At 41.5% G+C, this 118,685-nt stretch overlaps 2 protein-coding genes, 1 long non-coding RNA gene and 1 other non-coding gene across 6 annotated transcripts; 3 read left to right on the forward strand and 1 right to left on the reverse strand.

Annotated features, from left to right (window-relative positions):
* Window positions 1-7,978: 7,978 nt before the first annotated feature.
* LOC113909038 lies at window positions 7,979-26,039 on the reverse strand. Its single transcript, XR_003515676.2, has 3 exons — window positions 25,897-26,039; window positions 25,061-25,199; window positions 7,979-10,337 (listed from the first exon to the last, which is right to left on the reverse strand). It is a non-coding gene; the product is annotated as an uncharacterized LOC113909038 (long non-coding RNA).
* Window positions 26,040-26,088: 49 nt separating this feature from the next.
* Window positions 26,089-107,531, forward strand: BTBD7 (BTB domain containing 7). 3 transcript variants are annotated; one of them, XM_027569919.2, is made up of 11 exons: window positions 26,089-27,094; window positions 53,780-53,967; window positions 54,687-55,766; window positions 84,125-84,333; window positions 85,841-85,916; window positions 89,616-89,776; window positions 93,903-94,046; window positions 95,559-95,748; window positions 98,340-98,518; window positions 100,052-100,504; window positions 102,269-107,531. In XM_027569919.2, the coding sequence occupies exons 2-11, from the start codon at window positions 53,886-53,888 to the stop codon at window positions 103,082-103,084; spliced, it is 3,390 nt and encodes a 1,129-aa protein (XP_027425720.1). In that variant the 5' UTR covers window positions 26,089-27,094; window positions 53,780-53,885; the 3' UTR covers window positions 103,085-107,531. The 3 variants fall into 3 exon arrangements, with proteins under 3 accessions (XP_027425720.1, XP_027425721.1, XP_027425722.1); XM_027569920.2 differs by lacking the exon at window positions 93,903-94,046; XM_027569921.1 differs by lacking the exon at window positions 26,089-27,094 and having other exon boundaries at window positions 53,787-53,967; window positions 55,639-55,766; window positions 102,269-103,084.
* Window positions 30,642-30,748, forward strand: LOC113910612. The gene has a single exon (XR_003516124.1). It is a non-coding gene; the product is annotated as a U6 spliceosomal RNA (small nuclear RNA).
* LOC118357058 (60S ribosomal protein L32) lies at window positions 79,001-79,514 on the forward strand. Its single transcript, XM_035727970.1, has one exon. The coding sequence runs from the start codon at window positions 79,051-79,053 to the stop codon at window positions 79,456-79,458; it is 408 nt and encodes a 135-aa protein (XP_035583863.1). The 5' UTR covers window positions 79,001-79,050; the 3' UTR covers window positions 79,459-79,514.
* Window positions 107,532-118,685: the final 11,154 nt, after the last annotated feature.

Genomic DNA, 118,685 nt, shown 5'->3' on the forward strand with positions numbered 1-118,685 from the left:
GAAACTAAAGTGTAATGTAAACGTAAATTTTACATGCACTCGGAAACCAAAAAATTTATTTGACTTGCTTTATTGCAGTGGTCTGGAACCAAACCCACAATATCTCCAAGGTATGCTTGAGCACTTAGCTATGATCAAAACAAATTGCATGCATGAATCAAAATTTGGCACCAGATCTGGGAAACCATTAAGGGGAACCAGTGAGCAGTGAGTAGGTTGAGAATTACTGGTCCCTTGGAGCCAAGCTCACCTTCAGACCATACCATATTCTTCTGATTCCCTCTTACTGCATGATTAATAGAGAGTTAAACACCTCTTGGCTTTCTGTCCCAAACCTACTCTGCCTGTGCTCTATAAACAAAGCCTGAATGGAAGCGCATCTGTTTACAACATGGTTTACTATTTTAAGCCCACTGTTAAGAATTACTGCTCAGAATAAAAAAATTCCTTTCAAAATATTACTGCTCATTGGCAATGCACCTGGTCACCCACAGCTCTGATGGAGGTGTATAAGAACATGGATGCTGTTTTCAGACCTGCTAATATAATATCCATTCTGTAGTCCATGGATCAAGGAATAATTTCGACTTTCAAGTCATATTATTTAAGAAATACATGAAGGCTGCAGCTGCCGTAGACAGTGATTCCTCTGACAAATCTAGGCAAAGTAAATTGAAAACCTGGAAAGGACTCACTATTCTAGATGCCATTAAGAACATTCATGATTCACTGGAAGAGGCCAAAATATCAACATTCACAGGAGTTTGGAAGAAGTTGATTCCAACCCTTATGGATGACTGTGAGGAGTTCAAGACTTCAGTAAAGGAAGAAATTGAAGATGTGGTGGAAACAGCAAGAGAACTAGAATTAAAAGTGGAGCCTGAAGATGTAACTGAATTACTGCAACCTCATGATTAAAGTTTTAACAGATGAGGAGTTGCTTCTTATGGATTGGCAAAGAAAGTGGCTTCTTGAGATGGAATCTACTCCTGGTGAAGATGCTGTGAAGATCGTTGAAAAAGCAACAAAAATGTTTAGAATATTACATAAATTTAGTGGATAAAGCAATGGCAGTGTTAGAGAAGCATGACTCCAATTTTGAAAGAAGTTCTACTGTGAGTATAATGCTATCAAAAAGCATCACATGCCACAGAGAAATCATGAAAGGAAGAGCCAATCAGTGGGGCAAACCCCATTGTTGTCTCACTTTAGAACTTGCCACAGCCACTCCAAACTTCAGCAACTGGCACCCTGGTCAGCAACCATCAACACTGAGGCAAGACCCTCCTCACCAACAAAAAGATTTTGACTTGCTGAAAGCTGAGGTGATAGTTACCATTTTTTTGCAATATTTTTTACATTAAGGTATTTAACATTGTTTTTTAAGATGTAATACTATTGAACATTTAATAAACTACAGTGAAGTGTAAACATAACTTTCATATGAGCTGTGAAATCAGAAAATTCATTTGACTCACTTCATTGTGATGGTCTGGAACCAAACCCTTAATATCTCTGAGGTATACCTATATTTCAAAAAGAGAGTAAATAATATCAAGTATTGGAAAAAGGTAAGGACTAAAAACTACTAGATTTACTGACAAAATCACTGATGACTTTGGATCATCCCATGATACTGCCTGCTGCTCCCCCTGCTTGTACTCTCTCTGACAAATAAAATCTTTATTTTTAAAGATTTTATTTATTTGAGAGAGAGAGAATGAGAGAGAGCACGAGAGGGGGGAGGGTCAGAGGAGAAGCAGACTCCCTGCTGAGCAGGGAGCCCAATGCAGGACTCGATCCCAGGACTCCAGGATCATGACCTGAGCCGAAGGCAGTTGCTTAACCAACTGAGCCACCCAGGCGCCCTAAATAATAAAATAAAAAATAAATAAAATGAAATAACGAAAGAAAGAGAAAATGAGGTAGTCTGCTAAGATTGGGTTAGAGAGCTAATAGAATAAAAAGCCAAGATACACAAGATTTAAATTAGCCACTACAATGAAAAGTAAAGGAAAAGAGAAAAGAATTTTAATAAGCACTGGGGGTTGAGTTTGGAAACAGTGGATTTCTAATAGTACTGATAGTCTAATTCTGTGATCTCCTAGGCAGCACTTGCCCAAGCCAAAACTGAGGGACTGAGATTTACTCATGTTTGTATTTTGGAGGGCACATGGACAAAAAATAAAAGGGCAAATAAGCTAAAGGTATTGGCAATAGAACACTTAAATGAAAGTGGACAAGGTGGATGGATAAGTTAAAAAAAAACAGCAAGGTCCTGATGGAGGAGAATCAAGTAGAAGTCTAAGTGATGCCAAGTAAAGGTGCGGTGGGAACAATAAAGCTGAGAAGAGTGAAGGCTGACATAATGTAGGTGACATTAGAGAAGTGATTTTCCCCATTGAAGGGCCTACCCAAGTATCACATTGTACATACATGTTTATTCATAAATTATAAATGGGATCAATTTTATATACTTATTATTAAATCTTAAGTACTTTTAAATACAATAATACTTGACTTATGAAATTTAATTCTTACTAACTCAGGTTACTATTTAAAAAAAATCAAAATGCCCTGTTCACATGGTAAGTTGCAAAATATTTCAATGATATATCAATTTGAATAAAGCAAAAAGTTAAAAATCACTGGTCTAGCTCAACCTGTTCATTTTACAGAAAAGGAAACAGAATTCCAGAAGTTAAGTGATTTACCCAAGTTCGGCAACTTGCCATAGCAACAGAACTTGAAAAATTAGTGGAACTTTCTACAGAAAATGGTTTTCCTGTATTGAAAAATAACTCACTCCTTATCCTTCTAAACAGATTTTGTAACTATCAACCTTTCAAGAATCTAAGAATATTTACCACAAATATTGTTTATCATGCTTAAAAATTAAATATTGTGTTCATTATGCTTATAAATATATCATACAATTTGTAAGTCCTTAAAAAAGACTTTAATTTACAATTTCTATAAATTTCTTTGCCAAAAGTTATCAAGGAAAAATTGATATGCTGGGTCAATATAGATGGTACATTTTATTTATACTGATTAGAGTTACTCCATTTCTTTTATGATCTTCCTCAACACAGCACTACAGAGAGCCATTACTAGAAAAGATGAATTTGGCCAGTGAGATGAATTCTATTTGTCTTACCAGCACCTTAACCACTCAGTTGGTATATTAAAAACAAAAACAAACAAAACAAAGCTCAGAATATGTGCCAGACATCAAGCTATGTGCTGGAAAAACAATAGGATAGGAACTATCCATACCCCTATGTATAGAACACATATTAGAAGCTCATTACATACCTGTTTACAGGAAGGAGAAATTTCAGTCTTCTGATCAAAGCAAATATTTTGACTTATCCACAGTGCTATACCTAAGGATTAAAAACATTATCATACGTCACCCTTCCTTCAAGGAATTTTAAATCTGGCCGTGGATATGAGACAGATAGGCAGTATATATACCCACTAATAAGTTAACGGTTTATCAGATGCCAAGTGAATGTTAGCCAATAAAGTACTCATCTGGGAAATGGATAGTGAAAGTTCTAATCCACAAATGACATCATTATCAAAATATTTTATAATCTTTTTGTAGTTTCCCTCTGGCAGTTCCACCAGATCATTACTTTATTATCAAATCTCATTTTAAGCCAAGAATTGCACTACTTCATTTATTCCCCAAAGCCATACTCACATTTTTTAAGTTATTCCTCAAAAATCCAACCTCAAGGGATGAGGTTTCTCTGGACTTACTTTTTCCCAAAAGAACATCCTGCAAATTCTTAAATTTTCCAAAATAAGAATTCCCAAAATGTTTCATAAATGAGAGCAAGACCTCCTCTAAGAATAAAACTTAATCCTCATTATTTGTAGATTCCCCTGCTCACGAAATTTATTTTCAAATCCAAAATGAATGCAACACTTTCACATCTCATAGACATGCCAAGTGGCAAAAAATTTGAATCATGCAATGCTGAAGTCAAACAATGCAAAGCTCTGCCTTCTTGTTTCAGCTGTCATTCTGTAATACTGTAAACAAGTGTTTTTCCCATGGCTTATCTGGTGTTGCTTTTTTACGTTTTTGTATTTTGTGTTAGTGATTTCACTATTTAAAATGGGCCCCATACACAGTGTTTAAGTGCTATCTAAAGTTCCTAGTCACAAAAAGATGGTAATGGGTCTTACAGGAAAAATACATGTATTAGATAGGTTTCATTCAGACATGAGTCATAGTGCTACTGTCCATGAGTACAATGCTTATGAATCACGAATCAGTAATATATATTAAATAAGGTATCTTTTAACAGAAACAAACATAAAACAAGGTTATATACTGATAGACTTACAAAAATGTTGTGACCAGAGGCTCACAGGAATGTAACCTGGTATTTCTCCTAGGAACAATGGTTCAGTATTCACCAATTCAGTGTTCATGGTGACTTTACAGAACACAACTACCCCAAGTAACAAGAATCCACTGTACTTTTAATGCGACACATTTATGCACTGAAAGTTAAGTGACATGACAGGGCAATAGAGCTCACTCATCAAAATGAGCTACCACCTCCCAACACAGCATTATTCCATGAGAATGATGCCAGATAAATGGTTGAGAAATTTGGTGCTTAAGTTCTATGGAAAAGACTCCTATAATTCAATAGTCTTCCCTAGCCAGGACAAAGGTAAACCAGTCTTCTGTCATTAGTTGGAACACATAGAGGAAGGCATCAGAAGCTTAAGCATAAAGTCATCAAGAGTCAGAGAAGAAAAAGTTTCAAAATGGGCAGTGGGAACATGGTCTTGGTGAATACAAGAAAACAAAATATTGAGTCTGTGTCCTGATGGGCCAGAGTTCTTTAAAGGGTCTAAGAGCGGATTTGCATCAGTGAACAGAGAAGGTAAATCTTTTTTTTTTAAGATTTTTTTTTACTTATTTGAGAGAGAGCATGCGTGCGCACATGGGGAAGAAGGGGCAGAGAAGGGGAGAGAGAGAATCCCAAGCAAACTCCCCACTGAGTGCAGAGCGCAACGCAGGGCCCTATCTCACGACCCTGAGATCATGACTAGAGCCAAAATCAAGTTGGGAGCCCAACCAACTGAGCCACCCAGGCGCCCTGAGAAGGTGAATCTTAAATGGGTAAGATTTCAATCAGCCACTGTACTCATACCTTTAAATTTTAGAAGTATCAAACCCTTTTCACGGTTTCCCTCTGGAAAATTATTTTACCCTATTGTGAATATTTTAATTTTCTGTCAAGTTAGGTAGGCTGCAGTACCCAGACATTTGGTCAAATGCTATTCTAGATGTTTTTGTGAAGGTAATTTTTGGACAGGATTAACATTTAGATCAGTAGACTCTGACTAAAGCCGATTGCCCTTATAATGTGAGTAAGCCATATCCAAGCAACTGAAGACCTTACGAAAAACATTGACTTCTCCTGAGAGTTTAATTCCACCAGCTGACTGACTTCAGACTCAAACTGCAACTCTTTCCTGAGTCTCCAACTTGCCAGAGACTCTCAACCTTGCAGATTTTTTGAACTTGCCAGCATCCACAATTATGAGCCAATTCCTTAAAATCAATCAATCTCCCCCTCTCTTCCTCTATATATAAACACAAACAATTGGCTCAGTTTCTCTGGAGAAACCTAACACACCAATATAAATTTCAAAGTGCAAATACAATACTGAAGTAATTAAAATGCAAGTCCTCCATGCCCTACAAAGGCAGAGATCTATTTTCCATTCATTGACCTTAGCCAATACCTGGCATATCACACAAATAAAGACACTTGCTGAATATTAGTAAAACACATATTCTCTTAATAACTTCTATTATTAACAGAGTTCTATTAACAGAGTTTCAGGTACTATCCTGGGAAGTGTTTTATCTTTGTTCACTGTTTTATTCCTCCACAACATTCCTTCAAGAGAGCAATTTTAAGTTCCCATTATATAGATAAGGAAACAGGCTCGAGTTTAGGTCTGTTGCCCACAGTCACCATAATTGGCAAAGTGACCTAAATTCAAACAAAGGTGTGGGGTCCCTGGGTGGCTCAGTCGGTTAAGCATCTAACTCTTGATGTCACCTCAGGTCTTGATCTCAGGCTCGTGAGTTCAAGCCCTGCGCTGGGTTCCACGATGGGCATGGAGCCTACTTTAAAAATAAGTAAAATAAAATTCAAACAAAGGTATATGTGATTCTTCAAACTTGAAAGGCAACTTATAGAAAATAACAAAATCAATAAATGAGAGGTACAAATAAAGTACAAAGATACTTACTAAATCCCAGAACGTAGAGGCAAATTTAAGACAAATTAATAAAAAGTTGTATTTCCACAGTGAAAAGTCAAGTCTGGATCTCATTACTATAAGGGTATCGATGGAACAAAAAAATAGTAAGAAGAATCATTTAACTAAACTTACATTACCTTACTGCTACATATCTAACCTTTTAATATTGATGTTACTAGATACACGCATTCACTCCCATAAAATACACTTGATGGCATGATCTCCATCACTAACTCTGACCTCTCACTGCTATTCTCATTATTCTTTTTTAATATTTTATTTATTTATTTGTCAGAGAGCGAAAGAGGCAGGCAGAGGGATATGCAGGCTCCCCCCTGAGCAAGAAGCCCAATGCAGGACTCCATCCCAGGACCCTGGGATCATGAACTGACCCGCAGGCAGACTTAACCGACTGAGCCACCCAGGCATCCCACATTATTCTATTTTTCATCACGAAATTCTCCTCAGCTTTCACGACGTTGAAAAAATAATCTGTGATCACATACCGTGCATGAATGTTTCAACTTTATTTAACGTTTTTAAATGACTACACAAACTATCTTCATGTAACGCACTGGACCAAAAAAGTGCAAAATAGGTACCATACACAAACGGATATGAAACTGAATGCCCACAATGGTTGCGTCGTCACCCCAACTAAGCACTGTTACTCATTTAAAACTCGTCGGATGTTAACAACTGCTCCGCATCTTCTTGCATCTACTCTCTTCTGAACTCGCGCAGGTTGCTCAGCACATAACCACACGGTACTAAGAAGGCTGCAAACAGCACCACGAGCCCAACGATGCTGTCCTGGGAGAAAAGACGGAGAATGTCAGTGCGTACAGCTCGCTGGACCGGCCACTTGGGGCCTAACCAGATCCATGTCGACCTTCGAGGAAGTTGGGCCGTCGTCCTCGTCACGCGGCCTGACGGAGCCTGAGAAGCGGGATTGCCTTTCCCAGATGATCCAACCTCGATTTTTGGAAGACAATGGCTCTTTCTCCTAACGGTCCCCCAGTTTCGACCTCTGAACCCTGGAACCCAGGTGCTGCCCGGGACTCCCCCCGTGGGAGGGCAGGTAACAGGCATCGGCACCGAATAGGGCGTTCGAGGACGGCAGGCACCGTGTGGGGTTGGCGATGGCTCTGCCCTCGCCCTTCGCGCCCCGGAGGCAGCCTCCCCAGAACCTCAAAAGCCGCCCGGCACCGACGCCACCACACGAGGCGCGCGGGCCCCCACCCGGTCCCGGCCCGTCGAGGAGCTCCCTCCTCAGCCGCGCGCCCTTCGCCCGCCCCCCCTCTGCCCCGCTCCGCGCCACCCTGAGGTGTGGGCCCCCACTCACCGCGGACGATTTGGGGCGCTGGCGGCGGCGGAGCTCCAAGCGGGTCAGGCGGCGACCCAGTTGCAGGCCCAGCGGGGTCACGCGGCGGCGGGGAATCAGACAAAGAACGAGCACACGAGGCATGGCTTCCGCTGAGGCGAAGCGAAGTGAGGCCGACAAGACAACACGCGCGAGGCGAGGCGAGGGGAGGCGAGGCGAGGCGAAGCGAGGCACGATGGCGCGAGCTAGCGGACGACTGGTTTGCGCAGGCGCTCTGGACACAGAGGGCGTCACCCTCCCCTCCCCCTGCTCATCTCCACCCCCCGCCCCGCCCCTTCCTCTCAATAACCTGCTATGCTCCGCCCATACCTCACCTACTTCCGCTCAGCCTCTTTTGCTCAACCCCACTTTCGCACACGTTCCCTGCCATCCCTCGCCGGCCTCACTGAACATCCCAGCCCAGTTACCCCTCATCCCTCTGCTCCTGGGCCCAGTGTCTTACCCTTCCCAAACTCCCCTCGCCCCTACTTGCCCTGCGCAGCTCCCCAACCCCACACACAGTATCTCTTAACTTTCTGTTGGGTAAGGCAAAAGACAACACCCTTCACTTACTTCCCTTTGTCTTTCTGTCCTCTCCACTCACACCTCTCAACAGGCCCTACTTCTCACCGGCAGAGTTTATAACATTTATATTCTGTTCTCTAATGTTAATCAAGTTCTCCATACATTGTCTATAAATTAATTCTCTACATTAAAAACCAAAGAAGAGGGGGCGCCTGGGTGGCTCAGTCGCTAAGCATCTGCTTTCCGCAGGGATCGTGATTCCCCGGTCCTGATATGGAGTCCCTCATCCGGCTCCCTGCTCAGCGGGAAGCCTGCTTCTCCCTCTCCCACTCCCCCTGCTTGTGTTCCTGCCCTTGCTATCTCTCTCTCTCTGTCAAATAAATAAATAAAATCTTTAAAAAAAAAAGAATTATCTCTAGTGTGTTGATAATATAAAAAATACTCATGGCAGTATCAAATAGTGTGGACCCAGTGGAGAAGGTGATGCCACTACACTTGTAGCTCTTGAAGGAAAAATGGAATGTACTGTGGTTTTTTTGATGTAATACTATGGTTTTTTTTTTGATGTAATACTATGTAATACTTGATCTACTCTCTAAAATAATCCGGTTTCTTCACACCATTTCCTTTTTAAGCTTATTGCATTCTAGGATTTCCTTTGATTGTCCCTCTCATGCAACTTGATTATCTTCCTCTTCCTTAGATTCTTATTTCGTTTTCCTGTAGTACATCCTTAAGCAGCTCTTTTAGGAGTGGTAAGTGATAAATTTCCTCAGTCCTTGGAAGGACTGAGTTAAAAAAAATAAAATAAAATTAAGTAGTGGAAGTAAAAAAAAAAAAAAGAATATTTTGCTCCCCCACTTAAATGCTAATTTGGCTGGCTATAGAATTCTAGACTCAAAATCATTGTCCCTCAGAAATTTTAAAGTCATTATTCCCTTGTGTTCTAGTATATAGTGTAACTGTTAAGAAGTGTGATGCTGATTCTCAACCTCTGATTTTTTTTTCTTTTTGGAATCTTTTTAGGAGTCTTTTGTCTTTGGATTTGTGAAGTTTCTCCAAGATATGGCTATCATTCATATGGATTAGCACAGGATGAGACCTTTCTATTTGAGGACGTGGATCTTTCTTTAGCTCTGGGAGATCTACTTTTTCTCTACTCTCAATCTGAAGCTCCTATTAGATGTATGTTGGCTCTTGTTTGTTAGTCCTCTCTGTCTTTCAATTTTTCTCTTTTTGTCCTCTTGTTCTACATTCTGAGAGATTTCATTGACTTTTTCCTCTAGCCTTTCTGTTGAGTTTTCCATTTTAGAATTATATTTCTAACACTTATTAATTATTTGGGCTTTTTTTTAAGATTTTATTTTTAAGTAATCTCTACACTCAGTGTGGGGCTCAAACTCATGACCCTGAGATCAAGAGTCACATGCTCGTCTGACTGAGCCAGCCAGGCACCCCATATGGGTTTGTTCTTTTTTTAAGAGTCATCTATTTATATTTTATAGATGCACTGCCTCCTCAAATTTCTCTGAGAATATTAATTTGAACTTTTGAAAAAGTTCACTGCTGTTCCCTGAACTATTTCTGTTTCTCCTAGGGTGAATTCTTATTCATTTTGGTCCTGCTGGTTTTGTGCAACTATCTTATGGCCCTCGCTTGTCCTTTTGGGCTTTTGAATATGAGGAGCCAGATTAATTACTGGGGTACTTTTCTATCACCAGTCTCTTTCCAGAATGAAAATGCTGATTACATGATCTGGATGTGCAGGCTATGTCAATTGACAGGTAGGAAGACTTCCCTCTCTCACCCCCATGCCAAAGTGAGTAAGGTTCTACTCTGGACTTCCCAACTACTGCCATCCCAGGACATGACTTGGTTTCTTAAGAAGACTTCTCTAGCCACCACCTAAGACAAACACTGCCAAAATACACACAAAGTTGAGAGAGGAGAAGAGGAGCAGCTGACCCACACATCCTTTCTACTCACTGTTTTCCATCAGTTACCTTAAACTTGTGCCTTTCTTCCCACTCCAGGTTTTTGTAGCCGATCATTTAAGTAGCTGGGATTATTTAAATGGAAGACATCTCTCTTGTCCCCTGAAGCTTCTTGTGTGCTCAGAGCTGTGGCTCTTTCTTCACTGCTTTACCAAAGAATAAAATCACATTTACCTTCCATCTTAGAGAAATTCACCAAAACTTGATTTGCTAATATAGCCCTGCTCCTCCACCTCTCATTTCACTCATGGATTGATTTCCTCTTGTACTTCTTCACTATCATTGTAATGGGATTTCAGGAATAAGGATGGGTAAAAATGGGAGCTCTTCATCTGCCTCAAAATGAATGTCCCACTTCAGTCATTGGGATTTACTAATTGTCACAGGAAGCCACTAGAGGCTCTAAGCAGGGGCAATGCGAACTGATTTCCATTTTTCAAAGATCACCCTGGATGCTCTGTGGAGAAATATGGAGTGAGAGGTCATTGCAGTAACTGATACCCACTAACCACATGTGCTATCCAATATAATATCTACTAGCCTTCTGTGGCTTCGGAGCCGTTGGAACGTGGCAAATACCACTGAAGAACAGAATTTTTGCTATTATTTAATTTGAATTTGAAAACTTGATACCTGGTTCAGTTATTAGAGAACTTCGATTTTGGGAACAACTTGGGTATTTCAACCTACTTTTTCAGCTATACATTTTATGAAATCTAAATACAGATGAAGTATTTTGGATGAAAACTAGCATCCAAATTGAATTGTGACTGTAACTGCCAAGTACAAAAATTTAGTGCCTTAGTCTGTTCAGGCTGCTATAACAAAGTACTGCAGACTGGGGGGCTTAAGTAACAAACATTTCCTCCTCATAGTCCTAGAGGCTGGGAAGTCCAGTATCAATGCATAGGCAGATTTGGTGTCTGGTGAAAGCTCACCTCCTGGTTCATGGACAGCTGTCAGACTGTGTCCACACAGGGCAGAAAGGCCATGGGAGCTCTCTGGGATCTCTTCTATAAGGGCATGAATCCCATTCATGAGGGCTCCACCCTCATAAGCTAATTACCTCCCAGAGGCCCTACCTCCAAATACCATCTCATTAAGAGTCAGGATTTCAACATATGAATCTGGGGGAGGAGAATACAAGCATTCAGTCCATTTCATTTAGTAAGAAAAAAGTATGCAAGATATCTCATTAGTAAACATTTTATATTGATTAGATATTTGATATGATATAATTTTAGACATTTTTGGTTTAAAATACACTATAAATATTAACTATATCCATTCCTTTTTAGTCCTTTTAACATGGCTACTAGAAAGTTTAAAATTACAGATAGAATTCACACATTTCTCTTGGACAGCTCTGCTCTAGAATTATCAATTCAGGTCCCTCAGAAAAGTGCCTGGCCACCTCCCTAACCTCATTTCCCTGTCTCCACTTTCCCCTTTGTTGATCATGCCCAATCCACACTGGCCTCTTGAAACCACCTAGCTGGGCGCCTGCATGGCTCAGATGGTTAAGCGTCTGCCTTCGGCTCAGGTCATGATCCCAGAGTCCTGGGATCGAGTCCCACATCGGGCTCCCTGCTCCTTGGGAGCCTGCTTCTCCCTCTGCCTCTCTCTCTCTCTCTGTCTCTCATGAATAAATAAATAAAATCTTAAAAAAAAAAAAAAAGAAAGAAAGAAAGAAACCACCAGCTTTTTCTGTCTTGCTTGCTGGTCCCTGCCCGGAATATCTCCCCAACACATCCTCACAGCTCGCTCCCTTACATCATTAAGTCCTTGGACTACCTGCAAAAAACAGCCCTCACCTTGCTCCCAGCTGCTGTCTTTCCCCTTCTCTACTTGATTTTCTTCATGGCCCATAAGCACCATCTAAACTTATACATTTTGTTTGTTCATCGTGTGTCTCTTTCGCCAAGAGGTGAGTGTTATGAGGGCAGGAGTTCTGTCTGATTTGCTTACCAGAAAGCACTCCAAAGAGTACCTCGCACATAGTGGGTACCCAGTAAACGTTTGTTAAATGAATGAATGCTCACACCTCTGTGCTCTCTTTTCCTTTCCCTACCGAAGACACTGTCTGGAGAGAGTGGAGGATTAAATGCTGAGAGGAATCATACCCTCTCCCACACAGCAGAGGCTGACAAAACAGGCAAGGGAGGTACTGGATTGTGAAAAGAGGGAATGAACGCATGGTGGGAAACTTAAACATTGGGTATCTCTTAGCAGTCATGAGATTAACTATGGGAGAACACAACTGGACAAAGTGTATTAATGTATAATTGTTCCCAGATGTGTCTTTCCTTCTACAGACCAAAGAGGACTCCAGTTTTGCCTACTCAACTTCTTTCTCTCTTTCACCCTCCAAGAGGGGTGTCAGAAATACTCTTTTGAAGATACCGTTGGAGTTATCTTCTGAAGAGTTGAAAAGAAAGGAGTGTGAACAGTTACACTTTGTGAGTAACACAGAAAGAAAAATGAAGGAGAATTTTGAGAAAGAATTGCTATAGTCTATGAGTCCCCTTAGAATATCTGAAAAATTGAAATGGAAAACTTGTAATTTTGAAATTGTTTTTGGGTAACAAATTCTAGGTCTCAATTGACGTATCTGAGCCTGGACCACATGGTTGATGACTATAAAAGGTACATGTGTTTAGACCATTTATATTAAACATAAATAAATGTAAGTCACAAAAAGCAAAAATTGTCAGATTAGATCTTTTTTAAAAGATCCAACTATAAACTGTCTAAAAGAAACCCACTTTAAAGATGAAGATATAGATAGACTAAAAGGACAATGATGGGAAGAGATATTGCATGCAAATAGTGATTAGAGAAAACTGGAGTGGCTATACTGTCAAAGTAAATATCAGAGCAAGGAATATCAGCACAGATGAAGGGAGAACAATTCATAAGAGGATGTCAAACTCCTAAATGTGTATGCACTAATAACAATGCTTCAAAATACTTGAAGAAAAAGACTGAAGGAACCAAAAGGAAAAATAAACAAATCTAAAAATATAGTTGGTGGGACACCAGGCTGGCTCAGTAGGTAGACCAGGCAACTCTTGATCTCGGCGTCAGGAGTTCAAGCCCCACATTGGACATAGAGCTTACTTTCAAATAAATAAATAATAAATAAATAAATAAATAAATAAATAAATAAATAAAATAGTTGGGAGAATTCAAAACTCTTCTTTTAATAACTGATAAAACGAATAGACAAAAATCAAAAAGGATATGGAAGATTTGAACACCACCATCACATTGAGGTAACTGACATTTATAGAAGACTCCACTTAATGATACTCAAACACACATTCTTTTCAAGTGTACATGCAATATTTTCCAAGATAGAACATATTCGATGCCATAAAACAAGTCACAATATTTTAAAAGGACTGAATTCAGACACAGTATATTCTTTGACTATAACAGAATTAAATTAGAAATCAAAACCAGAAAGGTATCTGAATAAATCCACAAGTGTTTGAAAATTAAACAGCATACTTCCAAGTAATCCATTGTGAAAGAAGAAATCACAAGGGAAATTAGAAAATATTTTCAACTGAATGAAAATTAAAACACAACACATCAAACTTTGTGGGATGCAGCTAAAGCAATACTCGGGGAAATTTCGGCATTAAATGCATATATTAGAAAAGAAGAAGATACATGAAAAGATGCCGAATATCACTAATCATTGGGAAATGCAAATCGAAACCACAATGAGAGGCACCTGGCTGACTCAGTCGGTACAGCATGTGACTCTTGATCTGGGGGTTGTAAGTTGGAGGCTCATGTTGAATATATTTAAAAATAAAATCTTTAAAAAAAACCACAATGAGATATCTCCTCACACCTGTTAAATAGCTATCATCAAGACAAAAGAAAGTAAGTGTTGGTGAGGATGTGGAGAAAGGGAAGCCCTGTGCACTGGTGGTGGGAACGTAAATTGGTTCAGCCACCATGGAAAACAGTATGGAGGTTCCTGGAAAAATTAAAAATGCAACTATCACATGATCCAGCAATCCTAGTTCTGGGTATTCACCCAAAGGAAACGAAAACAGGAATTTGAAAAGGTGTCTGCACTACTGAAGCATTATTTACAATAAGCAAAATATGGAAACAAGGGGCACCCGGGTGGCTCAGTGGGTTAGGCATCTGCCTTTGGCTTAGGCCATGATCTCGGGCTCCCTGCTCAGCGGGGAGTCTGCCTCTCCCTCTGCCCCTCCCCTTCTCTTGTGCACGCTGCCTCTCTCTCTCTCAAACAAATAAAATCTTTTTTAAAAATGCCCAGTGTTGTTAAAAAAAAAAAATACGGAAACAACCTAACCTATTGTCTGTCAAAGGATGAATGGATAAAGAAGTTGTGATACACATATGCACATACACACACACACACGCATGCGTGTACACAATGGAATATTATTCAGCCATGAGAAAGAAGGAAATCCTGCCATTCGCCACAACATGGATAGAGCTGGAGAAGGTTATGCTTAGTGAGATAAGCAAACAAAGAAAGACAGATACTGTATGACAGCACTTACACTTGGAATCTAAAAAAGCTGAATTCACGGAAACAGAGCGTAAAATGGGGGTTACCAGGGGCTGGGGGTAGGGAAAATGGGGAGATGCTGACAAAGGGTACAAGCTTGCAACTAAAAGATGAATAAGTTCAGGAGATCTAATGCACAGCACGGTGATTACAGTCAACAATACTGCATTCCATACTTCGAAATTGCTAAAAGACTAAATGGTCTCACCATAAAAAAGAAACAATCATTATGCGATGTGATAGAGGTGTTAGCTAAAGCTATGGTGGTGATCATACTGTGGTATATAAATGCATCAAATCCACACACTGTACACCTTAATCTTAGACAATGCTGTAAATTAAATCACTCCAGGATCATGACCCGAGCCGAAGGCAGTCGCTCAACCATCTGAGCCACCCAGGCGCCCTCATTAAGGACTTTCTTTCCCTCTCTCTAGATAGCAGATGAGATGGAATACTGGGAAGATGTTAGACTCCATGGTCAGACAAATCCAGGTTTAATTCCTGGCTCTGTTGTTTTTTTAACTGTGTCACACTGGGCCACTCACATTCTCTCTCAGCCTCAGATTCCTCCCTTGTGAAATTGAGTTAATAATGCCTACTATTCAGGAATGCCAAGAGGATTAACCTAAAGTGTCACACAGTGGGCATTCATACTCATCCGTGTATCACTAACGGGGAAGGGCCAGTTGTAGGTTAGAGGACAGCAAATACCCAAAGACTTAAAGAGAAGCTACATGGGGAAAGTTGGAACCCTGACACTTAGACTCAGCTATCACATCGTTGTTGGAGAAACTCAAATTACCGGATCAAGACATAGAGCCCAAGTAATGAGATCATTTCTACCCTTGCACTTTTTTTGTGTAGTATCTGCCTTAACACAGGATTCTTGACACTTCCGTATGATTTTCTCTGAAAGGTTATCTTTTGGTTCCAATGTTGTTGACATCTCACATAGTCTGCGAACCTCTCTTTTCTAAGAACTGCCCCTCCCCCATCCACACGGTGGTGGCGGTTATTATTATGATGATGATTTAACCCTTCTAAAGCACTGCTCTAAGCACTTTATAAGTATTAACTGTCTTCATTCTCCAATACCTCTATGAGGTAGGCATTGTTATTATCCTCATTTACAGATAAAGAAACTGAGGCTTAGAAAAAAATCAAGGAAGTTGCCATGGATACATTCATGGTTCACAAACTTGCTAATCTCAGGATCACCTTAAAAATTACTGAGGATTGGGCGCCTGGGTGGCTCAGTTGGTTAAGTGACTGCCTTCGGCTCAGGTCATGATCCCAGAGTCCTGGGATCCAGTCCCGCATCGGGCTCCCTGCTTGGCAGGGAGTCTGCTTCTCCCTCTGATCCTACCCCCTCTTGTGCTCTCTCTCTCTCTCAAATAAATAAATAAAATAAAATCTTTAAAAAAAAATTACTGAGGATTCTTGGGTGCCTGGATGGCTTAAGTATCTGCCTTCAGCTCAGGTCATGATCCTGGGGTCCCGGGATCGAGTCCTGCATCAGGCTCCCTGCTCAGTGGGGAATCTGCTTCTCCCTCTCCCTCTGCTGCCCATCCCGTTTCTGCTCTCTTGCTCGCACTCTCTCTCACACATAAATATTCTTTAAAAAAAATAGTGTTAAGGGAAATCTTCAACTTTTTTTTGTTAAGATTTTATTTATTTATTTATTTCACAGAGAGAGAGACAGCGAGAGCAGGAGCACAAGCAGGGGGAGTGGGAGAGGGAGAAGCAGGCTTCCCGCTGAGCAGGGAGCCTGATGTGGGACTCGATCCCAGGACTCTGAGATCATGACCTGAGCCGAAGGCAGCCACTTAATGACTGAGCCACCCAGGTGCCCAGGAAATCTTCAACTTTTCATGTTTTGGGGGCGCTCCTCCTGGGACCCCAGGGAAGCTACACTTTAATTTTTACTAAGGTCAGAATGACTTCAAAGCACGAGCTCCATTTCTGCCCCAAGCAAACATTGTACATGTGCTTTGTTAGCAAATAACCTAAAAGAAACAATTCAAGCTAAAGATAAGGGTAAAAATCTCCCTAAGTTCCTTCCCATCCCTCCAAAGCCTATAACCTTGCACAAACTAAAAGCATAAGATAAAGTTTATAATTTTCTGGAATGTCCTTCAGCCCTATGACTTATAACTCTTAATGTAACAAAAAAAACATATATAACCCTGTATTAAACATCCCTTCTCTGGAGCATTCTCTTACTTGTGAAGGTTATGTATCCTGGGAAGTTGTCCTCACTTGGGCTCGAATAAAACTCTCTTGCTTTTTTTAGGTTTTTTTTTTTTTTTTGGAAATTATAAAAGGTTTGTTCACTTTGCGTTGACAATAGCGAGAAGAGTGTCATTCTTTTACTTTTTAAAATCTCTTTAATGTCCGACTTAATAGAAGATTAGGCCACCTGAATTCTCCCATCTGCTTTTGCATTCAATCTATTCTGATATCCCATGTCATGCAGCCTCTGGGAAATGCCCCTATACACTCTTTTTCAGAAAAAGCCAAATATATTAGTATCGTTATAAAAGTAATTTTTGTTTAATCGTTCTTAATGAAAATAATTTTGACATTGCAAGACCCCTAAAAGTGTCTGGGGACTCCTAAATCCCCATAGTTTGAATACTTGGTTACATAATGAATCCCATAAGAGCTTATTTAGCACAGCCTTGCCCCATTTCCTGGCCTAAGTTTAAAGCTGGGTTCCTGACAAATGCCAGGCCAAAGAGCCCTTCTCCAGGGATGTTATGCTTGGCACCAGCAGGCTGGAACTCAAGACTGTTTTAGGCAATGGATGGTCTAACTTAGGAGCCATGTTTTGTTTTTGTTTTTGTTTCTATCTGTGGAGAAAGCCCTTCCATGGTGAGTTAATAATGAAGGCCAGCCACTGAAAGAAGCAGAGATAAGGGTGAGAAGGAACATTCAGACCATATTCAAATCCCTGGTTCTGACTGTTCCTAAAGCTAGGAGGAGTATCTTGTCCTTGAATTTTAGGCCACTCTTTATTTTCTTTATGATGAATCCTGTTTTTGGCTTAAACTAGAGGGAGCTGGATTTCTATCACTTGCAACCAAATGGGTCTTAATGAAGATTTTATTAGTCAAGGGACACCTGGATGGCTCAGTTGGTTGAGCGTCTGTCTTCGGCTCAGGCCGTGATCTCACGGTCCACATTGGGCTCCCGACTCAGCCAGGAGTCTGCTTCTCCCTCTGCCTCTGCTGCTCCCCCTTACTTGTGCTTGCTCTCTTTCTCTGTCAAATAACTAAAATCTTTAAAAAAAATTTTTTTCTTTATGGGGCGCCTGGGTGGCTCAGTCATTAAGCGTCTGCCTTCGGCTCAGGTCATGATCCCAGGGTCTTGGGATCCAGCCCCGCATCAGGCTCCCTGCTCCTTGGGAAGCCTGCTTCTCCCTCTCCCACTCCCCCTGCTTGTATTCCCTCTCTTGCTCTGTCTCTCTCTGTCAAATGAATAAATAAAACCTTTATAAAAAAAATCTTTCTTTAAAAAACTATTAGTCAAGTCTTTTTTTCTTCAGGTTTCTCCCCCCTTTTCTTAATTAAAAAGAGGTAACACCACAAAGATACAAATGTAGGGATCCGAAGGGGTACGTGCACCCCAATGTTTATAGCAGCAATGTCCACAATAGCCAAACTGTGGCAAGAGCCAAGATGTCCATCAACAGATGAATGGATAAAGAAGATGTGGTAGATATACACAATGGAATATTATGCAGCCATCAAAAGGAATGAGATCTTGCCATTTGCAACGATGTGGATGGAACTGGAGGGTGTTATGCTGAGTGAAATAAGTCAATCAGAGAAAGACATGTATCATATGACCTCACTGATATGAGGAATTCTTAATCTCAGGAAACAAACTGAGGTTTGCTGGAGTGGTGGGGGGGTGGGAGGGATGGGGTGGCTGGGTGATAGACATTGGGGAGGGTATGTGCTATGGCGAGTGCTGTGAATTGTGCAAGACTGTTGAGTCACAGATCTGTACCTCTGAAACAAATAATGCAATATATGTGAAGAAGAAGATAGCGGAGGGGAAGAATGAAGGGGGGGAAATCGGAGGGGGAGACCAACCATGAGAGACGATGGACTCTGAAAAACAAACTGAGGGTTCTAGAGGGGAGGGGGGTGGGGGGATGGGTTAGCCTGGTGATGGGTATTAAAGAGGGCACGTTCTGTGTGGAGCACTGGGTGTATGCACAAACAATGAATCATGGAACACTACATCAAAAACTAATGATGTGATGTATGGTGATTAACACAACAATAAAAAAATTTTTAAAAAAAGAGGTAACAAATGATGCTGAAGTAAGCTAAGAACAAGCTGGATAAGAGACAACTCTGGCTGAACCACTCCCAATCTTAAAAGTTTAGACTAGAATGCTGTTGATGTGAGAATCAAGCATTTTAGGTCTTCCTCTGTGACAAAAAAAAAAACTTAAAATTACTTCTGACAGTGTCAGTAAATCTGACTCCAAATTCAGCCACAACACAATTAAGCTCCTTGCCGCCTACCCCTACCCCAGGAGGTGGCACTTTTAGTTTCTCAAATTACAGGTACAAACAACCTTACTCCGTTTAATTTCTCCAAGTCAAAAAGACTGACACTGTTAACTCAAACCTCTACAATTTTCAATAAAGGGCTTAGTGGGCCCTGGATTCAATATATTCTCAGTGACCTACAATATGGGACCTTCCTGCTGCAATTGTATAAAAGGGCCTAATTAGAGCTGTAGCCTCGAGATCAGGCTTTTTGATTTCTGAGTTCTGTGTATACAATGAATAAGAAAGGCACACTCAGCCACTGACTTATTTTTAATGTGATTTTTATAAATGTTCATGCTCTAAACAAACTGGTATTAGGGTTCTAGAAAATTATATATAATGAATTAAGACTGTACCACCTCAGGTCCAAACATCTTGACTTCTCTACTTTCTAGAAAAACACCTTTAATCGCTATTCAAGGACCAAAGGTCTTTGCAGAATGCAGAGCGTCTCTCCGGGTCTATTTGTGTCTGTCTTTACAACCGCGTGACCTCAAAGACAGAGAAACTCAAATAAAGCAAGCAGCAAAAGCAGAAGAGTTGCAAAGGTGGGGGAAACATTCAGTGTAATGCAATTGGTAACATCAGTAACATACTTTTGAATTGCCAGCATAATGCTAATGAGAGATCCAACAAAAGCCTCCATTATTACAAAGAACCCTGAGAAAGAACTGCTCTAGTCTTTAAAAAAAAAAAAATACATGTGATGAACACTTTTTTAGTTTTCCTCTATCACCTTTTCATTTTTAAATTTGACGTTCCTCTTCCTCTCCTGAACCACACCCAGAAATTCTTCAATGGATTTCTGTTATGCTAGATGTTGAAACATTGGCAGTCAAAGCCAAAAGATCAAAGGTCAGACCTGAGCACTATCATTTACTAACTGCAAAGTCTCAGACAAAATTGGTATAATAATAGTTCTCTTAGAATGTTGATATGGAGAGTAAATGAAATAATATACGTATCAGTTGAGATGACTTTGAATGAATGTTACAGAAAACCTAATAATAAAATTGGCTCACATAATTGCCAAGGCCAGAAGTTGGACTAGTTTCAGGTAAAGCCTGCTTAAGTATCTCTAATGATGTCACAAGGATGTTAGTTTTTCTTAAGGTACAAGTTAATGTTACCCTAAGGCAGGCTTCCCTCAGGGAGCAAGATGGTTGCAAAGAGCTCCTAGGGCTATATACTTTTTTAGTCATATTCAATGGAAGAGGGGAAGACTCTTCGAGCATCTTCTGTGGAAGAAGAGATTTTCTCTTCCAGAAGTCCTAGCAAACATTTCACCACATCCTGGTTCTTGAGGGGGTTACTTATCCGGATTCCCCTGACCTAATTTTTAAAGTCAGGGGAAGAATAGCTTTTGCTGAAAATTTTAAATCAGGCAACCAGGTATAAAGCATGGATTGATCCCACTCAGAACACTTGATTGGGAAAAATGAGGACGTAATGAAGAAAAAGGAAGGTGGGAAATGGATGTGAGATCATGACAATCTGTGAGAATGCACCCTGAAGAAGGATGCTGAGTAAACTGAGGTGAATTCCATCTCTAGGTTTCGTGAGGGAAATACATTTGTCCAAAGGATTAAGGATTGGCTGTACCCTTGCCAATTAGACCTTCAGAATGTTCCATAGCATCTTCAATACTTGAGATTCTATCACCATTACCCACCCTTGCTTTTCCATATAGTTTAGGGTTTATATACCTCTAAACCAAATGGTTTAGCTTCACCTGTTCTTTTTTGAACACAATGTTAAGTTTTATTTTTTAATATTTTTAGGTTTATTTATTTATTTAAGTAATCGCTACACCCAACATGGGGCTTGAACTCACGACCCCAAGATCAAGAGTCACTTGTTCTTCCAACTGAGCCAGCCAGGTGCCCCAAGCTTTGCCTGTTTTTTAATTTTATAGAATTTAAGATGCCATTATTTAATGTCTCACTGAGAAAAAAGAAAATATCTTAACTATATCAGGACCCAGTGCTAAGAAGTCATCAATTGAAATTTGGTCAACATATGTCAGCATTGTTAAAAAATGTAAAAAATATATATATCTTAGAAAGAATGGAATACAATAACACAATACATGGTATTATCTTGTGTGATCACTCCTGTGTCTTGCTTCTTTGGCTTAACATCATGTTTGTAAGATTCATCCATGTTTTTTATAGCTTAATTTCATGTAATGCATTAACATACTACATTTTTATCCCTGCTCTTATTTATGGATATTTAAATTATCAGTTTTTGAATCATATAATCAATGCTGCTATGAACCTTCTTGTTCAAAACTCTTGTGTATACATGGGCATAAGTTTCTCTATATACCTAATGTTAGAATTGCTGAGCCATAGAACAAGCCAATTTTCATCTTTCCTGCATAATGCCAAACTGCTTTTATAAATGGTTCTTCCTAGGGGTGCCTGGGTGGTAGTCAGTTAAGTGTCCGACTTTTGGTTTCAACTCAGGTTGTGATCTCAGGGTTGTGAGATCAAGCCCCGCACTGGGCTCCACACTCAGTCCAGAGTCTGCTTGGGTTTCTCTCTCCCTCACCCTCTGCCCCTCCCCCCCACTCTTTCCCTCAAATAAACAGATAAATTTTTTTAAAAAAATGGTTCTTCCTCAGGGCGCCTGGGTGGCTCAGTCGGTTAAGCGTCTGCCTTTGGCTCAGGTCATGATCCTGGGGTCCTGGGATCGAGCCCCACGTCCGGCTCCCTGCTCAGCGGAGAGCCTGCTTCTCCCTCTCCCTCTGCCTGCCACTCTGCCTACTTGTGCTCTCTCTATCTCTCTGTCAGATAAATAAATAAAATTTTTTTAAAAAATGGTTCTTCCTATTCTCAGTCTCGCCAGAAGTGTACAGAGTTCCTATTAACATATATCCTCATCAGGACCTGAAATTGTCTTTTTTTTTTTTTTCATTTTTACCAATCTGATGAGTCTGTAATTTTATCTTATTGCAGCTCTAAGTTGTATATCCTTTATACTAACGTGATTGAACACCTTTTCGTTTGTGTCATTTGGATTCCTCACAGGTTCAAATCTTTGGTCCATTTTTTTTATTGGGATGCCTTCTTATCAAATTGTAGGAATCCTTTATATATTTTGGACATAAGCCTTTTTTGTTTTTATGTATTGCAAATATCTTTTCCTATCAGGTGGTTTGTCTTTTCACTCTCCCTATTGTGTACTTGAACTGAAATTCATATTTTAAATGTAGTTGCATTCATGTGTAGGGGAGGCAAAAATTTACCTCTATCTCCTTAGAGATGGGACTGGCTGGGACTGAGAATTAAATCAACATAAACAGATTAACAAGAGAAAGGCATACCAATTTTTGCATGTACATGGGAATTGCCATAGGAGAGTGAAGACCCAAAGAAGCAGCTGGAGCAAAACACCTATATACTAAGCTGGACAAAGAGTAGTAAATAGAGAAAATAGGACAATACAAAGTATCCTGAGTCAGAGCGGTTAATTGTAAAGTGACTCGGAAGATAAGGCTTAGTTGAACAGGATTTGTTTGTATACATTTCCCCTAATCTTTGACTCTCGAACTCTCTGTCTCTGGTGATAAGAATGTTTCTTTCTTCCTGGGATAGGCAAGACATCTTTCACATCTTTCAAGGTACCAGTCACTCTTCTGGGCACTTTGACACATGTGTTTTCATTTCACTTAATATTTTAGACTCCGGGAGATTCAGAAAAATGCTTGGAAACAGAATCATTATATGCAAAGCATAAGGAGAAATAGAATTTTCCTTTTTATCATGATCTCAAAAACCCAGCTTCCTGGGGCGCCTGGGTGGCTAGTCTGTTAAGTGTCCAACTCTTGATTTCAGCTCAGGTCATGGTATCGGGGTCATGAGATTGAGCCCCAAGTCAGGCTCTACGCTGAGCATGGAGCCTGCTTAGAATTCTCTCTCTTCTTCTCCCCTGTATCTCCCCTCACTTGTTTGCTCTTTTTCACTCTCTCAAAAAACAAACAAAAAACACAGCTTCCAAACTGTATTCTGAAAGGAGCCTAGGGAGGGATTTCAGTGGATGGTTATATATGATAGAAAAAGGAAGGAACAGAATGGAGTAGCAGAAAACAGTATACACAGTTAATGAAAGGAATGACTCAGGTTTTCAGCATAGGTGCCAGGTGGATTGGGTGGATGGGGTACCATTTGCTGATGGAGGGAGCAGAAGGAGGAACAGAACACAAATTCAGGACTCTTGATTCCAAGTGACAGAATCCCACTGTTTTTACCCACTTCCAACCAGTTTAAGATTTTAAAAGGGGGGAAGTAAGGGCAACTTAATGGCTCATCAACACAAGAAAACCAAGGGTAGATTTGTTTAGGGCACAGCCATGCCCCAAAGTTCAAATGATGTCATGGCTTCCCCTTCTATAGGCTCTCTGTTTCTGCTTGTGGTGTTCATTCCTACTGCTCTTGGCTTTCTCCTCAGAGCTGAAGAAGAAAATCTACATTGTCCTCTAAAGTCATAATCCCAGAGATATAGATTAAGAGGAAACATATCCTAGGATAGCCTGGCAGAAATTTCCAGAAACGACTTTGATTGGCCTGGTTTGTGTCAGATGTCCACCTAGATTCGTATGACTCTAGGACCTATTCTGTTCACCACTACTGAATATTATCTTAGCACTAGCCATTTTTCCCCCAGTCTGTCTTCCTATTTAGACTCTAAGTTCCTCAAGGACAAAGAATCACTTATTTTTTTAGCCTGAGCATGGGCACCGTGCTTGGCACATGGTATTGGAGGCTTTAAAAAATGTGTTGGACTAAAACTAGACACATCTAAACTCTGATGATTGTGTAAACTGAGTTACTTCAGTATCTTGAAAGTGTAGCTAAGTGGTATAACAAGAAACCACAAGGTGGATGAAGTAAAGGGTGGAAAAAATCATGGAACACTTATGCTTGGATTTTGTGAAGGCGAATCATACCCACTAGTCTACTAGAGTTCTCTGAATGTGCAGATGGACAAAAGGACAAGGTAGAAGAGCAGACCTCACTTGGTGTTTCAAAAAGCCTTTGATAGGGGTGCCTGGGTGGCTCAGTTGGTTAAGCATCCGACTCTTGATTTCGGCTCAGATCATGATCTCTGGGTGGTGAGACCCAGCCCCGCCTCTGCTCCATGCTGGCCGTGGAGCTTGCTTGAGAGTCTCTCTCTCCCTCTCCCTCTGCCCACCTCCCTTAAAAACAAAACCAAAAAGCCTTTGATAGAATTTTAGATTTCTATTGTTGTTGGTTTTAATTTTTTTTTAAACTGTGTCTAGGAAACAGAACCAAATTCAAGTATAAGTGAGAAAGTGTAATGATGGGGACTGATCTTTTTTAATGAATTATCAAGAAGGGGTATGGACAACAGAATTTTTAGTTTGCATGTAACAACCCTTTCCGTTAATGCAATACTTAGTTGATTAAGACAAAGATAAACTAATGGGAACTACCTTGCAACACAGCCCCCGCATTGTTCCAGAGTCAGGCAGGGTATGTCAAGGGTCTGCAGGTCCCCACTCTGCTTTTTCTTTGGTGATGAGTTCTCTAGCCATACCTGCTCTTTTACCTTTAATGTTAAAAAAGAGAATAATGTGGGGCACATATTGGCTTTGACCATGCTTTGCCTCATGGAGCAGGCTTCAAAGAGAAGTGTGATGTGGTAGATAGAACTCGTGGCCTGGAACCATGACCACTGGGAGACTGCAGTCCCTGTGACCAACCTCAAGTTGTCCTGCCAACTCATGCTCGGTTTGGTTGACTTTCAGCTCCAACCACCTGTAACCTTCCTTCTGAAGTCCGATTCTGGTCCTGTGTGGATCACCTGGCAGCACCAGATTATTGCTGTAAGCAATGGCGTTTCTGAGGAAGAGAGCAAAGAAGAGGGGAGTGAGGAGGTGGAAGCTGAGTTACACCCCATTTTGCCTGCCAAGAAACAGGGGGACAGGCCATAAGTCCTCTTTGGTCAGCTAGCTGCCTGCCACATATGCTATGGACCAGATTCCTGTGCAAGTTTCAGTAATTTTAAATGGGTCTTCTCCATTGAAGAGGAGGGTTGGAGGTGGGGGGGGGGGCCTCAGGAGCGAAGGGGGTCCCATTCTCCATAGGACCCTAGTGTTCTTCTAATCCTATACCATGCCTGGGGCTTCCCTTTTCTCCAGGAGTGGGAGGAACGCTTAACTTCTATTCTGACCCTCTCCCCCCATTTGCTATGAGGTTCAAAGTCAGCATCTGAAGCTCAGGATTACACATTTTTAACACTTTTTACATTTTTGGATAAAGGTTGGAGGATGTAAAAAAAAAAAAAAATTCTCCAACCACATATGAAATGCTTGGATAAAATAATAAAAGACCAAGAGATGATTAAAAACATCGCAAAATGCGAAAGTGCTCTTATTCTTGTAAGCTTAGAGGTGGTTTGAGAACAACAGAAAGACTCGCTGTGACTTGGAAAGCTTGTTTCTCAAAGGGTGGGTGGGGACTGAAAATGAAAATACTTTTAAGAGGATTTTAAATAAATTCGCAGAGGACAAATACATCGGGTATTTCTAAGCCCTACCTGAGAACCGTGAGGGGTGATGTGCCTGACGACCAGGGTCAGAATGTCTGGCCTTCTAGTCTGGGCTTGCTCACGCCTACTTATTAATGCTGCGTGTGTGCCCCAGGGCAGACCACTGAGTATTTCCGGGACTATTTCTTGGCTGTAAAACGACTATAACCGGAATACCTATCCCGACTACTTCAAAGGGTGGCTTGGTGTTCAAACGAAGCCATGTATTTAACGGTGTTTTAAGCACTATAAGGTGTTTAATAAATATAAGGCGTTTTTGTCACGGCATCGCTGGAATTATTGCAAACTCCCAGACAAGGGGCATCCAGGGAAGGGCGATTTGGCTCATCCAAGCAGAGATTATGCGCTTTCATCAATTCTTGTCCCTCATTTACGGAGACATTTTGTTAAGGAAAACTTTTCTTCGAGATTTTTGTCTTAAACCTGCTATGGCAAGTAGCAAGGTGCTGTCTGTAAAAGCACCACGCAGACAGAGGTGAAGATAAACTGCCCAGAAGCCGCCGAAACGCCAAGATTGTCAGAAGGGAGTTTTCCGCGGAAGCGCTGCCTTCTCTGACAAGAACGCAAGCTGTGCGATCGATCAGGATGCCGGCGGCCAAATGGCAGCATGAATTGGTAGAACTGATCGTCCAGTAACGTAGTTATTATAATTCCGTTCTGATACATTTAATGATTTGTCACAGTTCCCCGAAGGAAGCAGGATGTCGCAACGAGCTTCAAACTCCGGGCGTCCCCCGCTGCGCTCCCCAGAGTGGAGAAGGAATAATGCGCGCGCACTCGGCTTGGACCGCTGCCGGGCCCACGAACCCGCCTCTCCGGCCCGGCCCGGCCCGGCGCGCGAGCGCGCGCGCCGCGAGCCCATGTGACCGCAGGCGCGGCGACGGCGGGGAAGGGCGGGGGCTAGGGCCGGCTCCGCAGCGCCGCGCAGGCGCCCCAGGGCCGCGCCGAGCCGAGCCCCTCCTGCTCCCTCTAGGAGTCAAAATGGCGGCGAGGGGAACCTGGAGCAGCCCTGGAGCCTGAACCACTGACAGGAGCGGAGAGGGCGGCGGCGGCGGCGGCGGCGGCAGGAGGAGGATGGCCGGGGGTGCTGGCGCCGGTGCGGACGGCGGTGCTGGTGGCGGCGGCGGGAGCGATGGCCGCGGTCCCAGCGGCGGCAGCAGCAGCAGCGGCGGGAGGAACCTCCGGGGTGAGTGTCCCTCGGTGTCTCTGAGGCTGGGAGCCGAGGCTGTGCCCGGCGCGGCGCGGGGCGTCCCGGCAAGGAAGGGGCTGTGCCTAGGAGGTGGGGGCGCCGGGCTTGGGCTGGGCCGCCGCGGGGGGCGCCAGGCCGCCGGCAGGGAGAGGGCAGTCGTCGGTCTTAGGCTGAGGCGGCGGCGGCGGCGGTGGACTGACCGGTGCCCGTGCGCTCCCAGGGGCAGACTGGGCTGTGCGCCGTCGTCCCGGGGGCAGAGGCGCGAGGTGTGGCGCTCGGGGCGGGGAGAGCAGCCCGAGGTGGCCGCGAAGGCGGCCTGGCCGGCTCCGGGATTCAAGGGGCGGGACCCGCCGCTCCCAGGACGCCGGGAAACCGCTCCCGAGACTCGGACGCGTATTTACCCGGCTGCGGTGCTGCGACCGCCCCGGGGTGGGCGTGAGAGCGGCCGGCAGGAATAGGGGAGGGAACAGGCCTGCGGACGGCTGCGCCGGGGAGGGGAGAGAAGTTAGATCGTCCGGGTAAGTTACTGTTCCGGGATCAAACTGGAATTGCGTTTTGACAGGTTGGGAGGAAGACAATACCTGGTGTTTGATAAAGGAGTCTGTGCTTGGAGTATTTGAATGGCTAAAAGCGTGAATTTTCAGTGCCTTATCATTTGCACAGCTGTTTACTAGCCTTACCCCGAGGATGAGAACTTTCTCACCGTCTTTTTGGAGAAGCTCTGGGGAGTGTTGTTTCTGCTTTGAACTACAATAGCACCCCTTCGCATACCAGCACAGATAATACAGATAATACCGGATTAGGCCTAATTTACAGAAGCAGTCTTGGTTATCTTTACCAGAGTAATGTTCCTTCTGCCAAAACATCTTATTGTCATGAGAAAATAGGCATTTTTACAGAATTACTTAGTTTTTTTTCAACTAACAGAATCTTTTGTCTCTGAATGGCATCTGTTTCTTTTAGATTGTTGAAATACATTACTTTCTTCCGGAAATGTGGAAGAAAGATTTGAAATAGCAAGAATCATACATGTTAATAGAAGCTGTGATTAAACTTGTCCTGGAATTTTGGAGTCAGAAAACCTTTAGAGATCTGGTATGACTTGTTTTAAAGCTGAGAAACTAGGCCCAGGGAGATGAATGACTTGCTGTGGGTCCTACAACTGGCTGGGGATTGGGCCAAAACTAGGATCTGGGCCTCCCTACGCCCCCATTTAGAGAGCTCTTCTCACTACACTTCTGAGCCTGTTATTCCTCACTGATTGCATTCTTCACCACCAATACTGGTGCCCATCCCTAGGTCTTTGTGCGGTAAAGTTGAAAGCAGAAATGAGAAAGCGCCTCACTCTGATTCTGACAGCTACCCTCAGTTACCACAAGTAACTGATGAGATTGTTTTCCCTAACCTAAATTTAATAAAACTGACATTTCATTTTGAGTTTTCATAGGCCTATAACTATATTTTCACCCAGTTATAGGCATGGCTCATTCTTGCATGCATTCAGTAAAACCCATACGTAAGTCAATATTCTGTCCCACAAAGCCTAACTATTCTGTTCTGTGCCCCAATACCAGCATTTAAACAAGTTTTGTATCAGACTCTGATTTTAAGATTTAAAACACCCATGTTTGCTAGGTTATACTGCCTAGTTTCCATGTATTTTCTTATTGAATTACAGCAGTTTTCTTTGTTGTGTGTCACAGATTAACCTTCAGAAATGCAATAATGTCAAATGATTCTGATCATGTTCTAGTCAGTGAAACGCACATATCAAAGTTGTACCTTGTGTTCAGTTACCCTGGTGATTATTGAAAATCTGCTTTGTGTTTTGCGTTATTAGTTGTGAGAGGAGGAAAAAAAGTGTAATATATAGACTTTGCCCTCGGGAAAGATAAGATGTACCCTTATGAGTCTAGGAGACAATCTAGTACATTCTATTAATACAAAGAATGCTGTAGGTGTTCTGGTTAGAGGGAGATGAGCGAGGCCTCAGGAGTCTAAAGAACTTCCTGGAACACTTGGGACTTGAGCTAGCCTATGAGGGTTTAGATTTACAGAGATACTGGAGCAGTTACTCTGTGAGGGAAAAGCGACAGAATATGATGTGGAGGTTAGATTTGGGGGAGGGGAATGGAGGGAAACTAGGATGAGCTGGCAGCTGGATTTGGGAAACTAAAAGGAAAAAAAACACAGTTGGAAGGATATCTGTCTGGAAGGGTTTGAGTACTAGATTGAGGAGATTTGGATTTTTTTTTAAGATTTTATTTATTTATTTGACAGAAAGAGACACAGCAAGAGAGGAAACACAAGCAGGGGGAGTGGGAGAGGGAGAAGCAGTCTTCCTGCTGAGCAGGGAGCCTGATGTGGGGCTCCATCGCAGGACTCTGGGATCATGACCTGAGCCCAAGGCAGACGCTTAACGACTGAGCCACCCAGGGCCACGAGGAGATTTGGATTTTCATCTTCTTGGGCAAGATATGGGGAGCCTTTGTAAGATTGGAAGCCAAATATTAGTGTGATAAACCAGCAAGATGAACCTGTCGGTGATCTACAGGTTTGAGTTCGAATGAGGAGAGAATGGAACGAACCAGCGATGACAGTAGCTGTTGCAGTTACCTAAATAGGAAGAGATGAGAACCTAGGCTAGGATAGAGTCCGTAGGAAGGATGCATGGCAGGTGTTGTTTTTGTTTTTATTGTGGTAAAATGTACATAAACATAAAATTTGACATTTTAACCAGTTTTAAGTGTATAGTTCTGTGGCATTAAATACATACACATTGTTGTGCAACCATCACCACCTCCCATCCCCAGAACTCTTCATTTCTCCCTCCTGAAACTCTATACCTATTAAACACTAACTCTCCATTTCCCTTACCCCCAGCCCCCTGGCAACCATTACCTACTTTTTGTTTGTATAAATTTGACTACTCTAGGTACCTCATGTAAGTGGAATCATACAGTCTTTATCCTTTTGTGACTGGCATGATGTTTTTAAGGTTCATTCATGTTGTAGCATCTGTCAGAATTTCCTTCATTCTTAAGGCTGAATGCTATTTCATTGTAGGTATGTACATCCATTTTTGTTCATTTATCTGTCAGTGGATACTTGGTTTGCGTCCACCTTTTGGCTGTTATGAATAATGTTGCTATGAATATGAGTGTACAAATGTCTGTTTGAGTCTGTGCTTTCATTTCTTTGGGGTATATACCCCCCAAATTTTACATTCCCACCAGCAATGCACAAAGGCTCCAATTTCTCCACATTCTCACCAACACGTGTTGTTTTCTGTTATTTTGGTAATAGCTATTCAAATGGGTGTAAAGTAGTTTATCATTGTAGTTTTTTTTTTAACTTAATTTTTTTAAGTAATTGCTACACTCAACATGGGGCTCAAACTCACAACTACGACCACGAGTCACATGCTCCACCGACGGAACCAGCCAGGTGCCCCCATTTTAGTTTTGATTTGTATTTCCTTAATGTTTAATCTCTTCTTGTGTGTATCAGCCTTTTGTATATCTTCTTTGGAGAAATATCTATTTTGCTTGTTTCAGCAGCACATATACTAAAATTGGAATGATACAGAGAAGATTAGCATGGCTCCTGCGCAAGGAAGACATGCAAATTCATGAAGCATTTGGACTGTTGTGTGTCTTGGTCACTTCATTGTGCACAGTACTTGCACAAATACATGAAATGATTAAACAAACACTTCAAGGATCTGATTACTGGTGACTGAGGGCACCATATTTTCCAGATTCTTCAAATACTCAGTAACCATTAATTATTTGATGTTTCATGCCATATTGTAATAGTATTACTAAATTTTCTACTTTCAAAAAAAAAAGGAAATACCTACTAAGTTCTTTTTTTTTTTTTGAAGATTTATTTATTTATTTGACAGAGTGAGAGAGCACAAGCAGGGGGAGCGGCAGAGAGAGAGGGAGAAGCAGGCTCCCTACCAAGCAGGGAGCCCAGTGCAGGGCCATGCAGGGCTGGATCCCAGGACCCTGGGTTCATGAACTGAACCAGAGGCAGACGCTTAACCAGCTGAGCCACCCAGACGCCCTGCTATTAAGTTCTTTTACCATTTTTTAATCTAGTTGTTTGCTTTTTTGTTGAGTTGTAGGAATTCTTTATATATTCTGGATATCAATCCCTGATCAGATAGAGGATTTGCAATATATGTGCCATTCCATGCATACCTTTTCACTCTGTTGAGTGGCCTTTGATTCATTTTGGTGAAGTCCAACTTACATAGTTTTTTTGTTGTTGTTGCTTATGTTTTGGTGTTATATCCAAGAAATCATTGCCGAATCCAAAGTTACGAAGCTTTCTCCCTAAAAAACTCTTACGTTTAGGTCCTTGCATGCAGATATCCAGTTTTCCCAGCACCATTTGTTGAAAAACTGTGTTTTTCCATTGAGTGGTTTTGGCATCCTTACTGAAAATGACTTGATTATACCATGCAAGGGTTTATTTCTGAACTCTCTATTCTATTGGTCTGTGAGTCTGTTTTTATGCCAGTATCACATTGTTTTGATTACTGTAGCTTTATAGTAATTTTTGAAATCTGGAAGTGTGAGACCTCCAACGTTGTTCTAATTCAAGATTGTTTTGGCTGTTTGTGGTCCTTTGAGATTCCAAATGAATTCCAGGGTGGAATTTTCAATTTTTGCAAAAAAAAAAAAGCCATTGGGATTTTTTTAATAGGGATTGCATTGAATTTATAGATTGGAGTGTATTGACATATTAGGTCTCACAGTCCATAAACACCAGATATCTTTCAATTTATTTGTATCTTTAATTTCTTCCCACAACATTTTGTGGTTTTCAGTGTAAAAATCTTTCATCTACTTGGTTAAGTTTATTCCTAAGTATTTTATTTTTTTGATACTATCACAAATAGGATTGATCTCTTAATTTCCTTTTTGGATTATGCATTGTTAATGTACACAGCTCATTTTTGTGTGTTAACTTTTTATCCTGCAGCTTTACTGAAAGCATTTATTCTAACAGGTGTGTGTGTGTGTGTGTGTGTGTGTGTGTGTGTGTGTGTGTAATCTAGAATTTTCTACACGTAAGATAATGTCTTTGAACAAAAATAATTTTACTTCTTCCTTCCAGTTTTGGAAGGAAGAAGTGCCTTTTATTTCTTTTCCCTGCCTAATTGTTCTGGCTAGGACTTCCATAACTATATTGAATACAAGTGAAAATATACATCCTTGTCTTGTCCTGATCGTCGAGGAAAAACTTTCAATCTGTGACCATTCAGTATGATGATAGCTGTGGGTTTTCCTTTATTGTATTGAAATAGTGTTCTTATATTCCTGATTAGCTGAGTGTTTTAGCAGGTATGTTTTAATGAAAGAGAAAAAAACTCAGTTATGGGTGCTGAGAGTGTCTCTAGCCTGGTGACAGAGAAAATTCTGCTGTCATCAGCAAAATAACACGTTAATGCCCAGTTGATGTTTTAGGCATCATCTGTGTACATTTGCAGTCATGTTTTGGCTGAAGAAAAATAGTACTATAGTTAATTCAGTAGGGAAGACTGACACTAATCAAATAATCATACAAATATATGCCTGAATAACTATAGTATGATTTTGTTCACAGCTGTATTCCCAGCATCTAACATAGTGCCAGGCACACAGATGCTCCCTATAGTTATTCATTGAATTCAGAAGCAGACTCTTAAGTCTGCTTTAAGCCAATAAGCTAAAAACTGTATTTTTGCTTATAATTTTTTAATGGAAAACATTTATTTTTATTTTAAACCATCTTCCCTGTTAATCCAGTCTCGGTACATTGGTAACCAAACAAAATCAGACTTCACCGCTGTAAAAACAAACAGGTAAGTGACTTTTTCTAAAACAAGTGTCTTTAAAAGTGAGGCAACATCTGGTGATTAACATAACAATAAAAAATTAAATTAAAAAAAATGAAAAAAAAAGTGAGGCAACATCTTTCAAATTGATGATAGTGGAAGTTGGTTATCAGAATCCAAAATTTCAAAGGGAGGCATAACTTAGAAGAAACTTTTCAGGTGCCTGTTGGCTCCAGATTTATAATGCATTTCAAATATTCAGTACCTAGTTTATTTGCAAAACAAGTTCAAAATTCTTTTAATGCAAACTGCAGTGGTTTTTAGAATCCTTTGACAGTCTGTAAATTTGACATTACCAATTGAGTTTTCACAACATCCTCACTATCAAATAACATAGAAACTTCAAAAATGTATAATGTACTGCTAAGTAAATTGATAGTGAATCCATGTAGTGAACATTATGTTAAGGTTGGAATAAATAGGAATCACTAGAGCATCCTTTACATCACAGGATTCAAAAAAGTTTTTTGTGGGCGCCTGGGTGGCTCAGTCATTAAGCGTCTGCCTTCGGCTCAGGTCATGATCCCAGGGTCCTGGGATCGAGCCCCGCATCGGGCTCCCTGCTCGGCAGGAAGCCTGCCTCTCCCTCTCCCACTCCCCCTGCTTGTGTTCCCTCTCTCGCTGTGTCTCTCTCTGTCAAATAAATAAATAAAATCTTTTAAAAAAAAAAAAGTTTTTTGAGCATTGTTGGAGTTTTTAGGTAGAACATTGGACTGAGAATCAAACCTCTGTTCAGATTCTGACTACTGCTTATAGATTTGTGATTTTAAGCAAACCATTTAACCTGTCTGGGGCTTAATTTTCCGTGTGTGTGTGTGTGTATGTGTGTGTGTGTGTGTGTGTGTGTGTGTGTGTTACACAGAAATATACAATGTTTTACAAAGCAGCTTTGCCATCTCCTGTTTGCTATTCAATTCTTTCCCTTCCTGTCACCACTTCTTACCAGTGAACTGTTTATTGAACAGCCTACCAACGTCTCTGCCATTTGTTCTCCACTCTTCCGTTCCTTCTCTGTTCTCTATATTGCTACCACATTTGTTTCTTAAAAAAAAATAAATAAATTCAGGCATGTTATCTTCCTACTTAAAAAAACCTGTGTTGACTTCTCATTACTTATAGGATAAAGTCCAAGCTCACGAGAGTTTGTAGACCGTGTCCAACCTTAGATTTCCCATCACTCCAGCCATACCAAGCTGTTTCTTGTTTCCTGTGCTTCTGTTTTTCATGTGTTTATCCCAGTGCTTGGAGTTCTTTTTCTTTGTTATCCAGGAGACTGAGATGATTCACCACCAACTCCAGGGGTAGATTTTGATTACTCCAAGCTAGTCAGTTCAAGACATTTCCCTGTAAACTGTTATTTGTCCCAGTCAGATTGAAGGGAAGGAGACATTCTATTTCTGGGGGAGAGGACTTTTTCCCTTATTATATATAAACAAGAGAATAGATGACCCCAGTTGCCACTGGCAGCTGTCTTGTGACCACAAGGGATGATGAAGCATGCCTGGAAGATGGAAGATCAGAGAGAATGAATGTACGTCCATGATAACATCATTTTAGACATACTGTACTGGGGCTTGGGGCTTTCCCTTCCATGGGATTTCTCCACCTGACAGATAAATTCCTTATTGTTGAAGCCATTTCTTTGGAGTTATTTGCATCAAAAGTCTCCTCATTCGATACAGTCATGTTTGTTCTTCAAGACCCAGTTCAAATATGACCTTTACCAGTAGTCATACACTCACTCCCTTAGTGCTTTGGCCCACTCTTCCAGCCCTGTTGCACTCTACTGTAATCCCCCACTTGCTTGTATGTCTGACTCCTCCACATAACTCCGTGTACTTTGAGCCAAAGCCTGCAGAATGGAGCACAGTGTCTGCTGCATTATAGATACTCAGCAATGAGTTGTTAGTTTGAAATAATAACATGAAAAAGGGTTTTGTAAACAATTTTTAAATAAACATGAGGTATGTTACTGTCTTTTAACTAAAGGGAAATGGAGAATTCAGTTAGACTAGATAATACAAAGTGTTCTTTGCTTGTCCTTAATTATTTTCTAAAAATGTTCACGTAGATAAAAAGTTTGACAGCCTCCTCTGGCCACAGTCCCTTAAATTTTATGAAAGTCTTACTAATGTTGGAGTCCTGGAAGGAGCAATAATGAATTGTGTTGTTACTGTGCAATTTCCTTCCTTCCTTCTTTAGGAGACTTGAATTCCAGAACTTCAAGTATAATATGTGTATTTTTTACCTATATTTTGAAAGTATATTCAGGTCTGTTTTATCTTGGATTTATTTGTGAAGTGTTCTTTAGAGAAAAATTCCATAATGTGCTTCATAAGACCTAATTATTCTTGTCTTCAGACTTTCCCAAAATATTTCTTGCTTGCTTGAGACTATACATGAGAATTTTCTGGTAAGCAAAAAAAGCTTTGTGGCAGAACTAGATGAATTGTAGCAAATGTTAGTAATAGCTTATGACAGAGAAATCTCATTATAGCCTTAATTACAAAGTCATAGTTCTGTCACATGCTTCAACAATAAAGTCTGACAGAAAAGGAAGGATGGGCAAGGAGAGTTAAAATTCCTGTCTCAGTATACGTCACCATTTATTGGCTTGAGTCAAATAAATTAACTTCACCATAGTAATTTGTAGTTACAATAGGCACCCCCCTCCACCTTGTCCACAGGGGATATGTTCCCATACCCTTAGTGGATGTCTGAAAGTGCAGATAGTACTGAACCCCATATATACTAAGTTTTTTCCTATATATATACATACCTGGGATGAAGTTTAATTTATAAATTAGGCACACTAAGAGATGAACAACAATACTTCTTGGCCAAAAGGCCAAGAAGTGATCAACAACAATAATAATAGAACAGTTTTAACAATATAATGTAATAAAAGTTAGGTGAATGTGATCCCTCCCTCTCAAAATATCTTACTGTACTGTGCTAACCCTTCTTGTGATGATGTGAGATGATAAAATAAATGCCTGTGTGATGAGATGAAGGGAGGTGAGTGACCATAGGCATTGTGACGCATTAAGCTGTTTACCTTCTGACAATACACACTGCGGAGGGTGAACCCATGGTTAAGGGGAGATGACTCTAGCTATGCTTAAAAATTATTTTTAATAATTGAATATCTCTTTTAATGATTCTTTTACTGGTTTAGATTTTCTTAACCTATTTAGAATGATGATCTATGAGACTTCCATAGCGACTATTCCTAGGTTGTTCATGACTCCTCAGAGATTATCTTTTTTAAATCATTTAAACAGGTAAGAGATAACAAATTTCAGACCATGTGAGATATACATTTATAAAGTAGGCATTTTATTTAAGAAGTATTTCATAACTAGAAACTAGTTATGAAACTGAGAATATATAGTTTCATTTTATTATCAAAAACACAGATACCTCCCACCCTAAAGTTAAGCTATGACTCTCTGTAGTAGAACCAAAGTTCTAAGAACCAGGCTCATCTCATTTCTTTGCATTCTTTCCCTCAATTTCTAGTTTAAAAATTCTAATGGTTACACTTAAAAGAATGTTGCATAGATTAGTGGAATGTGATGTACTTTTATATTCCTTTAAGAATGCATTTTTAATAGGAAATAAAAGTATCAGCAGGGGCCTGACAGCTGTTTTGAATTACAATAGGTTATATTAGAAAAAGCCCACATGGGCTTAATAAGATTCTCCTAAGCAAAATTCTAACAAGTAATCTCTATTTGCAGTAATACCATGGAATTTTATAGAAAAATGCCATTTTAAAAGATATCTTCATGGTAACTACACTTATCATGGTGAACATTGGGTAATGTACAGAATTGTCAACTCACTGTGTTGTACACCTGAAATTTAATATATATGTGAGCCATACCAAAAAAGATATCTTCATTTAATATACATAAAAATGTTTTCTGACTTGACTTTTTTGGTGGTGGTTGGGTAGGGGAAATACTGTTTTTATTACGTGATCTTGAGCTACTAGCTATAGGTCCACACTTTTATTTATAGTTTGAATTTCCAAAAGTTCTGAAAACCATTTTTTAGGGAGACTCATTTGATGGCAAACACTGATATGACCTGGATTCATTTGGCATCTAAACTATCATAGCTTAGTTTATTTTTATTTTTTTTTAAGATGTTATTTATTTATTTGACAGAGAGAGCAGGAACACAAGCAGGGGGAGTGGGAGAGGGAGAAGCAGGCTTCTCGGCGAGCAGGGAGCCCGATGTGGGGCTCGATCCCAGGACTCTGGGATCATGACCCGAGCCGAAGGCAGTCGCTTAACGACTGAGCCACCCAGGGCCCCTATCATAGCTTAGTTTAAATATTTAATATACTTTACTGCAAAATGTTAATTTGTTAGATTATGGGGTGCTATGCTAAACCTAACTGGGAGGATTTACATAATTACAGTAAATAATCCACATACCATATTACTTTCTTGGAGAAGAAAGAAAGAGGAGGGAAAAAGTCTGCATTTTAGAACATATCTAGCTCCAGAGGTTTCTACTTGATAAGGGATTGTGGACCTGTATTCTGAAGAACACTTTTAAACTGGTAATGGACATTAAATATATTTTTTAATGTGGAACTAAGATTGAAAGACAGTATAGTGTGTAACACTCAATAGTTTAATTCTGTAGATAAAGTTTAATTATAAAAAATGTGGGGAGAATATATAAAAAGTAGAATAAACTCACTAATTGCCTCATAGGTTTAACTGTAATTAAACATATATTACTTAAAATTAGATGCTGGAGTAGAGAGATAGTAGAAGGAAGTTACTAGCTAATTTCATTATTGCTTCTATTAGGGAGCCTTTGGCTAATAGCCAAAAAAGAGGGAATTTGGGGTATTATATAGCAGTATTAGTAAAGGTAACTTTTTATATGCCCATCTGGTCCCAAGATTATGGCCAGAAGGATATCAGGGTCATCAAGAATAATTTGGAGGTTGCCAAGGACCTGTTTTAGAGTGGTTTCAAGTCTGAGCCGGAACTCTTAACATTTGGGGGGGTGTGGGTAGGGAAGTTACCTATCGGGCAGGGAGGGGTGAACTTAGAGTAGACAGGGAGAGCATCTAGTCTTTGAATATATCTTATTTTGTGGTTTTGACTTTAAACCCATCTAAATATTTTACAGAATTATGTCACAATTAAGTTAAAAATGCAATGCCTAAAAATCAAAAGTAACATAAAACTTAGCAAGTGTTCTTCCAGGTAGTGATACACAGAGTAAACTACTCCAAGTGACTGACATACATGGTAATTTGTAGGATATCTTGGGTTGGGTAATATCCTAAGAGTAGAAAAAAATTGCAAAAAATAAACGTAAACTGATTTTCTTTATCATATTGTTGATGGTAGAGAGTACTGACATTTTAACTCTCAGCTGTTGCGTGTATACTGTGAGATAAAATAAATGAATAGTTATGTAGGCAGCATTGAGAATAGGGTTTTGGCATGTAGGAAAGGAGAAACAGCTGAAGGATCAATGAGATTAAGTAAAAACCCTACAAATCTGAAATGAGTTGGAAGCATCAGTATAAACTCATGTATTTGTTTGTATCTGTGTACATGCTTATATAGCTTTGTGTGTATAAAATTACCTATCTCTGTGTACTAAAAAGGCACTTAGCTCCCATAGCACCCAGATTGTGGTTTCTCAATACCATTTCCCTCTGAAAGAAATTAGAGCTTCTTTAAAGAGATGGTTGGGGGGCATCTGGGTGGCTCAGTCGGTTAAGCATCTGCCTTCTGCAGGGTTTTTCTTTATTACAGGGTTTTTCTTTATTACAGAAATTGCAAAAGTATCTTCTGCAAAGGAGGAAAAAAGCAAGTAATAGGAAGGAAAATAGAGAAGAAAATAGAAGTATAGTCACTAGGGTGGTTGATACTTGTTATTGTTCACCAACAATGCAGAACACTGGAGATAAATTTAAGATCTGTTATTTAATCTTAATTGAGTAATGAAATAGAAACTTTAGCAATTTAAGACTTGAGTAACAAGAACATAGAGTTTAAGGAAGACATGGCTGTTCTGTTTGGAAAGGTTGGTGTAGGACTGAAGACTTGAGATACTTTCTTGTTGAGACAGAACAGTAGATTACAGATCAGAATGCCTAGGATCCGGGCGCCTGGGTGGCTCAGATGGGTAAGCGTCTGCCTTCGGCTCAGGTCATGATCCCAGGGTCCTGGGATTGAGTCCCGCATCAGGCTCCCTGCTCCTTGGGAGCCTGCTTCTCCCTCTGCCTCTCTCTCTCTCTCTCTGTCTCTCATGAATAAATAAATAAAAAGTTTTTTTAAAAAAAGAATGCCTAGGATCCAGTTTTGGCTCTGCCATTTTACAGTATATTTTACTTTGGGTAAGTCGCTTCACCTTTCTGCCTTCCCTGCCTCATTCAGGGATCAGAGAACGAAGCCTGTCCTGTCTACGTTGAAGACTTGATATGAGAATAAAATGGATTACTGTGTGAAAAGCACTTTGTAAACTATATGGTCCTCTTATAAGATACTCCCACTGTAGTCATTAAAAGAATATAAAGAAAGGAAAGACATTGCTTTTCTGTCTGTTTTAATGGAGATTTTTCCCACTTACCTTTTTTTAGTTGTGGTTAAAAGGGGCGCCTGGGTGGCTCAGTTGGTTAGGCGTCTGCCTTCAGCTCAGGTCATGATCCCAGGGTCCCGAGATCGAGCCCCACATCGGGCTCTGTGTTCATCGGGGAGTCTGCTTTTCCCTCTCCCCCTGCTTGTGCTCTCTATCTCAAATAAATAAATAAAATCTTTTTAAAAAATTGTGGTTAAAAAATATATGTAACATTAAAATATGTATATATGTATATATATATGTATATATAATAACATTTACTGTTTTAACCAGCTTTAAGTGTACAGTTGTTTGGCTTTAAGTACATTCACATTGTTGTATCAGAATTGCCTTCCTTTTAAAGGCTGAATTATATGTTATGTACCATTTTGTTCATTTATCTGTCTAATGGACACTTAGTTTGCTTCCACCTTTTGGCTATTGTGAATAATGTTGCTATGAAGATGGGAATACAAGTAGCTGTTCGAGTCCATTTTCATTTTTTTAATAGCCAGAAGTGAAATTGCTGGATCATATGATAATTCAGTGTTTAATTTTTCAGGAATCAGTGCATTTTTTTTAAAAATAATTGCTTTATTGTTTGTGTATTTTGAAACATCTCAACAGAGTCTCATATTTAAGGCTGTATGTATACTGTAATTCAGGCGTCTTTTTTTTTTTTTTTAGGAAAATTTTTTTTCCCTCCCAAATACTAGTGCAGTTTTTATTTATTTATTTATTTATTTATTTATTTATTTATTTTACTAGTGCAGTTTTTAAAACACACTCTTCTATGAGGCTTAGACTATATCCAGTGGATCCTGAGAAACAGTTTTTGGTTTGAAAAGCTCAAAGAATAATTAAAAACAAGTCTTTCCTTATGTAACATTTATTTTTATTTATTTTTTTAAAGATTTTATTTATTTGAGAGAGAGAGCATGAAAGCGGGGTGAGGGGCAGAGTGAGAAGCAGACTTCCTGCTGAGCAGGGAGCCCGACAACGATGCAGGGCTCGACCCCAAGACCCCGGGATCATGACCTGAATGGGAGGCGGACGCTTAACCAACTGAGCCACCCAGGTGCCCTGTAATGTTATTTTTAAAAAACTGATTTCATTCAGTAATTTTCAACTCAGTACCTCATATTTGTCAGGCACTGTTTTATGTGCTGAGGATTTAATGTTGAATACATGAAGTTCTGGCTCTCCTGGAGCTTACGTTGTATTGTGAGACTGTTAATAAGAAACAGGTATATAATTTCAAATGCTGAAAAGTGCTGTAGAGAAAAATAAACTGAAGAAAGGGGATAGAGAATGATGGGATAAAATGGCATGTTGGGTTTTTTTTTTAAGATTTTATTTATTTATTTGACAGACAGTGAGAGAGGGAACACAAGCAGGGGGAGTGGGAGAGGGAGAAGCAGGGTTCCCCAAGCAGGGAACCCGATGTGGGGCTCAATCCCAGGGCCCTGGGATCACGACCTGAGCCAAAAGCAGATGCTCAATGACTGAGCCACCCAGGCGCCCCAAGGCATGTTATTTTTTTAGAGGATGAGGCTTTCTCTTTCAGGGCATGGCACTTGAAAAAAGATCTGAATAAAATGAGAGAGTGAGCCATGTAAGGACTTTGTGGGAAAAGTGTTTCAGGCATAGGGAATAGCAGGCCCCGAGGTAGGGGCAGGAAATGCTTTTTAAGGAAATGACTCAGGAGTCAAATGAAGACCTGTATATCTCAACCAGTACCTAGTACCCATATAAAGAAATGGATTGGTTTAAGATAATCTCTTTAGAAAGAAAAGTAAGGGAAAACTTAAGATGGAAAAAATGTTAGGGAAATTTATTTGTATATTCTGTTAATGATTCTAGAAAATATCATACATCTATTCATTTGTGGGGTGAAAGATGCTGGCAAAATATTACTGCTGACAAGACATTCATTCCAATAATGATTACCACATGGAAGACATAGCCTCTTCCTCTAAGGTATAATTTTCTTGGCTCGGTGAACCCAAAGGAAATTATCTTTGTTCAGAGAAGGCAGAAATGAAACAACTGATAAAGAGAATCTGTTTCAAGAAGTGATGTCTAAAAATCGTAGTTAATAAATGCTTTAATATATAGTATATCTTATTGATAGCACATATGAGAGTTAGGTACTGTTAGGAGAACACATGGACTCAGACATGTTAAGGATTGGAGAAGAGCTTCAATATCACTCTTGTTTGACCAGGCACTATGCAGTAATGCAGTTATGCCAGAAATGGCTTTAGGCTTCAAAAAATGAACAGTGTCAGGGCACCTGGCTGACTCAGTTGGTAGAGTATGTGACTCTTGCTCTTAGGGTTATGAGCTGAAGCCCCATGTTGGGTGTAGAGCTTTAAAAAAAAAAAAGAACAGTGTCACTTCTTAGACTCTATCTTTGCAAACATCGATAGGACATTTATAAATCATATCCTGAGAAGTAAATAAATTATGGGGCATCTGGGTGGCTCAGTGAGTTAAGCATCCGACTCTTGATTTCTGCTTGGGTCATGATCTCAGGGTTGTGAGATCGAGCCCTGCGTTGGGCTCTGCATTCAGCGGGGAGTCTGCTTAAGATTCTCTCTCTCCCTTTCCTCCTCTCTCCCACACTCTCTCTCTGAAATAAATCTTTAAAAAAAAAAGTAAATGAAATATCAAGAGAATGCCATATTGTACTACATATTTGAGTGTTACCTCTAGAGCTGAAAATATCAGTATTAGGAAACTCTTGTTTTTAGACTTCTTCCTTTATGTATGCACTGTTTATAATACTTCTTTCTTGGTATGTCTCTCTGGAACCTCAAACCCATTATCCTTATTATTCCCAGTCCACCCACAGATTGCATGTCCTGTGTTTCCTCTTGGTTCACAGCATTGCTAACCACCCAGTCATGCAAGATAGAGACATCATCATCATTCCCTTCTTCCTTTCCATCATCCCCTCACCAATTTTGTGCTATGTTCTATGATAAGGACTTCATAGGGTTTATCTTAATTTTTTGTTATAGATATCCTAAACAAATGCAAAATAGTGTTTTAACATGCAGACTTACATTGCATAAACAGGACCTAGAATACCTTTTTCAGTCTTGTATATCTGGACTGCGGTATCTTCTTCTTGTGTTTCTGCTACAGTAGGTGGGTAGCACAGGATGAGCAGTGGGGTTGAGGAAGGAGATAGGAAAAATTTTTATCATAGTTCTAAGAAAGGTCTCTACTAATCATTATGAGGCTGAGTTTTGTCTAATTTTCTACTTCTTGTTTTACCTAAGAGGCCTTGTTGGTGTCTCTCCTAGAGTCCTTCCTAGCTGACATTTCTCAAAACTTGTTCATCATCAAACCCACTTCTTTTTTTTTTTTTAAGATTTTATTTATTTATTAGAGATCGAGCAAGGGAGAAACAGCATGAGAGGGGAGAGAGTCAGAGGGAGAAGCAGGCTCCCCACTTGTGGGACTCGATCCTAGGACTCCGGGATCATGACCTGAGCCGAAGGCTGTCGCTTAACCAACTGAGCCACCCAAGGCGCCCCAAACCCACTTCTTTTACTAGCACCTCTGGTATACAAGATTCTTTCTAACAATGGACTTCAGAAGAAATTTAGGAGGAACACTCTTTGTTTGTCATGCCAACAAAGATTCTGTAAGTTTCAGAATGGAGTGGCCCTTATTAATGCCCCATTATAGATAGCTTGCTACCCCTTTTCACTGAAAATTTAAAGTAATGGGGTTTTCTCCCATATTTACTTGGACTGTCTTAGTCTGAGCCATTGAGGAAAAATAAAATTTTAGTGCAGAATTATTGATAACTTCTAAACTATTATTATCTTCCCATTTATAACAACTTGAATAATTCGTGGGACTGTTCACATGACTATTTCCTTGATGATCCGGTAGTTTGGAATTTGATGTCCTTTAGAAGACTGCCTTTGATGAGGATACCTATGAGTGTATTCATATTTCTGTTTTGTTTTATATTCTGCTCCCATGTGCAGGCTTACTGTCAGGCTCACTCAGCATGTTTTCGTATCTCCCAACACTACCACTGGAGCCCACAGAAACTCATGAACAAGAAATACATCCTTAATTTTTTTTGTTTAACATTTTCATAAGTTGGTTTTCAAAAAATGTGAGTTTTTGGCTTTGAATGGAGATTATGAGAAATTCTGTGTTTTTTCTTTAAATTCAGTTGCTTCGAATATATTGTCTGGTTTCAGCTCTGTTTCTCTGCAAATCCTTTATAAACTCAAATCTAGACTCGGATTTCTCATTTCCTTCTCTGAATCATTCAGAGCTACTTTTTTATACACCACAAAGCTAACAGTAAAAACAGTTGTCCCCGATTAGAACAGCGATTTTATTTATTCACTCAAATATTGTGTGCTTGGCTCAAAACTAGTCTTCCTGTCATGAACACAAAAGTTCCAATGGCACCATTATCTTATAAGACGGTTGATTGGGCAGTTCTGTAATCTTTCGTGGAGGGCCTCATAATCATTTCCACCCTTGGCTTACAGGCCCTTTTTCCTAGCTGTTGGAGAAAATTTTTCTTATTCCTTTAAGAGCTACCTCAGTTTGGGGAATATAGCTGCTAGGAGAAGGCAGCAAAGCCTTGGGTGTCAGGGATGCCTGGGCCCACACATCTCCTTCTGTGGTTGCTGTGGATGTCACTATCCTGGCCCAGGCTGCCCCACCAGGTGTCAGTTAGTACTGCCAGAGGCCCAGACAAATGGGATAAGCAAAAGCCCAGGAACTGGGAGTCAGGCTTCCAAACCTTTTCAGCCCTGTATTCCCATTTTTCCATTTAGGAGCCTCCTATTCTGAGGTTTTTAGGTCTGGATGAAGCATTTTGAATAGGAGCTCTGAGGTAAAGGATGCAGAGTAAGTTGCTTATTCACATCTTCACTGTGCTGCCACATGGGTCCTTTACCCACCTCTTGCCAGGAATTGGCCTCAGCTTTAATATCTAGAAACTGAGTATTTCAGAATACCTCAACATCTCTAAGATGCATCTCATTCAGGCCAGGTCGGACCTGGTGCAAGACGAGGCTTCTCATGAAAACCCTTGTGATGGGCTACTTCTGCTTTCCACTGTCAGCCCATATTATCTTATTTAATTCTTAATGTGAAGTAGGTGATAGCGTCCTCATTTTAGGGATTAGGAAAGTCAGATCCTTATTAACACTTTCAGGACTATAGCAAAAATGCTCCAATAAGTCTTCCTGCATCGAGTATCTTCTGCCTTCAGACCATCTAGTAATCTTTTAAAGCAAATGTTAAGTGTGCTTCCCTCCTACTATTCTATGCTTTGTTCCAGTAGTTCCCCCATTGTGTTCTGAATAAAGGCTCAACACTTCAGTGTGGAATTTGAGGCTTTTTGATCCAACCCCTACCTACACATTTAAACATATGTACTTCTTAGGCCTTAGATACATTATTTATCAATGTTCCTGATAATAGTTAACATTTATTACTCAAATGTTGTGTCTACTTTGTGATCTGTGGTGGATGGTAAAAAAGATAAAGCATCTGAGTGCATACCCTTGGGAAGCGTACAGTTCGGTGGAAATGTAATTACGCTGCAGTATTAGCAGATTATAGAGGTACGGGGCTGTGAGAACTGGGAGTGGACACTGACTGGGACTGGAGTTTTTCCCCTTTATTCATCCCTTTTTTCCTACCTTGAATGATCTTTCCTTTTTTACTTGATGCACTCCTATTAATTCTTAAAGGTCTGGCTCTAAACTAGGAAGCCAGAACAGTAGCCTTTCTTTTAATTTCATGAGAAATCCTCCTATTCAGTGTGTAATCACTGCTGTATTCCCAGGGCCTATCAAAGTACCTTGAACACAGCAGGTGCTCAGAATTGGATGGGTTGGATGCATGGTTGATCAAGCATAAACAAGTGTCGTCCTGCCATCAAGGAACACGCAGTCTAGCTATAAATATTCAGAAAGGCACTTTTGCTCTGATTTCATAAGCTACCTTTTCAGTTAAGTCATTTTTTGCTTTATATGAGAGAGCCTTTTAAGCACCAAAAGTAACACTGTCAGGTGTGTACTCACTTCCCATTTCTGGAATGGAACTATATTTGTCTGCTCTGGAAATTTTTCCTCCAAACATTTAGGGGAAAAAAATTTGCAAAGATAACATCATTCATAGATAAAAGAGCCTGAATGCCAAGCCTGGTTCTGCAACTTACTAGCTCTGTGACATTGGGTAAGTAACTAAGCTTTCCATGCCTCATTTTGCTGACCTCCCAGTTTTTCCTGTGCAAAGTGGAAATAATAATTAGACCTACAGCTCACATGATTGAGAAATTTGAAGGATTAATTCATGTACACTGCTTAAGACTGCCTGGGATCTATGCTTTGGGATCAAGCCCCACATTGGGCTCCCTGCTCGGTGGGAAGCCTGCTTCTCCCTCTCCCACTCCCCCTGCTTGTGCTCTCTCTCTCGCTGTGTCTCTCTCTGTCAAATACATAAATAAAATCTTAAAAAAAAAAAAGACTGGCTGGCTGATAGTAGTCAATAGTTGGGATAATTATAATCATAATGTACATATATCTCTTCAGATTTTTATTTCTATAAGAAGCTTTTAACAAACATTTAAATTCTACCCATAAGCCTTACACATCAAATTTAAGCATTTCAATATAAGCCAGGGGCGCCTGGGTGGCTCAGTCATTAAGTGTCTGCCTTCGGCTCAGGTCATGATCCCTGGGTTCTGGGTCCTGGGATCAAGCCTCGCATCGGGCTCCCTGCTCTGGGGGAAGCCTGCTTCTCCCTCTCCCACTTCCCCTGCTTGTGTTACCTCTCTCGCTGTGTCCCTCTCTGTCAAATAAATAAATAAAATCTTTAAAAAAAAAAATAAATATAAGCCAAAACAATTTTGATAATTCTGGGATCTGAGTGATACAGGCTTGAGGGCTCAGTATACTATTTACCTTTTGTATATTTTTAGAATTTTTCATGATACAGTTTAAAATCAGAAATGTGTAAATTAAAAGAGTGCAAATAATATTTTTTCTAAATATAAAATTAAAGTGTACTACATTATTTCTGGCAAATATAATTTTATGAAATACTGTTTATTTCATTTGACATTGAAATATTTGTATATATTTTATTAATGGTTGATACAATGAGACATTCCTGAAATGGATTTTGCCTGTCTTAATTTTTTTCAAATGAATTCTCTGATGTTTGAAGAGAAATAAAATAATAACTAATCTATTTTACTTTAACCTGGAAAAGAAATTTCTTTAGATAAGTCAGTTCTGAACCTTAGCCATAAAGCTTCAAAAATACATGTTTTTTGATGACAGTAATTTTTTGATGGCAATGCTTGTAATTTTTTTTAATTGTGGTAGAATATGTAAAACGTATAATACATATACATATAAAATTTACCATCCTGACCATTTTTAACTGTACGTTCAGTGGTATCACATATATTTGTATTGTACCATCTGTCTTCAGAACTCTTTCATCTTCCCCAGCTGAAACTCTAGACCCATTAAACACTGACTCCCCATACTCTCCCTCCTCCCAGCCCCTGACAACTATCATTCTACTTATGTCTCTTTGATTTTGACTACCCTGAGTACCTCATATAAAGGGAATCATACAATATCTGTCTTCTTTAACTGACTTATTTCACTTAGCATAATGTCTTCAAGGTTCTTCTGTGTTGAAGCGTATATCAGAATTTCCTTCCTTTTTAATTTAAGGCTGAATAATATCCCATAGTAACATACCACACTTTGCTTATTCATCTGCTGAATAATATTCCGTCATATGTATATACCACATTTTGCTTATTCATCCATTTGTTGATGGACTTTTGGGTTGCTTCCACATTTTAGCTACTGGGAATAATGCTACTCTGAACATCAGTGTACATGTCTTGAAACCCTGCTTTTAGTTCTTTTGGGTGTATAGCCAGAAGTGAAACTGCTGTATCATGTGGTAAATCTGATTTTAATTTTTTTAGGAACTTCCATACTGTTTTTCACAGTGGCCTTTTCCATTTTATATTCCCACCACAAGTGTACACAAAAGTTCCAATTTCTGCATCCTTGCCAACACTTATTTTCTGTTTTATTGATAATTGCCATCCTAATAGGAGTGAGGTGGTATCTCATTGTGGTTTTGATTTGCATTTCCGTGATGATTGGTGATGTGTTTTCATGTGCTTATTTGGCGATCTATATATCTTCTTTGGAGAAATGTCTGTAAGACCTTTTCCCATTTTTTCAATCGGTTTGTTTTTTTTGGTTGTTGAGTTGTAGGAATTCTCTGTGTATTCTGGATATTAATCTCTTATCAGTGTATGATATGCAAATATTTTCTCCCATTCCATGAGGTTATAATTTCAAAAACAAGGTTGACCAAAAGAAAATTGAAGGCCCTTTCTAGCTCCATCACTCTGGCTTCTCTGCCTTAATAAATATGTTCAGTGGAACATAATTTTGCCTTTCTTTAATAAGCTGCTGCTATAAACACTGTTGTTCTTTGTCACTGGAACGAGTGGGTTTTGTGGAGGTCATCTGCCTCTGTGTTAGATGGCCCCAGAGGACACATATAAGCCTAGTTGGTGGCTTTCTGAACCTGGTCTCACCTTTTTGAAGAGATCTTCAAACAGCAAGGGTCTACTGCTGATTCTGCTTCTGACTTAACTGTCCACAGTTACCTTTTGTTTTGTTTTTTTTAAGATTTTATTTATTTAGGGCGCCTGGGTGGCTCAGATGGTTGAGCATCTGCCTTCGGCTCAGGTCATGATCCCAGGGTCCTGGGATCGAGTCCTGCATCGGGCTCCCTGCTCCTTGGGAGCCTGCTTCTCCCTCTGCTTCTCTCTCTCTCTCTCTCTCCCTCTGTCTCTCATGAATGAATAAATAAAATCTTTAAAAAAAAAGATTTTATTTATTTATTTGACAGAGAGAGAGAGACAGCGAGAGAGGGAACACAAGCAGGGGGAGTGGGAGAGGGAGAAGCAGGCTTCCCCCCGAGCAGGGAGCCCCATGTGGGGCTCGATCCCAGGACTAGCCAAAGGCAGACGCTTGACGACTGAGCCACCCAGGCGCCCCTTTTGTTTTGTTTTTCTTAAAATGTATCCAGGGATAGAATTGAAGATTTACAAAGTAATCCTGGTTCTTTCACTTAATCTTGGGCAAGTTATTAATCTCTAAGCCTCATTAGTAAAAAGTTACTGGGGAGATTATATGGGTTATTACATGCGAAGTTCTGAGAACAGAGTCTGGAACATAGTAAAACCTCAATAAATGTGAGTTGTTATGTTAGATAAAATATGCTTGGGGAATGAGGTCTACATAAGTCTTAGTATTCTAACTTAAGTTTTAGGAAATTTTTGGTTTTTGTTTGTTTTCTTTTTAAACGTCTTATTTCTAACTCTGGAAGTGTGAGATTTGGCTCTAAGGGTGGCTGTTCATCCCACTTGGCCCCACTAGACCCAGGCTGTATATGTTCTGGCATCCCATCTGGTTTGTACCCCTTTTCACCCTCAAGCATTCTGGTGTGATGGTACATTATCTGGTCACCTTAGATTTGACAGGAGTGAAGTTTTGCATTTCTCTTTCATTATGAATTGTTTTTCATATTCACATATGCCCCCACATTCCTGTCCTTCTATAACCATAGCTAATAATCAGACTAAGGAGAAAACATGTGTTTAAAACCCAAAATCCAATTGCCTTTTTTCCCCTCTGTACACTAAGATTTAATATAGAAATAACTCCCTTCCCCATCCTCATTTTCCAAACCAATAAGTCATACAACTTCAATGAATTGTAGGTACCCTATATCAACTTTTTTATTTTACAGATGCTGAGACCATACATCTCAGTTTCAGAGATTCATAGAAGTTAAATGTGACTTACCCCATGTAAGTGGTACATTAGTGACGGATGTACTCTATCCCAGGTCACTTGATGCCCATTGTTCTCTACTGCGTAAAGCAGTAAAAAGTGTTTTTATGGCAAAGGTCAAGGTTTTCCAAAGTGTATCATACAAGCACATTCCTTTAATGCTCTGTGGGGCAAAGGGGCTCCTTTAGATCATGCTGAATACTTCCTCCTGGAGGTTCATAATGCACCTTAGCACTTTAAAGATGCCAAAACATTCTGTATGTAAAGAGACCTATCAGTTTTTGTTTCATCCTGCATTTTCCAAACTTTGGGAAAACTCTTTGGAAATGCTAGTCTAGGGTTTTTTGGAAGGCAGAGAGGTTTGATTTTTTTTCTAAAAATATTCTCATGGGATTGTTAATTCTGTTACCTTCAGTATCATTTTTCCCCTTCAGTTGGGTCGCTGCAATCACTGAAGCTTGTTTTAAGCCAGTTAGATCATTTGATTGAGATTGGTCATATAGACTATTAACAGAGGGAGCTCCCCCAGAATGATGATTCTAGAAAAAAATCCACTTTCTAGGGCCATTTGCATCCTGTGGGCCCTCTCTTTTCCTTTCTTTTCCTGCCATAACATCCAAAAATTGGATTTCATCCTGTTTTATGTAGGAGACAGACGGAGCTTGCCTAGAATGAAAACATCCCTGAGAGTTTTAACTGTGACTTATTCTCATTTCCAGCATCTAAAGGCAGTGGGTTAGATTAAGAACTAAATAACATAATACTGTGTTCCATATGGCATAGGGTTTTGGTTACTTAATAAATAAAAGTGTTCCCTGAGAATTTTGAGAAATAGGGTTTTAGTACTATAACTGCACAGTCAGGATTACCCCAGGATTTGAAACAGGGGACACAGGGTGGACTTAAGAGTTATATCTGATCCTGAAAAATCTCTCCCACTAAGTCTTTCCAAGACCTATGTTTATTTTAGTATTAGAGCTCCAGTAGAAAATATGAATGTCACCCAAATTAGTTCATCTTGAAGGGGATTCCCTTTGAATAGGAGCTACCAGGAAGAGACTCTGTCCCTAAGTCCCAAAGACATTTTATTTCAAGTCACCTCTCCAGGGTGAGACCCCAGCTCTCCCTGTGGTGCTAATTACAATGGCGGTTGGCCAAGCATCTTTATCTCAGCCTGTGACTTCCCTAGTGCTTGCTAGGTGGTCTTGTGTCTCCAGTGGGGCTGATGATGTTTTGTACCTTTGTATGTTTGCTTTAGAATATCTAATTATGCTCACCATAAAGTTGAGCTTTTTGAAAAAAAGAAGAAAGGAAAAAGAAAAAAAGGCATTTTTTGGCAAGGTTTAAATTTCAGATAGACCAGGGTAAGAGTGTTCCTACCAATCCTGCAGAATTTTCAGATGAAAATGATTCTCCTATGTGTATGTGCACACTTCGTACAATGTGACAGAGTAGGAACTCTGTCCACTACTGTGGACCCTGATTTTTCTTCATCTGGAAACATGGCACCATTCTTGTTTTGTTTCAGCAGTATACTTTGTGCTGTTAGTGAGTTTGCTCTGTAGGTTTTAAAAATTTAAAAGCAAACGGGGGCACCTGGTTGGCTCATTCAGTTAAGTGTTCTCTTGATTTTGGCTCAGGTCATGATCTCACGGTCATGGGATCAAGCCCCACGTTGGGCTCCATGCTCAGCAGGGAGTCTGTTGGAGATTCTCTCCTTCCCCCTGCTGGCCTGCACACTCTGTCTTTCAAAAAAAAAAAAATTAAAAGCAAACAAAACAAATGAAGCAATATGTAACTTCAGGAATGAGTAAAGAAGGAAATGAGAAGAGACCTACCATAAGGGGGACACTTTACCAGCACTGTTTACCATCCATTACTTCCAGATTCAAAGCTCATCTTTTTAATCTTTTTGTCTCTCATTTTGGTAAAGACTTTCATTTTTATCTGCATTCTTCTTAATATGTTTCAAATTTGAAAAAGAATTCTCTGTGCTGTTTTTGTGTTTTGTTTTGTTTTGTTTTTAAGATTTTAGTTATTTATTTGACAGAGAAAGAGAGAGAGACGGGGAAAGAGGGAATACAAGCAGGGGGAGTGGAGGAGGGAGAAGCAGTCTTCCCGCCGAGCAGGGAGCCCGATGTGGGCTCGATGCGGTGCTCGATCCCAGGACACTGGAATCATGACCTGAGCTGAAGGCAGATGCTTAACGACTGAGCCACCCAGGCACCCCTGTTTTTGTGTTTTATCTACAAATCTTCAGTGAGAGAAAAGGATTTGCCCTGTAAATGAGGCCACAAACTTGGCTTCTAGGACCCTAGTTTTTTCTAAAGAACCACTGAAAGTACCTGATAGAACCTTAAAGCTTTTAAGGAGCTCAATTTGAAAACTAAGATTTATTAGAGTTACTATTTCTTAAGTTTGAACTGAAATTAACACAGGCAGATTTAATTTCCATTTTATAAAATTGACAACATTTAATGTCAACTATACTTCAATGATAAAAATCTTTTTTAAATTGACAGTGTTCAAAATTACCCAAAAAAGCAGCCTTTTCTACATTTCTAGTATTTAAGAAGAGAAAACTGAATTTACTTACATTAAGCACCAAACTTAAAAAAAAAAACTAACTTTGCTGGAGGAAGTAATTTTCTTGACCGTTTAATGTTTACAAAATAGTAAATTAAACTCTGGGTTCCTTGCTGGGTGGTTCTTACAGAATGCACTGTCAAATCCCTGTCTACCCATAGCCTTTCTGACTTCAATAGCAGGCACCTGGAGTAAAAAGTCTAACATGCTGTGTTTTCCTTGGTAGGTAGGTGAATTTCAACTAAAAATTGGCTTGTGTGAGTGTGTGATTTGAAGTAACTGTCACTTGGCATATTATCCAGTTTGTAGAAGGTTCCCAGTCTTGAACATTGAGGGTAGATGATTTTATGCTTAAATTCTCATATATTTAATGGAAAAAGATTGAAGGAAGCACGGATGTTAACAGTGATTTTCTTAAACTTGAATTCCTAAGGTTATGCTGTGTCAGTAACAGAGATGAAAATAAATTCCAAGAATCTTGACACAGTTCTGTTTTCTAGCGTATTTTTTGTGATTTGGGGTGTGTGTGTTTATTATTTGTTAAAACACTTCATCCTTCATTATGAGGCTAGATTACCTCCTGGTTGGTTTTGTAACAATTCCAATAATAGATTTTAAATTGTGTTTTCTCGGGGCACCTCGGTGGCTCAGTCGTTAAGCGTCTGCCTTCGGCTAGGGGCATGATCCCAGGGTCCTGGGATTGAGCCCCGTATCGCATCCGGCTCCGTGCTCCACGGGAAGCCTGCTTATCCCTCTCCCACTCCCCCTGCTTGTGTTTCCTTTCTTGCTGTGTCTCTCTCTGTCAAATAAATAAATAAAATCTTTAAAAAAAAAATAGTGTTTTCTCTTAAACCATTATCCCTTTTAGTCAGATAAATTTTATATATCCAGATGCTATACAGATACAGTATTCCTATTAACCCTGTTCTCTAATCTTAGAGTGTCTTCTCTTTGTGCATATATCTTCAGCCGGCAGCTCTGAGAGTTAGGGTTCCATGGTGTGGAATTTATTCTGTAATTGTTAAAATTATCTCTTACTGGTACTGCCCTGTCCATGTTAAGTCATAATATCAGGTAATAGAAGGCAGTATTTTTATTTCAGGGCTTCCTGAGGACCACCTCTAGTATCAACCTCTTCAGTGTGGTTTTTTTTCCACATTTTTTTAATTAACATATAATTATTTATTTCAGGGGTACAGGTCTGTGATTCATCAGTCTTACACAATTCACAGTGCTCACCATAGCACATACCCTCCCCAGTGTCCATCACCCAGCCACCCCATCCCTCCCACCAACCTCTTCAATGTTTACAAATTGCTTAGAATGTTAGATTATAATGACTGATGGTTGCCTCTAAAGGAGTAAGAAAAAAAAATGAAAAATTTTTTAGTCTCTAAATACTTTTCCCTGTAATTTGAAATACTCTTTCCATAATTATATATTTAAATTAGTCTGATTTGTTACTTTTCACTGCCTTAGAAAGTATATAATTGGTACATTTTATGGCTCAAAATTGCAGCTACCACTGATTCATAATTCAAGTTTAACTATTTGTTTACATTTTCCGAAATTTTTACATGTGAATTTGACAGCATGTCATTTGCAAATAAAAGCAGTTTTCACTAGCTTGCTTTTTTTTTTACTGTGCAATTTGAAATACATTTGAAAAAATGAATAAAATTATTTTTGTTTCATACCAAGAAATGGATGAAAGGAGGCTGCTGGATCCAGGGTTGAAAGTTCGTAAAGGCCTCTGGGATTATACTCTGAAGAACCAGCAGATGGAATGCCTGAGTGACTGAAGAAAATGGGTGCTAATGCATCTAACTATCCTCATTCATGTTCCCCGAGGGTAGGGGGAAATTCTCAAGCCCAACAGACTTTTATAGGTAACTTTCAGTTTTTCTAATTTCATTTTCTTTTGTGGGTATAAATAGAATTGTGTTTTCAGTGGTCTTTTTGGCTGAAAAGAGAATTGAACTGTGGAAAAGTTATTATAGATAATAATCCTGCAACATCTAGGTTTTTTCCCAACAAATGTAAATCTATCTTGTATGATTTTATCCTGACCAAGCTGCTATAGCACTTTTAACCCTTTCTTTGGTGTCTTAACCACAATTGCCAGTTGCCCTCAGAAACCTGGCAATCTTCATTGGTGTAAAAATAGTGGAATACAAGCTTCTTGCATCCTGGTCCATTTATTTTCCCCAATGCAAAGCAGCCTTGGTATAGTTAAGAAGAAGAAGAAAAAAAACATTTCACAATTACATACAAGTAGTATTCTTAATTTACAAATCTGCTTAACTCTCGTTTCCTAAAAATCCTTGATTAAAATCTGTGATACCTGGTTTTTGATAGCCAGAGAACCAAAAGCATTTTGTCAAGTAAATAATAATCTACTCTGTTAGTCTCTATTCCTTATTTAATATAGAAGTAAACTATTTGAACTTTTTAATAACTTCCTTTATAGAAACAAAAGTCAATTTTATTTGAATGGTTCAGGAATATCTGTAAAAATTTTTAGCATGAAATATGTGTTAAAATGAAGATTGAAAATGAATGTTAAGAACAAAGAAACAAATTTTCATTTGTTTGATTTCCTTCTTAGGGACATCATCCTATTCTCAGCAAGGCTATGGTTGTGAATCAAAATTATATAGCCTTGACCATGGCCATGAGAAACCACAAGACAAAAAAAAGAGAACCTCTGGCCTTGCCACCCTCAAAAAGAAGTTTATTAAGCGTCGAAAATCTAATAGGTCTGCCGATCACGCCAAGCAGATGCGAGAACTCCTCTCTGGGTGGGATGTTAGAGATGTTAATGCTTTAGTGGAGGAATATGAGGGAACTTCAGCCTTAAAGGAGCTTTCTCTACAAGCCAGTTTGGCTAGACCAGAAGCTCGGACATTGCAGAAAGATATGGCCGATCTTTATGAGTACAAGTATTGTACCGATGTAGACTTAATATTTCAAGAAACTTGTTTTCCTGTTCATCGTGCCATTTTGGCAGCGAGGTGTCCGTTCTTTAAAACACTGCTTTCTTCCTCACCGGAGTATGGGGCAGAGATTGTTATGGACATCAATACAGCTGGTATAGACATGCCCATGTTTTCTGCTTTGCTACACTACCTTTATACAGGAGAGTTTGGAATGGAGGACTCAAGGTTTCAAAATGTTGATATCCTCGTTCAGCTTAGTGAAGAATTTGGAACACCGAATTCCCTTGATGTAGATATGCGTGGACTTTTTGATTACATGTGTTATTATGATGTCGTCCTTAGTTTTTCTTCAGACTCTGAACTGGTTGAAGCTTTTGGTGGAAATCAGAACTGTTTAGATGAAGAGCTCAAAGCTCACAAGGCTATTATTTCAGCACGGTCCCCATTTTTTCGGAATTTATTACAAAGGAGGATACGGACTGGTGAAGAAATCACAGACCGAACTTTGAGGACTCCCACAAGAATTATATTAGATGAGTCCATTATACCAAAAAAATATGCGAAAGTTATATTACACTGTATGTATACTGATGTGGTGGACCTCTCTGTTTTGCACTGTAGCCCCTCGGTGGGGAGTCTCAGTGAAGTTCAGGCTCTCGTCGCAGGGAAGCCAAGCATGACCAGGGCAGAAGAAGCCATGGAACTTTACCACATAGCACTCTTCTTGGAATTTAACATGCTTGCACAAGGTATGAAATTCTGGTTTTTAATTTTGATTTCTCGAATTACATATTTGTCTTCCAAATTCAGAACACAGCCAATATGTTCAATATGATTTCACTGTTTGGGATGTGCCTGGGTCGGTTATTTTGAATCTATAGTTAAGGAATCTGAGAAAGAATTGAGGGTCAGTATTAATGTGGGTGTTCATTTAGTGCTAAAACCAAGCATTCAAAACTAGTGACTAAGAGCAATAGATGAGATGTGAGGCTCTTAATTCCCTAATGTCAGATGATAGGTGTGGGAATATATAACTACCACCTGCACCCTGTCAGCGCCCAAGCTTTCAACTAGCCTCGTTTCCCAGATTTCATGGTTATTCTTGATCTAGGACTCCTAGGGTAACTTAGTCTCATTTTTATACTTAATTAACTTATTGATGCTTGAATGTTTAGAAAAAGAATGAAAAGTCATTCCAAAAATGAAAATAGTCACATTTGGATACAAGTTTACTTGAATCAAAGAATTAGGCAGTTTCTGACTTAAATTTTTATTTTTATTTTTTTAAGATTTTATTTATTTATTTGACAGAGAGAGACACAGCAAGAGAGGGAACACAAGCAGGGGGAGCGGGAGAGAGGCAGAGGCAGGAAGCCCGGTGTGGGGCTCAATCCCAGGACTCCGGGATCATGACCTGAGCTGAAAGCAGACACTTAACAACTGAGCCACCCAGGCGCCCCTGATTTAAATTTTTAAATATTCTGTATCTTCTTTTCAAATTCAATTTGTATACCCAGCAACAGCCTACAGTGTGTAAGGCACGGTCAGTGCTAGACTCAGGAGCCTTCTTCACTTAATCTAAACTAAAACTTTTAGGTCAGGAAAGCACATTTTTGGCGTTAGAGGCAAATGAATACATGAAGGTAACATTAAAAGAATTATATATCTATTGGTAAACATTAGAATGTTAACATTTCAGAGCTGGAAAGAGACCTTCCACATGGAACAAAAGGAATTTGTGGTCTTGAAAGAATGCATTCTTTGCCGTATTTTAAAAGAAAACAAGCTAGGGGCGCCTGGGTGGCTCAGTCGTTGGGGTTGGGCGTCTGCCTTCGGCTCAGGTCATGATCCCAGGGTCCTGGAATCGAGCCCTACGTCGGGCTCCCCGCTCAGCAGGAGGCCTGCCTTTCCCTCTCCCACTCCCCCTGCTTGTGTTCCTGCTTTCACTCTCTCTCTCTCTCTCAAATAAATAAAATATTGAAAAGAAAACAAGCTATATGACATGAAATTATTGAGGATTTAGCTAATGAGTATTTGCTGAAAGAACGTTAGAAGTTGCCAATTAGAAGAAAATGTTAATGGCTGGGTCAAAAGACAGAGATTTAATGAACTAAGGAGTAATGAAAGCTACACAGATTTTTCTAACTTGAAAATAAAAATGTGTGTTGTATGGCTCAATCAGCAAATTAATAGGACTTTGAGAAATAAAGCCCCAGCTTAATAACAATAAGAAATAAATTACATGATACACCAAAACAAATTATGTAATATATGGTGATTAACATAACAATAAAAAATTAGAAAAAAATAAATTACATGAGAGGAATTATACAGAAGAAAGCACTGATAAACCTGAGTGAAAAAAGTTGAGATTTCTGTTACCTAAAGGATCTTTTAAAATCTTACTTTACCATTATCTTTTTAGTAATAGTACTAATTTAGTTTTGTTACCACAATTAAAATGTTAAAATATTTTTATCAGTTTAAAACATTACATTAATAATAGTAGGCTATTTTGATGTCAGACTACAGGAAAATAATGTTATCAAAAATAACCTCGCAGCTTGACCTACCACTATTTTATTCTGTAAAACCAAGTTTGTCAGAAAATGCCTCTACAGAAAAATTTAAAGGTTGTGACATTGCCCAAAAGGTGTAATAACATCTGTTTTCTCAAATTGGTTTTGTTTTTTGACATGTTTAAATAATAAACCAAAGTGTACTATATACACTTTGCTGGGTTTTTTTTAAATATTTTATTTATTTGGGAGAGTGATTGAGAGAGAGCACGAGTGGGGTGAGGGCCAGTGGGAGGAGCAAACTCCCCACTGAGCAGGGAGCCTGATGTGGGGCTCAGTCGTGGGGCTCTGGGATCATGACCCCAGCCGAAGACAGACGCTTAACCGACTGAGCCACCCAGGTGCCCCACTTTGCTATTTTTAAAAAATGGGAAAGGATCCCCTAATACAGTTCTTTGGGGGTTTGTTGTTTTAAGTTTTGAGTGAAGTAAAATTGTGAGCCAGCTCTTGGCGCTTAGGTAATACTTGATCTAGAGTTCTTTTATGTTAAGTGAGTTTAAATATTTTTTTATCATTTAGCTAGAAATTGTATTTTTTTAGTACATTTAAAGATATAACACTCCTTGTATTACCTTAGTCTTGGTCACTATAAAATATATATATATGTATTCCCTTTGTTTCCTTTCATTATTCAAAATAGAGAGTTTAGGTTGTTTTTATTTTTGCACTCCATGTAGGCCTCATTTTTCCCCCATGCCTATGATACTGTACATATTAGTGTTTATAACAGACCATACTTTCAGCATAAAGGGCTGAACCCCTTTTCTGTGGGAAGGAGAATATTTGGTCACTGGGAGAGGAATTTTATACCATGAAGTTTAAGAGCTCAGACTCTAGAACCAGACAAAATGGATTTGAATCCTTCACTACCATGTTTTAATGTGCTTGACCTCAGAGCAAGTCACCTTTCTAAGCTTCTATCATTTATAAAATAAAAATAGTAACCTTGTAAAGTAGGATTATGAGGCTTAAAGGAAATAATATGTTAAGTGATCTGACTGGCACCTGATACATAGTTAGCATTCAATAAATATTAGCCGTTAAATGATAATCATCAGAACATATTTCATTCACTACCACATTCTTTTCTAAAACTAACTTTTAATACATAAAATCTAGGGCGCCCGGGTGGCTCAGTCGTTGGGCATCTGCCTTCGGCTTGGGTCGTGATCCCGGGGTCCTGGGATCGAGCCCTGCATCAGATGGCTCCCTGCTCGGCGGGAGGCCTGCTTCTCCCTCTCCCACTCCCCCTGCTTGTGTTGCTGCTCTCACTGTCTCTCTCTGTCAAATAAATAAAATCTTTAAAAAATAAATAAAATAATAAAATAAAACAGCAGCCATTTACTGAACAAACCATTTAAAATAAATAAATAAATAAAAATAAAATCTAAAAAAAATGTGGGGGGGCCACCTGCGTGGCTCAATTGGTTAATAGTCTGCTTTCGGCCCAGGTCATGATCCCAGGGTCCTGGGTTTGAGTCTTGCATCAGGCTCCTTGCTCAGCAGAGAGCCTGCCTCTCCCTCTGCCTGCCACTCCCCCTGCTTGTGTGCTCTCTCTCTGACAAATAAATCTTTAATAAAAAGAAAATAAAATTATTTACATTCAGAAAAATAATTTTATAACTATTGATTAAACCTAATACTAACTATATTTTGTAGATTTTTACTATTACCAATTTTAAAATTTTCTTACAATTTTATCACTAGTGAGATGGTGCATGCCACTTATCAAACTATTGTAAATATCTGGCTATTTGTCTTTCTACAATTGGTTTTTCTCGGCAGGAGTTCTACAAGCAGATTAAGCCTGTAATACTCTGAGGCATCTATTCTGTGTAATGAATTAGCATCTCTCTGATGCATCCAGCATGGTAATAGTTATGTACCACTTTGGAGAGAATTAAGAAAATAGTCACCAAAATCATCTTTGTTCTATGATTCAGACGAGGGCTTAACTTCCAATTAAGCAATGCTGTGAGACTAGCCTGTTGGGCAGCTTGAGGGTAGGCCCTTATTGTTGTCATCTTTGTGTCCCCTGTGCCTGGGACATAGTGAGCATTTAGTAAATGATTCTGAATTAATGACTGTTACATTTTATTCCTAATTAGATTTAACTTCAAAAGTTAAAGCCCAGTTTTAAAAAGAAACAAATTCTGTCAAGGGAGGCTGGGACCTTGAGACTAAATACATCCTTCAAGATGGAGAGGTGATTTAATAGTTCCAAGAGCATCGTAAAAAGAGGCAGTATAGGCAGATAGCCAGAGTGGTTTGGATAAAAGGGCAGATTGCTGGCCTACACCGAGAATGCGTTTTATTCAGACAAGTAGGCAGTCACTATTAGGGAGGTCAATTAATAGGTAATAGGGCCTCAACTTACTGGCCTGGCATTTTAGGATGAGCTTTAATTTCATTTGATTTCCTACATAGCAGATTAAACATAAGTTTATTTCTGGCTCTTCCAAAGCCCTAATGGTATAGTAAAGGAATAAAACAAATATAAACCCTCAGCGACAAAGATACCCAAGAAGAAAACAAGAGTGGAGAAAGGATACTGAAATTTTTGGAAGCTGAAAAGCAGATAAGGACTGATCACTGACTTGAAACAGAAGAGTAGTCTGTAACTCTAGAGCCTATAAAGGGGGCTACTGAGGATAAGAGAGGCGATTCACAGGGGGTACTTAGTACTCTGGGAAGAAGGGGTAAGTGTTGCAAATGGAAAAGAGAGATTTGATTTTAAGTCTGACTACTGAATGGATCAACCCTTTCCCCCACCGTGGAATTCACCTTTATAGGTGGTGTCAGAAAGGAATGCGGTTTTTACTCCATATAGTGAGCTGGTTTTCTGAGTACTCTATATTAATCCATATTTTCCTCTGATTTGTGCTACGTTTTTTCCTAAGTTCCCAAGTATGTTCAGGTTGGTACTTTCTCCATTTTGTTTCAGTGGGCCATCTGTCTGTTCTTTACATCAGTATCACTTGTGCCACTTGGCAAATCCTAACCTGCCCCTTCAGTTCCCTTCTCTACCCCCCACCCCCAACCAAACCAATTTATTTTCTAAAGAAATCAAACTAGAGAGATTTCAAATCTGGAAATAGCTCCAAAAAGGGTGGGTGGGGGTGTGGGGTAAAGCACAAGGTTGAAATCTGAATTTATGTCAAAGCCTACAAAGTAAATGGCAAAATCACTCCCGTTCCCCTGCTCTAGTCTAAGCCAAACAGATACAAGATAAAAAATTAGAGCTCTAGAAATGGTGAACAGCCCAAGAGCATATAGACTGATGGAGACTAGTGTTACGGAGTTCCATGATGAAGTTATGCTCGGGAGTTAACATGGTGAAAAAACCAATTTGCCTTCCAGTTTTTCTACGGAGAAGACTATAGTCAGCAGTCCTGCTTTTGCAACAGAGCTTCCACACAGCAGTTTACTGCTTCATTCATAAATATGAAAACCCGTCTAAGGCTCAGGGGACATTTGAAGAAAGCTTCCAAATTGAGACAGGTCAGAACAAAGTATTAGCAGCAACCATGAAGAAAGCAGAAGAAAACTTTAACAGAAGTAAAATACGCTTATGTAAGAGAGCACTCTGTTGAGTCAATGAGACATAAATAGGATACTGTAAGAGTAAAGACAGGAACTCTTGGAAGTAAGATAGCAGAAATTAAAAATATAGAAGGATTGAAAGGTGAAATTGAAGAAACCTTTAAAAAAATAACAGAGCTGGACAATAGTGGAGACAAATAAGAAAACTATAGTATTGGTCCAGAAGATGTAACAATTTAACAAGTGGTGGTTTTAGAAACATACCAGAGAAAATGGAAGAGAAGCCAGTATCCGAGGAGTAATACAAGAAATGCTGCTAACGCTAAAGGACTTTCTGTATTAAAAAGTCTTATCCCGGGGTGCCTGGGTGGCTTGGTAGGTTAGGCATCCAACTCTTGATCTCAGCTTGGGTCTTGATTTTGGGGTTGTAAGTTCAAGCCTACTTTAAAAAAAAAAAGTTTTATCCCTTTCTGAGGGAAAAAGAGAAGATTCTAAAATGTTACAGCGAGGAAAAAATTTGGTTCCATACAAAGAAACAGGACTCTTAATAGTATTGAGCTTTTCAGTAGCAGCAGCTGAACGCTGTAATATAGTGGTACAGTGCCTTTGAAAAGCTGATGGAAAATTATTTTCAACACAAAATTCTATATTTAGCCAAACTGTCAATCAAGTATAAGGCTAGATAAAGCCAGTTTTTTCAGTCTTGCCTCAGAGAACTGATCTCCCTTGCACCCCTACTGAGGAAGGATGAATTCCACTAAATGATGAAGTGAACCAAGAACAAAGAAGTGTGGGATCCAGGAAATGGTGTCAAACACAGGAAATAAGAAAGGGAAATCCTAAGTACTGGCTATATAGTAGGTCTAGCAGACATCACGTCTAGACTGGACCAGGAAGGTGAAAGGCTCTAGGAACATTAAATGACAGAGGACACTGAAAGAGATTTCATGGGTCTTTTGGTGCTTTTATGAAGAATTAACAGTAGATTTATAGAAAATGAAGGAAGTAGCGCTGTGAATTGTGTTAAGACTGATGAATCACAGACCTGTACCTCTGAAACAAATAATACATTATATGTTAAAAAGAAGAAGAAGATAGTAGGAAGGGAAAAATGAAGGGGGGGGTAAATCAGAGGGGGAGACGAACCATGAGAAACTATGGACTCTGAGAAACAAACTGAGGGTTCTAGAGGGGAGGGGGGTGTGGCCTGGTGATGAGTATTAAAGAGGGCCCGTATTGCATGGAGCACTGGGTGTTATACACAATGAATCATGGAACACTACATCAAAAACTAATGATGTAATGTATGGTGATTAACATAACATAAAATGTAAAAAAAAAAAAGAAAATGAAAGAAGTGGGGAAAGAAGAAAATAATAGCTCCGAGAAAAATTTAAAATTACATATGGAAGAAAATATAATTCTGGTATGCCACTTGGCTCACAGTAAGCAGTATTTAAATATGAACACTGAATATTGATTTAATAAAAACTATAATACAGAGAGGTAAATGCCAGAAGAAACAACTGAAAAATTGAGAGGAGATGCCTCTGGGGAGCAGGACTGGGAGTAGGAAAGACATAGGGCAGATGATTTTGTCTTTAGAATAAGCTTTTTATTACTACTAGTTACAAGACCTTTTAGATCATGAGCATATACTGCTTTGATTACAAAATTAATTTTTTAGTACAATAAAGACATGACTTCAGTCCTCAGAAGAACCAGAGAGACCTAGATAGGATAGGCCTTAATCCTAAAGAACTGGGGGATTTGTCGTATCTATCAATAATTTTAACTAGTAAGATCATGCTTATCATTTCAGGTTACAGAGGGCTTTTACTTTCTCTCATTTGGTCTCCCTGACAATCTGTGAGTATGGTGGGGCTCAGAGATGAGGAACTAGCCTTCTCCTGAGATTGTGAATAAGATTGTGACTCATACCAGCTCTTCTGACCCCAAGCCCAGAAATGTGGGCATGGTGAGAGAGGGGAGCAGCATGAGAACCACTTTCCAGGGATGAAGGTGGGAGGCCACTGTGGCCCAGTTGTAAGAACAAAATAGCAGACTAGTGATTGAAGCATCAGCTCTGAGGAGTCTCAGCCGTGATTTTGTGCTGAACCACTTGAGCGGGAGTAAGTGAGGGACATGTGGGCCCAGTTAAGACATTTAAAAACTGGGGGGGCAAGGGCCTCAGTAGGTCACCACTCAAACTTTGCTTCAGAGCACTTAGCCAGAGAAGTAGGCCATTCTTTCCTGAGTCGATGAGTGTTCCTGCATCAGTTATTTGACTGTTTTGGCTGTCAGCATTACGACCTTCTTCGTAGTTTTGAGAAATTCCTCACGGTACAGGTCTTGATGGAGGGCAGAACCCACCCCCCAGTGTACAAACTTAAAAGGTCAAATACTTGCTTTCTCAGCCTTCTCAGTGGTTAATGTTTACGCACATGACCTGGGCTTTTTGAATGGGAGCCGATAGAACAGAAAAGTAAGGGCTGTAGAGAATTCTTTGTATGAGCAGAGTGGGAGCAGCAACATGTAGCAGAAAAGGAGAGAGGTCAGTGGCAGTGATGCCGCTGATGGCATCCACCGTCTGTACACAGAGCAGGAGCTGTGGTGGTCACAGGCCGTGGGCAGCCAGGGGTACCCACTGGGCTCTTTTCCTGATGTAGTGCTCACTCTGCAGCCTTCCTCTGCTCTTGTTTGTTTTCTGAGTCTGGTCTTCAACTTTCTCAGGAACTGTGGGCTAACGATATCCTTTAGATAAATACCTTTTCTCTTTAATTAAGCCAACTAGAGTTGTTTTCTGTGGTTACAGCTTGGAAACCTGGGTGATAACAGTACCTATAGTAAAAAGACCAGTGTATATAATTCCAAAATAGATGGCTAGATTAGAAGAGCCTCAAAAGAAGGGTCAGGTGTTTGAGCACTGACTTTCACAATGATTTTAGCATACACTACACTGTGTAAACACCTCTGAAAATGTGAGTACCATGGTGAGAATATATATTGATTTCTAATTCTTTGAGTAAAAATCCACTCTTTAGGAGAACTGTAGGTTTTCTGATGAATTTTAACAACCTTGGGCCTACCATAAGAACTTACATTTCCTTGTTATAAATACTCCTGACCTCAGAATTAGCACCAATATCTACGTGTATATTCCAGGTCAGGGCATTTTACAGTAGTACACTTTAAACCACAGATTTTATTTTTTCATCTTGATCAAAAATGTATTTTTCAATCTATGGAATATGAAAATTATTTATAACATTAGTTCCAAAGTGGACTCTATAATGCATTGCCCATATTTTTAGTCATAATGCATGTGATTATATTTTATTGGGTTAAAAATCTAACAGAGAAACAACTGAAAGCTATGACCTAATTTTCCCTTAACAACTTGGTCAGATTTCAAGAGTGTGTGATTCGAAACAAATGCAAAGTAGTAAAGACTAACTGTTCTGACTCACTAAGCCCTTCCTCCCTCTTCCATCCTCTCCACTGTCTCTGTGTTGACATTCTTTTTCTGTCTCAGTTCAGTTGAACTGGCAGTTCATTGTGCTTCTATCTGTAATTGTTTCCTCTTTAGCAAATTAGTCGGACTATACTTCCTAGAGAATAATGGAGCTAAGTTAAAGACCATTATCAACAACAGATCAGAGTAAAAATGTAGATTTCAGTTACCTATACAACATAGATGAAGAATTATTCTGTTTCAGGAATGGCAGTTCAGATGACTCTCAAGTTACACATCTCTAATCATAATGACACTTAGCATTTATGAAATTCTTCACTCAAAATTACAAGTAGAGGGACGCCTGGGTGGCTCAGTCATTAAGCATCTGCCTTCAGCTCCGGTCATGATCCCAGAGTTCAGGGATCAAGCCCCACATCAGGCTCTCTGCTCAGCGAAGAGCCTGCCTCTCACACCACTCATGCTCACTCTCTCCCTCTCTTTCTCTCAAGTAAAGAAATAAAATCTTAAAAAAAAAAAAAATTATGAGTAGAGCTTTAAAGTGTAATATTTTGCTGCATTTTTTATTTTAGAACTTAAACCATTTTTCATATAGACTACAAACTCTCCACCTCTGATCCTCTCCTCACACTTTTCTTTGGTCTTAGAATATCTTTGCCTTTGACCACTAAATGTCCAAGTTCTACCATACTCTTTAAGGCTAAATTCACATGCTACTTCCTTTGTTTTGTCTTAGGCATTCCAAATTAAAAGTATTTTCTACTTCCTGCAAACTTCTAAAACACTTCTCTTACTTTTCTTTTAGGTTCTTACATCTAGCTTATTTTGAAATTACCTATGTACCTGTCTCATTTCCTCTATCAACTAGTGTACTATATACTCTCTAAAGACAAGGTCAAAATCTTCATCATCTTGAATCACCCAAAGAACCTAGCACAGTACTTTTCTCTTAGTAGACTCTTAGTTACATTTTTAAAAAAATTTTTTAATTCAGTTTAATTAATATATACGGTCTTATTAGTTTCAGAGGTAGAATCAATGAGTTACATATTTTGAGTTATCTTCAATACCTATGAAAACTGAGTAACTTTTTCTTTTTAAAAGGGGGTGTGTGTAATAAACGTTTAACCATTGAAGTTGCAAATAAAACTAAGATGCCCAATCTCAATCTAGAAGATAAATATGAAGCATTATTTTTAAAAATAAGTTTAGAGGTGGTCAAAATGGTGTATAATTCCATACCATTAAACTCAGTTTTAAGTTAAGTTTCAAATAAAGTCTCATCAACTCTTTCTTTTGTTGTCCATTGATATATAATAGGTATCAGTTGAATTTAACATGTTCTTGGAAGCCAGTGAAGACCGTTAATCTTTCGAAGCCAAAAAGTTTAATCTGAGGACAATTAGAAGCCTTTCTCAATAATAAGCAGAATCTTTTCCCTGTCATACTAAAATCCCAAGAATACCACAGTTGAGGGAAATGATGAAACAGGAAGACTTGCTTGTTTTGGTTTGGTTTGTTTTTCTTCCCCAACACAAATTATGTGTTTATTTTAGTCAGGATCTGAGAGATTTAATTAGAATTTTGCAGACACTAATATAATCAGTCCAAAGATGAAATGCTGTAGTCAGGTCATTAGGATATGGACACAAAACTTTGAACAACATAAGGACAAGGAAGAGCTGAGCTTTTATTATTTAAAGAGTATACTGAACTCTGAACACTGTGAGAATATCGGAAAGCATCTGCAATGATGTTGCCCGATGCAGTGTATTCTGAATTGGAGAGAGACTTAATTTCAGGTTAGCATTTTTTTGAACACCATTGCTACGCAAGATGCAATACCAGGGAGAAGAGAACTAAAAGGAACCATGTTTGAATGTCACTATGTACCTAGCTTCATGATAGGCACCCTGCATATGTCTTTTGTTTCATCTTCACAACAACCCTGTGGAGCTTGGAGATTTGCTCAGGTTCACAGATAAATAACGGTACCCAAATTTAATGGTACTTTGTAAATATGAAGTCTGGGGTCAGATCTGTGCTCCAATCCTGGCTCTGCCACATACTCACCATATAAATTCTTCCTGGGTTCCTCAAATGAGCTTGTTCCTTTCTCATCACAGAAGTGTGGGCACCAAGCTCTGTGCCTGGCTTGCATTTGGGAGGGCCTTAACAAATGTCTTTAAAACTGAATTACTGGGGCACCTGGGTGGCTCAGCATCTGCCTTCAACTCAGATCATGATCCTGGGGTCCTGGGATCAGCTGAGTTGGGCTCCCTGCTCAGTGGGGAGTCTGGGGTCTCTCTCTCTCTGTCTCTCCTTTGCTCACTCTCAAATAAAATCTTTTTAAAAAACTGAATTACATTAACTCTTTGGTAGACAGTTTCTAAAGATAAGAATTGAGTTATTTTCCTTACACATCATTTGACAGCACGGTTCCAAGTTTCTAAAGTCTAAAGAAATTACCAGATTCAGACTTTTTTCAGCTATGATACATAGGATTACAATTGCAGAGAACATTGAACATTGGATGGCGAAACAAGACCATAAAAAATGGTCCATAGAGTTTTCCCATGGTGGTAAGCTGTTTGGTGTAAACTCCCATTCCACTTTGATTTGATTGTAGTCCCTTTTTCTCATAGAAACACTAAGAGAAGTGGCCTAATTGTTGCCTTTTCCTAAAGCCCCAACTTATTTTTGTTTTTCTGACTTTGCCATAGTTAAATTTTGACTACTCTTAACCTTTTATTGCCAAGGAGTACAAACTAATGCAATCCAAGCTGCAGGTTATTTGGGGGAAGACATTAGTGATTGAGGAAGGAAAATAATAGAAGAAAGAACCTCAGCATTGTACAAATACAATATTGAGATACAGAATTCAAGTTTTGCCTTAAAACCAAATATTACACTTATTTCCTAAAATGTCTAGAGTAGAAGGGACTTTGACCACACAGGGGTGTTTGTCTCCTTCTGGTTTTGAAAGTGGCTGGAAGAAACTATTCCAAGAATTAAGATAGATTAGTAATGACATTATTTAGCTGTTATTGTGTAGAATACCTCTCTTAATCTTTACGGTAACCTGTATGGTAGCTACTGTTGTTCTTCCTATTAGAGAGATGCTCTTCCTGTTACTAGAGATGCAGGTAAAAATACTTACATTGTTGCTTCCCCAAAGCCACTTCTAATCACATCTACTTTATATGTATGTGAATGTGTGTGTGTATTTCACACGCATATCTTGTTACGTTGTAGAATAAGTAGTACCACACTATACATATTATCATTTTGCCTTTTTCACACTTAAGCTTTGCAAAAATTATGTCAATATGTATAGTTACTTTATTTTAATAACCATATTTTTTGTTTTGTTTCTTTTTTTTAAGATTTTATTTATTAGAGAGAACGAGCAGTGGGGAGGGCCAGAGGGAGGGAGAGAGAGAGAGAGAGAGAAGCAGACTCCCCACTGAGCAGGAAACCTGCTCAGTCCCAGGACCTGGAGACCATGACCTGAGCTGAAGGCAGATGCTTAACCGACTGAGCCATCCAGGCACCCCTTTGTTTTGTTTCTAAAAATATAAGAGATGTACTGATGTTTGGATATTCAGATAATACAAATAATACAAAAGGTGTTTAAGAACCCTTCAGTCTCACTTCCCAATGGAAAGCACTGCTAACAAATGGTATACCTTTTTATAAATTAACTCCCAAAGACTGAATCTGAGTTTGGAGTATATGTAACTGACCAGAAAGTTCTTGCCTCCAACTATTTTTTCATATATTTAGGTGAAAAAAAAATATCAGTTTCTGTTACAGGCTAGTCTTACTCAGTATGTCTCCACGAAGGGAATGACTTTGATTTATTAGAAGACTTTGAGGGGTGCCTGGGTGGCTCGGTTGGGTGTCCAACTCTTGGTTTCTGCTCAGGTCATGATCTCCCAGGTGTGGTATCGAGCCCCACATTGGGCTCTGTGCTCAGTGGGGAGGCTCCTTCAGCTTCTCTCCCTCTCACCCACACTCTCACTCTCTGTCTCTCAAATAAATAAATGAAGTCTTTAAAAATAAACAAGTAGGGCACCTGGGTGACTCAGTCAGTTAAGTGTCTGCCTTCAGCTCAGGTCCTGATCCCAAAGGTCCTTGGATCGAGTCCCTCATCAGGCTCAGCAGGGAGTCCGTTTCTCCCTCTGCTACTCCCCCCTGCCTGTGCTCGCTCGCTCTCTCTCTCTCAAATAAATAAAAATCTTTAAAAAAAAATGAATAAACTTTGAGCTCTGTTTTGGTTCTCTTCACCATAACATTTTTGTATACCTCATACTTAGCATTGACATTGTCCATAAACTTCTGATACATGTTCTACATGCCATGGCATTTGAAGGTGAAATATCCACACATCTGAAAGTTGTGCCAAAAACCCAAAAACACAAACGGTTTGCACACTTACACGTCTTTGTTTCTAACCATATTCCTCTTCAACCGTAATAGTGTTAGGCCTTTTCCAAAATGGGTTGATTTTAATACAATTTCTGCTGTCAGTGTGTTTCTTCCTAATGGAGGCTTACATCTATTAAAGAGCAGTGCTGAATTTTGAGACTGATTGACCAAAATACTTTTAGAAGATACGTAGGCATCACATTGGTTCTCTAAACCTTTTATATCTAGGCTTGTATCTAATTATGAGAGGTTCAGAAAAGCTTCTAAGCTAAACTGTGATTAAATAGTCTCTTCGTTATTCTAATGCATCATCTTAACTTTCAGATTGATTTTTTTTTGTAGATAAGTGTAAGCAGTAAAATATTAAGTATCTAAAGTCTTCATTGGTAGGGTGCCCCACTTCTATATTTTGATGTCAAGTTTTTAGATATACGAAGTTAAATAGATGTGGTTGGATACAGTGTTGTAAATCTGATCATCATAATAGGTCTGTAAACCTGAGAATGGCAGCTGCCTGAGTTCTCAGCAAATAAAGGTGAAAATGGGACATTATGGAGGAGAAGGAAGAAAATAACCTGTCGATGCAGATAGACCTCGGTATAGAATTAGCACTATGACTCATATACTTATATTCATTTAGCACTTACTGTATGCCAGACCCTGAGATTGAAGTAATGAGTAAGATCGTCTAGTGCTAAGTACCAATAGGCAGTTAACGGTGTAAATGTCTTAGAGCAAAACACTGGATGGTAGGGGAGCACACAGGAAGAGGAGGAGCCCCAGACCTCAGTATGGAGAATTAGGGAAGGGAGACAGTATCAGGAGCTTCCCAGAAAAGCTGAGACCTGGAGAATGAATGGGAGTTAAGTAAAGATTGGAGATAAAGGTTAGGCAGGAGGAACACGGGTGGAAAAACCCAGAGATAAATAAGAGCCAGGCACTTGGGGTTAGGATAGGGGTTGCAGAGATAAGAGGGATGTGGTGAGAAACGAGGCTCCAGAGACCAGCAGGGCTGTGCAGTAAAGGACTTGATATACTGTGCAGAGACGTTGGGCTTTATCCTGGGCACAGCAAGTAATACGGCCTGATTACGAGATCTCTTTGGCTGAGACCATAATCAGCACGTAGACATCGTGAGAAATGTTCCAGAAATAGTGGGTTGTTTTTTTTTTTTAATACATACATCCTTTAAGCAGATACAATCTATAAATTACTCATCAAAAACTGCTAATTCTTTTTTGAAGTTTCTTACTATATTTATTCATTAATTTAGTAGAATTTTTCAGCACCTGCTTTTTGCCAGGCACTGTTGCTAAGCTCCTAACTCACATCATCTATGGTAAGTATTCTCCATTTTATAGGTAAACTGACGCTTGAAAATACTGTTACCTGGGGTTCAGCTAGAAAGTGTTAGGGCCAAAATTTGAATCCTAGTCTTCCTAACTGCAGGGCTATGCTTTCCCATCGTGGGGGGAGAGGGATGAGAAGAAATTATCTGTGAGGTACATTGTTTAGAAGGGAAACACAATCATATTTAAGAGATAACCAGTAAATATCAGAAAGTTTTCTGAAAATCATAACATGGCTCTACCCCCAGACCTTTGGATTTTTCTTATTATTATAGCAAGTATAGATGTAAATGGGTATTTTTTGTTTTTTGTTAAAGGTATGTAAACCTCTGAGTTGTTCACATACTGAGACTTCTAAAATTGTTTTGGGGAGGGAGAGGGACAAGTAGACGCTGAGCTGAGGGCGGACCTGGACGGGGGGCTCGCTCTCAGGACCCTAAGATCATGACCTGAACTGAAATCAAGAGTCGGATGCTTAACCAACTGAACCACCCAGGCACCCCTAGAATTGTTTTTATTTAACATTTTAATAAGTGATGTGTGAGTGGAAAGTACACAGTACATTTGGGTTGTCAGCATTTCTGTTCTCTTTATAATCTTTGACTTGTTCTGTTCTCTTGAGACTCTGCTCTCCCCCTACCCTCTCCCACTCCCCACAGACCCTGTGCTTACTTCTGAATTAGAATACACCAGTATAATGGTGTATGAGGAAACTTAATTATAGTAAGAGGTAGATTTTTGAGGATTAGGGAACATTTTCAGATGAGGAAATGGACAAAATTTCACACATCACACAGTTAAAGGGAATTGGGGTTGGGTCTCTGGTCAGTCTGACTCTAATAGTGTATCTTGCATCTCTCTTCTAGTCAGATGCCCACACATAAGAATATGTGTTCAATTTCAAGGAGTTCGGGTGTCCTGTAGGCTCCAGAATTTGATCCTCTGCATTCTAGTACAGCAGAGGCGTGTCTGTGTTTAGAGAACATCCCTGTGAAGGCTTTTCCCTTTCATCATGCTGTTTTCACTTATAAACACTGAAGCCTAAGTATTTAAAAATGCCATATCAAACATTAATTCATAAACATTAAAGCAATATAAATATATAAATATGTAAATATATATTCAAATAATTATCTTATAATTCAAGTGAGTATCTTAAGTGTTCTTAGTCTTGTTTTTTTCCTTTCATGTCTTAGAGAAATCTTTAATCTTTTATAATTGTGTACTTTAGCCTCCACCTTTATTACCAAGTTACTACAGTAACAACTTTCCTATCTTCTTTTCTGTCCTTTTCACACAGCTTGGCAAAAGCTATCAGAATAAAGAATACAAGCAGTCAGGGTATGTTTTCACACACAAGCAGCATGAATCTCAGTGATTTCCTCTCTCCCATCAGAGGGGAGTAATGTTCTCAAAGCAGAGAACCTTCTCATTTCCTTTCTAATATTTGCTTGGATTCTGTGGTCAGTGATTGATTTTATATTGGCACCAGGGGAAGGAACTCTTGGCAACTTCCATAGCCTGATGGTTTTTGTTTGTTTTTTATTTGATTTTTTTGAATAGATAATATATTCAGATGGAATAGAATTCAAACGGTACAAAGAGTACTCAGCGAAGAGTCTCCTGCTTTCCCAACTTTTTGGCCCCCACCACTCAGTTTCCCTTCACAGAGGCATCCAGTGTTACCAGTTTTTTGTAAATCCATCCAGAGATAGTCTAAGTACATAACTTTTAAAATATATTGAAAGGAGGGATGCCTGGGTGGCTCAGTCAGTTAAGCGTCTGCCTTCGGCTCAGGTCATGATCCTAGGGTCCTGGGATCGAGCCCCACATCGGGCTCCCTGCTCCGCGGGAAGTCTGCTTCTCCCTCTCCCACTCCCCCTGCTTGTGTTCCCTCTCTCACTGTGTCTCTCTCTGTCAAATAATCTTTAAAAAAAATTTTTTTTAATATATTGAAAGGAAACAAAAAGATATTTGGAATAGATCTATAATATTACTAATGCCCTCTGGCATTTAGTTATTGCAAGAAACTTGTAAGAGTCCCCCTATTGAAAGGGACAGAAACTTGAAAGATATCCTTCAGTGTAGATAAATATGTTGCACTTTAAGACTCTGCTCTATATTATGTATAGAAGTTATTTTTTAATATCTACCCAACAGAAGTAACCAAATTCTGAACATTAGCAAAAAGGGTATGAGAAATAAAACCCAGAAAAACTCAACTTACTTTTCCTCCTTTTTGCAGTGAAAATAGATTTTAATCTAAATTTATTTTCTTTTATCTCCCCCCTACCGCATTATTGAGACATAATTGACATATAGCATTGTGTTAAGTTTAAGGTGCACAATGTAATGATTTGATACATGTATATACTATAAAATGTTTACCACAGCAAGGTTGGTTTGTGCATCCTTTACCTCACATAATTTGTTGTGGTGGTGGTCAGAACACTTCGCTGTACTCTCAAAGCAACTTTCAGGTAAACAATATGGTATTAACTGTAGTCACCATGCTGACATTAGAATTCTGGACCTTAGTCATCTTATAACTGAAAGTTTGTACCCTTTGACCAGCCTCTCCCCATTTCTTCACCCCTCAGCCCCTAGAAACCACCATTCTATTCTTTCTGTGAGTTTGACATTTTTAGATTCCACATGTAAGTGAGGACATAACAGTATTTGTCTTTCTCTGACCTATTTCACTTAGCATGATGCCTTCAGGGTTCATCCATGTTGTTCCAAATGGCAGGCTTTCCTTGGAGCAGGGGAGAACAAGGGCAAGCTAGCACCCACAGGCACCTCTGTGTCTGCCTGTTACCGTAGCTGGGTGTGGTGACTTCTAGAGAGTAATGCTCGTGCTTCTGCCCTCCCATATGTATATACATACACATACATATATACACACACATACACGCCACATTTTCTTTACTCATTTGTTTCCACATCTTAACTATTGGAAGTAATGCTGCAGTGAACTTTGGAGTGCAGACATCTCTTCGAGATAGTGATTTCATCATCCTCAGATACATTCCTAGAAGTGGGATTGCTGAATCTATGGTAGTTCCTTTTTTAATTTTTTGAGGAACCTTCATGTTGTTCTCTAGTGTCTGCACCAACTTATATTCCCACCAACAGGACACCAGGGTGTTCACGCCCTTGCTGGCATTTGTTAACTCTTGTCTTTTTTGTACCAGCCATTCTGCCAAGTGGAAGGTGGTACACTGTGGTTTTGGTTTACATTTCCCTGATGATGAGTGATGTTGGGTACCTTTTCATGTACTTTTTGGCCATTTGTATGTCTTCTTTGGAAAAATGTCTATTCAGGACCTCTGCCCACTTTTTTTTTAAGACTTTATTTGACACACACAGTATGTGTGCATGAGCAGGGGGAGTGGCAGGGAGAGGGAGAAGCAGGCTCCCTGCTAAGCAGGGAGCCTGACTCCTGGGATCATGACCTGAGCCAAAAGCAGACGCTTAACTGACTGAGCCACCCAGGTGCCCCTCTCTGCCCACTTTTTAATCAGATCGTTTGCTATTGAGTTGTAGGAATTTCTTACATATTTTGGATATTAGCCCCCTATCAGATATATGGTTTGCAAATATTTTCTCTCATTCTGTAAGTTGCCTTTTAATTTTGTTGATTGTTTCTTTTGCTGTGCAGAAGCTTTTTAGTTTGATGTAGTCCCACTTAATTTTGTTGCTTGCGCTTTAGGTGTCATATCAAAAAGTCATTACCAAGACCCATGTCAAGGAGTTTTATTCCTATGCTTTCTTCTGGGAGTTCATGGTTTCGGTCTTACATTTAAGTCCTTAACCCATCTTGAGTTAGTTTTTGTGAGTGGTGTAAGATAGGGGTCCAGTGTCATTCCTTTGCATATGGATATCCAGTTTTCCCAGTGCCATTTACTGAAGGAGCAGTCTTTTTCCCATTGAGTATTCTTGACTCCCTTGTTAATTGGCCTTTTTTTCTTTTTTTGGCCAAATTCTTTTTTTGGCCAAAACAAATTTGGCCAAACCTAAAATATTGATTGCAGTTTTTCTTACCCTCTTCAGAGAAGTGGTAAAGTTAGACATGTTCTGAGAAAAGACAGCTGAAGTAGAGCAAAGAAAGGAGCAGTCAGGACAGACTAAAATGATTTGGATTGCTCAGTATGTCAGCAGCGGTATTACTAGAATGGTCATAAACTTACTGTGACAAGAAGACCCTAAGGTGACCCCTAATGATCCCCGTCTTCTGATATTTATACCTGCTTAAGCGTGAGCACAGCGTCTGTCTTGTTTCTAACCAATACAATATGGCAGGGATGGGATGTCATTCCTGTGATTACATTTAGAGAAGACTCACATCTTTTTTTTTTTTTAAGATTTTATTTATTTATTTGACAGAGACACAGCAAGAGAGGGAACACAAGCAAGGGGAGTGGGAGAGGGAGATGCAGGCTCCCGCGGGGAGCCCGATGTGGGGCTCGATCCCAGGACCCCGGGATCACGACCCAAGCCAAAGGCAGACGCTCAACCAGCTGGGCCACTCAGGCACCCCAGAGAAGACTCCATCTTAATAGTAGACTGGCACGAGAGACTTCCTCCCTCACCGGCTTGAAGAAGTAAGCTACTCTGTCATGAGAAGGCCTGTGGAGCAGACCACATGGCAGGACCTTCAGGCAGCCTCTAAAAACTGCTTGTGAACCCCCTGCCAATAGCCACAGGAAGCTGGGCCCATAGTCAGACAACCACAAGGGAAGGATTTCTGCCAACAATCTGAATGAGCTTGGAAGCAAATTCTTCCCCAGAACTTCCCAGTTCTTCAGATGAGATGGCAAGCCCAGTTGACACCTGATTACAACCTTAGGAAACCCTGACGGAGGGCCCACGTGACCTGTGCCCAGATTCCTGATTCACAGAAAATGGGAGATGATTTGTTTTAACCTGTTGTGGTAATTTGTGCCATAGCAGTAGAAAACTAATACATTATTTAATCTTCTGAGGTTATTTTCACAGGTCAAAATGGTTTAATATCAACAATTTGATGTGATTTAACTTAACGAGGAGAAGACAATAATTTAGATCACAGAGCCTTCAAGGTGATAACCAGCCACACCTCTACTAAAGACTCAGTTCAGGAAAGATGGTGCAATTAGTCACAGTCCCAGCTGTTGCAACTGGCTGGAGGCTCTAACTGATATTCTCATCAAAACCCCATCACTCAGAGTTCAGTTGAGGGAAGCAAAGCAACTCTGACTTATGGGAAAAGGGAATTCTTCTAGGGTTTGAGCCTCACACCACTGCGGGGAAAGCTGGGGAAGGGAAGGTGTGAATGGGAGAGAAGTAGAATGCAGAGGAGCTACCAGCCAGTCAACCTGAGAGGCCAGGCACACTGAGCCACTGACAGGAGGCTGCACAGGGTACGGGAGCATGTGGAGAGTGGCTCCTTGGTCTGTGGCTCTTCGGTCTGTGGCTCTTCGGCCAAGCATCTTCTGGTGACCTGGGGCCAGTGTTGCCACTGCAGGGGCTGCAGTTGGGAGGGAGAACTGGACTTGGAGCAGGGGAGAACAAGGGCAAGCTAGCACCCACAGGCACCTCTGTGTCTGCCTGTTACCGTAGCTGGGTGTGGTGACTTTTAAAGAGTAATGCTTGTGTGTCTGCCCTCCCAGTCTGCCACATTTCTCTTCCTCTCGTATGGTGTCTCTTCCCATCCCCCCACAACCTGTGCTGAGACAGCCTAAAACAAAGGCTTGCTTGCAGGTGGCTTATTTGGTAAGTAATCCCCTGAACAGGCGCACAGCCCCGGGAAGAGTGAGATAGGGGAGGAAGGAAAGCAGAAGAGTGGTGTTGGGCTAGTCGCCACTGGAGGCACCAGGGTTTCAACCCTGCCAGGACCCTCTGAGGAGCTCTGTAGGGTCTTCAGACTGGTCCTCCTGAGGCGGAGCGGAGAGGAGTATTTATCCAACCAGCTCTCACAAGTTGCAGAGTCCAAGGACTGGCAGTTAAAAACGCTGCAGCACAGACTGACTTGTCTTCGAACCCTTACATGTCTGACTATCATTTTCTGCCTTGGCTCTGGAATTCTGGTTCCTGTTTAAAATGGAGAAGATGCAGGGGCCCCTGGGTGGCTCAGTTGTTAAGTGTCTGCCTTCAGCTCAGGTCATGATTCCAGGGTCCTGGGATCGAGCCCCGCATCGGGCTCCCTGCTCCGTGGGAAGCCTGCTTCTCCCTCTCCCACTCCCCCTGCTTGTGTTCCTGCTCTCTCTGTCAAATAAATAAATAAATAAATCTTTAAAAATAAAATAAAATAGAGAAAATGCAGGGACAATGGTGGAAAACCTTTCTCATGTGCTCAGTATGGATTAGAAGACGGAGGGAGGGAGATAGCAGGAAGCTTTTCAGTATTTGATATGTGAGGTATGAAGGATTCAGACAGAGGTCGCATTCCTGGGAATGGAAAAAAGGCTAATCAAAGAGCATCTTGAAGGAAGAATCAGTAGGACACATCGATTAGTTCTATATATATGTCAAAGGAGGCGGAGTCAGCATAGCTGATTTAAGATTTCTAGCCTAGAAAAAGGGTAATGTTGATGGACACACTAGCTCCCTGATGTTATTTAACATAATCCTCAGAACTCTGATGGGATTATTTCATCCTCTCTATGAGGAAATGAGAATCACGGGGTGCGCTTTGATCTGGCACAGGGCGCTAAGGGCGAGAGTCAAGAGGTAGTGATGTAACTGCCAGAATTCAAAGCCTCGTATATACGTGCTTTCGACTGCCCACACTTCCCTCTCATCTCATGATTCCTTGGGAACTGGAATCCATTCCATACAGGTTACTTGGAAAGAACTGAAGCAACTTTTTTCTCAAGCCTATTTGCACTTGAAGTCTTATTTCTGTTTCTGACTGATGCGCTGAAGAGACACCGTGCCTGCTCTAAGGCCAGCCTTCCTCTGAAGGTACTGTTCTGTCTGTGCTGCATAGCAGGCTGTGATCGCCCCCCGCTGGTTCTCCGCTCCTTTCCCCTTGCCTCTGTTCTTCCTTTTCCCACCTCAGCCCCAATATGAAACTGAATCTAGAAGTTGCTTATACCTTTTCTGATGGACGTGAGCCAGTGAAAAGGTTTCCCACTGGTGCTGGTGGTACAAGTATGAGAGTGGCAATAAAGACAGATCCTGACCGTGTTTTCAGGAAATCTGTCAACATTGAAGTTTATTTTATAGTTGTCACAGGAGCATGAAGAGGGGGAAAATGTTGATAATAAAACAGAAAGTGTTCCTGTTCAGCATGCAGCAGGAACAATCATTTGTATTACTAAATGTCAGTTTGTTTTACTTCTTTATATCTCTGCCATGATCATTCATGATACATAACTCAAATTTTTAAAAAAGAGGCATTTTTGCCAATATTACATACCAGAAAGAAAATATTCTGGTAAAAAAGAATAGAAGAAGGGATTAATCAAGTAAGCAAGGGGTCTGTAAAATGCAGTTTTCAGGAAAAAAAATCCAAAGAAGTTAACTTCATATTTCATCTGCCAACCTCAAAACCGCATCACTTAAAGTCCGCCACCTGAGCAGAATGCATGGCACCTATGAGTCATTCAAGGTCTTGGCTACGAATGAGTTTTTCTGTTACAAGGAAATTGATAAAGGCTTTTGAGTTCATCCAAAAAAGGTAAACAGTGTACTCGTCAACCATTGCTGTGTAACAACCAGATTTCCATCTCTGGCATATGACATGAACATGTATTTCTCACAAATTTCCAGGTCAGCCAATAAAATTACAGATTGAAGTTTGCAGCAGCTGGGGTCATTCTGATTGCCACTGTGGTTTAGCAGGGCCGGGTGGCTCTGTTCCTGCTGCTGTTCATTCTCCCTGTAGGATCAACAAGCTAGCCACAGTATGTTCTTACCGTGGCAGTGGCAGAAGGCAAGAGGGCAAGCCCAGTTCCCAAAAAGTACTTTTGAAGCTTTTTGTCACTTCATATCCACTAATATTTCATTGGTCAAAGCAGATCTCAAGGCCAGTCCCAAAGTCTTGGGGTGGGGATGTATACTCTGCCCATGGGTGGGGTGGGATCAGAGGGCTGGTGTTGGTAAATACGTGCAGTAATCTGCCATACTTGGATAATACTCTTACACTCTGTATTTCTAGTTTAAAAAAGATAAAGTAGGAGCGCCTGGGTGACCCAGTCAGGTGTTAAACATCTGACTCTTTTTCTTTTTTAAAGATTTTTTATTTATTTGACAGAGAGAGACACAGCGAGAGAGGGAACACAAGCAGGAGGAGTGGGAGAATGAGAAGCACGCTTCCTGCAGAGCAGGGAGCCCTACGTGGGGCTCGATCCCAGGACCCTGGGAGCATGACCTGAGCCGAAGGCAGACGCTTAACAACTGAGACACCCAGGCGCCCCTAAACATCTGACTCTTGGTCTCAGCTCAGGTCTTGATCTCAGGGTCGTGAGTTCGGGCTCCATGTTGGGCTGCAGCCTAGGCATGGAACCTACTTAAAAAAAAAAAAACAATAAAAATTAAAAAGACAGTCATTCTGATTATGAATTTAATTGTCTTTAAAGAAAAGGATATCGTTTTATCTCTAGTTAGGAAATAGAGTCCGTTTTTTCTCGGCGCTGCCTGTGGAGGTGGTCGCCATCTGTTACTGGGCATCATGGCTGCCCTCAGACCTCTGGTGAAGCCCAAGATCGTTAAAAAGAGGACCAAGAAGTTCATCCGGCACCAGTCAGACCGCTATGTCAAAATTAAGCGCAACTGGCGGAAACCCAGAGGCATTGACAATAGGGTGCGCAGAAGATTCAAGGGCCAGATCTTGATGCCCAACATTGGTTACGGGAGCAACAAGAAAACAAAGCACATGTTGCCCAGTGGCTTCCGGAAGTTCCTAGTCCACAACGTTAAGGAGCTTGAAGTGCTGCTGATGTGCAACAAATCTTACTGTGCAGAGATTGCTCACAACGTCTCCTCCAAGAACCGCAAAGCTATTGTGGAAAGAGCAGCCCAGTTGGCAATCAGAGTCACCAATCCCAACGCCAGGCTGCGCAGCGAAGAAAATGAATAGACAGCTTGTTGTGCACATCATATTTGTGTTAATAAAACCATAAAACCTAAAAAAAAAAAAAAAAAAAAAAGGAAACAGAGTCCGTAAACTCTATAAGGAAACAGAAGGGGAAAAAAGAGCTCCTTCTGAGAGTTAATTAGTAGCAAATGGGAGGAAACAAATTTGACCGTCATATACCCTGAAACTGGCACAGGGGAAGGGAAGGGATTCTAGACAGCAGTGCTCCTCAAAGCATGTCTGTAGTGAGGGAAGTACAGTTATTGAGAGTAAGCATTTAGAAACTTCTTGGCAGTTTGACATAGTCACAGTATTCAAGCAGTGTTTTTACTGGTTTCTACTAAAGTATTGATCCATGACAGATTAGAAATTTAAAAAGAAGCAAACACAACTATTTCTTGACCCAAGATAGTTTACGAACATGGCATTCTGCTCACTAGAAGTAAACATCTACACTGCACATAAGTGGACCTTTATACATTGGTCTTGTGGGGTTTGGCCTAGTATCACTTTGTCAGCCGGAATCCAACCATCTTTGATAGTGTGCTGGTAATGTTTTTGGACCAACAAGACTGGTCCAGAATTTTCCAAGGAAACGGCATTGTTTGAAGCCTTTTTGTATTTTGCTTGCTGGCCTTTCCCTGCCAGCACCCCTTCAGCCTTGTTGCTATGTTTACATTTTCATTCCATTATCAATAACCTTGACAAAAGGCATATTACCACTAATTGAAATCCTTTATTGTAATATGAAAATATTACATTTGACAATATTAGATAACTCTCTTCTTAAAATATACCTTTCAGCATTCTGATTTTTTGCCTAATTGACTTCCTTTCACATTTGTGAGTTAATATCACCATGTTTGGTATATTTATAAGTGCTTTCCTGTTCATAAGAGGAGTGGTTATAAGTGAAGTTCTGATGAGCATTGATTCATGTAAGACCTAAGTTTAGAGGCATAAAAAAGGGGGAGATTTTCTGGCGGGAGGGGAAGGCTATGTTTAGTTAAGTACAGCTTGTCTTCTCCCTAGCGGTAGGACTTTGGGCAAGCTCATTCATCTTTGTGAATCTTAGTTTTCTCATCTGCAGAATGGGAGTAATCATACCACCTTCTTTGAATAGGAGTGCTGAAATTAAATATTCTAAGTCAGGTACAGACTTGGCACATAATAAGTTTCAAAAGTATTAGCTATTATGTTTGCTTTTAATTGATTAGCTACTAAATGTCAGACATTGTAGAATGACATAAGGTGGGGCCTCTACCCCAAAAGAGCTCTCAGTCTGGTAGAGGATTCAGACTGATATTTAAGAAATACAAGATAGTATGAGAATTTAGTGCTATTATATAGAGAGAACTAGGGCAGCATTTTTTAGGTAGGAGGAACACCTGACCTAGGCCTGGGGTAGGGTAGGGTAGATCAAGGTGAGGTTTTAAAAGAGGCAACGTCTAAGCTAAGTCTAAAAAATGTGGATGAGTTAAGAAGGAGAATTAAGAGCATTTCAGAAAAATGGAACAATGTATGCAAAGGCCTGGAGGTGAGAGTTTGGTGGAACTCTAGGAAATCCTAAGTAATGAACGCAGTATAGAATATGAACAGGAATGGGGCTGGAGAAGTTGGCAATGGCCAGACCATCAAGAATATGTAGTTTGGATTTTATCTTGAAGTTATTTGCAAGCTATTGAATAATTTGTTACATATATAATCTAATTTACATTTTAAAAGATTATCTGGCAACAGTATGGAGAACAGATTGGAAGGGAGAAAGATGGGAACTTTTTGAGGCTATTTCAGTGATGCGGGGTTTAGAAAGTATCAGATTCTGAAATGGGGAGGTGGTAGAGATTCAGTGGAGGGGATGTATTTAAAACAAGAATAGAATGAACAGCATTTGATGGTGATTGAATGTGGCCTTCAGGAGAAAGAATCACTATTAGTACTAAGATTTCTGGCTTTGGGAGGAAGAGGTATCTTTCTCTAAAGCAGGGATTAAGAAGGCCAGTGTGGGGGGGGTGGGGAGTGTACTAGATTTCCCAGAGGAAAATGAATTGATTTGCCTTTAGAATATCCCTGTGGAACTCTCCAGTGGGAAGTTGAAGGAATGAGTCTGGGAGTCAGGAGACAGCTCTGGGTTGGAACTATATATAGACTTTTTTTTTTTTTTAAGATTTTATTTATTTATTTGACAGAGACAGCGAGGGAGGGAACACAAGCAGGGGGAGTGGGAGAAGGAGAGGGAGAAGCAGGCTTCCCGTGGGAGCAGGGAGCCCGATGTGAGGCTCAATCCCGGAATCATGGCCTGAGCCAAAGGCAGACGCTTAACGACTGAGCCACCCAGGCACCCCATATGTAGACGTTTTTGTTGTTTAAATTTAAGTAATCTTCTATACCCCAGGTGAGGCTCAAACTCACAACCCAAGATCAAGAGTCACATGCTCTTCCAACTAAGCCAGCCAGGCACCCTGGAACTGTATATCTTGAAAGTCATGAGGGGGGTGTCTGGGTGGCTCAGTCATTAAGCGTCTGCCTTCGGCTTGGGTCATGATCTCCAGGGTCCTGGGATCGAGCCCCGCGTCAGGCTCCGTACTCCACGGGAAGCCTGCTTCTCCCTCTCCCGCTCCCCCTGCTTGTATTCCCTCTCTCACTGTGTCTCCCTCTGTCAAATAAATAAATAAAATCTTTAAAAAAAAAAAAAGTCATGAGGATGCTTTGGGAGTTAAGGCCTTAGGGGTTAGATGATACCACCCAAGAAAGGGCGTGGTAAAAAGAGTGTTGTATTCACAGCGCTTGGCAAGTAGGTACTGCAGAATGTTTGAACAAATGAAGAGTGTCAAGGGTACAGTCTCATTTCAATCTCATAATAACCCTGAGTTAGGAGTATAAACCCAGTTTTACAAATGAGAACATTTCAGGCTCAGAGAGGCTAAGGATTTGTCCAAAATGATTTTGCTTCTAAGTGGCCAAGGTGGAATTTCAAGTCCAATCTGTCTTGATTGCAAAGCCCACTTTTTCCTATCATGTCTCACTTCTTTGAAAACTTCTCAGGAGTTTAAATATATGATGTTATTAATTCTCCTTTCCCTCTGCCAATATCCTGGTTTCATAGGATTGTGATACATCCTTTTGAATAACCACTTTTTCTCTAATTTCCCCTGCTTCGTGCCCAAACACCTCTATCAGATTGCCTCTCCTGTCAGATTGACTCATTCTCCTCACCTCTAGTCCAGTGCCTGCTTTCAAGCAGCAGAATGACACAGGTCTTCCTCTGACCACTGGCATGCAAGGCTCACCATAAAATCATGAGAGCGGTTTACAGTTTTCCATTTTTCTCACTCCTCATCAGTGCATATTCACTTCTTTGGGTGTTGTTTACACACAGATTCCATTGTGGTGGTCTCAGTGTTCCTTATCAGGATCTCAGGTTAATGTTGAGATTAAGTAAATTAATCTTTAATGTTTAGATTAAATTACTGTCACATTGATACTCTGTTACCGCTTTTCTAAAAGTGATTTTATATTTGTGATGGAAGCAGCTTGGATGCTATCTGACGTCAGCTCCATATCCAGCGTAGGGGTTCTTGGTACTCTATCCCTTATGTGATGAGCCAGGCTTTGCTCCTGTATTTTTCTAGAAGGATTTTTTTTTTTGAGGGACAAGAGGAGAGCAAATCTTAATTGTTAGAAATTTCTTAATACTGAGGCAAAATCCCCCTTCTTTCAACATCCATTTAACATCCAGGACCTGCCCTTGGAACAACAGGGAAGTCAGTCATTTCTCCTCTGCCTCCGGAAGGTCTGTCAGACTTAGATAGCTCCTTTGTCTCCCCTCAGGTTTCTCTTATGTAAGCCAAGTAATCTTGGTTGCTCGGAGCTTTTCTCCTGTGACAGACCTCTCAAACTCTCTCCTGTTCTTTTGCCCTCCTCTGAGAATCCTGGCGTTTTGTCAGTGCCCCATCTAAAACACAGGGCCCAGAACAGAACACAGCACCCCACAGGACAGCAATGCAACACAGAACTCTGTGCTTGAATCTTAAAAGCCTGAGCTTGCTTTAGCCCTACAGCAGCCATGTCATGGTTTGCATCTGTCCAGCTCAAGTGCCCAGGTGTCATTGTTACATAGGTTGTGGTTAAGGTAGCTCTCACGTCCTCTTCTGTGCAGTTGATTTTCTTTCACTGAGATACAGAACTTTCTAAATTTCCTGGTTCTGTTTCACCTTCATTTTCACCCATCTGTTCAGCCGGTTATGATCATGTCATCCAGTGTGTCATGAACTGTGTTTCCCAGCTTTAGCCTTTCTCTGACTGGCCAGTTCCCACAACTGTGCCATTTCTACCTTCTCTTTTTTCCCTTGTGGTCCAGGGCTCTCCGCTATAGTGTCTTACTCAAATTGTTGGATTTGCACAGATACTTATTTTCTTATACAATTGTGAAGATTCTCTGCCTCTTTCTATGGATCTGTCTCTACTGAACAGCAGGTTTCCTATAGATGTCATAGTCTGTTGTTACCTATTGTTAACCCATCCTACCCAGTCTTGGGGATGTCCATGAAATTTTATTTATCTCCTTGTTCTTTTTTACTACTGCTACTTTTAAGTAGTGTCTAACCTACTGATGTTCCATACGTAATATTTATGACTAATCTTAAGAAGTATTTGCATTCTCTTTTAGGCTGTGAGGATATCATTGCTGAGAGCATTTCATTAGATACCTTAATTGCCATCCTCAAGTGGAGCTCTCATCCATATGGCTCTAAATGGGTGCACCGACAAGCTTTACATTTCCTCTGTGAGGAATTTTCCCAGGTCATGACTTCGGATGTTTTTTATGAACTCAGCAAAGACCATCTGCTCACTGCTATCCAGTCTGACTACCTACAGGTAATCATTTATACACCTCTCAAACTCATTGTCATCCATGTGTGCACCAGGAAATCCACCTACATTCTATTATTCCCCCATCTAGAGAGATCAGCCTACCCAGGGATGCCCTCTTCAGATTTGTACAGGAAAAGCCTTCTGGCTCTCTGGCCTTTCATGCACCTGCTGCTATGACTCAACATTGTGAACAAGCCCCAGTCCCAGCCAACTGCACCAAAGGGGTTGAGGCAGTAGGCAAGGTCAGAAGCATATCCCAACAGTGATTTTCTTGGCTTCCATTAATTCACTATAACAATTTCTTGGTTTTGGTGGAGTATCAGATACTTAGACTGTAGACAGTAGCTTAAGCAGCACAAAGTTAAGAGTAGTATTCAATTTCTGATCTCAAATGCTTATGAAAACTCAGTGTATGTGTCTTACCAAAATATAATAATGTTTTCAACTGCTTTTAATCAGAAGTAGTTTTTAGCAAATTCTTCTGTCATTGACTTATATGTCAATCTAATTTGGTAATTTAAACAATAGATTTAAAATATTGCAAAAAATACTTTCAAGTAACATATGTTCAAGTTTAATTTTTTTGGAATTGGTTGTATGAATTTTATGCTGAAAACTATACAACAGTTTTAATGTCACAAAAACATAAATCCATTGAGCCATTACCTATTTCTTTATATTTGTACTGGGAAAATAATAAAATGTCACTCCATCCCAGTGAGAGATTCAGTGAAGAGTTAATAATCCACTTAGCATCTGTGCTTTGATTGTAGTACAAATGTTGTCATAATTGGATTTGATTTATTTAGGATCTCTGTTCATTAACCTCGTTTCATTGTCCTGATCCAGACTGCATGCATTATGGAGGTTAGGATTTGTCAGTTCTCTCAGATTATTGTCTTTAGAAAGCTTTGCATTTCTATTTAGAAAGTAAAAACCTTGGAGAGCAGCCTAGATTTGCTCTAAGATTTTCAGTAAAGTACAAAGAAAGAGGGGCACCTTGCCATTTCACAGACTGCTGGAAGGGCCCTTCACCAGTCAGTAGCATACATTGTGCAGAGTGTAGTCTCTCTGCCAAAACAAGTTGCTGTACCTGGGTTTTCTGTTCCTGCAGAAGATAGTAATCACCAGGTATCTGTATACTTTTACTTTGATCTATTTATCTCTCCCTTGTCCCAAGAAGAATTTAAGGCAGCTGTATAGAGACCATGTAGTAGAGTAAAATAAGTTTAAAATAGATGAAGAGAATAGGATAAAGAAAAAACAAAGATGAAAACAAGAATAAAAAATTTAGTTGAAGCCAAGAGATAGGTTACTGGACACATGCGAAGTGGTGGTGTATTTGCGGCTGGTGGACTGCAGTTTTAGTGGAACTTTTCAAACAGCCAGTAGAGAGGGAAAGGTGTTAAGTTGCACCCTGGGTGTACATTATGACCTCGGAAAAGTCATTAATGAAATGCACCATTTGTCTAATTTCACTAAAATAAAGGTAAACCATTTTTTCTTCTAGGCAAGTGAACAAGATATCCTTAAATATCTGATTAAATGGGGTGAGCATCAGTTGATGAAAAGAATAGCTGACAGAGGTAAGCTCACAAAATTAGCTTATACTGTAAGTTTTTTATCCGGAGGCATGCTGTGTGTCAGTCTTGACAGTAGCCACTATTGCCTGGTGAAAATAGAAATTTTCACAATCCGTAAAATCCTTTAGTGGAGAAGGGTATACTTTGGTAGAAATAAATACACCAGAAAATTTTATTTTACAACTTTAAAAGGGTACTTTTAATGTTATCTATGTGCTAAATAATATGTGTTTACTGATTTATAGAAGTATTAGAATGAAATTTTTCATTTAATGATTTTCATTTAAAGCATATTGTTGATGGAAATGTTTAGGAATTAGACAGTGGTGACATGTGTAGAACATTTTAAATATACTAGAAGCCACTGACTGAATTATACACTTTAAAATGGTTAAAATGGTTTGCAAGGACGTGGATGGAACTGGAGGGTGTTATGCTGAGTGAAATAAGTCAATCAGAGAAAGACATGTATCATATGACCTCACTGATATGAGGAATTCTTAATCTCAGGAAACAAACTGAGGGTTGCTGGAGTGGGGGTGGGGTGGGAGGGATGGGGTGGCTGGGTGATGGACATTGGGGAGGGTATGTGCTATGGTGAGCGCTGTGAATTGTGCAAGACTGTTGAATCACAGATCTGTACCTCTGAAATAAATAATGCAATATATGTTAAGAAAAAAAAAAGCAGGAGGGGAAGAATGGAGGGGGGAGACGAACCATGAGAGACCATGGACTCTGAAAAACAAACTGAGGGTTCTAGAGGGGAGGGGGATGGGGGGATGGGTTAACCTGGTGATGGGTATTAAAGAGGGCACGTTCTGCGTGGAGCACTGGGTGTTATGCACAAACAATGAATCATGGAACACTCCATCAAAAACTAATGATGTAATGTATGATGATTAACAAAACAATAAAAAATTTAAAGAGAAAAAAATGGTAAAATGGTGAGGTTTATGTTATGTGAATTTTACCTCAATTAAAAAATATGGCTATCCCCCAAAAAAAGCATATTTGTTTATTTTTCAATTTTGTGGAAGGTAAAGGCAAAATAATGCTTTTGATGGCTTCCAATTGGGGATAGTGCAAAAGAGGTGGAAACATCGTATGCATACTCCTTCCCTCATAGAATGTTGTATTCCTCTATATAGCAAGCCCAAAACAAAACATTTATTCAAAACATTTTAATTAGTAAAATTAAATACAGATTTCCCTTTCCTGTCATTTTTTGTTGGCTTTCTTAGGTATATTTTACATACCCTGAAGCTCACCTGTTTAAAGTATTCATGTCAATGATAAATTTTTAGTGCATTTACAGAGTTTTTCTGTCACATTTCAAAATACATAAAAATTTCAGGCAACACCTGCCTTTCAAAACCTTTAATTTCTCCTACTAATTTATTTCTCTATGGCCAACAAAAAAAGCCTTTTAGCAGTTCTCAGATGTGAATTGTTTTTAATATTAAAGCCACTCCTGTTAATTTGGGACTTACTGAAAGGCCAGTATACCATCTATCCTTATTTGCAGATTCTGTATTTGCAAATTCACCTACCTGCTAAAATTTACTTCTAACCCCCAAAATTAGTACCCACGGCACTTTTCATGGTCAATTGCAGACATGCTCAGAGTGACAAAAAATTTGAGTCCCCTGATGTACAAGTTCCCAGCTTCAGGTGGAGCAGGGTGACACTCTGCCTTCTTATATCAGTTCTCATACTGCAAACAAGTGTCCTTTTCAGTCTATTCAAGTGCATGTTTTTCATATTTTATGGGGGTTTTTTGGTGATCTTACTGATCAGACTGGCCTCCCATTGTAACTTTTAGTGCTGTATGATGTTTCCAAGCCCAGGAAGGCTGTGATGTCCCTTATAGAGAAACCAAGAGTTAAATAAGCCTCATTCAGGCATGAGTGACAGTGCTTTTGGCTATGAGGGCAGTGTTCATGAATCAACAATATATAGTAATAAGGTGTCTTTAAACAGAAACACACATAAAACAAGGTTATGTCTTCATCGGCTGATAAAATTGTTGGCACCAGAGGCTCACAGGAACCTAACCCCGTGTTTCCCTTAGAAGCAGTGGTTCAGTATTTGCTAATTGTTTACACTGACTTTATAGAACTACTCCAAACAACAAGAATTAATTGTATATAATGCTACATAATCATTATAGGCCATAGGCTTGCTCATTGATGTAAGGTTGGTAATGATGAAATGTCATATTTATTTTGGGCTGATAATGAGCATCCTTGATAAGATTTCCCTTAAAATAGTGATTTTCCAATACAGTTAGAACAGAAGGCTCTTGCACAGAGATGAGAAGGAACCTAAGCACCCCAGGCTGCACCTTTCGCTCACCTTCATATATAAGATTCTGCCATTACCTGTTACATATTTGGGAGTTTTATGTAAGATACCATTTGAAAACAGGATGCCACTACTTGAAGGGAAAAATTTGGGGGCTGGGGCGCCTGGGTGGCTCATTCAGTTAAAGTGTCTGCCTTCGGCTCAGGTCATGATCCCAGGGTCTGGGATCGAGCCCCGCATCGGGCTCCCTGCTCAGTGGGGAGCCTGCTTCTCCCTCTCCCACTGCCCCTGCTTGTGTTCCCTCTCTTGCTGTGTCTCTCTCTGTTAAGTAAATAAATAAAATATTAAAAAAAAAAAAAAACTTTTTTTTTTTTTTGAAAAGCGTGCTTTGTATAAGGATGAAGCCAAATCATAGCAAGGCAAGGAAGAAACCCTTTTCCACATGCTTGCAACAATTTTATCTTGAATGATGCCAGAAAAAGCTTAGCTTCTCAAAAAACAATTATTTCTTAACCAATGATGTAATGTATGGTGATTAACATAAAAAATTTAAAAAAAAATTATTTCCTGTCTCCCTATCCATGTGTCTATCACGTGATTTAAGGGAAATAACCTGTTTGCAAAAAATACGGCACTTGTATTTGGAAATTTAAAGATCTTATGTTTTTTAAGAAAAAAAAAATATAGCCCCTAGATTATAGACATGATTAAAGATTCCCAAAATTTTAGTAATTTCTCTTTTCCACTCAGTGTTATAAGCTTATATGTACTTCACATCTTCTTTCACTGATCCCTAGTGAAGAAAACCTTTACTCTCTGCCTTGGACAGTGGGAATATATTGCATGTCAGAGATTAAAGTGTTCACTTTTATGCAGTAACATTCCCGTATTATGGAAATTTAGGAGACTATCATAAAAATCAAAGTTAAATACAGTGCACTTTAAGTTTTGCTGCTTCAGATACCAGGTAGTTAATATCTTTTTAAGTTGCTGGTAAACATGGTAGCCTAATGAGTATACTGATAACCCACAGTGACCAGAAATGCCACTTGCCCTATAATGCCCTTAATTTTAGTAAAGACTAGTCACAGCAGTGAGAAATCTTAAGAAAAAGCCCTTGGTCAAACTAGATTTTAATAGATTGTCATCTTTTCTCCTTTGAGTTAGTATGTGCAAAAGAATTTTTTAATACAGAACAATCAAAAGAAGCTATCCTACTGTTGATATCATGCTTTGTCAAAGAACACCTCTATTAAGTAAACTTAAGACACAAAAATAATTTATAATCCTTTTTAAAGCAGATGCACTTAAGTATAAAGCATGTTACTGAAAATGTACTGGAGAAAAAAGTTTGAAAATTTGGATTTGGTTGGAGACTTGTCATTTTCTATCTCATAGAGCCAAACCTACTGAGTGGCACTGCCCATAGTGTGAACAGAAGAGGCGTAAAAAGACGAGACCTAGACATTGAAGAGCTCAGAGAGATCCTTTCTTCTCTCCTACCTTTTGTGCGAATTGAACACATCTTACCTATAAACAGTGAAGTCCTAAGTGATGCGGTGAGTTCCTTTCTTCATTTATCTCTTTCATGAAAAAATGCACCAAAATGTACAGGTTTATCTTTTTTTTTTTTTTAATCATTGTACTTAATTTCTACTAATAGAGTATGGTGAAACTGTAAGTCCATGAGGACAGAGACAGACGTATGTTTTGTACTGTATTGTGTACCCCGTGTTGGCCACTGACACAAATGTTTGGTGAATGAGAGTTGAGTGGGTATAGCAGTCTTAACTTTTACAAGAAGATAGTCTAGGGGGAGTTACTTTAGCCACTTAACTCACAAAGGAAAGGGTAGAGATTACTTCTGGAGACTTTTACACAACAATAAATCAGGGAGAAGAGAAGGAGATTGGTTCAGTGTGAAAAGGATGGCTGAATCTTATGATTGTATTTCAATTAAAAAGTAATGGAGCTGATCATATGTAGTTTTTTTAAAGTGAAATTTTTAAACTAATAGAATTGCTTGAATTAATGGATATGAAAAATATTATGACTATTACTTCTTCACATGTTGGTTTATAACTTTAATGCAATGCTTACAGACATCATGATAGTGTTTTCAACTGCTCAGGAACATACGTCATCTGGAAAAAACTGATAAGAATTTTGTTTCTTGCATACAAGTGTTTATTTATTTTCTTTTGAAGTTTTTGTTGAAATTCTAGTTAGTTAACATACAGTGTAATATTCGTTTCAGGTGAGGAATTTCATGATTCATCACTTACATACAACACCCAGTGCTCATCACAACAAGTGCCCTCCTTAATGCCCATCACCTAGTTCACCCATCCCTCTCCCACCTCCCTTCTGGGAACCATCAGTGTGTCCTCTGTAGTTAAGATTCTGTTTCTTGGTTTTCCTCCCTCCCCCCTGCCAGTGTTCATTTGTTTGTTTGATAAGAATTTTTTTTAAGTTCTCTAAAGAGCACATAATGAAGGAGGGATAACTCTTCCAGAATTTAAAATATATTTTAAAACTCTAGGGATGCCATCTGTCTCAGTTGGTAAAGCATGTGGCTCTTGATCTCAGGGTCGTTGAGTTCAAGCCCCATGTTGGGCCTAGAGCTAACTTTAAAAAACAAAAAGAGAAACAAAAAAAACCTCTAACTTGTGATGCCAGCAAAACAGAAAGGACAAAATAGCCCAGAAAAAGATCCTCATTAATATATAGCAATTAAACATACAGTAATCCATCAGATATCAGTAAATCATTGTGTTGCTAGACTAGCTGGTGAGCTGGGGGAGTTTCTTTAAAGTTAAACCTTCATTTCACTTGCACACAAAATTAATCCCTGTTAGATTGCAGAATTAAATATTAAATTGAAACATGGAAAAAGTAGAAGAAAATAATTAAATATTTATGATATTTCTGATTAGAAAAGAATGTTCAGTCTCACTAGTAATCACACACACCAAAGAAGGCAAAATAAAGCCATAAGTTACTATTTTTTTCTCCTATTAAGTCAGTATTTTTTGAAATAATATTACCATCCCATAGGGGAAGTATAACTGATACATTAGTAGCATTGTCCTTAAATATTTGGAAACTGCTCAAATGTCCAATAACAAAAAATAAAAGTAAACTGTAGGACGACTACTTAACAGAATATTTTGCTGCCTATAACCATTGAACAATGGTTAGAGAGACTAATGTAGCAGCATGAAAAATGCTAATGATGGAATATAATTTCAGAAAGAATACAAAATAATGTATTTTTATATATTCTAGAATTCAGTTATGTAAAGATCCATTTGAAAAAGACTGGCAGGAAATATATAAGTATTATTACAGTTGGAGTAGATTAGAGTTAGGAGTTTTTCTCTGTTTTCTAAATACTATCTAATGCTGTATAATGCTGTATTTTATTAGTTAAAAACAATTTTAACTGGGCTCCTGGGTGGGTCAGTGGGTTAAGCATCTGCCTTCAGCTCAGGTCATGATCCCAGGGTCCTGGGATCGAGTTCTACATTGGGCTCCCTGCTCAGCTGGGAGTCTGCTTCTCCCTCTACCCCTCCCCCCTGCTCATAATCTCTCTCTCTCTCTCTCTCTCACTCTCTCAAATAAATAAAATCTTAAAAACAATTTTTTTAAAGGATTTTATTTATTCATTTGAGACACAGAGATACAGAGAGAAGAGAAAGCAGGAGCAGGGAGAGAGGCAGAGGGAGAGGGAGAAGCAGGCTCCCTGCTGAGCCAGGAGCCCGATGTGGGGCTCGATCCCAGGACCCTGCGATCATGACCTGAGCCGAAGGCAGACGCTTAACCATCTGAGCCACCCAGGCGCCCCTCTTAAAAACAATTTTAACTAATGCAGCAATTAGACACTTATTATATTTAACAAGAGTAATATTTGACACAAAACAATGTGTGGTTCTGGTTTTGTTTGTTTGTTTTTACAATATTTGGTTTTGTTTAAAACCTGGGGGACACCTGGGTGGCTCAGTCAGTTAAGCATCTGCCTTTGCCTCAGATCATGATCCCGGGGTCCTGGGATTGAGCCCCGTGTCGGGCTCCCTGCTCAGTGGGGAGTCTGCTCCTTTTGCCCTTACCCTTCCCCCCTACTCGTGCTCTCTCTCACTATCGATCTCTCTCAAATAAATAAATAAAATCTTCTAAAAAGAAAACCTGAGACACAGGGGCTTCTAGGAGGCTCAGTCCATTAAGCGTCTGCCTTCGGCTCAGGTCATGATCCCAGGGTCCTGGGATGGAGCCCCGCTTCAGGCTCCCTGCTCAACGGGGAGTCTCTTCTCCCTCTCCCTCTCCCTCTGCCTCCCCCCGCTTGTGCACACGCTCATGAGATCTCTCCCTCTCTAATAAATAAAATCTTTACAAAAAAAAACCTGGGACACAAACCAAATTGAGCCCTGATTTTGGTTTAGAAAGATAATTTAGAACTTTGGTTTAGTAGACTTAGAAAATACGTCTCTCTCTTCTTAATTCTGTGCCTTGCCCAGAAGTCCCCAGTGAAAGTTTGCTAATAATAGCTGTTAAGCATAAAACACCCTTAGTGTATGCTAAGCACTGTGCTGAGTGCATTACCTGCATTACCATCATTAATCCTCACAGCCACCTTAATGAGCTATAGGTACTTGATTTATTTTCTCCTCGCATAGACGAGGAAACAACAAGGCCACCACATTTAGTTAGTCATGCGGAGTCCCGTCTCCGGGGCCATCTGGGAACCCTTAAAGTGAGGTCCAGATGAAAGGACATGTCCATGCTCACATGGCTATTAAATGGGGACTTAGGGATCTGTATCCAGTCTGCCTCCCCTAGAGTTCCTGTCCCTAACCCGGGCAGGCAGACCGCCTGCATCCTTGTACTCTAGATATAGGCCCAAGATGTTCTTGCTTTGTCTTGAGGCAGATGGGGTGGGGATGGAATCTGTTTCTAAATGAGTAAGGAAAAAACCAGAAATTGGTTTTTATTAAAAGTCCTGAAAGCTAATCCAACTCATTGTATTTTTAATTACTGTAGCTCTTGTTTTAAAAGCATCATTCTGGGTGCCTGGGTGGCTCAGTTGGTTGAGCAACTGCTTTCCGCTCAGGTCATGATCCCAGAGTCCTAGGATCAAGTCCTACATCGGGCTCCCAGCTCAGCAGGGAGCCTCCTTCTCTCTCTGACCCTCTCCCCTCTCATGCTGTTACTCTCTCTCTCTCTCTCTCTCTCTCTCTCAAATAAATAAATAAATAAATTTTTTAAAAAAATAAATAAGTAAAAGCGTCATTCTGGGGGTGCCTGGGTGGCTCAGTCGTTAAGCGTATGCCTTTGGCTCAGGTCATGATCCCAGGGTCCTGCCCCGTGTCAGGCTCCCTGCTTAGCGGGAAGCCTGCTGCTCCCTCTCCCACTCCCCCTGCTTGTGTCCCCTCTCTCGCTGTGTGTCTCTCTGTCAAATAAATAAAAACTTTAAAAAAATAAAAGCATCATTCCTCTGTATAGAGAAAAGTGGTACATTATAGTACCTTTTTATTGCTGAATCCTTTAAATATTCTAAAACATTTGGAGTATTTTGAAATTTCACATATATTCCTAAATTTTCATGATTTATAGGTGTATTTTTTAATCTTAGTAGTATTCTAGGTCTACACAGATCTCTAGTTCATCTAAAAATAATTTTTTTTCAAGATGAAAAGAGGCTTGATTAGTACTCCTCCATCAGATATGCTTCCTACAACAGAAGGTGGAAAATCAAATGCCTGGTTACGGCAAAAAAATGCTGGAATATATGTTCGTCCTCGACTATTCTCTCCCTATGTGGAGGAAGCGAAGGTAATGAAAATCATTTTAAGATATTGGAGTACATTTTATGAACTAGCACAAAGATACTCATTGTGGTATTGTAATAAACATTCAGAAATCGCCTAAATATCCAGTAATAGGGAAAGTGAAAGTAAACTCTACTTCAACTACTCATGGGAATAGTTTTCTGAAATGTTTAATTATCAAGCGTATTTTTATAACTTAGGTCATGTTGAATTGCGTTTTACATTTTTCTCACCTTAGTTGTGTTGCAAATTGTTAATTTGGAAAAAAATAAATTTTACTGAGAAATGATAGTATTTTGTGATCTTCAAGATGGGAAAAATGTTCTGAAAGAAAATTGCACACATTTTGTCTTTCTTAAACTAAAGAAATGACATGGTTTCTTATAATGTGTTTCTGTAATGGCTGACTGTTGGAAATTATGTTTAGTTTTAGAATAAGTGTACAAAACTAAGATAAAATTTCAGGCTTATTAAGTAAATTGTGTATTATAATATGAAGAACCAAGAAAATATGGTAATGTGAAAATGGAATACTGTGATGTTTATTAGCTGTATTTGGCCATTAGAACTTTGGGATGGCCTTTTGAGGAACTGACACTCTTTGAAAGTCAGAAATCACCATTAAACTTTTTGAAACAAATTAACAGGCAAAACATCGTGTTTCGGTATAGAATTAAGTTACCTTAATTTTTTTCTCATTTTGATTGTCAGAGCTCCTAGCTTAAGATATGCGAAAGGATTTGTGAGAAGTTAATTTTATTGAGTAGGTCAGTAATCTACCTCTTATTGAGTGGTTGGCACTTTAAATAATCTAAAATAGGAGAAAAGTAAAATGGTTGGGTCTGGTTTTTCGGAAATAAGTTCAGTGCTTAACAGCACACAAGTAGCAGAGGCCTTTACCAAAGATTGTGTCTGGTGACAAAAGGTCTGTAATAAATGATCCTGCATTCTGCTCTGTCTCAGAATGGGGCAGCGGGGAGCTAATCAGATAGTCCTCCTGGAACTTCCCTGTTCCCTGATGGCTGAACCCACAGTAAATAGATAATTGCCCCCAGGAAATGTGGAAGGGTTTATACATCATTTTGGCCACTCTGTAGTTTGTTGAGATTCATCTGAAACTAAATTAACAATTGGGTTTATATATAGATCTGTTGAATTTAAAATCAGTCTTTAGTATTTTGTATTTTGAGCATTTGTTGTTGGATCTGATATTTAGCTCATGTATAGATTGTTTTTATAGTAACTTTAGGTATAATTTCCTTCTGACTAATTTTATACCTTCAAATCTCAAATACTTCAGTTAAAAGCAAACAATCAGAAGATAATTATTTCTTTTCAAAGATGATACAGAAAGATTCTCAGGGGTTCTTTCTCCTTTCACTATTAACTTTAAGCTTCATGCACTGAAAACAATAAATTAATTCCTTTTTTATATGATGAAGGCTATAATCTTTCTCCAAACGTGATTTACAGAGATGAGTTGACAGATTCTCTTAATACTGAATCATTATTTCAGTCAGTGCTGGATGAGATGATGGTGGAGCAAACAGATCTTGTGCGTTTGCGAATGGTTAGAATGTCCAACGTGCCAGACACACTTTACATGGTCAACACCGCCGTGCCACAGTGCTGTCACATGATGAGCCACCAGCAGATCAGCAGTCACCAGTCAAGCCCTCCTTCAGTCGTAGCCAATGAAATTCCAGGTAAGATGGTAGCCTTCTGTGGGGCATTTATATTTAAATGAATAATCTGATCATTTTTGTAGCCTTTTTATATGTGCTAATTCTCTCCACTTTCCAGTACCCATTATGCATTGTTCTCATTAAAGAATTAGTACTTAATAAGCTAGGTTTTTTTGTTTCATATTTTATTTTCCAGTGTGTACAGGTTTTCCAGTTAGCCCCGAGTTTCTCAACCTTGGTGGTCTTGACACAATTCCTTGTTGAAGGGGCTGTCCTGTGCACCAAAGGGTGTACAACAGCATCCTGGGCCTATACCCACTAGATGCCAATAGCATGTGCACACACGCATGCGCACCGCACGCACGCACTCCTTTGTGACAACCTTTTGGAAACATTTTTATGTTTCTAGACATTGCTAAATGTGCTCTGTGGGGCAAAATCGCTTCCTGTTGAGAACCACTAGTTCAAAGGAATTCAGATTTTTCATCACCATAAGCGTGCTCACGTAAGACTCTGAGAAGAGTTATAAACTTACATCTTCGAGTCTAGACGTGTGCTCCCAAATGTGATCACTGTTGGTTTCCTAGAGATCCATCCAGCTTCCCAGGATCTGCTCTGTGAATTCTGTTGTAGCGCAGGCTCCTGTCATGACTTTAGGGAAATTTTTTCCTTGACCTTAGAGATACAACTGTTATGTCCAAAAATTTCTGAGCATCAGTTAATGTTGATTTTAACCAAAGGACGCTAGTATCAGTTTTTGAGGTAAGATCCACAGTGATCTGGGGGTCAGAAATTTTATAGAAATTTATCAATTTACCAATTACCACCACAAGATTCAAAAACATCAGCAGACTGTGGCATTATTAGAAATGGCACTATTAAAAAAAAAAAAAGAAATGGCACCATTCGCTTTCTGCTTATTAATGTCTGTTTCAATTAAGGACAAATAAAAGAATAAAGGAACTATTAATTGAACACATACATTTTATTCTGGGACTAATGTCTGATCATTGTTGGCCTTATCAGATTTAGCCACTATGGACAAAATATTGACAATCATTTATTGAAAAAGTATACAACAGTAGGAAAAGAAATACTCCTGTAGCTGATTTTTGCAGATGTTGAAGCTATGGTCATTAGCCTGGTTTTATCAGCTTGAGTTAATACAATTGAATAGCAGCAAAATTTAATCTTAGACCTGAACCTAAAAAGCCCAGAGATGTTCACAATTAAGTACATTCAGAAAAATAAGACTTGTCTTTGTTTTCTTATTTAACAAGACCTGGTCCTATTCTGGCGTTATCTGATTCTTCCCTCTTCCTTGCTCACCTCACCCTAAGGAAGGCCCTATAGCTTTATTGGAGAAGATGCCAATAAGGCTCATATCCTGGCTCTGCCACTTTATTTGTGTGACTTTTTTTTTAAGCTATTTTTTATTTATTTATTTGACAGAGAGAGAGCACAGGTACGCAGAGGGGCAGGCAGAGGGAAAGGGAGAAAGCAGGCTTTCCACTGAGCATGGAGCCCGATGCGGGGCTCGATCCCAGGATCCTGGGATCATGACCTGAGCTGAAGGCAGTCGCTTAAGCAACTGAGCCACCCAGGCGCCCTATTTGTGTGACTTTTGACAAGATAACTTACTTCCCTGAGCATTAATTTCCTTGTCTGTGAAATGGTTATAATATCTCCTTTCTAGGGTTGTTACGAAGATTTGAGGAAGTACCATGAGTGAGAGGCTTAGGAGTTTGCCTGGCACAAAGTAAACACTCAGTAAATGATAGCCCCCCTTTCCCCAGAAATAATAGGCATGGCCAGTCTAGTCAGTTTGTCTCTTAGATATTTATAGACGGTATCCCCAGTTCCCCAGCCCCCTGCAACAGCCTTAGTCCGGGTTCCGAACTGGTGTTCCTGCCTCTAACCTAACTCCCATTCTGGCCTTTACACCAGGGCTCAGCAGACATTTTCCAGGAGGGCCATTTGGTAGATATTTTAGGCTTTGTTGGCTCTGCAGTGCCCGTCACAGCTACTTAACTCTGCCATTGGAAGCACCAGAGACACTACCTAAACAAGTGGGTGTAGCTGTGTGTCAGTAAAACTTTATTCACAAACCCGGTGGCAGGCTTGATTCAGCCAACCCCTGCTTACCCTGCTCTCAGAGTGCGATTACTGCCTCACCGCCCTCCTCTGGTCCTGTCATTCCCCTGTACAAGCGACTGCTGTAGTTCTTAGCGTGACCCGCTCCTACCCATCTTTCTCGACTTCTCTCTTCCTATTCTCCCTGCTTGTATCTCTGAAGCCTAAGCTACTAGTGGTGTCCGCTGCTCGTGCCGTGCTGTCACTTGCCCGCTTGACACGGGCCTGGTCCTTCTGCTCGAGACACGTGCCTTCCCTCTACTTTCTTTACCTGCCTGGTTTTCTCTCCTTTTTCCAGACTCAGATTCCCCTTTTCCAGGCAGCATATAAGTTACTGTGTTTCCAGGAAATTAAAATGCTATCGACAAATGTATAAGAAGATTCTAATGCAGAACACATGCTTTCCTTCTTGTGCTCAGTGGGTGGGTGGTCTTGCATGCAGCTCAGATATTTGGTGAACCAGCCCTTTCTTTTTTCAGTTCCTCGTCTCCTCATTATGAAAGACATGGTCAGACGTCTGCAGGAACTACGGCACACTGAGCAGGTGCAGAGAGCCTACGCACTCAACTGTGGGGAAGGCGCCACGGTCAGCTACGAAATTCAAATTCGAGTATTAAGAGAGTTTGGTCTCGCGGACGCTGCTGCAGAGCTCTTGCAGGTGGGGATGGCATTCGACTAGGTGCAATAGGGAGACTTGATCATTGTGCAGAAGTTATTTCAGACCTCTCAAGGAGCCCTCACGGCATGCGTCTGTTTCTTAGTGCATTACCTTTCGCTGCCTCCAGGGACTGTGATAGCCTGGAAGTCCTGTCCTGTCCGAGGCACCCATTCCCCCGCCCCCTGTAGAGGCCGTGTGTAGGGTTGGTGGAGCGCACGGGCTCTGGAGGGAGAGCTGAATTTATATCTTGGCTCTGCGTCTTCTCAATTAGTTAATTTGGGCCAACCACATAAACACTCCGAGCATCAGTTTCCTTACCAGTAGAGTGGATGTTGTGATGATAAGAGGTGCTGTATGTAAGCAGCTGTGTCTCTTGTGCTTAATAGGCCCGCTAAAAGTTCATGGTGTGCATCCGCGTCGAATGTGAAAGAGGAAGTAGAAAACTCTGACCCTCTACTGCTTTGTCCCTCTTTGGGTCTCTAGATTTCAGGTTGTGGCCTACTACCAGACTTAACAGATCTGCCAGATGCCCCTTTTCTTGACTCTCCCCTCCTCCAGATAATAAGAAATTTTTTGCATGAAGTTACAAATCCTTGAGAATCAAGGAATGACTGCTTTTTTGTTTTGTTTTGTTTTTTTCTTTAACAAGCAGAGAAAAAAACTCATTTCTTACCAAGTATCAGAGCAGTAGCATCGGTTTTGTGATGAAGGAAGAACGTGTAAAGTGGTCTGTTCACAGCCGTGAAATCAGAGCCTTAAATAAAATGTAATTTTGTCTGGTCAAGTGATTGAATTTTTTTTGCCCCTGACTCCAGACTTGTTTAGCCTGAGTCTTCAAAGGGGAATGTGGTTGTGGTGTTTGCAGGGCAGCAAGCCGTTCTTGATTTTCATTTTTTGCCGTGGTTTCCATCCCTGAAATAGAGTCTTGTTATCTGTTCATTTCTTTTCCTTTTGCCATTCTAAATTGTATCTTAATTTGATATCTTAAGATGTATAAAAGTTTTATAAATTAAATATTCTTATATAATGTTTATCAAAATACTAATCAAACTGAGTCATACATAACAGGTAAAGGTTAGCATTTTATAGTTCTTATTTCAGAGAGAGTGTAGATGTTCTGTCAGAAAATTTTAGGAGGATCCTCCCTTGTATGCCTTTTCTTCCTTTGGTACTTAATTTTATTTTCTCAGCAAAGACACGTTTGAATTAGGTTTTATTTCCTCCTTTTGCATTATCGCATAATCTTGCAAAAGATAACTGATCTGATTGCTGGAATGTTTAGTTAAGCAGCTCTCCTTGATAGCCATATCTTAGGCTGCAGAACCTCCACTGTTTCCTTTTGTGCTGTTATGAAGGTAATTTTTTCTTGGGCTTCTGGCCTAGAGGAATATGTTGTGCCTTTTACTCTTGCTGAATGTGGTTTTCTTAGGATCTCACTTAATGCTGTCAACCTGTAAATTTCTATCTAGGAAATTTGCTAATAAATGTCCTTTTTGTTTGTTTGTTTGTTTGTTTGTTTTAAATCTTTCTTAGAATCCTCACAAGTTCTTTCCGGATGAACGTTTTGGGGATGAAAGTCCACTCTTGACACTGAGACAGTCTGGGAGATGTCGTGTTAACAGTACCCCCACTGCAGAAACCATGTTTACAGATCTGGACTCTTTCGTGGCCTTCCATCCACCTTTGCCCCCTCCACCACCTCCGTACCACCCCCCAGCTACCCCAATCCATAACCAACTCAAAGCAGGCTGGAAACAAAGACCTCCCAGCCAGCACCCTTCACGTTCGTTCTCCTATCCCTGTAATCATTCGCTGTTTCACTCCAGAACGGCCCCTAAAGCCGGCCCCCCTCCAGTCTACTTGCCAGGTGTGAGAGCCGCAGCACCTGATTGCACCAACACCACAGGACCGGGGAGACAGACTGTGGCCGCCACCGCCGCCACCGCTGCCCCCCCTTCGGCAGCAATAGCCTGTGAGAAACCAGTGGTAAGTTAGCACTTCGCTGATTTACCTAAAATAAAATGTTCCTGGAATATTAGAAGCAATTTCCCTGACCCCAGGAGCCCTACTGGGACTCAGTAGTGCCCAGGGGTGTTACCGACAAGCTGAAGGCTTAGACTGCAGGGCTGTGGAAAAGAGAGAGAAGGATAATGGAGCAGAGTGGGAGTGTGGGGGAGAGACGTTGTGTGCGTCGGGGCTAGTTGGTACCTGCCTTCGTGTTCATTGCAGGTACTTGGAGGGGGTCATGTTACTGGGCGGTGCCAGTGGATGTTACCAGTTTAGTGATGCTCCATTCAAGCACATGTCTAGAAGCTGCCCTCATTTCTATAGAATCTACTCTTCTACCGAATGCTTTGATGGGCCGGGAAGGGGAAGTTATTTATAGCTGTGTATACTGTCAGGAGCCATGTGGTGAAAGACTCCCTGCTCAGAAAATGGACAGATGATCAGTCCTTCGGCCTGGCCGCCTGTTCCATCAGAGCGCACATTTGCCTGGGGATCACAGTAGCTAGCGTCAGGAGCTAGTAAACGAAGCTATAATTCCTGGTCGATTTTGCATTGTATTAGAGGTTGAATTTCTGTTTAGATAATTAATACCTTTGGGGAAAAAAAAAAAACAGTAGTGATTTTTGAACCTTCCTGCTCAGTCACACATTGTCAGTGGATTTCAATAGAAAAACAAAAAATACATATATTAGTTCAGGGAATCTTTATTAAAATGTGATTTTCTGGACACTGGACTGTACACCTTGGGTCAAATTATGATCCTTCCTTTATACGCTTCTACCTACTCTCCCTGCTGTCCCCCCAAGCCCCTAAAAAAGAAGAAACAATAGGGATTGATAGTGTTTGATAGGCCACATTTCCATCCTATTGGCCTTGCCCTCACTTCCACAATTTCAAAAGTTCTACTACTTTTTATTTGAAATAAAATTCCCCCTTTAAAGGTAATTTATTTGTATGTTCATTGCAGTCTTTTTTTTTTTTTTAAGATTTTATTTTTAAGTAATCTCTACATCCACCGTGGGGCTTCAACTCACAACCCCGAGATCGAGTCACACATTCCACCGATTAAGCCAACCAGGTGCCCCACTGTAGTCTTGAATATAATAAAGAGAAATTGGAAACAACCTTAATGTCAGCAGTGGGAGAATGGCTAAATAAGCCATGATTCATCAATACCATGCAATATTATGCTGTAATTAAATAGTAACCTCCAAATTTGGTGACAGACTTATATATGTACTACATTTTGTGAAAATTAATATATGAGCAGAGAGGGAAAAAAAAAAAGAAAAATACCTCAAAATGTTAACAGTGGTTATCCCAGTAGGGAAGATTAGTGGGGTTTTTTTGTTTTGTTTTTGTGGCCTTTAGGATTTTCTATATTGTAATTTTTTTTTTTTTTTTTTTTTTTTAGATTTTTAAAACCTATTTATTTTAGAGAGCATGCGAGCAAGCACGGGGGCGGGAGGGAGAAGAGGCAGAGGGAGAGAGACAAGCAGGCTCCATGCTGAGCCCAACATGGGGCTCGATCCCACGACCCTGAGATCACGACCTGAGCCAAAATCAAAAGTCAGACACTTAACTGACTGAGACACCCAGGCGCCCTTATAGTGTTATCATTCTTAAAAATAAGCATGTATCACTTTTATAATGAGGAAGCAAAACCAATGAACATCATTGGTACAAAGAGGGAGCCGTGGGCCTTTTTCTTTTAACCCTCCCTTCTCCTCTCTCTGTTGGCAGTGTACACAGCCTGTGCTAAATGATCTAATGCCAGACATCGCCATGGGCGTGGCCACACTGTCACTCAAGGACAGGAGGCTCCCAGAACTGGCTGTAGACACAGAGCTAAGCCAGTCCGTTTCTGAAGTGGGACCAGGGCCTCCCCAGCATCTGTCATGTATTCCACAGAGGCATACGCACACGTCTCGAAAGAAACACACACTAGAGCAAAAAGCAGATGCTCGAGAAAATCAGCAGGAATATCCGGATTTCTATGACTTTTCAAATGCTGCTTGCAGACCTTCTACGCCTGCTCCCGGCCGACGCACCCCTTCCCCTTCACAAGGTGGATATTTTGGTCCTGATTTATATAGCCACAATAAGGCATCACCAAGTGGCTTAAAGTCAGCCTACCTACCTAGCCAGACCTCTCCGAAAAAGCAGGAAGAAGCTAGGAGAGAATATCCACTTTCCCCTGACGGGCATCTTCACAGACAAAAGAATGAGCCAATCCACCTTGATGTTGTTGAGCAGCCACCCCAGCGGTCAGACTTTCCTTTGGCAGCCCCAGAAAATGTTGGCAGTGGTCCAGCCCATGTCAGGGGACGAACAGCAGTAGAAACTGACTTGACTTTTGGGCTGACTCCCAACAGACCCCCACATCCTGCGTGCAGCTCTGAAGTTCCGGAAGAGCGATCCAGTAGGAGACTGGTGGACAGCGAGTCCCTGGGCCACGGAGCTCAGCGAAATACCGATTTAGAAAGGGAAGATTCAATAAGCAGGGGAAGGAGGTCACCGAGCAAGCCAGACTTCCTCTACAAAAAGTCTGCCCTCTGAGAGCAACCTCCAAGTCGTTTGTGCCTGAGATGTGAAACATCCCATTTTATGATGTAACCCGACAACTTAGAGACCAGTTTATCAATGCCAGCTAACTCAGTTTCATGTTATTTTAGTCTAGTTTTTGTATATACATGTTTATGAGACGTGGCATGCTACGAGGGTTCTTTTGAATGCTGCATCTGTCTGTTTTGTGTTTGAACAGTTGTGTGGGGAAGCATTTTTAAGAGCAAGCAAGCTGGCACTTTTTTTTTCCTCTTTACAAATGATGGAATTTTTTTGCACTTGTACATTTATTTTACCTGTATTGATTTTATATCAGTATGTCAAACTTTATTGCCACATTTAAAGGAACCGTATTTTCATACTTTTTTGCATTTTACCTTTCATCTACCAGTTTCCACGTGCATTGGACTGCACACTAAGATGTATTTTCTTATGAAATAGTTCTGTGCTTATTTTTTAATTATAGAAATTCCAAAGAACAGCACATCAAAATGCTCCTCTCTCTTCAGTAATTGTTTTAGTTCAGAAATCTTCCTGCTCAATCTCCATAAGTCTAAAATCATTCTTCCTTAACAAGTCTTGGGAGCTGGTCTTCATTCCTCCAGCGGGAGTCCAGCCAGGATCCTGACGTTTTCTGGTTCGGTAAAGAACCGAAAGGAGCAAAGCCTTTTGTGCCCAGGCTGAAGCTGTAGCTTTGTTCACCGTGTGGGCGCCGTCAGAATCCCCACTGATGGTGGTAGTGCGCATTAGCATAGCGCTAGCTGAGGTTCTCAAGACATTGGATTTCTTGGAAGCCTAAGGCAGCGGAAATAGTGAAGTAACTTAAGGGTTGCCCGACGGGATTTCTGGTTCTGAGCGCCGACTCTCCAGCTGAGACGGGAAATGACTGCTTGCTGCCTTCAGTTTTCTTGCTCTCTGTGGGAAAAAAAACAAAAGGGCTTCAGTCTTACGGATGTCATTTGGTGTTTGTAAGCCTATGTTTTCTTTTAAATGTTTTTCAAAGTTTGTCTGAATTTTGGTGTCCTAAAAAAGTTGTTGAAGGATGCATAATGCTTTGTCACCAAAAAAGAAAAAGAAACCTTTTTTTTTTTTTCCCAGTGAAACACTACATGTCCTACTTGAACTCCACTGGGGACGCTGGTTTGGGATTTTACTGAACCACTGAGCACATGGGATCTTTTAAGATCCTCTCCCTTGGAAGGGCAATGTGTGAGCTAAGGACTGTTTTTTTTCTTACTCTCCAATGTAAATATATTAGTATTTGAGTTTTTAAATCACTTCAACATTATTTGAGCATTCACTTTGTATTTTTATGAACACATACACAGCCGTAGCACTTAGAAAAAAGGGACTTGCCGAACATTCCCTCATGTGAAGGATGTCTGGGAGCCTCTTTTCTACGTATGTATATATAAATAAAACTATGAATCACTCACACTCACTCTAAAACTATGCAGGGCTAGGGAGCCTTTACAAGCTACCATATAAATGAATTACATGCACTTTTAAGTAAATAGGTTTCTATTGGGCGTCAACAACTCTGATTTCTCCCGAAGCTGTAGTTTCTCTTGACAGTCTTTCCTACTTTACCCTGTGGATATACACTCAGGAATAATCTGACATTTTCAAAAATCCTAACCGTAGGTAGTCACAAAGACGGGGAAGGTGTCAGTCTGTCTGCGTACACCGGCACATCGCTGCCCCGCATTCTGCCTGCTCGTTAGCTGCTCCTCGCATGGTCGTCGGGGCTGGTGGCAGTGCGCGCTCAGCTCTGCGCCTCCCACAGCGAACACTCGTCCCCTGGGAGGCTGACTAGCATCGCCTTTGAGGCTCCTTTTTTTAAAGGTCGAAAAACATAGGACTCTGTGCTCATTTTTAGGAGGTTTGACTCTATAATAGATGATGGTGTCTTTTGAAGCCTATTTCAGTCTCTCTCTTCAGAAACAAAAATTGTTAATTCCATCATATTCCTTAATGTGTATTTATATACATGTATTGACATGAATTATTTTGATATAGTTTTAAATTTCTATTCTGAATTCAGACTGTACTGTGCTGGTACTGCAAATAAGAGTGAGTAGAGCTAATTTGGGTGGGGAAAAGCTTTCTCATCTCTGACCTGTATTTTTTAAAATGTTAGACAAGAGCTGTTTGATGTCACACATTCATTTTCCTGAAAACTTATTAAATATTCTTTCATATCCCCCAAACATAAAAAGAAGTGGCCACTGTTCCTACTTTGATTTATGAAGTTTGCTTTTAATAATTTAGTAGCTGATCTGACTAAACTGTGTACAGAGAGGAACTCGCTTTAATCAGTGGGACTGTGGACCGGTGGGACTTGCAGAAGGTAAGCAGGTGCAGCGTGCGTATGCTCGGGCAGGCATCCGTGGACTTCTGACATACCTTGTGAAGGACGGTGGCTGAGGTAGGTTGGATAGCTGTGTGCATCTGGCTCTTGAACCCACCTCTCCGACCTTCTGCAGCGCTTATTTGGCATTAAAATTGGCATTAAAATTCTGTTAATGCTGTACTAAAATAAATGTGAAGTCTGAGTTAAGATTGCTCTTAGGAAAAAAAGTATGTATAATATAAAATTTAGGCCGCAGGACCTGGCATTTCACTTGGTTTAGAAATTTCATGAGAAACAAATCTCAAAATAGTGGCTCTCCTCTCGAGGCCACGGACAATCAGGCTGTCAGACAATCGCCACCTTCAGTGCCCGCCATGTTGCGGTTTAGAGAACTACCATTTAGCCCCTCAAGCGGGAAGAGAAGATCCATGTTTCTTCAAGATGCTGTTGGTCCTCTCCTTATATTTTTGTTTTAGTTTTGTGATTTTGATGGATAAGTTAAGTTCAAAGTCACCTGTGACTCGAAAAGAAATAGCAGCATGAAAGGCAAAAATTATCAGTGAAAAACAGCTGTTTCAGTTTTCCATGCACCACAGCCTTCCTCCCGTGCCCCGTGAGGTCCTTATAGGCACACGCCCCTAGACCTAAGTTCTCCTGGCGTTTCCAGAACCAGTTGGATTTTAAGGATTTTTAACAAGTTCTTTATATTTGAGTTTTTTGTAAAGCTCTCTGTGAAACTTTACCTAATTCTTGGTTTTGCGTCCTCAACAACTCTTATTACTACAGTTGCCACCTATTGTTGGGTTTTCTCTTGACTGGTTGTTGATGTTCTGGCAGCGGGCAGCCCTTGTGCATGTGAACGCGGGTGATGCTGCAGAGCGTGACTGGGGCAGCGGGGGCCGCACGCCGGTCTCTGCCGGGGAAGCGGGAACACTTCTCAGTAACTACTCAGCAAAATAGGTATTTCCATAATGTGTAATCCACCTTTCAGGGGGAAACATGTTTCATGAAACACTTGTAAGACACCTGTTTTGCAATTCTGAGGCATTCGTGTGGAATGAGCTCAAAGGGAAATGTTCATTTGACTTTTTTTTTTTTTTTTTTTTTTGGTTGACTTTCAACTGAAAGTTGAAAGTTACTGTTAAAGCAGCAGTGATGGGTGCTATTCCCGGTTCTGCAATGGTTTACTTTGTCTACTAAGTGGTTTACTTTCAAACCTCATCACACATAACCTTACTAAAAAGAGTTACCGTCACACACTAAAAAGTATTTTTACTATTTTCCATTAACACTGTTGTATGAACAATGTTTTATGAAATGTTAAGTTGTCTTTTTGTCCTGTAGATTGCAATAGCTGTTATATAATTGTTTAATTGGCAAGTCTTTGGATTTCTTTTTTTCCTCTAGAAAACCCTCAGACCATGTGTCAATCTTCCACATTCTGAATATTATAATAGAAAGATTACTTGCAAGTGTGTGTCTTGAAAATAACCTCTCGTGTTTGTGTGTTTACGTGGGTTCTAAGAGACAAGATAAGCTTTGGAAGCTTCATGGTATACCTACACATGACTGTGTATCTGGGTTCCATGGGCAGGTGGTATGGAATCCTGCTCTTAGATGGGGTGACTGAAAGATAACGTTCCCTGAACCCCACTTGCTGTTTATGTACCACATCTGTTGTTCAGAGAGGTGGTATCTTCTACAACACTGCATTTCTTGTGGTTGTGCTGTTACTGGTATAAAGTCAAGTGCCTTCAATGCTAAAGGCTCAGAAATTTTTCTTAAACTTATTTCATGTCCTATGCAAGTGTTTTCTACAACCTGCATAACCAGTACTTTGTAAAACTTGTTTACGCTTCAATTGTACATAGTGTTTTTTAAAGAAATATATAGTATTTTTATTTAGGTACCTCCAAACTTGAATTCGTCTGTGTGAAGCATTGTAAAACGATACATTTCTCTTTTGAGTATCATTACGGTTGTACAAAGGTTTCCACTGGTTCTATTTTTCTACTGTTACTGATAAGCATGTAGCACTGACTTTATCCTACATATAGTTGGCATTTCAAATAAATGGCTTGTATAGAACCTGCTGAGTTGGATACAGTCTGTTTTAGCCCTAGAGCATGCAGTCCTCAATTATAGAAGCGATTGTACTCCACTAAGGGTAGATTTGGGAGGCTTTCTAGGTGAACTTCCCCTCTGTTTCCAGGATTTCAGTTAACCAGGGGCTCTTTAAAATTACTATGGTTTTCTTGAAAATACCACATTTTCATCTAAATCAAGTTCATTCTCTTCTATTATTTTACTGGGATGCTTCTGAGATATTTCGGTTTACAAATTTTAGCTGAGAATTACTTGCACAGGGGTCTCCAAAAGAAGTTCAGCATCCTGCCCGTGAGGACCCACACCTGGAGGGTGCCAGGTGCTGTGGTCCGGCCGTGAGAAACCCAGACGCTCCCCAAGACTCACAGGTCTCCATGTGTCTGAGCTCTTTTCCTCTTTCCAACTCGGGCTCATCCATATTTTTCAATTTGAAAGGGTAAGGGAATCATGATCTAGTCTAGGTTTCTGAAAAAACATGCGAAATAGAAAGTTTTCTAAATTCCATCTTTTCAATTGCTGTAAAATCAGTATCATTTTTTTATTTTAATCATTTCACTAATAAGTTCCATTCTGGCCTTTCCCCCTTCATGTGTCACTAAGGCGATTATCTATATTCTGTAATCATCTTAGGTTTAACTGTGGACTCTCAAGATAAAAGCTAAGGGGTTTTTTTTTTGTAGGAGAGCTTCTTAAAAACCTAAAAAAGAAAAATGAATAAGTCAGTGTGTGCGTTCCTGTACTTGCAGATGACCCCTGGAATGGTGGGTGCCAGCCAGCTCCTCAGCCATGTCAGGCTGTACCTTTCCTCAGTTCATTGAGGAATATTTCTTGGGTCCACTCTTCCCAGCAGACAGAGCCAACAGGATACCTATTCTCAGAAACTCTGGACTCGCCAGAAATGACTTTTGTCCTAGAAACAAAGCAGTACAGAGCAGTAGGAGGTTATCATGGGTGAGGGAAAGACCTGCTTGACATGGCCCAGGAATGAATGAGGGGAGAAATATATGCCAGATTCAATGCCAGGCACTTTATGATTTTTTTCCTTTAATCAATGAATTAGATAGTATTTCCTTTAATCCTCTGTGAATTACATACTGTTATTAGTGCCATTTTGTCACAGATGAGAAAACCAAAGCACAGAGAGATATCAAGTTACTTGTCCAAGGTCACACCCCCAGTACGTCAGTAAGAGCCTAGGCTTAAACCCAGATGGTGTGGCTCGAGAGCCGGAGTTCTCAACCATGGAAACATACTGCACCCCAGAAAGGATGGTGACCCAGGCGGGGGGGTGCATGATGTGCAGGGTGTGGAGGCGGGCATAAGCGTGGCATTTATTTGTTCCGCAAACATGTATTCATGCAATGAGTAACTTCTAACCGCTCAGTCCTGAGGTGACAGTAATGAAAGACACAGCCCTGTCCCATAACGGTTGTAGGGTGTCGAGGAATAAAAGACACTGGATTATTACAGAGGTGAGCCTGGGGATCTAACTGGCCCTGGGATGGGGAAGACTTCATGTGGAAGGGACCTTCAGAGTGAGAGTGCAGGTCAAGGGAAAGTGAGAACCACAGGGCAGGGAGGAGGGGTGTCGGGGGAGGGTTTCCAGGAAGACGCACCGAGGAAACAAGCTCCCGGGGGAGTGAGAGGGGCGTCTGGCCCTCACAGGGCGGGCTGCCAGTTTTGATCATAGCGGCCACGGGAAGCTGCCAGAGTTGTAAGTAGATGTGTGTGTGCCACGTTCCCGGACTGCAGAGGAGCTGCGGTGGGTCAGGAGACCAGGCAGGAGGCTGGTGCAGCCTTCCCGAGAAGAGCCCAGACAGCCAACAAGACGAGGGGGAGGCTTCTGAACGTGATTCTGAATATGGCATGACTGCTACAGGAACCAGCCCCTGCTGGGTGCGGGGAGAGCAGGAGAACCTAGGTCAGCAGAAAGACGGGAGTTTCATGGTGGCCATGTGCACGTGGCCATGGGGTGCAAGCTAGGAGCTCAGGTGTCCAAGCTGGGGGTGCTAGGTGGGAGTTGGCCACATAGGTGGCTGACGTGGACAGCCTCGGGAGTAGGTAGTGTGGCTTTGGGGGGAAGGTTTGACATGAAAAGCAGGCCCAGTCAACTTGGAGGAACTCCAACCTTTACAGTTCAGCTAGAGGGAGCCTCGGGCCAAGGCGGCCTACCAGGTAGAAGGAAAGCAGCAGTGTGGGGCTCCCCGAAGGCCACCCCTTAAAAAGCAGGGAATATGATCTTCAGAATAGAGGAAGTGAAAGAAGTGAAACACAAAACCACGCATACGTATGCTCCCACTTGTGGAGAAGACACAGGAGGTCTGCAATACACTCGCATATCGAATAAACCTGAAAATGTCTGCAAGGACCTGTGCGAATGTTGCCAGGATGGCCTCGAGGTGCACCGTCATCGGGTGGGGACTTAATTGTATACATTTCATCCTGGTCAAATTTTCAAGGTACGTGTACATAATTACCTTTTCAAGTTAATTACAAGTAAGAGATTAGGGACCAATTCCACCCCTCCTCAAAAGCTAACCCAGTGGTTGCTGCTCAGAGATCTGGGAAGATCAGGCCCAAAAGATGCTCTGGGCTGGCAGCACGGAGGAGGCCAGTGAGGCTGGCAAGGGCGGCGTGGCAGCGAGCCGCGGCGAGAGGCCGGGGCAGATGGAGGTGAGACTCAGACACACACGGAGACTAGCCTGAGTGGCTCCGGCGGGGGAGGGTTGCAGGGGACGGGGCTGGAGGGGCCGTGAGCTGTGGGGGGACTGGGACGCCACCAAAGCTGGTGCTGTCCTCTTCACCAGCCACCCTGTCTCTTCATCTCCGCTTGCGACACAGGTGCAGCCTGGCTGGGGCGTACCCCCCACTCGAGAGCTGCTGACCCCATCCACATGGAGAGGAGGCCAGCTCAGCAGAATTTGTTCTTAAAACACCCCCCTCCTAATCCATCTGCTTTGTGGGAGCGTTCGGTAGTTCATCTTAGAACCCTCGAGGGACCGCTGGTGAAGGTGCCCCGTCCCAGCTACCAGAACCTACCACCCCCCCTTAACGGTACCGGGGCAGATGAACGGGGACATTTGGTCCTTTCTAGTATTTGGTCTTCCTGTACAGAACGACAGTAGCATGCCGCTTCCGCAGAAGTGATCCTCGGGTCCCCGGATCCCCCCTGTCACGTTTGCTCAGCTCGTCTGGGTTTGAAGCGTGCTCCCTTTGACAGAAAGGATGGAAGTGAGGTGCATGGTTCTGCCCTCTGTCACCTGCTAACCTTGCACTGTCCCCACTCCAAACGCAGCTGTATGCATGACATTGATAATGACATCGGGATTTGTCATGGGCCTCACTTCAGTGACCTCTTACATGTCCCTCCATCTGCATATTTCTGGCCCATGGACCCCTTTTAGTCTCTGAACACCCCCACACACACCTCCCCCGAGCTGGCCGGTCCACATAGCCATGCACGTTTCCACAAATGCCGGCCCTGAGCTTTGCACCAGCGCCAGGGTGAAGATGTCCTCTTCTGAGGTCTCCCCAGGCGGGGAAAGCCTCGGCTCTGGGGGTGAGCATCACTTGTCTCTCGACTTTGGGGAATCTGCTGGATGGCGGCCGGGCTTCGGAGGGAGCGAGGAAGCCGAAGCCAGGAAACCCGAGGGAGGAAGGGCTCGTGTTCCCAAGGAGGGCCTGCCTAGTGAGGACCGTCACCAGGGTGCCAACCAGGGCACAGCCAGGCATGAAGGACCTGGGGCTAAGCACTAACCCTCAGGGTCCCCATCCTTAAGTGGTGTGACAGCAGTTTGCTTGTTGAGCTTTGATGGTGGGTTTGTGACTTCTCCTCCTAATCCTCGAGGCACCCTGAGCCAAAATCTTGCTGTTCCCATTCTCAGAGCAAGGGCTGCTGTGAGGCGCTGTGGGCAGCTGCTTCCTTGTGCACACTCCTCCTGAAACCCTTCACCCTTACACTATTCAGCTACATAAACATCCTCCGTATCCAGAGTCTTCTCTTGGACGTACCATAAATATCTCCCCACCCTCTGTGCCTGAACGAAAAGCAGTCGTTCTTCCCATTTCTGCATATTCCCAACAGATGCACCCAAACCCCTGAGAGACCAGAGTGCCCCCCACTTCCCACCGCCCCAGGGCTGCCCAGACCTTCCACGGCCCTCAGGACCCTCCGCCATCCAGCCCGTTCGGCTCCATGGAATCCCTGACCCCAGCCGCAGGGTGGCCTGCCTATGGTGTTCTGCTGCCGCCCCCCGCCCCCGACACCCTCCTGCTCCTCTTCCACCTCAGCGGGGTCCCAGCTCTCCCAACACCCTGCAGCTTGCTCCCAAGAATGGGCTCCTTCCAGCACTTTCCATGGGCTGAGGGTCAGCACGGGTGGTGCGTGGCGGCCTCTCTCAGTAGCGCCTCCCCCCACCTGCCTGTCCCACTCCCACCGCGGCGCCCGTCACCACGGACATTCCTTTCATGCCCTGGGGCCTTGGTTCAGCCGCACCACTGTGCTGTCCATCCACGTCCTCACCGAGTCCAGCTACCTGCTCTTCGTCTCTGCCGCCCACACCATGACACACCTTCCCCTGGTCTCCAGAAGGGCTCGCCTTCGAAATCCTCACCTCACTTCCTGCTCCCAGGCCGCCCTCTCCCCCGTCCAGGTCCTCCCGGATGCCCCTCCTGTGCCTGTTCTGGGACTCTGGGCTCTGACCTCCTTCCTCTCCACTCCTGGGCGGCCCAACCTCCCCCAGGCGCCCACCTCCTCCCCTTGTGCACCTTGCCAGCCATCCTCCTGGCCAAACTCCCGCCATAAACAATGGACACATGATCTCCTGCGCCTGGACCCAGCCTCGGGGGACAACTGAAGACCATTACACGACCACAGTCCCCATGGTCCCCAGGCTCTAGGCTCGGCTTGCCCAGCCCTGTGAGTCAGCCCTCGGCTACTCTCCCCAGGGCCGCCCTCCTACCTTCCCCCTCCCACCTTCCCGACGGGCCACCCTCCAGCTCCCTGCTTGCTCCTTGGCCTTGCGGGCCAGATGCCTTCAGATGGACACTCCCTCAGCTTTGGCCTTGGACCAACACCCCACACACATCCCCTGCCCCTCTGGTGCCAGGAGGTGGCCTGGCCCTCCTGCCACCTTGGCTCCGGAGTCCACCCTATCCTGTCTCCTAACGGCCCTCACTTGGTCAGTGATGCTCTCACCTCTTCTGGGCATCACCTCCTCACACTGCACTTAGTCGCCCTAGTGTCTCTGACCTTTCAGCCGCATCTGCCAGGCCCGCGTCCTCCAGCTGCAGCCCGCCCTCCTCCCTGGGCTTCCAGGGCTCTGCGCCCCACCCTCCCCGGCCACAGCCGCCGGCCCCACCCACCACATCTGGCCTGGCCCCCAGCCACCTTCACGGCCATAGATGGGGGTGGGCAGGGCACTTGGGAGCACTCTCGACTGCTGGGAGTTGGTGTTAGGAAACAGGCAGGCAAGACTCTGCCTACGGGCCCGCCTCTGCTCTCCTTCCTCTTGCTTGGGAACCAGCTACCCAAAGAGGGCAGAAACTCTGGAACGTCCTCCGTCAATGGGGCAAGCCAGCTGAGCAGGAGGGACCCTGTTTGTTTGCCCTGCAGCTGGGGGCCTGCCAGCAGCTGAGTCTGGTCAATCCCCTCTCAAGAGCCCAACACGCCTTCTCTCAAATAAATAAATAAAACCTTAAGAACAAAAACCTCACTGAATCAAACCCACAGCCAGGGTCCTGCCTCGCTCCCACCGAGTGACCTTGGGCTCGTCTCTGCTCCTCTACCTTGTCTCCTCACGGCCACTCGGTAATAGTGATGGTTACCACTTGGTTAACCATTAACCATCACCGTCTGCACCGGGCCCCTAATTGTCGCCTCAGCCCGGCGAGGCACCTCGTGACCCCAGTTTGGCTGACGAGGAGCCCGAGGCTCTGAGGCCGGTGCTCCCAAGGGAGATCCTGGCGGGTCTGCCCAGCCTCGTGCTGGAGCGCCCCCCTCTGCCCTAGTCCCGGAGTCTCATGGGAGCCTCACCCTCTGGCGAGGACGCTGCCCTGGTGGGTGGCAGGTCTCACTCCCCCGCAGGCCTCTTTCCCACTCAGCTGCCTGCCGTGTGCCCCTCCCCCGGCCAGCGGGAACCCAGGGCCTGTGCCCCCACCCCCACCCCCGCAGCCTGGGCCGCCGGGAAGGGCTGTCCACGGGCGGCGGGCGGCCTGCACCACAGGCCGGACAATGGGCCCACAGGCCGTGCGTGGGCTTTCCAGCCACCAAGAGGACGTCCCCATGAGTGGTCAGCCCGCCTCACCTGCTTCGCTCTGCCTGGTGGGCCCTGGCCCTCCCTGCTCTCCCCTGTCACACCCTTGCAGGGCCAAGGCTCCACGAGCTCTATCTGGGTCACCTTCCATTCCCGCCTCTCGCCTGGGGAGGCTGAGCTGGAATCAGGTTTCCCGGAGGGTGTAGCGAAAACTCCCCGGACTGGTTTAGGCCCCAGAAGCGAGTCCGGTTCTGTTGGGTGAGTCTAAGCCAATTTACCAAAACCAAACCAAGAGAAGGGTCAGTGTCACGCCCCAGGACAAAACGTGGCATCCTGCGATTGAGGCAAAGGCTGTCAGCACCTTCCTGCATTTCCGCCCAGAATGTTCCACTGGTCCCAGGCGGCCCGCTTCGGCGCGGCCGGGCGGGAGCGGTGGGCTGAGCGGGCCCGGGGTCAGGCCTGCCTTTGATCCCGGGTCACCTGGACCAGCCGTGGACCTTCTGCTTTTTGGAGCCTCAGTTCCTACATCTCATATTCTTAGGGTCACTGTGAGAGTGAAGTGAGATCATGTTCACAGAAGCTTCCAGCTCATGGCCGAGCTCAGCGCCGCCAGACACTTGCGAGCGTGCCCGTCTGCGTCATGATGGAGCTCCTGTCCCAGGCCAGGCATTGGGCCAGCCTCCGGCACTTTATTAATGAGCTGGAAAGACAGTCCCTGACTCACAGGATTTATGGTTTAGTGAGGAGGGCAGACATTAAACAAATAAACCCCCAAATAGATCACCGCTGCCCGAGCTAAGGCCAGGACAACGTGCAACAGTGAAGAGCGTCTCAGGTCTCTTGGTCCAACCCAGGGAATGAGATGAGTGACTTTTGACTCTGCAGCTTTTGTAAATAAACCTGTGGAGAAGGTGCATGTGTCATTCCAAAATAGCTCCTTATTTTCCCAGTTGCTGCCATTTTACTCAGAGCTGCAGGCCTACTGACTGGGGTGGCGCTCTCCTGAGGGAGCTGAGAGAACACTTCACCACACACGGGACGTGCCCACCCCCCACCTGTGGCCCCCAGCGGGCCTCTGACAACGGGAAGAGTTGTGCCCTGAGGCAAGAGCGAACGGGACGGTTGGCAGAGCCCAGGCCCCGGGCCCCCAGGACCCAGCCTCCCTTACTCCACAAACAGGGCATGGGGCAGAGTGAGACAAACTAGATGGGTTGGTTGTTAGCATGGTTAATTTTGTGTCAGCTTGGCCATGGGGTGCCCAGATGCCTGGCTCCCATGACATCTCCCAGATGAGGTGAGCATGAGAATGGAGGGACCGAGTACAGCAGTGGAGTATGGGTACAGTCCCCTCTGCTGAGGTTCTGAATAGAACAAAAAGGCGGAGGAAGGGAAAACGGACTCTCCGCCTGACCGTCTGAGCTGGAACACAGATCTTCTCCTGAACTGGGAGAGCCCGTCAGCTCTCAGCTGCCGGTTACATCACGGGCTCCCCTCGGTTCTTGGGTTTTCCGGCTTGGGCTGGAACTACACCAGCAGCTTCCCTGGGTCTGCAGCTGGCAGACAGCAGATCGCAGGACTGCTCAGCCTCCATAATCGTGTGAGCCAATTCCTTGTCATATATACTGGGTAATACATGTCGTATACATGCATGTGTGTCCCTTTTCTCCAGAGAACCCCAACACAGCTGTAAAACCTTTCGATCTAACTGCCCGTGTGCTGTGTTGAGGAGCCTTCAGGCCTGAGGCAGACGCCAGAGAGGGAAGCCAGGAGGCTGAGATGTGAGTGGAGGGAAACAGAGTACCATGAGCCGCGGGCCCCACACGGGAGGAAAGACTGAGGAGAAATCCAGGTGGGGGGCTCCAGGTGGGGGAGTCAGGGCAGAGCTGCCAGGCCACGTGCCCAAGTGCCATGAACAACTCTCCCACTCCAGCTAGAGGAATCCCTGGGAGAAGACCGAAGATGTGGATGGGAGGCCAATGGAAAAGTCCAGAAGCAGCAACTGGCCTTTGTGTTCGGGAAAATACGTCAAGGACTGGGGGGTAGGGGATGAGTGCCTTGTGAGGCAGCCAGCATTCTGTCGCTCCAAGTGAACCATGGAGGTGTTCTCTGCTGCAGAAAAGTCTGCCGGTGGCACAAGCTTCGGACAAGGCTTAATCCAGTGGCTCGATGTCAGAATCACCGAATCTTTCTCTCCTCTTTGCCTTCCAGGGTGTCGACTCCCTCCAAAGGCTGACCCCTCCAGTGCGCACAAGATAGATGCCGGCGGCCGGGAGTGGCGTGGTCAGTGCCCCTCAAATCACATGGCAGGGAAGTGGCGGGGCAGAGCGCGCGCTGAAAGTTGGGGCACTGCCCCCAACGGCATGGAGACATGGGAGCCAAGTGGCCAAGACTAGCACAGGTCTCCTGTGAGGACCATCCTTGAGGGAGGGCCTCCCGTCCTGACAGAAGGGGAGGGTAGGTGACTTCTCAGGTCCCTTCCAATCTAGGGATCCTGGGGTTGTAAGCAGACGACACACACTATCTGACGCCCAGTGGTCCTGGAGGGGAGGGGGGCAAGTGAGGTACCTCTGGCTTTGGCCCAGGGCCAAATGCTCCCTGCCTCCTCAGGCCAAGGCACGCCTCCAGCAGCCGCTTCAAGGTGACCTGACTGGGAGACAGCCTCCCTGGCCCCTGGGAACTGTGTTGGTTTCCTGTACTTCCCACTCCTCTTCACTGGGAAGCCCAGCTAGGTCACTGCGAAGGCCCTGCAGTACTTGGATGGCTCTCAATTTCCTCCTGCCCCACTAGGGTCCTCTGGGAGCTGGGAGAGCTGCAGCTTTCCTGGCACTGAGGATGACAGAAGCCTGAGTCTTCAGACACACGGGCAGCTTCGGGGCTGTAGACAGCACTTCATTCACGTCTGGATAATTCCCACAGCAGCAAGAGCTGGGGTGAGGCCAAAGATGGGCCTCTACGTTGGCGCTTAGGTGTGTTTTCATGTTTACTTTTGAAATAATAGCGACCATGTGGGCGGACCTCAACTTTTCCCCAGACCGTGGGCTCCTGGCCTCTCTCCTTCCACACGGAACTGTCCCTGAACACATTGCCATCGGTCACAACCCAAGCCCTTTTCTTTGTTCCCCTGCTCATCGAGGCCCCAACGGGAATCACAGACCCTCCCTCGCAGGAGGGGTTGCAAAGCCAGGGTGGGTGCAGGGGCCCCGCTGGTGGACCTCAGATGAGGCCACATCTCCTAGAACAGCAGGAGAGAAGTTAACCAGTCCCTCTGCTTGGGCAGGACCCCAAGGCAGGAATGGCTGCTAGAATACTCACATTATATTCATTTCTCTTATGAGAAATGAATTGGGGGGAGGGGCGGGGGCGTCGTGCACACTTAAATAGGATGAAAAACAACCTGGAAAGCCACCATTCTGTTGAACTGGTTTTATTTAAATTTTACAGAAACCTGATTGAAGTATATCATTGTAAGTCCAGTAACAATTCTACAAAAATGTACATACGATGGCCAAGTTCCTTAAAAGCAACTAATCCCATATTCTTGTTTTGCATAAAACATGCATTTATGTCAACTGCCACACGTTGGCCAAAATCCATCTCCACAAGAAGAGACAGTCCATTGTGGTCAATAGGAAAACTGGTTGTGAACATAGGTTAAAAAAAAAAAAAGAGGTTTTCTGGTTAATGTAAAAGAAGGATCAGTACCTTTCGAGAGGAGCCCTTCCGCCCTGGAAGAAGTGTACTTTGTGCGGCCTGGGACAGCACAGCCTCGAGGCACGGCCCTGACCGGTCCTGGGAGCCCGGAACCCTGGGGCAGTTCAAGCCGACGCCGGGGGAGCCAGGACCCTGCAGGCCACCGCAAGGCGTGGCGCAACCCCGCGCGGGGCGAGCACAAGTCCTCAGCCTCGGACAAGAGCCCCCAAAGCTGGGGCCTGTTTGCCATCTCAGATGCCCCGAGCTTGGCAACCTCGCCTCTCTACAAGGGCCAGCTCAGGGCGCACAAGCGTCTCCTGTGGCCACAGGCCCTTCTAGCTCCACACAGCACTGCTGGCAGGGACCTGGAATTAAGAAGCTTGACGCAGAAAACCAGGGCCTGGACCATTTCTTTGAGGCCCTGATGGTCTCTGGGCCGAGTTCATCTCATCCAGGGGCTGGTATCGGCCACCACTGGACCCACACAGGGAAAGGAATGCAACCTTGTGGCCCCAAAGCCTCCGATGCTTAGAGTCCCATACCTTAAAGCGTGTCATCTATGGTGGGCAGCGACCATGTCGCTCCCGAGGGAGAGCAACCGAGGGCTCTGTGTTCATCAAAGGTATTTTCCACATCGACTGAGGGCCATCAGGAGATTTCAGACCAACTGAAAGGACTTCCCCTCAAATATAGGGTTTTATACAACCGTCCACAAGGTTCTTCAAAAGCAGATCTCATGGTCCTTAGAGAATCAGCGTGGACGTTAACTTTTATTTACATAAAGCTCATCATTCGTGCAGCCTCGGGCCTCCTTTGGAATCTCTAACACACCGTCTGCCTCTTCCGAAACAGGGCACTCACTGCCCTGCTCACTACAAGTAAGCTAAACCAGTATCTTTTCTTCAACACAGATTTTAGGGGGAAAATAATTTATTGGGATTCTAAGAAAACTTTCCTAACAGAACAATATCAAAATAGGTCCGTTTTTTACTATACGCTTATGAATATCCCTGATAATATAAAGAAATCCAGAGGACTTTGTAAACCACCAAGATTTCACAGGGTAGTACCCGGTCTGTTTTCTAGGCAGCAGAAAAGGGACTAGTACACTGGCGAGTTTTCTCCAGGAAGTCCTGTGAGCACTACAGTCCTGAAGTTCTAAGATTCTAGTGCCAGGAGAATTGTGAATGAA

The sequence above is a fragment of the Zalophus californianus genome, chromosome 6, assembly GCF_009762305.2.
Source record: "Zalophus californianus isolate mZalCal1 chromosome 6, mZalCal1.pri.v2, whole genome shotgun sequence".
NCBI lineage: Eukaryota > Metazoa > Chordata > Mammalia > Carnivora > Otariidae > Zalophus > Zalophus californianus.

Bases quoted from the DNA above. Each gene is read 5' to 3' on its own strand.
- BTBD7 (XM_027569919.2), top strand. From the start codon at position 53,886: ATGGGTGCTAATGCATCTAACTATCCTCATTCATGTTCCCCGAGGGTA. The intron at 53,968-54,686 runs GTAACTTTCAGT...TTTCCTTCTTAG, and splicing joins AGCCCAACAGACTTTTATAG to GGACATCATCCTATTCTCAG. The intron at 95,749-98,339 runs GTAAGATGGTAG...TTCTTTTTTCAG, and splicing joins CGTAGCCAATGAAATTCCAG to TTCCTCGTCTCCTCATTATG.
- LOC118357058 (XM_035727970.1), top strand. From the start codon at position 79,051: ATGGCTGCCCTCAGACCTCTGGTGAAGCCCAAGATCGTTAAAAAGAGG.